General features: G+C 42.3%; 3 protein-coding genes and 1 long non-coding RNA gene across 9 annotated transcripts; 2 read left to right on the forward strand and 2 right to left on the reverse strand.

The window, feature by feature from the left end:
- The first annotated feature begins 8565 nt into the window (after positions 1–8565).
- On the forward strand, positions 8566–26137 carry GJA5 (gap junction protein alpha 5). Of its 3 annotated transcripts, none has more exons than XM_063127600.1 (3): positions 8566–8753; positions 23792–24942; positions 25465–26137. In XM_063127600.1, the coding sequence occupies exon 2, from the start codon at positions 23817–23819 to the stop codon at positions 24924–24926; it is 1110 nt and encodes a 369-aa protein (XP_062983670.1). In that variant the 5' UTR covers positions 8566–8753; positions 23792–23816; the 3' UTR covers positions 24927–24942; positions 25465–26137. The 3 variants fall into 3 exon arrangements, with proteins under 3 accessions (XP_062983670.1, XP_062983671.1, XP_062983669.1); XM_063127601.1 differs by lacking the exon at positions 25465–26137 and having other exon boundaries at positions 23792–24339; positions 24439–25158; XM_063127599.1 differs by lacking the exon at positions 25465–26137 and having other exon boundaries at positions 23792–25158.
- Positions 26138–39016: 12879 nt separating this feature from the next.
- Positions 39017–50127, forward strand: ACP6 (acid phosphatase 6, lysophosphatidic). Of its 2 annotated transcripts, none has more exons than XR_010025476.1 (10): positions 39017–39553; positions 41061–41189; positions 41269–41399; positions 41752–41831; positions 43705–43792; positions 45577–45709; positions 47110–47210; positions 47492–47587; positions 47702–47996; positions 48085–48170. XR_010025476.1 is itself a non-coding variant. In XM_063126782.1 (10 exons), exons 1-10 carry the CDS (start codon positions 39032–39034, stop codon positions 50046–50048), a joined length of 1569 nt encoding a protein of 522 aa, XP_062982852.1. In that variant the 5' UTR covers positions 39017–39031; the 3' UTR covers positions 50049–50127. The 2 variants fall into 2 exon arrangements, 1 of the variants encoding a protein (XP_062982852.1); XM_063126782.1 differs by lacking the exon at positions 47702–47996 and adding an exon at positions 49920–50127 and having other exon boundaries at positions 48085–48244.
- Positions 50128–51967: 1840 nt separating this feature from the next.
- BCL9 (BCL9 transcription coactivator) lies at positions 51968–70741 on the reverse strand. Of its 3 annotated transcripts, none has more exons than XM_063126780.1 (8): positions 70594–70725; positions 66170–66483; positions 61753–61942; positions 61051–61147; positions 58606–60841; positions 55866–56126; positions 55132–55332; positions 51968–54122 (listed from the first exon to the last, which is right to left on the reverse strand). In XM_063126780.1, the coding sequence occupies exons 1-8, from the start codon at positions 70644–70646 to the stop codon at positions 53020–53022; spliced, it is 4455 nt and encodes a 1484-aa protein (XP_062982850.1). In that variant the 5' UTR covers positions 70647–70725; the 3' UTR covers positions 51968–53019. The 3 variants fall into 3 exon arrangements, with proteins under 3 accessions (XP_062982850.1, XP_062982849.1, XP_062982851.1); XM_063126779.1 differs by having other exon boundaries at positions 66170–66486; XM_063126781.1 differs by lacking the exon at positions 55132–55332 and having other exon boundaries at positions 66170–66486; positions 70594–70741.
- Positions 70742–70868: 127 nt separating this feature from the next.
- LOC134399029 (uncharacterized) lies at positions 70869–87993 on the reverse strand. The gene is made up of 3 exons (XR_010025477.1): positions 87882–87993; positions 74452–74530; positions 70869–70887 (listed from the first exon to the last, which is right to left on the reverse strand). It is a non-coding gene; the product is annotated as an uncharacterized LOC134399029 (long non-coding RNA).
- Between the last annotated feature and the right edge of the window lie 56186 nt (positions 87994–144179).

Below are 144179 nucleotides of genomic sequence, written 5' to 3' on the forward strand. Positions count from 1 at the left end.
ATGCCAGCGTTACAGTATTTAATATTCCAGAGTACTGACTGTTTCCCAGCAGACAGCTTCACTGGAACAGCAGTTCTCCTGACATCCATGATGCACTCTGGTTAGTAAGGATTTGTTGAGGGCTCAGCCTACTTGCTGTCACAGTTGACGTACAGCTTGTTTACAAATGGACCTCACTTTACACAAGTCTGTAAACTTGCTGATGCAAAGCTATTCCCATCAACAAACTGATATTTCTGTATAAATTCAATTTTGGGTGTGTACTGATGGGGAGGACAAAAGCTTCTTCTCTATCAGGGAAAACAACAACATCAAACTTCACCATCTATCTACAGGTGAGATGTTTTATCAGGTATTTTTTTTAAAGAAAACACAAACCCTCATATATTTCTATAGTGCTTTCTATTTGTTAAAAAGAAACAATTCAAAACCATTTACAGAATAAAATCATGATAAAATACAATAAAACCACTCGTTAAAACAGTAAAGCAGTGATAAAAATAATAACGTTTCATAAAAACAATTATACTTCAGGGATGGCTGACAATGCTAGCGGTCAGGGAAATGCCTGGGAAAACAATTGTGCCTTTAGTTGTCAGCAAGAGCACTGCACCATTGGGGCCCACCTGATCTCAATGGGGAGACCATTCCATTTGATGGGTGCCCCTATTGAGAAGGCTCTTCTCTGCACCATGACAAAATGAATCTCAGTATGGTCAGCAACTTCTCTCAGAGAAAGCATCTCTCAGATAACCTGATCTTGAGCTGTTTTAGGGTTTTATTAACCAGTAACAATACATTGATAGCTAATTGACAGGATCTGTATGCCATTCTATATCTAACAAGATTCCAGAGGAGTGAACAATAAAAGAAAAAAGGTCTCAAAATACAGAATTAAAATGTTTAAAATCAGATTATGAGCATCATCACATGCGTGAAAATCGCATTTCCTTACTGTCGCTTCTTCACCCTTGCTTTGTCCCTCATTACTTCCTCTTTCTCATGGAGAAGAAGAGGAAGTAAACCATGTGCACATGGCCCGTTCACTGGGCCATTTTTATAGCTCTGCTTCTCCTACACACAGCAGGAGATAGCAGCAAGTTCAGTCTCAAAAATAATTCAGATTTTGCTGTGCAAAGAAAGCTAAAAGGGACAGGAGGCGCATGGGACGCAGACGCCATCGAGAATAGGACCTGCGAAAATCCATGAGTGTCCAGTAACAAGCATGCATAAAATGTTCATCTGGTGACACCCTTCGTTAATAAAACTGTGGCTAGTCATTCAGGGAAAGCCTTTTAAAATAAAACTGCCTTTTGCAGACACCAGAAACAAAGCAGTGTTGGAGCCTTTCTGACAGCAACTGGCAGGGAATTCCAGAGAGGGAGCCAGTATACTAAAAGTTCTTCTCCTGAGCAGACGTCAGGACCATGCAGAACCACCAGGGTGTGTCTAACCTGAAGACCTCAGTGACTGAGGAGTATGGTAAAGGAGAAGGCACTCTCTCAAATATCCTGGGAGCTGTCTATAAATTGGATTTGCCCCAGGGTGGCTCCAAATCCTCACTGTGTCAATTATATGATGCAGCCACTGATTTGGAGCCACTGTGGGGCAAAGAGCCGAAGATAAGGAGCACAAAGGTAAGAGATTTACCTCGACTTTTCCTGCCTGAGTGAGGTCAGCGCAGCTCTTCCCTGTCTGTCCTTCTCCTGGCGCTGCTCCAGGGGGCATTCCCATGAGGAAGACAACCTGCCATTTGTTGCCAGAAGCCACAGGAGGGAGAGGTGGCAGGCCCAGAAAGCCTGCACTTCCTCCTTCCATCTGGATAACTTGCCGACACACCACACCCGCAATAACGCAGGATTTAGCAGCAGGGCGACACCAACTCAATGCCGTGAAGGCAGCCACCTGTTCCCAAGTTGTTTAGGCCATTATAATAGAACCTTAAACCAGGACCAGTATCAGACAGACATCCAGTGCGGTTCCCTCAGCAAAAGAGTTACATGCTGAAAAAGGTCAGCTCCTCAGCACCTGCAGTCTGCACTAGTTGCCTTAAGGGCAGCCCCACACAGAATGTGTTGCAGTAATCCAGTATTGCAGTTACAATTTTTTCAATTTATTTATTTTCCACGAAAAACAGACACATAAGGAAGGTACAAAAAAGAAACAAAAAAGAAACTATACAAACTATACAAACTACTACACCACACATACATCTAGTAAAATAAACACAATACATAAGGCTATATTTCATTTAAAGTAATCTTCATGTCAGACGGCAAACATCCGTTGTTTCTATATTACCAGGTACGAATTTCATAACCACAAGCTAATGTATACATATCAAAGGTAAAGGTACAGATTATATATAAAACCCACAAACAAATAAATCATCCTTTTGCTGTTCCTGTATATACTCAATAAAAGGTTTTCAGTCCAATGCATATGAAGCAATTGTTCTTTCATGTACTAGTGCCATTAATTTCGCCATCTCCGCCAATTCCATCACTTTAAGGAGCCATTCTTCCATTATTGGTACTTGTGTTTTTTCCCAACATTGCGCATATAGTAGTCTCGCTGCTGTCACCATATGTTGAAATAACAATCTTTTTTCTTTAAATTGATCCTCCCCGAGTCCAAGCAAAAACAATTCTGGTTTCATTTCTATATTTATCTTTTAAAAAAATTGCATTAATACATGTATTTTAACCCAGTATGCTTTTGCTCTTTTACAAGACCGCCACATATGATAAAAGGTTCCTTCTTGTTCTTCACATTTATTATTATTATTATTATTATTATTATTATTATTATTATTATTATTTATTTATATAGCACCATCATTTCCAACAGTCCCCCAAACAACCACTATACATTTTCGCTAACTTTGATGGAGACATATACCATCTATACATTATTATAAAATTTTTCCTTTACTCTGGTACTTAATATGTACTTTAAACCTTTTGTCCACATATTTTTCCATAATTCAATTGGAATGCCCCACATTGTTTTCCCATCTGACCATACAGTCCTTCATTTGTTCTTTCTCCCCCTCCAGCTGTAATAACAGTTTATATACTTTACCAATAAGATGTTCATCATTAGTACATAATACTTCTTCGAACAATGATTTTGACCCCTCAAATCCCCCCTCTTTTAAATCACTCTTAAACTTCTCCTGGATACGAAAACCATTGACATATATGTCCGTCTTTTACCAACTCTTCTCTCATTTTTAATTTGGTCTCTCCTTCGGTTGTCTCCAGGACATCCCTATATTTTAACTATTTATGTCCACTCGATAGTTCTCTTCTGAAAAAATCTTCTTGAGCCGACCACCACACTGGAATCTTCTAACATAATCTCGATTTGTATTTCTTCCATACATTCAAAATAGACCTTCTAACAAAATGATTGTTAAAGTCCACATTGACCTTTGCTTTCTCATACCACAAATATCCTTGCTACCCAAATCTTATATCATGCCCCTCCAACTCTAATAGCCATCTGTTCTCCAACACTACCCATTCTTTCATCCACACCAAGCAACTTGCATAGAAATACAATTTCAGATCGGGTAGTCCCAAACCTCCTCTTTCTTTGGCATCTTGTAGAATTTTAATTTTTATTCTTGATTTTTTACCTTGCCAAATAAATCTAGAAATGGATACTGTTAAATGGATACTGTTGTTTTTATACTGTTTTTATGTTTTTTAATTTTTTGTATACTTTTAATGTTTATTATTTTTAATTGTTGTAAACCGCCCAGAGAGCTTCGGCTGTGGGGCGGTATATAAATGTAATAAATAAATAAAGAAATATAAATAAATAAATAAATCTCTATGCCATTGCTTGAATGGTACATTCCCTTTTACAATAGGTATTGTTTGGAACAGAAATAACATTTTCGGCAAAACATTAATTTTTATTGTGGCAATTCTTCCCAACAGTGATAACCTCAATTTCTCCCATTTAGCTAGGTCCTCTTTAATTTCATTCCATATTTTCACATAATTATTAGCATATAACATACAGTTCATATTTGTCAGCACAATTCCCAAATATTTAACCTTTTTCTCTATTTTAAAGCCCGTCCTCTCTATCAGCTTTCTTTGTTCTTGTATATTCATGTTCTTGGTTAATATTTCCGTTTTCTGTTTATTAACCCTAAACCCTGCTACTGCACCAAACTCTTAAAGTTTACTCATCAGGGTCTCAACTCCTTTTAGAGGGTCCTCCAGTATGATAACCAAATCGTCTGCAAAGGCCCTCAATTTGTATGCCTCTTTTTTAAGCCTTACTCCACCAATTTGTTCATCTTGTCTTATGTCCCGGTTCAAAACCTCCAATACCATGATGAATAACAGAGGAGACAGAGGACAGCCCTGTCTTATCCATCTTTCTATATCACATGTGCTAGTAAGGTCTCCATTAACAATGATTTGCGCTTTCTGGTGGTTATAAATTGACTTCACCCATTTTATAAAGTTCTTACCTGAGTCCACTTGTTCTAGAACCCTAAACATAAAGTCCCAGTTCAAATTATCAAAGGCTTTCTCCGCATCTAAAAATATTAGTGCTGCTTGTCTTTCAGGATGTTTTTCTAGATATTCTATTATATTCAGCACTGTTCTATTATCTCTCAGATATCTTTTCGGTAGAAAGCCACTTTGGTCTTCATGGATGTAATCTTGTAAAATCTTTTTAAGCCTCTCTGCCAGAATTGCTGCAAATAATTTGTAATCATTATTAAGCAACGATATTGGCCTATAGTTCTTAGGGCTTTGCTAGACCTGCCGGGATAAGCCGGCAGGGAGGCGGAGCGATGGCGCGCTAACTTTAAAGCGTGCTACCCAGCCTCCTAGACGGCCAACGCGTAGGGACGATGCAAGCCCTGCAGCGTCGGCCATGGGGTTTTTTTGGTTAAAGGGGCCATGTGTGGCCCGAAGACTCCGGACCAGGTAAGTCCATTTTTTAAAAAAAATGAAGCCCCCCCTCCAAGCCCCCGGCCTTGCCCTGGCAGCGCCGGTCGCCTGCTTGTTTGGGCGGCGGCGCCCGGCGCTTGCCCGGGCAAGGCCCCCCCCTTGCCATCCCCGATGCCTGCTCTCCCCCCCCCGTCCTGCCAGGTCCGGCCTTCCCCCTGCCCCTCTCTTCCCCCCCCCCGGGCTGATGGGCACAGCGTTCGTAAGAGCGCTGTGCCAGGTCCGTGGCTTTTCGCGGCTACTCGCAAGTAGCCACAAAAAGCCACGGACCTTCCTAGACGTTTGGCAGCCCCGGCCTGAGGCCGGGCTGCGAAAAAGGCGCGCCATAAGCGACTTCGCTTATGGCGCATTAGAGGAGGCCTCAGTGCGGCCTGGGCTCAGATTCCCCTGTGCGTCATCTGGACGCACAGCAGGGAAACCGGGTCTCAAAGCGCGCTAAGGCCTCGTCTAGGAAGGCCCTTAGTCATCGTTGTATCTTATCCTTCCTTTGGTATCAGTGTAATATATGCTGTACGCCAAGAATCCAGTATCTTTCTACTTGTCAATATGGAGTTCATTGTCATTTGTAATGGCAGTAACAGTTCCTCTTCACACTTCTTATAGTATAGCCCCGATAGTCTATCTGGTCCTGGAGCTTTCCCCAATTTGATCTGTTTTACTTTCACCACCATTTCACACATTGTGATGGGTCCATTCATTCTCTGTTTTTGCTCTGCCATAAATTTCGGGAGATTTTGTTTTTCTAAATATTTATCCATCAACTCTATTGAAACCACCTGTCTCTTAAATAGATTGGTATAGTAAGAGTAAAAAACTTTCTGAATAGCCTTGGCCTCCGTAAATTCTACTCCACTCTCTTTTATTTTAATTATCATTTTCTTTTCTCTTTCTTTTCTCAGCTTATATGCCAACCATTTTCCCGATTTGTTTGCCGATTCAAATTCTCTCTGTTTCATATAGTCTAATTCAATTTGCATTTCTTTTGTCATCAGCAATGACACTTGCTGTTGTAACATTTTAATTTGTTGCATGAAGTTCTCCCTTCCTGGATGTCGACTTAGTTCTTGTTCTCTTTTTTTTATCTCATCCATTATTTTGTGCATCTTCTCCTCTCTTTTCCTTTTCAATTGACGATTCTGTTGGATAAATTGACCCCGCATAAACGCCTTACTGGCATCCCAAACCATATTCAACTCTGTCCCTTTATCCATATTCAATTCAAAATATTCTTTTAGTTTCTTCTTTATTTTTTCAGCTGTCTGGTTGTCATGCAATAACATTTCATTAAGTCTCCATCTAAATGCTGCACTGTCCTTCCTACAGTTCATCATTATTGGATTGTGATTTGAGAAAACTTTAGGTAAAATCTCTATTTTCTTAACTTTCATAAACAATCCTTTAGTTGTCAAAATCATATCTATTCTTGAGTGGGATTTATGCCTTTCTGGGGGGGAAAAGTGTATTCTTTGGATGAGCCATTTTGTAATCTCCATACATCCACCAACCCTAAATTGTCCATCAAATCAAAGAAACTTTTTGGCAGTTTTCCTTGGTTGCATTTTATATTCTTCTCTGATATTCTGTCCATCTGTGGTAAAATTACTCCATTCCAATCTCCCATCAAACACCAGTTCTCAAAATGTAACTCTGTCAACTTGGGCAACAGTCCTCCATAAAATTCTGCTTTACCGTCATTAGGGGCATATATTCCATAACTCTTATCTCAAATTTATGTAGACAGGGATATGCAGGATAAACTTGGGAGCCATGTTCTCAATGATGCAGTTTTTATTTGCTGACTACTGATTGTGGCTCCCTAATCTGTCCCATTGGCCCAACACAAGGTGCAAACACTTACGTTGTTGTTGTTGTTGCATTTATATCCTGCCTTTTTTTCCTCCAATGAACCCAAGGCGGTGTACATCCTCCTCCTCTCCATTTTATTTTCACAACAACAACCCTGTGAGGTAGGTTGGGCTGAGAGTTTGTGACTGGCCCAAAGTCACCCAGTGGGTTTCCATGGCCAAGTGGGGACTAGAACCCGGATCTCCAGACTCCCAGTCCAACACCTTAGCCACTACACCACACTGGCTCTCTATAGCGGTGTTGAAGTGCACTGACAACTGTTGGGGCCCATTGACACATACCATATACCACTTTCATACCACTGTATCCTGCTTGGTGTAGATTAGGCCTTAGTTATTTCCATTGCTAGCTATTTGCCATTGACCACTTGGGCAAGCCACTTTCATTTGCTGCCCATGTCTGTTTATACTGCAAGAGGATCTGTCTTTGCACTTTGCCCACTGCAGGGAGGCTCTAAAATCTGCTGGCATGTGCAAGCCAGCAGGTTCTAATCAGGGTCCTCCCCACACGTTCATATGAGTACAATGCTCGCTGAAACATAAATGTTCAAAGCTGCAGTTCAGTCTTGGCTGGAGACAGATGATGGCTTTTAAGTGAGTTGGATAGAGGCATCACTGCTTACGAGAGAGAGAGAGAGAGAGAGAGAGAGAGAGAGAGAGAGAGAGAGAGAGAGAGAGAGAGTCAAAGAGCTTTTGCAAGCTTTTGAAGCAATACAACAATGTGCAAATCTGATTATCAAGAGTGATAGCAGCACCACTGGACACACGGCGTCCCTATTTTCTCACCTTCAGCACTCTGAAAAAGCCATCTGTTTCCAGCTGTAGATGCTTGAAAAGAGGTAGGGAGATAACAGACTGTTCAGCAACCCTAACATTTTGCTTTGGGTTTGAGTGCGCAGCTATTTGAGGTATGCATTGAAAATTCAGGAGCAGTATGCTTAAGATAGGAAAGTTGTGCAAACACTAATGATAAAAATATGAGCTAAGGGCACACTCCACTAGGGCATTCTCCTGTGCCCTTCCCCACCGAAATCAATGGCAGCAGCCTAAAAGCACTCTTGCACAGTTTACATCAATTTCAGCAAGGCACACGCAGGTTTGTGCCCCAAAGAGTCACAGGAGAAGCCGACTATTCTTATGTTTAGCACAAAATGGCTGCGGGGGGTGGGGGGAGGGAATGGATGACGACACATTTTTAATTTCACATAGAACAGCTCAACTATAAAAACATTGGGGAGAATGAGTACTAAGAGCAGTTAGACAGATTTAGGTTTGGAGAAATTTGTCTCATAACCACGCACTCTAACACAGGCACTAACAAATATCTAGCCATAACATCTTACTCACACTTTTAAGCTGCTGCTTTGCTCAGATACGAATTTATGATCTTTTCAAACCAAGACTAAATGCATGAGTCCGGTGAATAAGACTTTTAAATAAATAGACCATCCATCACTGTAGTCCAATTGACAACTCTATTCCAGACCCAGGGGAGGAAACTAATAAACCTTTAGTTACTTTGCTATTGTTTTCCTAAAACAATTTGACTTCCTTTGCGATAGCCCCAAATTCCTTCATTAAAAATAGAGAGGCTGAGAGCCAAAGGAAGTGCTCAGCGACAGCCAAGTCACTGCTTACAATAAAGCCTTCTTAGGACCACATTTATATCCCAATCCTTGACGATGGGTCTGTAGGAGTCTGACAGCTGCTGGGGCATGTCATACGGCACTCAGAAGCTGGGAGACCCTACAGCCTGCTCCTTTCAGGGTTTTTGAGAACCTCCAGCCAACCAGCTGATACCAGACAAGAAGGCAGTGGAGTTCTCCAACAACCATCTGAACTTTCTTTATCCCAATTAAAGTGGCTTCCATCAGAGAAGGATCCCTGCTGGATACAAGCAGAGAAGGTATGTTTTTGCAAGTCTGAAAATTGACCTGAAAGCTATAAAATATTATTAGTAGCCTTCTCATTTCATGTTCCTATCCAAAATCTGCTGGAAAGAATAAATAAAAATTGTATTGGGTGGATTTTTGGTGGTGTTGTGCTATGCTTAAAAGCTTAGATAAACCAGCTTTAATTAATTTCATTGATTGATCTTGTAGTTTCTGTCCTACACTTGGTGTGCTGCATGGTTCTTTAAAAAATCACATATTATCCCAAGTTACACTTTTTGCTTTGTGAAAATGGGAAAAATTGAGTTCTTCTCTGCCTTGGCAGAAAGTCCCCAATGCAATCAGTGAGTTTACATTCAAGTGCCTCTGCATTGAATCACAGCCTTAACTCCATGGATGGTTGCATAAGATAATGGGGTAAAAAGTGAAATGGAGGTGAGTAGCAAGTATAAGTAGAGAAATTCTATGCAATTGCTATTTCAGAATTCACATCTCAATACCTTTTACTATTGAAAAGCCTTGTTTGTTGCCATTATGCAAATAAGATGGTTTTATTTCTCCCGTTACCTGTTGTACCTCTAAATGGCCTACGTTGGTGTGGGAGGGAGTCTCTTCTCTCTCAGAATGAAATGCTTCAGATAAGTAGAGGAATAAAAGAAAAGAAAAACTCCAGAAGCACAATGCTGCATAAAGTTCAATGCACTTAATGGCCAATGACTTAAATATTGTGCAGTTCAAGTATCAGCGGGAGGTTAGTCCGTGTGGACAATATCTGGTAGTTCACGTGCAGAATTAGTATGTAATAAGAAGCAGTCATCGCTTGACACTCTCTGAAATGTAGCAGCCCACATTTGACAATAGATGACAATTGATATGCGGTAGCAATCAATAGGCGATTGTTTATGATACACGAATTGAAATAGAGATTAGTAAATGTTAGATTACCTACATTCATTCGTCAAACCAACCGCCCCCACTCTCCTGAATTTTCAATAGTGATGTCAAATTTCAATTCTGAAATTCAGAGGTCACATTTTGAGGTGAAGTCTCGATTTTTAAATTTTGAGAAACTGACAGAATTTGAAATTTTCCAAAGTTTTGGGTTAGCTTTGTTGGTCTTGTGTAAAACTTCATATGCCTATTAAACATAAGAGCTGCTCATCTGTAGCATAGTTATAACTCTGATAGCTGAATGGCACTGAAATGAAGCACATCCCCTATATTATACCAATGAACAATGCCAAATCATTGCTCCAAAGTGTAACGGACTACAGCTCCCATCATCCCTAACCAGCAGGGCCATCCCAAATCAGGGTTGGCCATGCTGGCTGAGGATTATGAGAGTTGTAGTCCAACACATCTAGAGGAAACAAGGCTTTAATCAGTGACAGGATGAAAAAAGGAGGTGATGAAAAGAATCTGGTACCAGTTAAAATGCTCCAAAAAGAATGGAACTTTCTGTCACATATGATTGAAATAGCTGCTTTTCTGTGCAATGATTTGGCATTGTTCATTGGTACAATATAGGGGAAGTGGTTTATTTCAGAGCCATTGAACTATCAGAGTTAAATCTATACTATAGGTGAGCAACTCTTCTGTTTCAAAGGGATTAAAGGCTTTCCTGCCTGTTAACTGTCAAATATTTAGCCTATCAAATTTTTAATAACAGTGCAAACTTATGCATGTCTATTCAGAATCAAGTTCCATTGAGTTCAATGGGCCTTACTCCCAGGTAAGTGAATATAGGAGTGCAGCCTAACAGCACAATCCCATACATGTTTATTCAGAAGTAAAACTTTGGCTGCAATCCTATGCACACTTACTTAGCAGTAAGCCTCATTCAACATAATAAAACAAGGTATTTACAAGAAGGTGACAGGAGATCTGGCATAGCCTAGTGGTTAGGGCAGCCTTTCCCAAATCCTAGTATTCCTGACCATTGGCCATACTAGCTGGACCTGATGGGAGCTGAAATCCAAAATATCCAGAAGACACCAGGTGGGAGAGTGTCAGACTAGGGCTTGGTTCCGATTCCAACTCACTGGCCAATGACTATATCTCAGCCTGATCTACTTTACAGGGTTGTTCTGAGGATCAAATGCAGAGGGAACTATGTATGTTGCCTCGAGCCTTTTGGAAGAAAGATGGGATGTAAATCTAATTAATTAAATAAAATTAATAAATACATAAATGCAGTTTGAGGATATTTAATGAACTTCATTTCTTTGGTTTAATTTACATAGAAAGGAATGTATTGCTATGCTTTCCCCACTTCCCCAAACAGTGAGAAGTCCCAAGAGTTGCAGCACTTACCTCAGTTTGGTTTCCTTCAAAAAGCGACCACTGGGCACTTACGGCATTTTGCAATATTTGAGAACATACCAGTTGAGCATAGGTGGAGGTAGACAGCTTAAAACCTATAGCAGCACACTCTACAGTTCCACATCAGATCTCCAGAGAGAAGCAACTTCCTCAAAAGACTCTTTCCGAAGTTGCCATTTCCCAGCCTATCTAAGGCAATCTTTCTACAAAAATGCTTCTACTGCCTTTCAGATCACAATTAGCTTAGCTCATCCCCCCTCTAGCTGGACAGTGAGTTGGGGGTGAATAAGGGTGAGCCACTTCTCCAACCATCTCTTATTTCCCTAAGAAGAGTTATGGCTTGACAACTTTGCCACTGGCTGTTAAAGAACACTACAGCCATTCAGGCCTCCTCATGTTTAAACTCCCAAACAGAGGAACAGAGGAAGCTTCCTTAGACTGGTCCATCTAGGTGACCATATGACCAGATTTGTCCAGGTTTGCCCGGGGTTTTTGATGGCAAATCCGGGAGGGGGGGAAATCCGGATTTTTTTTCAAAGGGCAGCTCTAATGGGAATTAACAAAAATGCTTATAACTCCGTCATTTTTTAAGATAAAGACATGAAACTTGGGACAACGGTAGCTCTTAGGAAGGGCTTTAGTCATACCTAATTTGAAACAGATCCGTTCATCCATTGATTTTTTAGGATTTTTTTTTTAAATTGAGTTTTTTTAATTATTATTTTTAAAATCATCATTTTTAAAGACAAAGAGATGAAACTTTGTACCATGATAGGATTTAGGTAGAGCTTTAGCCACACCAAATTTGAAACAGATCTGTTCATCCATTGATTTTTTAGGAATTTTTTTAAAAAATGAGGTTTTAAAATTATTATTTTTAAAATTGTCATTTTTAAAGATAAAGAGCTGAAAGTTGGCACCATGAAAGCTTTTAGGTAGAGCTTTAGCTGTACCAAATTTGAAACAGATCTGGGGGCAGTAGCAAACCCTGTTAACAACAACAGCAGCTTGCAATGAGTGAAGATACAGTCAGAAAAGTGATTTGAGGGAAGGGGAGAATGTAACACACAGAGTATAGCAAAAGCTTCCAAGTACAGCAAAACCTACACAAGTAGGAGTGAGTGAAGTTAATTTCAGATACATTGAATCTCTCACTTGTTCTTTATTTCAGTGATTTTAACATTAAGATGTTACATAGAACAGATTTGTCTTAAATGTGTGCTGTAAAATCAGACATGTGACCAAGGCTATGTTTGGGTGGGCATGCCCCCTTGGTACAGGACACGCCCCCTTGGGGGCGACCATGTTGTCCTCCTTTTTGGTTTCCAAAATATGGACACCCTAATCTAGCCCAGTATTCTTGACACTGACTGGCAGCAGTGGCTCTCCAGGATTTCAGGCAGAATTGTTTCCTAGCCCTACCTGGAGATTCTGGTGACCAAACCTGGGACCTTTGGCATGCAAAGCAGCTGCTGTCCCACTGAGCCATGGCCCTGCCCTGTAATCCACCACAACAGTATTATTTGAGGACATCAACTTAAATCATTGCCTAAATCAAGAGGTGTACATATATAGTTGGGAACAATCCCAGTCACTTTTGGTTACCTGAGTCAGAGCAGAGAGTAGTGATGGAATGCCAATCATAAAAACTCACATTTTTAATTTTTGTTTTATTAGTTAACTATACTGCTGAATCATTGAATGCTTTTGGCCTCATGTCGTCATTCCATTTACATCTATTGTACAGAACTAATAATAAAATTTAAATGATTATTTTCCATATCTCTTTCTGGCTTCTAAGTCTAGGGTGATGTGGAGACAGAAAGAAATCCACACATATTTGTAAGGCAGTCCTTTCCAGTATAATATTCACCTCTTAGTTCAATGTACTTCAGCAAACTGAGTTCTCAAAACCATCTCCTGAACCACGTGGGCTTTGCAGTGGGAGTTCCTTTGGCCATGAGAAGACGGCTGCAGGCCAGAACTTCCCACCATCTGGAGAACTGTGCGGCCCTCCAGATGTTGTTGGAGTAAACTCCCATCAGCCCTAGCCAGCATAGCCAATGGTGAGGGATGATGGGAGTTGGCAGTCCAACAACATCTGGAGGACCACATGTACCCCATCGCTTCTGAAGGAGGACAGAGAGGGCCAGCCCTCCAAGTTTGGATAGCCTCCTATCAATTGCAGTGTAAGTGTCCCCTGTAATATGGGGGTTATAATGCTTGCCTACCTTAAAGAGTCATTATCGAAAATGTGGAGATAATGTTACAGATGGAAGAACTTTGGGCACTAAGGAAAAGTGCAATGTAAGAACTGTTATTCTATCACCTATGGATACTCCTGTTCCTCCAATCAATGGTGGATGGTGCCCATTGGGGCTGGTGGGGGGAGGACAGGGCAGCTGGCTCCCAATGTTCTACCGTCCTTGCCATGTGGAGCACTTCGAAACTGCATGCCAAACCTTAGAGCAAATGGACCTTGTTGTGGGGGGATCTTTCTGCCTCAAGTAGCTGGTGTACAGGTGGAGAAGTCCAAATATCAAGCTGCCGCTGCCGCAATCTACTCATGGAAGCCAACATAGAAGGACCTTCTTTTTATATTATGTCTCCCATCAGCCTCCAGAGGTTCCAAGGCCTCTCTTTTGGATAAGATCGTTGCATTTTTAATTATTCTGCTCTATGAGAAATATTTGATATATTTTCTAAAAATCCATAGTCGTGTCATTCTAGAGCCCAACATCTTCATCTCCCCCCCCATTCCATTCCCACCCCCCTGTCAATGTTATAGAGCTCTTCCTGTGTTTAGGTCCTGTGATCATTTTCCACAGCAGCTTTTCTCATGAGCCCCTCCTATCTTTAGCTCCCTGTCTACTCTGTCCTCCTTTTCTGCGAGCCTCATTCTTTTCCTCCTACTGTTCTTTGGGGTTCCTGTTTTTTCCCCCCAATTCAGTGCCTACTCTTCTACAGCCACCTTCTGCCTTTAGCTTCTCCGCCTGCAGGGAGCTCTTCTTATTCAGCTTTCCTGACTAGAGCTTCCCTGCCTATCTCCTCCTGTCCTTAGCTGGGGAAGAGAGGCTTTCTCCAGCCAAATTAAGAACACAAGAAGAGCCATGCTGGATCAGACCAAGAGTCCATTTTATCCAGTGTTCCGTTCATACAGTGGCCAACCAGCTGCCCACAGGAAAACCACAAGCAGGACATAAGTACAACAGCACCTTCCTGCTCATGTTCCCCAGCAACTGATATACAGATGCATATATTGCCTTTGATATTGGAGGTTGCACATAGCCATCATGATTCCTAGCCATTGATGGTCTTCTCCTCAATGAATTGACCTTTCACTGCTCCCAGAAGAAGCTTCAAGCTATTATTGCAAACTTCTCTCTAAGCAGTTAAATGTTTACACACGTTCTGTGACATCACAGCAGCTTAGGCCATCTGTGTGTGACACCTGTCTCTACCTTGCTGTCAGCCCATCACTGCAAAATCCATTACATTTTTGGACATTCTTGCCAGCTCCAAAAATGACTAAATGGACTGTGCTAGTCATCAAACTAAAATATAGAATAATGTAATGAATGTTTCTCTGCAAGGCAGATAATGTATTACAAATAGAAAGTGCCAATTGCCTGAGTTAATCCAGACACTTCACATGACTCAGCCAAAATGAGCCCATAGAGTTGTATTACAGATGTGCTCTTAAATATGTATGTGCCATGACTCCACAGGTTGTTCTTTACCCCTAGAAATCAAACACATACAAGAAAAGACAGGTATCAGATCTGGGGTTGGGGGCGTTGTTATGTGTTCTGTTCAATTCCCCGTACTTAGGTTTCATTTCTGTAGGAAAGAACCCGTTATAATAAAACGACATACTTTAAAAACAAACAAACATGTATTTGAGAATGGCTGAAGACATATCCTGTTTTATAAAATCCCATCTGCTTTGAAAATTTGAGAGACTGAACTGAAATTGCTGAGCAGGTGGAAATTGGGCCAGGTTCACAGAGTGGTAAGCGGCAGTAACTGCAGCCGAAACTCTCCCCACGGCCTGAGTTCAATCCCAGCTGGTTCTCAGGCAGCCGGCTCAGGTCGACTCAGCCTTCCATCCTTCCATGGTCGGTAAAATGAGTACCCAGCTAGCTGGGGGAAAGGGAACTGCGACTGGGGAAGGCAATGGCAAACCACCCCGCTACAAAGTCTGCCAAGAAAACATCAGCGAAAGCAGGCATCCCTCTATGAGTCAGCAATGACTCAAGTGCTTGCACGAGAGGTTCCTTTCCTTTCCTTCAAACCAAAATGGAGGCCATTCCTCACACTGAGGGATACACTGTGCCCTACTACTGGGCACAGTGAGGCAGCTGCCTCAGGCATCAGATTTGGGTTTCATCAAACGGCATCATATGGTTCAATATTTAATTTATTATTTTTGTATTTTTACTTCAAGAGACAGGGACTTGTGGGACTTTCTCCCTCACATGCCAGAATAAGGTGTGAACAGCCGTGGGTACTATGCACCTTCCATTGTGGGGAAGGGGGTATTTGCTAATTCACCTCAGGCAGCAAAATATCTTGGGATGGCTCTGCTAGGATCAACCAAACAGAAGTGAAGCAGGTTTACAAGCAGGCGGGCCAGTTGTCATTCCATCATCTTCTGGAGTAAAGCTCTTGCTCCCTTTTTGAAGTGCTGCCATTGGGGCTAGGTCCCAAATCTACATTCTCAATAGGCTATTTGTGTTGCAGATAGAGTCCAGAGACCTCTTATTCTATTTTTAACTTACAAATGTTTGTTTATATACATGTACATTCTCCCTACCCCTAAGCAAAGCATTCTTGGCAAAATAAGAGAGGTTCTGAACATTAGGAATTGGGCTTTGATTGGTTGAGCTTTCCAGAAGTAACAAGGGACAACCTACCTCCGGCCCACCCATAATAACCAACTCTCCCTTTTCCTTCTTTCTCAGAGAGCTCTGGTTTCATGAGGGGCATCACAGTCACACACTTTCAAAGGAAGCATGGTAGTGTCTAGTTCTTTGGGGAAGACTTGATGATTAGCACTTGTCTCCTGACAACTGAAAAGAACAGTGTTAAAAACCTGCGGTCAGATTTGAAAGACTGCAGGGAAGAAGTTGAAAAGGAGACCATAGAGGAAGGCTGAGAGGGGGCAGATTCTATAAAATGATTTTTTTAAAGGTGACTAGGAAAGGGGTGAGCAAGACAATGCCTGAAGAAGGAAGTGGAAGAGAAGAGAGAGAGCAACTATAAGTGAAGGAAAGGAGAAAAGCGAAGAAAGCCAAAAGAATGAAGGAAGTTGGTTAAAAGTACAGAGCAGAAAGTACTAAGACTCCATAGTGAATAACAAGGAGAACGAGTTATTTCAAGGAACAAGAGAAAACTTGGGTGAGTAAAATTGCTAGATATAAGAATTCCTCATTAAAAAATTGATTAGAGGGAGAGGGCGAAAACATTACAAATGAAGATGCAGTCTCCAGGCTTGAGCCAAAGAAATTTATACTCCTAGGAAAATTTGTGGCAATAAGTCAATAAAAATTGGGCTTAAGACTGTAAGAATTTGGGACTGACTTTCTTTAATTGGATTTGATTTAAATGCAGCCAAATTAACAACTATCAGCAATCTGGAGGTGTAATGGGAGCTCCTTCTTAGCCAAGATTTCAGCTTGTATCAAACTCACTGGAGCCAGAGATAGGCGAGAAGGGTACAATCCTTTCCTAAACAATCTTGGGGAGCTCATTGCTATGTACTTGGTGACATAAATCAGTTGAGGTTTCTTTTCCCTTGAGCACATGTTTGTATACTTTGGAATGTTATTCCTTGACCAATGGCATCAGTGGAGTCTGGTGGCTCCAATGCCAGTGGGGCAATAAATTTGCTCTGAGTTTCAAGCCACCTTGGATAGCTTGTTAAGAGTTCTGACTGGTTCTGACTGAACTCCGGAGCGGATTCACTGCCCTACTGACATCAGAGTCACCACACTTCACTGAATAGTGCACTTCTAATGTCAGAAATGAATACAGGCATATCCTTCTCTTTATAACTTTGTCCTTATCCATTTTAACGAACCCACAAGAATTAACCTTGTGTTGTGTTCCTTTCATTTGTCCATACTCTCTGGTGGTTTAAATTTTTGAACAGAAGGTTGATATTCAATAAATGAAGAAGTCTATAACCACTAGAGATACCCTTCGCTCTTATATAGGTGGATTCGTGTTGTTGTTGAATATTTTGTCTCAGTGTTTTAGTCTTTTAGTTTGAGCATTAGCATTTTGGGAAAGGTTTTTTGTTTTGTTTTTGGCTTCTTGCATGGTTTTGACATTGATAGCACAATCCTCTATATTTCTACTCAGAAACAAGTCTCTTTAAATTGAATGGTGCTTAATCCTGGTTAAGTGGGTATAGGATTGCCACCTTATACCCCCTGAAATGGGAGTTACTTCTGAGTAGAAATGTATAGGATTGCACTGCTAAATAATCTGATCATGTTGAGGATATACTGGTGGTGGTGATAATGATGTTTGCCTTCATACTTCAATAATCTTAGACAATCTGGCTAACCCAAAACTCTAGAAACCAAACATCTGATCCAAGGCTTATTTACTTGAAAGTAAATCCCACTTTATTAAATGAAACTTTGATAAGGATGGCAGCTCAAGACTGGAGGCAGGTTAGTGGGTCTTGCTAAAAGACATTTAAAAGGAAGTTGAAAGGAGGAGTCAAGAGGGCTAAATCCCTTCAAAATGCTTGGAGGTTACACAGAACCACAATAACAGAAGTTCAGCTGGAATGTATACCACAGGTTAGTAAAAGTAGCACCAAGTCCATGGTTAACAAGCAGTGTCAAGGAAGCTATTAGAGAAAAGAAGTCAGAAGTCTTGCCCAAACGAGGAAAACTAAAGGGAGCACAAGCTTGTACAAAGGAGATGTAAACAGACAATAACAGATGGAAAAAAAATCAAAGAACTGTTTCAGCATGTCAGAAACAGGAAACCAGTTAGGGAGGTAGTTGGACCATTGGATGATAATGGAGTTAAAGGAGTACTGAAGGAGAATAAGGATACTGCTGAGAAGTTGAATGAATTATTTTCATCTATCTTCACTGCAGAAGATATTGACCAACTGAAAGTCAATAAATCACCAAGTCCAGATGGTATCCACCTTAGAGTTCTTTAAATACTCAAGTATGAAATTGCTAATCTTCTAAAACAAACTGGTAATGTGTCTGTAAGATCAGCCTCTATACCAGAAAACTAGAGAAAGATCAATGTAATACCAGGTCCATGAAGGTAAATCTTGTTCCACTAACCTTTTAGAGATATTTGATAGTGTCATGAAACATTTGGACAGGAGTGCTCTAGTAGACATTGCTAACTTGGACTTCCAAAAGGCTTTTGATGAAGTCCCTCACCGTAGTCTCCTGAGCAAATTTAACAGTCATGGAATAAGAGGGGAAGTCCTCTTCTGGATCAGTAACTGGTTAAAGAACAGAAAGAAAGTGAATGAATAAATAGTAAATTCTTCCAGTGGAGGGATGTGAATGGTGGGGTCCCAGAGGGATCGGTATTGGGACCAATGCTTTTCAACTTACTCATAAAATATCTGGAATTAGAAGTGAGCTGTGAAGTGGCCAAGTGAAGTTCGCTGATGACATCAAATTATTTAAGGGTGGTTAAAGCAAAACAGGATTGCAAGATGCTCCAAATGGGCATCAAAATAGCACATACAGTTCAATGTAAGCAGGTGTAAAGTGATGCATGTTGGGGCAAAAAATCCCAATTTCAAGTATAAACTGAAGGGATCTGAGCTAGCAGTAATGAACCAAGAAAGAGATCTTGGGGTTGTGGTGGACAGCTCAATTAAAACGTTTGGCGGCTGTGAAAAAGGCCAATTCGATGTTGGGCATAATTAGGAAATGAAATGAAAATAAATTAGCAAATATCACATGCTCCTTATAGAAATCTATGGTGTAATCACACTTAGAATACTAAATACATTTCAGGTATTTTAAGAGAGGGAGAAAAATGTCTCCCTATCCACATTCCCCACACCATGCATACTTTTGTACACTTCTATTATGTCTCCGCTTAGCCTCCTTTTTCCCCCCAAGACAAACAATCCCAGTTGTTGTAACCTTTTCTCACAGGGGAGATGCTCCAGCCCCTTAATCATGTTAGTTGCCCTTTTCTGCACTTTTTCCAGCTCTATAATATCCCTTTTTAGGTGTGGTAACCAGAACTGTACATAGTCAGTGTGATCACACCCTAGATTTGCATAAAGGCAGTTTGATACTGGCAGTTTTATTCTCAATTCCTTTTCTTATAATACCTAACATGGAGTTTGCCATCTTTGCAGCGACTGCACACTGGGCTGACATTTTCATCGCGCTGTCCACCACAACCCCAAGACCTCTTTCTTGAGATATTATGAGATATTATCCCATATACTGTATACATATTCCAAATGAACACATGAGTGTGAAGGCTCTGAGGTTGTGTATGTACATATCAGGAGTGCAGAATGCCAGGGCCAAGGCCAAATCCAGCCCTCCAGGGTTCCCCAGATGGCCATGCCCCCTTTCCCTGGCCCTCCCCACTCCTCTCCCCCCCAACCCCGCAACTACAGATCATTTGGTGTTTTCCCAGCTCTTTGCAGTTTTTTTCCTCCTTTCTAAAGGATTGAAATGCTTCTCCCAAGCAGTAAGAGCTTTCGGCTAAAATATGCAGGTACTTTTGGCCACACCCCTTTTGGCCTTTGGCCTTCAGCCCTGCCCACCACTAGAATGCAGGCCCTGAGAGCTTCTCCGATATGATATGCAATCCATTTGTCTGAAAAATGTCGCAGGAAACTGCTGCACTGGCCCATAGGGGAAAATTCAAAATCAACAGTAGGGTATGACTTTTATTAGGATCACCTAAATGGTGACAAAGAAGGGAGCAAGCTTTTCAGTTCATTGGAACACATCAGGGTGTGACATAAAACATAGAAGCAAAACAAAAAAGAGCAGGTGGAGAATAGGCTGTTACAGGGCAAGATAATGACTGTTTCATGGTGGGATTCACGGCAGGGCAGGATTTGAGCTTGTGTCTCCTGACTGATTTCCCAACACTAACCATTCTGCCGCATGAGAGGTGTTGCACAGGCTTAATTAGGAAACGTCACGCCTAGTGCAAAAACGTCAAGTTGCACTGAACTCTATAGGGATGTTTGCTCTCCTGCTGAAAAGATGCGGTGGGGGTGGGGTGGGGACAGCACTTACTCTAGCACTAATTGAAATACACGGGCTCCCTTGTTGAAGAAGTGATCAGGAGGAAAGGAAACTGTGGTAGTCCTTATATTAGCAAAGCAGGAGATAAATTTTAGGTAGTGCACTACATCTAAAATCAAAAAAACCCAAGCTGAGCAGTCTTCACCCTAAATTGTTCTAGTATACTGGGAGAATTCCCTAAGAATGCAGAGCTCTATATAGTGAGTTCCAGGGTCGCTTGGGAACTATGCAAAGTATTCTCACTGCTCCAAGTATCACATTATTTTACTACTTACATTTTATTTTTCCCCCTGTACTTTGCCCTTGGGAATGTCAGTACTGTGCTGGAAGGAATTTGAAGCATACCAGAATATGAAACCATTCAACTTCCAGTTCTTTTCTCTTTGGCCTGTAGGTGGATTTCAACACATCCTTCTCTGCTGTCCTTGTCTCCTTTGTCCCAGGACTCTGAAGGAATGAATAGTTATGTGCATGGTGGTGCACATACCTTGGGTGAGGTGTTAGGATGAAGAAGAGCCCCAAAGATGGGACATAGGGCAGCAGGCTTTGGAGAACAGGCACAAAAAGAAGTAAATTTCTTTCTTATGACTGAACCAGCAATTTTTTCTCCCCTCCTTTAGAAACTTTTTTTAAATTTGAACGTCCCAAAATGCAAATTTTGGTATGAGCAAACCATCTTGGTTCCTTCTACTTCCATAAAAATTAAAAATTCAGTGGTGTTGGGTCAGTACCCATGGACAAACCACAAAAATGTGAAGTTTCACTTTCCTAGCTAATCTGCAAGATGGTTAGCATGTGGGTATATTGTAACATATAAGTAAGAAACATCTACTTTTTTATCTAAAACAGTAGCGGGCAGAAGTTAGCTCTCTGGACACTTCAACTCCCAGAAGCCTTTGACATGATAGCCAATTGTCAGGAATGCTGGAAGCTGAAGTCCAAAACATCTGAACATCTACCTTCTGCCCACTCCTGATTTAACAGATTAGGACGAAGATTCAGATCTACTAGTAGATCACTGGATTATTTCCAATAGATTTGCAAGGTTTCCTTGACTGCTAATTGTTTAACAAGAGCGACCATATTTTTCCTCTCTCTAAATTAGGCTGTTAGTATGCCTGATCTGTAGTAACTCAAATGTGGATTTGTACTTGTGTATATACAGATCATGCCAGTTTATGACTAATGAAGGAGTCATTGTTCTACCATTTTGCATCTGGCTTTCTGCCCCCAAGGCACTCATCCTGTTTGACGGACGTTGGGGTTCCAGTAAAGAACACAGTGAGTTAATCTTGCTGCAAGTCTGAAATCTGGTCACACCTATATTATTATTATTATTATTATTATTTATTTATTTATATAGCACCATCAATGTACATGGTGCTGTACAGAGTAGAACAGTAAATAGCAAGACCCTGCTGCATAGGCTTACAGTTCTCTACATTATGTCCTTTTCTCATACTCTAGGTTGGGGTAGGCAGCTTGTGGCCCTATAGATGTTTTGGCCTACAATTCCCTTCAGCCTTAGCAAGCATAGCCAATAGTGAGGAATCATGGGAGTTGTAGGCCAAAACAACTGGAAGTCCACAAGTTGCCCATCCCTGCTCTAGGTTGTAGGGCTAGAAACGCATCCAAGACCTAACTTGAGGATGAGGGAGCTACGTATGTCTCTTTCCCTCCAACCTGGAAGCTGGATTTGGAGATGAGCACACACAAAAGGTGTTCCATGGTCCCTAGAGGCTATTGTGGCAAAAATATTTGAGAACTAGAGCCCACTTTGTTTGCTGCATGGTATGTTATCCATAGTTGGGCTACAAACACACAGAACAAGACTAGGCCCTAGTCACTTGGTGGGGGAGCAGGGGACAGGCAGAGAATGGTAAACTGTTAATCCAAAAGGCCATGGAATGCAAGAACTTCTATGCAAACCTCAAATGTTTTATAGAATGCCAAGAAATCTATAAGAGGTCCTCTTGAGGCCAATATCACACTATAGTTTTGTCACTAATGCTTTCTTCCCGTTTGCTGCCTGCAATTATCCCGCTGGGTCTCTCTTTTTAGCAAAATCTCCCTATCCCTGGCTGCAACTTGAGGGCTTGGGAAATACAGCTTGGGAAAATGAAGTTGCAGTCTTTTGTTTCCACTGCACTAAAATGATGCCAATATTTCCTAATCTCTCTCAGTTCAAACATATTATTTGGCTGTCCTCACGTGTGTATCCAACACCTCCCAATTTAGTACCAGCCATAAGATTTACATGCTTAGTTATGTGCCAGTTAACTCGGCTTTGAAGACCCTGATAAAGATACTAAGTAAAACTAGGCCTAACACCAATCTGGGCAGCAGCCTCCTGTACTCTCACACCCAAGGTCATTATCTGCCACTTAGCATTATCCTTCGGTATATTTTTCAGTATATTCAGCATTCATAAACATGGATGTGCTGTTGCACCATGTCCTGCTTGTTCGTCCCTGGCCGATGGCTGGTTGGCCACCGTGTGAACAGAGTGCTGGACTAGCTGGACCCTTGGTGGAGTGGGGACGGGGGAATAGTGCTAGCTTGTTGGGGTCTGCTATTTATATCACAGTGGATCCCATTTCAGGTAGGCCTCCAAGTTCAAAACAAAAACTATGAAAGTTTCTTGGCTCTCCCAAGGCAGAGAACAGGAGTTCATACAATGGCATTTGGATCACAACATACAGATGCGTAGACTCCCACTTTCAAATTAACTTCTTTAACTCAACGTTGTGTTGTGTTCCTTTGTTGGCCACCTTGAAGCTGGGCCATTTTGAGAACAGAATCCTTAAGCACAGGCAAAATGAACAAAATCAGCGGGGAGTTTGAGGTTATAGCACAGCGAACGCATTGTAAATTGGCCATCCATCTACTCAAGCTACGCCTAACAGAGACATGGGCCCAAGAAAGGCTTTTGTAAGATAGTACTTGTGATATGCTAACAGTATTTATATGCTAACAGTATTGATATGCTAACAGTATTTTTAACAGGATTTCGAAGTTTAGGCTACAATTCTGTGCCCAGTTTCCTGGAAGTAAGCTCCTTTGGAGTCAATGGGACTTACTTCTGAGTAGACATGAAGAGGATTGTGCTGTTAATCAGCCTCATGCTGATTTACCTGTATATGTGTATTGGCAGAGGGGAGGATATGAACAAATGAGGCTGAAATAAGCTGAATAGGCTGAATAGGCTGGAAAAAAGGCATTTCTTAACTTTATCAATATACTTTGACTCATTCGTCCCACTTCACAATACTGTATTGGCATAATGTAATACTTTATTCAGAGAGAAACTGCCTTTATCTCTTTCCATGCTTAGTTTTGTGGCATTTTTCGAGCCTATTCAGTGCCACTCCTTTTACAACCGAAGTGTTATGTGTTGGTAACCATTTCTTCTTCACTATAACTCACTCTTTCTTGCTCTCTTTCTCCAGAGGTCAGCCTCCCCGTTGAACAAAAATGGGCGACTGGAGCTTCCTGGGAGAATTCCTGGAGGAAGTCCACAAGCATTCCACAGTGGTGGGGAAAGTGTGGTTGACTGTACTCTTCATCTTCCGGATGCTTGTTCTGGGCACAGCAGCAGAGTCCTCCTGGGGCGACGAACAATCTGACTTCATGTGCGACACCCAGCAGCCTGGTTGTGAGAACGTCTGCTATGACAAAGCTTTTCCTATCTCCCACATCAGGTACTGGGTCCTTCAGATTATCTTTGTCTCCACGCCTTCCCTGTTGTACATGGGCCATGCAATGCACACTGTGCGTATGGAGGAGAAGAGGAAACTTAAGGAAGCTAAAGAAGGATCCAAGGCAATCCAGAACAAGAGCGACATTTTTCACCAGCAGGAGTACCCAGCACCAGAGAAGGCGGAGCTGTCCTGCTGGGATGAGCCCAGTGGGAGGATCATCCTTCAAGGCACTTTGTTGAACACCTATGTCTGTAGCATTTTAATCCGTACCACCATGGAAGTAGCCTTCATTGTAGGTCAGTACATGCTCTATGGCATCTTCCTTGATACCCTCTATGTTTGTAAACGGCACCCCTGCCCTAATCCAGTCAACTGCTATGTTTCTCGGCCAACAGAGAAGAACATCTTCATCGTCTTCATGCTTGCTGTGGCGGCCCTGTCCCTCTTCTTAAGCCTAGCTGAGTTGTATCATTTGGGATGGAAAAAAGCCAAGCAGAAGTTCTCCCGTCCTTGTAAAAACAGCCTAAACTCAGCTGACGGCAAACTGGAGGCAGACTCCCAAGCCAAGGTAGGGCGAAGCTGCACCCCTCCTCCTGATTTTAATCAGTGTGTGGCCAACCCTGCAGGGAAGTATATCAGCCCCTTCAATAACAAAATGGCCTCTCAGCAGAACACAGCCAACTTTGCTACCGAGATGGTTCACAACCAAGATGATGCCGTTGGAGAAAGGCCATTTATCCAAGCTAACTATACACAGGATCCCCAGACCAACAACAGTTCCGCCCCCAGCCTGCTTCCCAATGGCTACTTACATGAGAAATGCAGGTTCAGCAAAACCAGTCGCACCAGCAGTAAGGCTCGGTCGGATGACTTGTCGGTGTGAATTGCTTTCAGCGAGGGTAAGAGGAAGAGAAGACCTACCATTTAGCTGTTGAAATCCTGTCAGTCTGTGGTTTGGTTCAACTGTCCAGTTCATTTTTAAGTGAATGGCCTGACATGTCCTGAAAAGGTCCAGAAAGAATCTTTCAAAGCTTCTTTCACGCTTGGAGTCCATTTTTGTTCAGAAAGGAGATTGATCCCTTTCATAATAAATAATAAACAAGTTTTTGGCTACTACCTGGCATTCTTTGGAAGAGCTGAAGGCTAAATCTACTCAAAGTATACCTAGCCCTACACTTTTAAACTTTAACCATTATGACTTCCCCATGGCATGGGGTTTGTAGATTCATGACAGTCTTTGTCCCGAGACTTTTTAATGGACTACATTTCCCAGGAATTCTTGATTGGACTTAGGCTGGTTTCAGTGGGTGGTAATTTAGATTGATCCTCCATGGCAAACTTGTGGACTTGAACCACTTGTTATTTAATAGGGGTGGTGCCATTGATATATATTATGACATTCATCATTTCTATCCTCTCAGTTAAAGCTCAAGCGCTGACTTGCTGAACCGAACATCAAAGATGAGGCTGGTTCTCATTTGCAGCCTTCCCATTGGGCGGTACCTTTGCTACTCTGTTACTCTTTGGGAAACATTTTCAGAAATTTTACAAATGCACCAAGGGGCGGCTTCCCTCCTCCTCCTCTTCCTCCTGGAAAAGTGAAATATTGTCTATTTCTCCTCATCTGTTTTCTAGACCCCACCAACCACACCAGCTTGTCATGCCAAGTAAATGTGCAATGAATTGTACTTGAATTTTTGATATATCTGTCCGTCTGTCTGTCTGTAACTACTTTTGAATGCTGAATAGCCTCATAGTACTAACACTGGCTCAGTAAGGCAGTAACTGAAGTTACTTATTAGAGTTTGTTTCAGCAGAAATACTTACACGATGGAAACAATATTTCCCATGGAAAAGAATACTCTAATAAAGCAACTCTGTGTGGCAAAGCACACTGATACATCGCGGGTTTTAACATTTTGTACTCTTTAATCCATGCTTAATCTTAAGGGTAGTGATGTTGGGTATAAAGAACTGAGCTACCCAGCAGGAATACACCCAGGAGCGAAAAGGGGCGTGGAGTATTGGGAGGACTATCCAACATCAATGCTAGAGCATTGTGAATGATTCCAGGGCTCAAACCAGCTCATTTCAGGAAGCCAGACAGGCAGGATGAGATATGAACTCTGGTTGGAACAACAGTCATAGTTGGGCAGTTAAAGAATTATTATGTGTTATTACTGTTATTATTATATTTATTTGCATCCCACCTTTTTCCCAGTGCTGGGCCTCAAGGCGGCTTTACAAAATTAAAACAAATACAATTAAAACAGACAAATATAGAAATATACCAAAGTTAAAAATATAATTAAATGTGGTTCAATATTAAAACATTTAAAATACAAATAACATTTAAAATAAATAAGTAAATGCATAAACAGAGATCCAGACTATTTACCAAAGGCCTGCCTCCAAAAGCACTTCATGGAGGGACCCAGTCTAGCTTCCTTGGGAAGGGAATTCCAGAGCCCTGGAGCAGCCACCAATAAGACCCTCTCCTACGTTCCCACCAGACATGCTTGTGATGGTGGTGGGACTGAGAGAAGGGCCTCCCCTGGAGATCTCAAAGCATAGGCTGGCTCGTAAGGGAGAATACCTTAACCCTAACCCTAACCTGGACCCAAGCCATATAGGGTTTTCATAACCAGCACTTTGAATTGTGCCCGGAAACAGACTGGAAGCCAGCGGAGCTGTTTTAACAGGGGAGTAATATGCTCCCTGTAACCAGCCCTGGTCAACACTCTGACTTCAGCTCTTTGAACCAGCTGAAATTTCCAAACACTCTTTAAAGGCAGCCCCATGTAGAGTGTGTTACAGTAATCCAGTCGGGATATAACTAAGGCATGGGTCTCCGTGGCCAGGTCAGACATCTCTAGGAACAAGAGAAGAAGCCAAGAGAGTCAAATCACAGGAGCAGTGTTCAGGAATGGGGCCTGGCCTGGTCCAACCAAGTTATATTGAGCCTCTACTTAGCACATGCTGAAGTCCAGTCAAAACTACAGAAAATCCAATTCTCATGTGATGGTTTGAAAGCCATGGCTTCCTTAGTTTTCAGGAGTGGTTGTGAAGTAGGATCATAGGAAGCTGCCTTATACTGAGACAGACCATTGATCCATCTAGCCCAGTATTGATGGCACAGGCTGGCAGCGGCTTTCCAAAGATTCAGGCTTGATTCTGTCGCTCATCCCACCTAGAGAAGCCAGGGATTGAATCTGGGACCTTCTGCATGGAAAAGATGCACCCCAAGCTCATGCAGGGCCTAAACCATGCATTATATCAGTAAAGCCTTCACTGCCTTGTAAAGTCACCCAATTTTGCTCTCTCGTGACCTTTTAGAGTGGGAGTATTATCTTGGGATGAGTGCCAGGAATGACTGACACTGATTCCCAAAGTAACCTGGGTGCTTCCAGATGGACAGCTCCTAGTACTACCAACCAAAAGGCACTACACAGCTATTCTGTCTTTCACTACTCAATGTAACTTTTTTCTCATAAGAAAAAAAAAGACAGAAAAAGCAGTGGGCAAACACAGGAGGGATTTAGAGACATCATTGTCTGACCTCCCCACTCCCCATAAAATTCCATGAACGAGGCTAGACACAAGAAAGGCCTCAACTGGAAGCACCCCTGCAAGTGTTCATTTTCCCAACACCATATAGTCCAGATCGGATGTCCAATTGATGGCAAACACCTCTAAAGAGATCTTGCAAACTCCTGAAATGACACAGGAATAAGTTGGGGATCAATTTGCTTAGATAAGGGGATTAATTTTGTCTTCCTATTTTAGGAAGATCTAGTATCTTAATAACAAACGTTCCTTACCAAAAGATGCTTTTAATTTGTTTTATATAATGTTATATATGGTGCTCAAATGATGGCAGAGAAAGGAAACTGGTGCCTTCACTGCTTTAAAAGGCAACCTTGCAAGTGGGAATTCCTACCCCTTTCTTGTGCAGGGCAAGTAAGGGCAGTCTCATCTCGTGTGAAGGAATGGTACCAGGGTGTGAGGAGAGACAAATGCCTGTGTTTCAAGTTTCCTTTCTTTGTGGTTCCCAGTTTCCCTGTAATTCAAGCACCAGGGTGGGAATATGCATGTCCTGTTTTCAGGAGGTTCTACATAATGTAATGTGCTTTGTTTTGTCCTAATAAAGGTTTGGACTACAACCCCTCTCATTTGCATCGCTGCTCTTAACACAGCCAAGACGGGGTAATGAAACTCCATGTAGTAGGATACGCACACGGGATACTTTGTGGTACCAGATGCTGAGCTTCACAAACCATAGCGAGTACAAAGGCCTCATATTAGCCATGTTAGTTAGGGTAGCCATGATAGTTTGATGCAACAACAATAAAAACTCTCAAGGCACTTTAAAGGTAAATAAACACGGTGCAAGTTTCCATGGCCAGAGCAGATGTCTCTATGTTCTGTTCTTTTTCCATCCTAAGCAGCTCTTGCATTTCTTTGCTTACAAACAGAAATGGGTCCAACACCCAACAGTGTAGCACTCTAAATATGTATTATTTATGTATATTTATATACCACTCCATATGTAAAATAGATTCCGGAGCAGTGTAGCAGTCTAAAGCATAGGTTCATTGCCACAAGGTTAGGATTTTTGTTTTATGCAATGGCTTAGCTCAGGGGTAGACATGCCTTAAACTTATGAGTAAGGTAAATCCTTGTGTTCTCACTGCTAATGTGAGCGATATTTTTGAACACATCCAGGTTGTCCCTATGAAGATACGCCTACTAATTGGGATGCCTGGGTGCTTTGATAGGTCCAACTTATCCTGGTAAAATTGTTTGGGGGGAAAGAAAAAATAAAAGATATGGGGTGAGTAACATAGGGACCCATATGCAGCTCTCTTGAACATTTTTCTGGCCCTGCATCCACCAACCCATAACTGCTAAATTTGCCGCCTTAACACGAATCAAAGCCCCCCTCATGCCATGTTCCTCTGCCCAGTTTTGAGAAATTCCCCCTCTCCCGCTGCTGCCCCCCAAATACATAGATGCTCTTCAGGAGAGTCCCCAAACTCTCCAGTGAGGCTTTTTGAGGGTTGAAGGAAAGATTCAGTGTGTGAGGGTCTTCTTGCTCAACTTTGGATCCAAACCAACTGAAAGAGAAGTATATTCCACATTAATATGAACTGTGCTCCCATAAGGTCATTCTAACACACACTAGTATATTGTAGCATAGGCAGCAGAAGCTTGTGGTGTAAACGGGGCAGCCCACGGTGGACTTACAGCGCTTGGGCTGCAGCCCCTGAACATGGACGTATGTGAAGATCTGGCATGTTGCACAAATGCACCTGATCCCTGAAATAACTGTAGAGGCAGTTCATCTGGTGCTGTAAATTTCAAAATGCAGTGGCCTTCCCCAGGAACAAAAGGCCTTCATGTGTCTTATTCCAATACACCAGTGAAAACAGGATATTAAGGCCCTTTCCCCTGATGAAGACCACATGGCAAAATGCACAATGTGCTCTATTGAGGGCTCTGTAGAAAATTCTCCTCTAGAGGACTCCTCTGACAGGCCTTCCAAGAGAGGACTGCCCTCTGTAAAGTAGATCATGTGACTGTTTTAGGATTGGATATTATTATTATTATTATTATTATTAGTAGTAGTAGTAGTAGTAGTAGTACATTATGGTGTTAGCTAAAACCAGTAGCAGGAGTAAAGCTCCCTTCAAAACGTCCCACACAGACACATCAAGGTCCCACACAGACACATTTGGAGGCAGATAGGTATGAATGCCACCCTGGGACCCTGGAAGAAGTGGGGGGGGGGACGACAACAACAATGACAATAACAACAACAACATGTGACAGAGAGATAGAGAGGAAAAACTGCCTTTCATGTATTGCACCTTCTGCTTTGCTGTGACTATTCCTGTATTCCTTCAAACATGGAATGCCTGAACTATTTTGCGGCACTGATTCTAAAGCTGTTTGATGATCAGCTGTTGAGACCCAAATGCCATTGCGAAGTCTGAGCTATGCAAGTAGGGAATTCAGAATCAAGCCAAATGGCTTCAAACAAAATCTATAAAAAGAATACACACACACACACACACACACACACACACACACATTCACACAGGTGTGCATGTACACACACCAAAACTGAATATAAAGTAACTACGCTACCGTCCATTCAGAAATCCCCACATTTATTCATATCAAATTAGACTTTAAGTGGGAGTTCCTTGTACTTTCATTCTTGGGGTGTTAATTTGGATCAAGGCCACAGTGTACGGGTAGAGAGGTTTAACCCTTCACCTCCATGCCAGTTCCCTGACCTAACATGCTATTAGCAGCAGAGGAGGAATCCAACAGGCCAAGGAGAGCCTTTCTTAAAGGCCAAAACAGATATTACTTTAAATCTGCATCTAGCAGCTATGTCTCTCCCCTCCACCCCACCCTCATTTTTATTCTTGAATAGGCACAGGAGGCCTGATCCATATCTTAAAAGCCCCCAACCCGGGACCCAATTCAGATCATGCCCCTGTGCCTACAGTAGATTTAAAATGGGGGATAGGAGAAATGTAGCTGCTAAACACAGATTTAAAGCAATTACTGTTTTGGCCTTTAGCATGGCTACTGGAGATCTCTTATTGCCTGGAGATACCAGCAACTGAGCTCCGGACCTTCCACATGTAAAGCATGTTCTGTATCACTTAGCGAGGGGCCTTCTCAATCTATTTGAGCTGAGATCCTCCACCACTGGTAGGCCACAAGCGGCTTATGGAGCCATAAGCAGAGACAGAGGGCTATGCAGACTTGGCATTCTCCCCTCCAGTAATCCAGCTCATATCTTCACCGTCTCCATCAGCTGACACTCTTCTCAGCCCACATCCTCAAGCTTGTAATTCCCCACAGTCCTCAGCTCTATTGAATGATTTAAAAAATAAAATAACTATATCCCTGTCTAGAAGGTCTAAGGGCCACAACGGTTTTGCAAATTGGACATGCTAAAAATTGTAGGCTCATTTGGATGCAATTCAACTGGATATAAATGGCTTCTTTGTTCTGCAATTTGTGCCGTGATGGCCTGCATTTCACTCAAACATGTAAAGGTATCTAAATCAGGTTTGGGCAAACTTCAGGCTTGCAGGATGTACTGAAGGTTGTTTTTGTTTTGCTACAATCTGGACATCTACCAACTGGAGCCCTGTGCAGAAGGCATACACTTAGAATTAAAGAATATTCATCACTGAACTTGTTTTGAGATCCAGAATTGAAAGGAGCTCAGAGTCTTTCCATACAAAAATCCACTCCTGTTTATCACAAGCGCTTACCTTTTCAGCAGTATAGTTAAGGAGAGGGAGGGAGACATCTTGTTCCTGTTATTGTTAAATAATTGGGAATGAGAAATTCTTTCACGGTAAATCACCCAGAGATCTACCAATAAAATCAGATCTACCTTCTGCCCACCCTTGATTTATAAAAAAAGATGGAGGGACGGGGTGGGTGGGTGGAGAAACAGATGGATAGGAAAGGTGGGTTAGATTGGGGAAGGAGGGAGGGAGAGGAAAAGGGACTCAGCTGGCATCTAAAAGTGGTCTCTTTCCTATGTAGAGGCTAGAAAGAAAAATGGCTCCTTGCTTTCTGCCACCTCTTAAAAGAGGGAGAGGACACCTAATTCTTTGAGGCAGGAACCATCTGTTCCATCTCCAGGAAGATGAAGTTCTTGATATCTGCTTGCAGTATGAAAGGTTGACTGGGATGAGGGACATGTGCCACTCCAGCTATGGTTGGACTCCAACTCCCAGCAGCCCTAGCAACATGGCCAATGGACAGAGATTATGGGAGTTGGAGTCCAAGAACACCATGGTGAAAGGGGATATAAGAGTATTTTCACGGTGGAGATTGACCTGCTGATCTGCAGGGAGGGTGTGCTTGAGTTTTTTTCTGATAACTATGTCATTTTACAGCATTGGCATCCAAACATTCAAATTCCCCGAGAGCTTCTGAAAAGTTCATCTCAACCCAGCAAACTGATAACCATCAACTATTTGGAAAGTGACAAAACATGTGAGAAGAGGGTATTTGTGAGCTACAAATAGAATGAGATGTTATAAACCTTTCCACGACCAAAAAAAGGAGATTTATAATGGAAACTTGGACAAACTTAACTATTCTTGCTTTCCTGCCAGGCACCGTTATAATTGGCAACATCTTTCAAATCAGTTGGAGCCATCATATATATACATACACACTAAAAATACAAGCATAAGAAAGAAATAGACATTGTTAAGGAAGAAACAGGTGCTGCTTGGAAGCAAAATTTGAAAAGGGACATACCCTTGGTTTAATACATTCCAATGACCATTCATAAATTCAGTGCTTCCAAAGGCCATTTGTAAGGAACCAATGCACTCCACTATCCTTTACACTTCAATCATATACATGTCTACTCAAAACTAAGCTCCATTGAGTTCAATGGAACTAGCTCCCAGAAAAGTGTGCACTGAATTGCAGCTTCAGTGTCATTTGTTTTAGCCTGTTGCCTTGAAACGGACTAAAACACACATTTTGGATTTGCTGTCTTTTACCCAAATAGTTGCCTTCCCTCTTTTCTGCTAGACTTTGTTATTTTGCAGACGGAAACCATCTCTCTGCAGTGCTCTCGTCTCTGTCCTGAATCTTTGCACCCCAACTACCCAACATAGTCACACAATTCCACCCCCTACCCCCCAGGGATTACTGTGTTTCTGAAAATAACATGCATGCAACAGCTGGGAAGACCAGCAATGTCTTGAATGCACATACCAGGATCCCTAAGACAACGCTAAAGCCCCCTCTCTCCTTTCCATTGCCAGATTCCCCATCCCATATCAAACGGAGGGGTGGCAATTAAAATAAAAAACAGTTCAGAGGGGGATGAGAAAGAGGGTCCGTGCAAGCGCCATAAACTTTACTCACGTCAACTGAACATAAGATCAGCCCTATGGCATAAGTAAGTGCTTAAGAGTGAACATACTGTTACCTTTTCCCCATGTCCTTGAGCAATGAGAAAGTCTTTTTGGATTGCAGAAGCTCTGCTTGGTTTCTCGCAGATGCCATGAGAAACCAAGCAGAGCTGACTGAACAAGTGAACTCTGAACAAAACAGGGGCAAGAAGCAATGCTCACTTCGAGTGGGCCTCCCACCCTGATTTTGCTCATGCACAGAGCAGCAGGAAACAAACAGATCTCACTGCATTTCTATTCTGGCCATGTGAGGGCGGACGTATCAGCAGGTGGAGGGCTCCCCTTTGCTGAAGGTCTTTAAGCAGAAGCTGGATGGACGGACCTTTGTTGGGGATGCTGTAGTTGTGTCTTGCATTGAGCAGGCTAGACTAGATTTTGTGAACCGCCCAGAGAGCTCCGGCTATTGGGCGGTATAGAAATGTAATAAATAAATAAATAAATAAATCAGAGATCCAACCAGGGTTGGGGGCATGAGTTGACAGCAGAATAGTGGAGCACTAAAAATAAGATGGAAATAAGGAAAACAACAAAAATCATGAGCCCAGAACTGGAGAAACAAAAATGCAAATTCATCTTATTTATTTATTGAGGGTTTCCTTTTGCCTTGTTGGGGTGGTGGGGGAGGCGGCCTTACCAAAGAGAGAGTATTATTATTATTATTAATATTATTATTATTATTATTATTATTATTATTTATTATTATTATTTCTTACCCACCTCTCCATTCTGATCAAGGCGGGGAAGAGCAGCAAATATAAAATACATAAAACTGAATTAAAACATAATATACATTGTTAAAACATCCTAAAAACATTCTAACATGTTATCTACCTTTTCCTTCCTTTAGAACAGGGGTGGGCAACCTCAGCCTAGTTTCAGCCTAGCAAGCAATTCAGCCCTCCTGGCAAGAGTAATCCATTCCTCTCCCAGGAGCTCACTGTGTGGGGAGGAAGAGGGAGAGAGAGAGAGGAAAGGGGTGCCAGAGAAAGAGAGAGAGAGAAGGGGGCAACAGAAACGAGAAAAGGAAAAGTATTGCCCTCATCCAGTGCCATGCTGGATCAGGCCAAGAGTTCATCTAATCCAGCACTCTGTGTGAACCAACCAGGAACCCACAAGCAGGACACGGTGCAACAGTACCTTCCCACCCATGTTCCAGAGCAACTGGCATTTGTAGCCTTACTTCCTCTGATTCTGGAGGTAGCACATAGCTATCAGGACTAGTAGCCATTGATAGCCTTCTCCTCCAGGAACTTATCCAACCCCCATCCAAATTGGTGGCCATCGCTAACTACATATTGCGGTAATGAATTCCATACTTCAACTATGTGCTGTGTGAAGAAGTACTTACTTTCATCTGTCCTGAATCTCCCACCAATCAGCTACATTGGATGACCCCGGATTCTAGTATTATGGGAGAGGAAGGAAAATGTCTCCTTATCCACATTCTCTATACCATGCATAATTTTGTACAGCTCTATCATGTCTCCCCTTAGCCTCCTTTTTTCCAAGCTGAACAGTCCCAGTTGATGTAATCTTCCCTCACCACCAGCGTGAAGACAAGATTTAGAAGGAAGATGTGCTTCCCATTACTGGAAAGAGTGTAAAGAACTGACTTGTGAGCGTAGTAGTGCCCATGGGTGCAGCACTGGAAACCCCTATTCTATGTTAATATTCCAAGGCAATATTTTTTGAATGTTATGAAATTTCACACTCCTTCTGAAATAACTAGAAACTTTCTCTTTCTCTCTCTCAGACACACACACGAGCTACCATATACCTTTTTTCTGTTTATAGGTTACTTATTCCTAAAATCCAGCAAATTATTAGCACCCTCCCCACAATAAGAGCTTTATCACACCAGCGTTATACTGTGCAATCACTGCAAATTGCATGCAAAGGACTCAGAAGTTTTCCACCTTATAATCTGCTTTGATTGTGAAGTACTCCCATGCTTCCAAAGTACTTTAATTGTGCAATAAAGCAAAAAGATTCGCCATATTTAGCCCCTACTTTTTGAGCGTATCTTCTGAGCCGCCACTGGGGCGCAGGAGCAGGATTTTAAAGAAATGCTTACAACTGCGTAAGCTTTAAAGATAAAGACACCAAAATTGGCACAGTAATAGATATTAGGGACAGCTTTAAGCATACCAAATTGAATTGAATTGGGTCATCTGTTGATTTTTTATGATTTTTTATATTTCCCCCCTTAAAGTCACTTCCTGATATGCAAAGGATCGCTGCCGCCCGGTAGCAAAAACAACAATTGCGAAAGCATAGTGCTACAGGGATAATCCGAGGGAAGCAGGTACTTGGGATGAAGCTTAAAGTATCTACTATCCTTCTTGTTTTTCTTATTCCCACTTCTAGCTTTTTAAAGAAACTGGGGGGGCAGTTTCTGCTCTGCTTTGCCAAAAATTATTTATAAGAGAGTCTCATCTGCTACATCTTTTCTATGGTTGCCTGTTGACAAGAAGAAAGATTGGGAACATGTACTTTATCTGAGGTATTCAATACAAACCTGGGATATTTTCTTTATGCAGCAGATTTTGCATACAGCTTACAGATGTAGCTCATGAAATACCCATCTTGAGTGGATGGGAAACAATGCTTTGCTTTCTCCCATATTAAAAGTTAAGAAACTAATTTTCTCTCCAACACAAGGGGCTTTACTAAGCAACACAGTCCATTTCAAAATCCCACTACTGCTCTCTAGTGGACAAAAATATTATAAATCAAAACCCACACTCTGGCTTAACATTAGATACTGATGAAAGGCCCATCAAATTTGTCAGATGGGGTAGAAAAAGGAGAGGGTGTCTTGCCAATATGCCCCCTCCCTCGGTTTCTTCACATTTGCAGCAGGAAAAGGAGAGAGAACAGCTAAAGAGGTAGAATGAATTCATCATAATAATAATAATTTTATTTATAATAGTTACATAACATTTAATATAATAAAATCTGTAAGCAATTTACATACAAAATACTAAAACCCAGTTAAAATGCACATGTAATACAATGGCCTGGTTCGGAGGACACTCTGGGCTTTGTGGTTAGCTTAACCATGTTCAGCTGTGGTTAACACTAACCACATGCAGAATGCATGCAGACAACACTTTTAACCCTTTTGTGGTTAAGTTTTCCTTAGTGAGCCTAACCACAATGTGGTTAATGGGGCAGATGGTTAGGGAAAATGTGTGTCAGACGACACTGTAAAATATGGTTAAGCATTCCGTTAACCATTTTGTGGTTAAGCAGCATGGTTTGTGTTGTCTGAACGGGGTCAATATAATGATTAACAGTTACAATTTACAACAAAAATAAAAATAAAGAAGTAAAACAGAGCAACAGCATGGTCAAGTACAAGTCAGGAGGAAATGTGTGTGAACAGGTATGTTTTCATAATGTGAGAGCGCACCACAGACGCCTCTGGGCAATGCTCTCTGCAGTGACAAGCCCAACTAGGTGAAAAGTCTCCTCACTTCAGTCTCTTGTAGAGCCAAGCAGGCAACAGCTTCCAGCTAGTCTGGCTCTCCGCTTCCCAAGTCAATCCTGAGGAGAGCATGGTCTGGTTTTGGCAACCCACCCCTCCCTGCACTCAGCCAGTGAATCATGTAGTAAAGGTAGTGCAAGGCAGAGTAGTGTCTAATGAAGTATATAATGGAAGAGGGGCAGTAGGGGGTGAATAAAAGGTTGTATCAACAAATGCCACCATAGTCTGGCTTGACCAGAATTTAGGTTATGTTGAAAGTGCATGTGAGCATGCACCTATGACAGGTGTTCAGCACAACCAGATTAAGAGAAGCCAGCAATTTTATTTTATACACATAATGTATACTGCAGGGGCTCCTGTCCCTGGTGATTCCCCACATGTAGAGCAGGGATAGGCAACATGGCACCTTCGTCTCACATCAGTCCGCTGGTCTCTGTCCACCACTCTGTCCACCACTCTGCCGCTAAGATCATCTTCTTGGCCCGCCGCTCTGACCATGTCACTCCACTTCTGAAATCTCTTCATTGGCTTCCAATTCACTCCAGAATCCAATATAAACTTCTCCTGCTGACCTTCAAAGCTCTTCACGGTCTAGCTCCTGCCTATCTCTCCTCTCTCATCTCACACTATCGCCCCGCTCGTGCTCTCTGCTCCTCTGATGCCATGCTTCTCGCCTGCCCTAGGACCTCCACTTCCCTTACTCGGCTTCGTCCTTTTTCTTCTGCTGCCCCTTACGCCTGGAACGCTCTTCCAGAACACTTGAGAACTACAAACTCAATCACTGCTTTTAAAACTCAGCTAAAAACTTTTCTTTTCCCTATAGCCTTCAAATATTGAGTTTGTTCTGACTCTATACTGTTAGCTTCTCCCTACCCGGTGCCTGTTTACACTTCCCTGTGCCTGTTTGCATTCTCCTTCCCTCTTTATTGTTTACTACAACTTATTAGATTGTAAGCCTATGCGGCAGGGTCTTGCTATTTACTGTGTTATCTGTACAGCACCATGTACATTGATGGTGCTATATAAATAAATAATAATAATAATAATAATAATTCTAAATGTTTTGCACTACAACTCCCATAATCCCTAACCATTGGCCATGCTGACTCAGGCTTATGGGAGTTGTAGTCCAAAACATCGAAAAGGCACTACATTGCCCATCCTGATCTAGACAGCCACAAGCTTGTCCTCTCACACAGGATCCCATTTATTTTGAGCCATTTAGGACAAGCCAGTTTCTCCTAAAACTTTGGCAGAATGGCATGAAATGCAGGGAATCAAGACGGTGGTGGGGAATAAACAGTTGGGAAATACAGAGATGGACACCCTTTGGGGCCTGAGGGGACATTTGGAAATTTGAGGAACTGTCCTGGGCACATCCATAAAATGGCTGCCATGGGTAAGCATAGGCCTGTTGGAAAGGATAAGTAATCTACCCAGAGGCATTCATGAGAAGTTTTGTATTGCATCACTCCCATGTAGACATGTGCAATTAGTGAATCTGGTTGGTTTGACTCACTTGGAAGTTGGCATTACGGGTCGTTCTGTTCCAGATGGGTTCTGGGCATTATGAGGTGAATAATAATATAATATTGCAAGGGTTTCAGTCCTAAAATATAGTTCTTAAATGTCTCCAACAGATGCCATTGTTTTTTATATGTTTTTCTTTTCTTTTAAATAAAGTTGCCATTCAGTTCTGGCTTTTACACTGTCCCAATAAAAGGGGTGGTATCACCTGTATCGACTCAATGAATGATCCTGGGGAGATGCAGAGTGACATCTCCTAGGTCCTTTAAAATCAGGCATTAAAAATAATAATTGAATAATCATCCTTATTCTTATCATTGAGTTAATTCTATTTAAGCTTATCTGGGAATAAACCCCATAGGAATGGAATAGGACTGCAGTGTTAAAAATATCATTGATCTTTTCAGTGCAGGGGAGAACTGAGGATCCTTAAGGAAAGAAACAATGCAGATCACAGGATTTCCCCATTTTACTGGCTGCCCGGAAAGTGGGAGGGGGCAAAACAAGGCGCTCCCTCCCAGAATCTTGCGCATACCAATTTACAGCACAAAGGGCAAATTCTAACATAAATCCTATTTAGAGTAGACCCATTGAAATGAATGGACTTCAGCTAATCATGACTCACTTAAATCCTATTCATTTCAATGGGTCTACTCCAAGTAGTATTTACGTTAGCTTTCACCCAATATCGCCGTCAGGATTCAGCGCGATCTTAACTTCGCACTATGGATTTATCGCTGACTCGTATCACTCACGGAGGGAATATGCAACAGGCTGCCCCACACTCTGCATGCCCAACACCTGCGTAGTAAGTCCGCCGGCCAAGCTCCGGAGGCTTTTCACTCCTCCGCCCAGAAGCCTGCCCACCTCTTTCCTCACGCCCAGGCACATGACTGGCTGGAAAAGAACGGCGCAGCTCTCACCCGGGGATGCTAAATGCCCCGCTGCCCTCTGGGATTTGTAGTCCTTGAGAGACTGCTTGCCGGGGGAGAAGAAATGAAGAGCGAAGGGACAAGGAAACTTCATTTCCCAAGATCCACCTCTGCCTCGAAAAGGTCCGGGATTCCGCCCGGGACGACTCCGAGTAGGACCTGGTCTCACCTGGAGAATTTCGAAGCTCTTAATCAGCGCTCCAGGTTGGGATTCCCAAGCCGTGAACGAGCGGGGGCCCGGCCGGCTGGCCGGCCGGCCTACTTAAAGGAGCCGCTGCCTGCGTCACCCACTCTGGTCTTTCGCGTTCTCTCCTGCGGACGGGCTGGCCGCGTCCGTCGAGGGTTCCCGGTTCTGCCTTTTGGATTTTTCCTGAGCATGAGTCTTTGGGCTCGAGTAGGCATCTTGGGCACCCTGGCTTACTGCGTGCACAGCAAGGGGCGAGCCCTGGCCGAACCCGTGAGGAGCAGAGCGCCGGGCGGCGGCGGCGACAGCAGCAGCAATGACCCGCTGGAACTGAAACTGGTGCTAGTGCTGTTTCGGCACGGAGCCCGTACTCCTCTCCGACCCATCCCCGACGTAGAGCAGGTGAGGCGCGGGCTGGGGAGGAGGGAGGAACAACCTCGCGCCTCTGACTGCTCCTGCCGGCGCCCCAAGACGGGACGGGGAGGAATTGAGAGAGCATTGGGGGGGAACGGCAGCTGCAGCATCGCCCAGCTCGTCGGAAGGGGTGAAGGGGGGGTGCTAAAAAGAAACGGCACCTTTATTGATATAGGGCTTTTGAACGTTCAAGGCGCCTCAGGTCTATTGAGTGATCTTTATAATAACAGCCATGCAAGGTAGACTATGACTTCCCTATATTAAAGAATACTGATCGATATGCCCAATATTGCATATTATCATCATCATTATTATTATCATTATTATTAATTACATTCGTATACCACCCCATAGCCGAGGCTCTCTGAGCGGTTTACATAGGATAAAAACACTTAAAAACAATATATTAAAATTTTAAACCACAAAAACATACAATTTAAAACCACAAAAACAAACCCAGGTTAATTACATATAGCTAAATGCCTGGGAGAAGGGAAAAGCCTTGACTTGGTGGCAAAAAGATAACAGTGTTGGTGCCAGGTGGGCCTCGTCAGGGAGATTGTTTTACAATTAGGGGGCCACCACAGAAAAGGCCCTCTCTCTTGTTGCCGTCCTCCGAGCTTCCCTCGGAGGAGGCACCCAGAGGAGGCAAGAGCAAATGGGGCTGAGGCAAGAGCTTGCCTGAATAGTGTATTCGTGCAGAAAGGTGTTGCTTTCCTGGTTTTGGAAATTCCTGAAGGAGCAAACAACAATTAAAATGGATCCTGAATGTGCTATGTTTTTCTATTGGAGTTAACATCCCATTGTTATAGGAGGTGCACATTGAAGGAAATAGAGGTCTTGTGAGGAATTGCAATGGTCACAGTGGCAGCAATGCTATACCCTCCTGACTGGAATTAACCCCACTGAATTCAGTGCTTCTGAGGAGACATGTTTAGGATGGCACTGTGAGTCTATTTGTCTTCCCTTGTCAGTGCGTGCCTAGCCACAACCATTGGCACATGAGATTGAAGCATAAATTAAGTTGGAGGCTTGATTTGCTCACATGCTGATAAGCCATGGCAAAGTGCAGTAAATATAGTACTGCCACACCTTACTACAGCAGATCTACTTGCATGTGATAAAAATTCACATTTGCCTTAGAAGGCCAAATGTAGAGAATGTGGTCGCAAACTTATAGATGGTGTAAGGTTAAGATAAGGCTGTTGCAGAGCTAAGGAAATGAGCTCTATGTGAGATCAGTTGAACTGTGCCTGCAAAGCACATTGCAAGAGTGCATTTCCTGTCCTGCTCTTCCACCAGTTAACATGATGACAGAGAGCGACGTAGGTTGTGCCATTTCCCAGCTGTGTACTACAGCATCAAATTGTGAGCGCTAGACCAGACTTTGCCAACCTGATGCCCTCCAGATGTGTTGGACTGCAACGACCCCCATTCCCAGCCGGCATGCACATGGTGTCCTAATCAAGCTCCATTCCCCTTGTATTTTGAACAGGTGGAGTGGAATCGGGCTCTTCTGGAGATCCCTGCTCAGACGGAATTTGACTACACAGTAACTGATCTTTCTGGCGGGCCAAGACCTTATTCTCCTTACGAAGAAAACTACAAAAAAATTACACTGAAGGTGGCACAATGTATTTTCTTTCCAAAACGTTTGACTTGCCTTCTTAAAACAATTTTAAAGAGAGCTTTTCTCTTCCCAGGGTGGTGCATTTGCAGGGCAGCTGACAAAAGTAGGCATGCAGCAAATGTTTGCGCTGGGGAAAAGGCTGCGGAGACGATACATTGAGGAACTCAATTTCCTGTCACCGGCATTCAAGCCTTCCGAGGTCTTGTGAGTCTCTAAATATTACAGTTTCCTTCCTAACCGCTTTTTGCAATTTCTGCTAACTCTCTTCCCCCTCCCAATATTGCATTAGAAGCCACTGCAGATTTCCTGCCAGGCCTTAGCTGGTTCTCTTCCATACAGGTTCAGTTTGATCTCCTGAGAAGTGGGCATTCGGTGGCTTTGCATGAGTTCCAAGAGGGCACTTTACAGACCCTGGTGTGGACAGGTGGTTCCAGGAGCTGCTGGTGGCCCATAGAGTAGTGAAATCTTCATGTCTCCCCCCCCCCCCCCGCCATGTTGTACAGGAAGCTGCAGCCACCTGTTTGCTCCTTTTCATGAGCTGCCTTCTGTCTTTCAGTGTTCGTTCCACTAATATTGTTCGGAATCTGGAGTCAACACGGTGCTTGCTAGCTGGGCTGTTCCAACAGCAGAAAGAAGGTTAGCGATGAAGAGGAGCTTCTCACTGCTCTCTCCTCTGTCCTGCCTTACATGGTCTGCCTGTCACCAGGATCCTCACTTTTCGTGCCACTCATTCTTTTTCTAGGTGGCCTTTCTTGCCCTGATGCATTCTGTTAGGCTCCACCTATACTGTAAATGAGGAGGAATTGCACTGGTGACTTGTCTGCAAAGGAATGCTTTAATTCCCAGGGAAGAAGCTGTAGCTTGCAAAGTTTTGGAGCATGCACGCATTCCTATTTTGCTCAGTGCCCTGCTGCTACTGGAGATTCAGTCTTGTTTTGATTTTCGGTTTTAAAAACAGGCAATGAGAAGGCAGGTTGCTTACCTGTAACTGTAGTTCTTTACATGCGCGACTGCGCTGTCACCTATACGGAGCAATATTTGGAACCTTCTAGCACCGCCTTCCCCAACCTCGTGCTCTTTAGATGTTCTGGACCAACTTCTATCAGCCCCAGCCAGCATAGCCACTGGTCAGGAATCCTGGGAGTTGAAGTCAAAAACATCTGGTTGGCATCAAGTTGGGGAAGAGAATATTTGGAATCTTCTAGACAGATGTGCTCAATGCATGGCCAGGGGAAGCTGCCAAAGCATCTCCATCTAGTCCAGGCAATAGTAGGATTGCTGGTGGAGCTGACAACGCAAGCAGCATTTCTGACCTCAAAGGGATTGGTGCCTCTGCCTTGGCTTTCGAGAGGACCTATTTCCACAATGTTGACCTGTTGTGGCCCATCTGCTCCATGAACCTTTGGCAATCTAGGCAGATATCCACTCTGTTTCCTCTCACCCAGACAAAGCAAACAGTAGTTATGGCTGTCTGATGGGAGGTGGAGTGGAGCTTATCCCACAGATGCACATTGCTTGTGTAATGATGATTGCGCCACAAGCACCCAGCCGGTCTTGACAGGAACTGAAGGGAAATGCAGAATTCAGAGAAACAAAAGAGAAGGGAAGGGAGAAAATAACAAAAGAGGTCCCTTAGATGTCAGTCATGAGTAGAAAGTTCACAATGAATTGTGGCAGCCAGAAAGGAACTGGTTGGGAAGACAGTGGCAAAGCAGCTAGGGGTATGTGCCCTGAGGACCAGGGGGATGGTGGGATGCTGCCATTGCCAAAATGTTTATGGTCTAGCTCTACAAGATTCCAATTTTTTTACCATGGAGGCCCAGGACCCATTTGAGGGACTGCACAGAGACCCCAAAATAACTGGAAAAACATCAAAAATTTTGAAGGGTATGATACTGGGATGAAATAACTCACTAAATGTATGCCCATTCTGCTACCTACAGGTATTTGTGTAGAATCAACATTTCTTGCCGAGCTGAAAGCTTATACAACTTGATCAATGTGAAGCTGCTAGGAGAGGCTGTATCCTCTGAGATTAACTCTGTTTCCATAAATCCCAGCATCTATAACAGCCATTGTTATTAACTGTTTTGATTAAGATAATGGCATGCTGTGGTATAAATTAATTTACCAGTAAGAGTCCTATGGTGTAAGTTGTTATATGTAGGAGATGAATATATCACCAAGTATTTGAAGGCCTGTGTTAATTAGTAGTAATCTTTACTTAGCATTTAGCACAGTGGGCCCTTGCCTTATTAGTTTGTAGGCTTGATTTAAGGTTGGCTTGGAGTAAAAATGTAATTGGAGTAGAGACATGTATGCTTTCAAGTGCAGAGGAGTTCCCTCATGAGCTTTGCACAGATGACACCAGCAATCCAAAATTTGGCTCTATGATTAGAAATGATTTTCCATTGGTATGAAGTGCAAGATTAGACTTAATTCTTAACATCTAATACTTTTTAAACTGTTCTAAGTGTATGAGAACTATATGGTTTTGTCTCTCACGCAGGACCTATTACCATAGTTACAGATGAAGCAGAATCCGAAATCCTTTATCCCAATACACTGAACTGCCAACGGCTGAAACATATGAACAGGTAAGTTGCCACAATTTTTCTGACTGTTCAGTGCTGTTATGCAGACAGAAGGTGCAGTGGCAAGCTGGAAGCTAATTGGCATGACATTTTCAAAACGCAACAACCTGTACTACATGCAAAAGCCTCCTGCAGATAATGCCAGAGTTTGTCATAGCCCAAAAGCTGCTGCTGTAAGATTGTGAGATCAGTACAAAACACTCACAAAAAGAGAGAGTAAAGTGTGTTCTGTTGCATGGTAGAATGCTTGTCTGACAAAATAAATGAAAACACACTTATATTTTAAGAATAGCATGAAAAATGAAAATCCAAGAAATAATACAAAACATCTTGCCCTTTTTCTTTCTGTCTTGAATATTTCATTGGTTAGCTATTCAACTGATAGTAGCATGTCAGTTTCACCAAATTTGTAGTGCACCACCCAGACAGCTATTATGGAGAATGCCTGCCTGATCCAGTTGCATTTATGGAATAAATAGTGTGCATGCTATAGGTTCCTTTGGGATTAAAATGAAGGAGGCTTTCTACTATGATGCTGCATCTGTGCCCAGCCAGCTCAGACAAAAAAAACAAGTATTACCAGCATGGGCATTAAAAGCCCATGAGGTAAGGAGAAAGCTCCAATTCTCACTTTCCTGGTACAACCAATACACTTACTCCTGTAAATTTGGGTTGGATCCAGGTTTAGGTATGTGCAAATGGAACCTCATCTCTCCTTCCTTCCTTCAGCCCCCTAAAAATACCACACAGGGTCTGGGGGCCCTGCTGGATGGGGTGAACTATGGTGTATTTGTGGGGAGGTGGGAGGTGTTCCTGGAAAATTGGAAAGACTTTCTGTGAGCAGAGAGCACTTTTTGTGATATCCTTCTGGAGAGACTGGTGGGCTTGGGTTAGGGTCAGAACCACTGTTTCCTATTACAGTGGTTCTGATCCTTCCATTGGCTTACAGTGCCCTACAGGGTTCTAGCTTGTTCCCTATGCTGAATATGTATATGAAACTGCACTTCTGAAATTAGGAGCATCACTATGCAGATGACACTTGGCAATGCTGCTCTTTGTTGCCTAACTCCAAGGAAGCAGGTGAACAAACCGAGATTAAACCTAGACAAGATGGAGGTGCTGTTTGTCAGTAGAAAGCCTGGTTCACAGGTTGGGGTTAAACCTGTTCAGGAAGGAGTTGCATCCCCCACAAAACAAGGCAGGCTTGTACCTTGTCCCTGGATCTTCAGGCAGCACAAGTCTGTTTGCAACTATGTTTAGTGTGCCAGCTACAGTATCATGATCATATCTCCCCTATATTGAAAGATCTGCACTGGTTTCAATAGTTTTCCGGACCCAATTCAGGGTGTTACCTTCATCTTTAAAGTCGGAAAAGACTTTGGGCCTGTCTACCTGAGGAACTGCCTGCCTCATTATGAACCTGTTTGCTTATTAAGATCTTCAAGGAGAGCCCTTTAGAGGACACTCCACCACTTGTAGTCGCCTGTTTGGCAGGCACACACGAAAAGGTTTTCTCTTCCATTGCTCCCAAATTAAGGAATAATAATTGGTCCTTACCCTCTCAACTTTTCAGAAAGTTTTTTGGCCTTTTAAATTGTAAGTACAGTTTCTTGATGTTCCATTGCTTTCATATGGTTTTGTTGCTTTTGTGTGTGTACTTTTATTTGAATTTTGTACATTGCCTTGGTAACATTTGTAGAAAGGCAGTATATATCGATCAGGCAAATCTTCCCCTTCCTGGGGCTGCTTCTGAACAGAAGCCTGAAGCATTCCCTTGTTATCTACAGAGCTAGGTTGGCCACTATGCAATTGCAACCAGGCATCTCTGAAGACCTGAAGACCATTAAGAAGAGCATGGGCATTGGCACTGAGAAGGGAGTGGATTTCCTACTCCTCTTTGACAACATCTTTGCTGAGCAGGTACGCTGCACCGTCAGAGAAACCGCTTCGATTTTCTTTGGCTATGCACAGGATGCACACAGGCCAGTTGGGGATGCTGCATGGAAGGCAGTATAGTGAAGCAACTGTTTAGCTGACCAGCCCTCATTGCAGAAGTCTGGCAAGACCTCCTCAAAACTGGTGATGTGATTTTTTTGGGCAACCCTTTAAGTTTGCGCCATATCACCCTTCCTCATTTTCATCTCTTTCCATCCATCTTTCTCTCTCCCTCTCGTGTGTTTTCTTTTCCTTTGCCTATTTTAGAAGAGTGTAAGCTAGTTCTTGTCCATTTTGATTATGAAGCTCCAGAGTACCACGTAAGCTAATAGTATTAGAAACATTAATTCCCTCTTTACAGGTGTTACATGTGCAATATGGGACCAAATCACATACAAGCAGTTCCCATGGCGTAATGAATGAACTGGGCCCTGTTCTATAGTTCAAAGTTTATCTGTGTTCTTCTCTTCTCCCCCACCCCACTCCCAAATTACTGATTTGGCACTAAATTTTAAAACAGGGAAATAGGAAAAGTGTCCATACTGAAATGTCTTTAGTTGATAGCAGTAGAAGCAGAGAATAAGAATGGGTTAAGGTGGGTAAACAAAGCACTTAAATAGCATTTCTCAATAACTAAACTCAAAATGTCCTTTGTCACTTCTTTCTATGTCTGACCTTCAAATCCTGCATTCAGGGCTCCCATTCTGTATTTCCCTGTTAGAGAATCTTTGAAGGCACATTCTGTGACATACTTAGTTCATGTGAGGTATTGGCCAGGCTTGTGGGGCCTCTGCATCACCCTGTACACACTGAAAATGCATCCTAGGACACACTCTGCTTGTGCTGTGCAAGGCAGGGGCAGATTATCAGGGTTGGTTCAGCTGTCTTTCTAGGAAGCTTGTCTGTCATTAAGGAACTCCAAGAATCCAGAATTCCCTGCAACATTGTTTAAAAACCTCTCTTGCAGCACACAAGACAGCAGACTCTTAAAGAGTACTCCATGCTGGCGCTTTGCTTTTATGAAGCACAAACCCAGTCACCTCGTTCTATATTTTCCCTATAGGCAGTCTCCAAGCAGGTTCTTGCACATTATGCTGCTGTAATCCTGATCCGATCACACTTGCTTACTAAGAGTAACATAATTCTATTCATATGGCCATTTGCTCATGCTACAGGGCAAAGTGGTCTTAAGTTATAGATTTAGACGAGATAAGCCATTCCCCTAATACCAGTTGTTCAAAATGCTCATCCAGGTTTAGTATTAAACACTGACCTCAAGACATCCAGTCCTGAATGCATAAGTCCCTGCTTGATCTCAGGTCTGCTTGTCACTGCAAGCTCACAGGGGCTGTATTTTGTTTAATTCATGCTATGTTGTCTTTTAGGCACATGATCTTCCAAGTTGCCCTGTTCTGAAGAATTTCCTGCAAATGCTTGAGCAGAGGGCTGTGGACTCGCTCCTTTACGTTATAGAACACAATTTAAGGTTAGCAGCCTCAGAGCTGGGGAGGGAGGACCGAGTGGTAAGTAAGTGGGAAGGAATTATGTGCTGACACCTACAATGAAGCACAGAATCACTGTTAGCATTAAGGAGTTGACTTCTTGCATAATGGTGTGTGGTCCTACTAGCTACTAATCCCTTTTACTTTTAAACCTACGCCCGTTCCTTTTAGCAGTTAAGCCAGTTATTCAGATCTGCTGAAGATCTTGCAACATGTCAAGTTCAACCTTGTATCCAACTCCTTTCTTCCCCCCCTCCCCATATAGGGAGACACTTCAGATGTCTGTCGGTCCACTTCTAAGTGCAATAAAGAAGAACATTAGGGAGGCAACAGAGCCGTCATCTGCTGACATCAAGGCCAGGTACACAGTTTACTGATATTTACAGCGTCTCCCTGACTTCCCTTGCAGTAGTTTTATGCATAATCCAGAAATATTCTGGATTGACATGGATTCTCCCACACTATATGTTGACAGAAATCCCATACTAAGGAATGCTTGGGAAAGCTGAGAGATACTCAAGATTTGCCTTGAAATACTTATACATTGGACAAAGGCCACTTGCAAATAACCCAAGTTAAACATCAATGTCTTGAACTTCGCTCACACAGGAAGTTTTGGATGAACAAGTAGAATGAGGTTCTTGCATGCAAAATCCAGATAGGAGGAAGGAAGAACCCTCACTAAAGCTTTCCTGATTTAGTTAATACAATCACCTCCACCTGCCAGAAGACAGTAGCAACATAACTGGTAACCCCATGCAATGGAAAAGGTAGCTGAAAAGACTAATTGCTTATACACTGAATCTATGTTAGTACTACTATAAGACTGAGTGACACTCATTTTGTGTTTTCCTTTAGGAAGCTCATTCTATATGCTGTTCACGATGTTACCCTCTTTCCGTTACTGATGGCTCTGGGTGTTTTTAATTCCAAGTGGCCTCCATATGCTTCAGACATGACACTGGAGCTCTACCAACATTCCAAGGACTGGTTTATACGGTTGACGTATAATGGAGAGGTAGGAATTCCATGTTAATATTGCTACACACACATCACTTGGGTGAGATCTGGGTGAACCTCAAGCCTCAACTCCCAAGCCATTTCGGATGAAACAGATTCCTTAGATTCATTCCAATCAGGCCTGGTTATGGGAAGGAAACAGCCTTAGTCACCCTGGTTAGATAGGGGAATGGATGGAGTACAACCCTGTTGGTTCTGCTGGACTTCTCTGTGGCTTTTGATACCATTGAACATGGTATCCTTCTGGAGGTTTATCTGGAGTGGGCTTGGGAAGCACAGTTTTAAAGTGGTTCCAGTCCTTTCTGGAGGAGAGGTCTCAAAGTGGTGATGGGGGACTTCAGTTCCACCCCATGGCCATTAGCCTGTGGGGTACTGCAAGGATCTGTCTGGACCACCATGTTTTTTGCATTTGTATGAAACCACTGGGGGACGTTATCAGGAGGCTTGGGCTGAAATGTCATCAGTATGCAGATGATACTCAGCTCTAAGTCTTATTTCCACCTGCACTTCCCAGGGAGGCTATGGAAGTCTCGAAACAGTGTCTGAAGGACATTTTGGGATGGATGAGGGTAAACAAGCTGAAACTTAATACAGACAAGATGGTGGTACTGTGGATTGGGAAACCAACTACTTTAGATGGAGTACAACTGGTTTTAGATGGGGTTGCACTCCCCGTAAAAGACCAAGCGTGCAGTCTGGGAGTTGTTCTGGTCTTGGAGCTAACTGGGGAAGCCCAGGTGGCTGCAGTGTCCAGGAGAGCATTTTATCAGATTCGGCTAGTGTGCCATCTGCAGCTCTATGTGCCTCAGTTGTCCACAGATTAGTGACGTCCAGGCTGGAGTACTGCATTTGAAGACTATTCAGAAACTTCAGCTTGTGCAGAATGCAGCCGCCCAAGTTTTGGTGGGGGTGAGGCGATTTGATCATACAGTGCCTATACTTCACAAGCTGCACTGGTTATAGGTGTGTTTCTGAGCCCAATTCAAACTGCTGGTTTTGACCTATAGAGTGTTAAATAGTTTGGGATCCAGTTACTTGAACGATCGCCTTCATCCATATCAGCCTGCCTGCACTTTAAGATCAGAAAGAGAGGCCCTTCTCATTTGCCCACCCATGAGACCAGTTAGGTGAATGATCACATGTGAGAGAGCCTTCTCTGCAGGTGGCCCATACTTTTGGAACAAGTTGCCATTGGAGGACTGCTATCTTCCCTCATTGCAGGCTTTAAACACCTTGAAATTATTTCTCCTTGGCCTTCTCTTGATATGACTGCTGTTCTTATTTTCCCTTTTTGTTCCTGGTTTTATTGTTGCCTTTTATTGTTTTTATTGCTACTTTATTGCTTATGTCTTTATAGCTTTTAATATTTTGTTTTTATGTATTTTATTGTTGTAAGCCACTATGGTAGGGTTTCTGCCCTGAAAAGTGGCCAAGAAATGTTCCAAGTAAAGAAATTCATCTGAATACTTCAACAGCTTAGTGAAACTGGCACATGGCATCTCTTACTACCTACTTCAGACTTTTAACCTAAACTTTGTCATTTTTTTAAAGCAACTTGGTTTTCTTTATGAGACAGTATTGGTGCTGTACAAGATTATTTAACTTTTTCTCCCAAGGTGGCCCAGTAATGCCTAAGATGGTAACATGAGATATTTTGGTTTGTTTTTCTGCAGGAACTGGTTCCCAGAGGATGCAGAACTGGTCTCTGTCCATTGGATGACTTTTTGAATGTTCTTTCAACCTATAGTACAACGTCAGAGGAATATAAAAAGCTTTGTTCCCAGACAGAAGAAGCACTTTAACAGATAATTGATCAGTGATTCTTAATTATGTTGTGACAGCTTCCTCTTTCTAAATACCATAAAAGCAAGGCATTATTCACTCGTGGTGTAACTTGGCAGTTTGAATAGTATAGTGGCAAACAGCTTGCTACAGTAACTGGAGTGAACATTGCTTCCCTGTTTTGGGAATCGGTTTAAGTAGATGAATGAAAGTGACATTACTCCTCACAGCCAGGAGTTGGTGGCGATTTTTCAGAGTATTAGTTACTGCAGTACATTATTCTCAAAGGAAGAGAACTAGGTAAGAGTGCGGCATTTCTTTAGAAGTTTAAAGGTCCAATCCTATACATGACTGGGCTAGGGAATGCTAGGAATTGTAGGACTTTTTTCAGTCTAAACATGCATAGAATTGTACCAGATCTAATCCTGACTTTTGTAAAGAAACACTGATACTGAATTTTCCAACATGCCCTTAAGAAACTAAACAAAGACAGTTACTCTTCCAAAAACCTCAAAACTAAAGAGTGTTTCATTATAACTACAAGACTAATAATGATCACTCCACCCACATTCTTAATTTACCTTTCTTTGATTTTAGAATTCCCATGTAGACTTTCTGGTGTTATGTATTACAGTCATTAGCAGGGTAAAGTCTCTTACCTTGAACCTTCTACTGGCTACCTTATTATAAATTCCTAAGCTACCTTTGTTTAAACTATAGCTTAATTATTGGCTCATACTGCTAGGTTAGAGCTGAGCTTTCAGGGTTAAAATAAAACCATTGTAAAATACTGTTAATTAGCTAAAATGCAAACGTTAGTATGGATGCTAACTGTCGTAAGCCTGGAAAAATACCATGGGATGCAAGCAGTTTAAAAACAAACTGCCAGATGCACTTGCCACTAGCCACCAACCCAAAGCTGCTGTGTTTTAAAACAGGTGAATACTCTGTGGGGATTCCAGATGGGTTTGTGGTGTACGGGTCATACCAAATCCAAATGGACTACCAGAATCAATACAGACGACAGTGTTAAGCGCTGGACTAGTTTGAGCCTCTCTCTTTGCCAACCCCACTCCATTTTTAGTATCAGGACCTCCATTTTGTATAGCGGGGGAAGGCGAACAAGTCTGAACACACAAGTCAGGAACTGCTTATGGGACCTTGCACAGCAGTGTGGGATAAAGGTGTTCATACAAAGGAATCAGTTGATTGCTCCTCATCCCTTCTCTGATGGATATAAACAAATGCTGGGCCCACAAGACTGTTCACATGCTCACTTGATACAGTTGCAGGGGTGATTGTTACAACTAATACCAGAATTTCTTTCAGGAAATGGGAGTTCAGCACAGGTTGCTCAGAATACTGTGTTAGAAGGACTGCAGAGAAAAGAATCCCTGGTTTAAATTACTGGTTACAAATGTTTGAGAACGCTATTCATTTACCAGCTGAAGAAAGATGACAAACGTCCAGAAGATTCTTCAAGGCTGTGTCAGAGAGGGCTCTTACTCTAAAAAACACACTCATGTCAGTGTGACTAGAAACGTAAGCCCTAGCCACTCATGGGTAAGACGACAGCTTCGCTGCTAGCTCTGAGCTCTGGACATTTAGTGTGGCTATTTAAACAGGAACCCCTATGTGCGAACAGCTGCTGACGGGTAGAGGGGTTCCTCTTCAGATGACAAATCCTAGGCCAGCAGCACGCCTTCTATGCAGAAGTGCTCTACACCCGAGTAATGTGTGAATAGAGGTTCAGCTTTGGCAGAGTTTACTAAACTGCCAAAGCTAAAGAGAAAACTCAACATGGAAGGAATGCTTTGAAACAAACTCAAAGGTATCCAAACACTTTAACCGGCTACAAGAGGCAGGTTTAGCAATAAGTCAAAGACAGAGCATGGGATTGTGTCAAAGGAGAAAGGAATTAGTTCATTATTATTTTTTGTAAGAAACAATATATTTTATTTTTCTGACACCACAGCCCTGGCAAGTGGTTTTGTACCAAATTTAATGGAGGTTACACAGAACGTTTTACGCTGGGGAACAAAAAAAAAAAGATAGCCACAAAAAAAGTCAGGATAACTTTTAGTGTCTGTTCCACTCCCACATTAATAAAGTCACTTGGGGGGGGGGGGGGTTGTTCTAAGAAAAGGAAAATAAGAAACAGTAAGACTACTGTAGAACGTAACAGTGTCCAAGTCCAGCCTCTTCCTGAAAGTGGCAACACTCCCAGCATGAGAAGGGGCTCTCCTAGATATACTCCCCAAAGTAATACAATGTATTGCAGCTGCCAGAGGAGGAGACAGTAAAGGGGTGGGGGAGGACCAAGATGCTTTTTTTTTTAAAGAGTGGGAGGGAGAGACAAAAAGGTGCTGGACAGCACTCCATAATTTGAAAAATATGTCCTTAACTTATTTTTTTTTTAAAAGATTCCCCCCTCACTGAACTTAAGTTCCTTTTGTGCTTTTCATTAATACTCTGCTCTGAGGTCGTAGTTTGGTTTTTCTATACATTGGAGTTGAAGGAAAATAGTCCAAAGTTCTGAAGATGGATTTTCCACCTAAAAGTAAACAGCCTCTCACCCCAAAGACTAAAGTCTCTGCTAAAATCCCTTTTACAATATAGTACAGTACACAAAAATAACCCCCCAAAAATAACTGAGTCCTGGGAGAAGCCAGTCCAAAGGACGTAAACATACAGAGAATGGTGCAACTTGTGACAAATGGCAATTCTCAAAATACAGCTACAGATTCTCAAAGCAGGTGCCATCACAGGATACCCAAGTACACAAAAATAATTTTTAAAAAATAAATCTTAAAAAAACAACCTGTTAAAATGAATTATTTGTTTTCAGGTAATTCCATACATTCGAGATTTCCCAAAGCATCCTCTGGTCTGTTTTCACCTATTGCATGGCCAAACTGTGCTCCTGGAGCTCTCAGGACCTGGAATCTCATCTCAACGAGGATTGGAACCATCCAGTCTTTATGTAGCAGCTTAAAACATCATGTTCCCTGGGTTTCCAGGGCCTTGGCTAAATCCTCCCATTCCTACATCAGCAGCCATACCCCGGGGTCTCATCTGTGGAGGAATCATGATGTTCTGTTGGGGTCCTATCATGCCCTGCATTGACATCATCATACCAGGGGAACCCACAGGTCCTGGATGGCCATACAGCCCAGCAGGAGCTCGGTCCTTGCCTGGAATCATGCCCACTGGGTTGCTCATTAGAGTGGGTTGGCCAGGCATTGTTGTTTGTGCTGGTGACATCATCCGATGGTGAGGTCCCATCATGCCTTGTTGCAGAAAGGCAGGTGGTCTCATTGGGTTATGGCCTGGCATGGATGATGCTGTTCCAAGAGGGATATCAGGTGTGCCTACTGGCCCTCCCATGCCAGGTAATGCCAGCCCCATTCTTGGATTCTGTTCTCCCATCATTCCCTGCATGTGAGAAAAACCAGGCCCAACACCCTGTGGCTGCTTACGGCCTGGCACTTCCCCACGAGGGAAATACTGTAGTGTCTGGCTGGGCTTCTCAGATGGAATAATCCTGGAAAGGTCAAATTCTGGTATTCCAGTGGCTCCAGGACGAATCACTTCCTGTAACTCCGGATCAGTAAAAACTGAAGGCATGTTGTTTCCTAGGACAGTAAAAGAGTCTGGTCCCCCTGGACCTCCAGACTTGCAAAGTGCTGGATCCGCTGAACTTTGGGGCATGCTGGTGGGACGCCCCAGAGGTCCTTCTCCATGGAAGCTCATTCCAGCTGGGAAATTGCCTTGTCCTCCACTAGGCCCATTATGTGGAAATGGCACCTGCTGGGGAGGGGACTGTACTGGAGGAAACCCCTGTGGGAAGCCCAGGCGTCCTTGAGGTACCATTGGTGGATCTTGGGAACCATGGCTCATCATTGGATTGTGTGACATCAGGCCAGGTCCCACAGGGACCCCATGAGGAGGTATATTGGGTCCCATAGCATTTGGAGAGGGCATCTGGTTACTGTGAGTTAGAGGCTGAGTCATTCCCATTGGGCTAAGAGTTGGCATCGGACCCGTCTGGTTGGGACCTGAAACGCGAGGATTCTGGGGATTAATGCCCATTCCTGGAAAGAATAGGGGAAAAAACGTAGAAGATTAGAGCACAGTAAGTGAAAACACAAAAGCTTTCTGCTAATAGAATACTAATACAGTTTCTTCAGGAATCCTAACTATCTACAGATTCCTCATTACTGCATTAGCAGTCATTCTTACAGCATCTTGTCAAAACACTCCAACACACCCAGTTTCTTTTGATTGTTCACATATTCGCTTTCTTTCAGACCATTTGTATTTAGATATTCTTATTTTCTACTAAGACAAACACAAAAGTGGAAGCCTGCTATTTAAGGTGCCCCAAGAGCTCCTCAAGTGAGGGAACCCTTTCAGTTGTTGACTTCTCTGCCGAGGATATTCTACACTGCAAAACAAGGGTGGGGAAAGTGCAGCCCTCAGCCCAATTTCAAAAGCCATCTGCATTCAATCACCATTCAGACTACTGCCAAAAGCGATCTGTTCCTTCCCTGGCAGCTTACTGCAAGGAATGGAAGAGGGAGAGAGATAAAAGGAAGTAGCAGAAGGAGAAAAAGAAAGGGGATATACCCCTACACTTTTGGCTCTAGCTGTACCTACCACTGTCTTCAGCCCCACTCACTGTCAACATGTCACCCTTAACAGATTACACACAAAAAAAGGTTGCCCACCCCTGCTGTAAAGGATTCCAAGGCCTAATCTAGAGTGCACACAGAGGCCAAGGCCAAGCCTCTTGTCCCAAGTATGCCCAAGAAAAATCACCACCACTTCCTTCTTGCTGTGCCAGGCAGAGTAAATCAGAATTAATAGTCAAGCTTCAAAGATCAGGGAGGACAGATTGCCATTACTGATATTTTCAGAGAGGGAAAACCCAGAGTTCCACAGAACAGTTTGAATACCACTAATGTCATACAGCAGCAGAACAATGAAATGAAATTCAATCCTGTACTTTAAAAAATAAATATGATAACTTATTCTCAGTCCTTTTGCAAAAAGTCACAAGGAAGTGGTATTTGTAAGCAAGGTCTCCAGAAATAACATCACCTCCATGAGTAGGGAGTCCAGAGCAGAAGTAGAGCCTGTCATTCTGGAGATGCTTGGCAAAGGTCCAGCTCCTACTCCCAGAGCAGCAAAGCTCAATGTTAGCCACAACAGCCTCACTTAACTTTACTGCTGCAGGATTGTATTCACATGAACCTCTCTCTCTCATCATTTCCACTTCATTGGATAAAGAGGAAGGGGTGCCTTCAAAATAAAAGTAGTATCACAAGTCTAAGCATCTTGGAACCTCAATCAAGAGCATGCACACTTTCAAGCCAAGTCCCACCATGTTATGACTGTAGAAGAGAAGATCTCACTATTCAAGTCAGTATGACAAAACTCAACAACTTTTAAAACTCTGCTTAATACCCAGAAACATGTTCTGCAACAGGAAATTAGTAGGTGACAATTTTATTTGACTCTTTCTGATCACCCATAGTTTGTTGTTGAGTTAGCTCTGGATTGCTCTCAGGTGAAACATGACCACTTGAGAGAGACTAGGGAAGAGAATCAACACACTGTAAACCTAAGCCTGCTCCATTTTAAGCAAACAGCTCTTGACACCTCCATTTTAGTGAGGCTAGTTCAGTGAAGTTTGCATGTTCACAAGACTGTTTTGCCACATGTAAATTACACTTTCATCATCTTCTCCCTATGATATTCTCCTCTCCAGACACCGAGACAGACAGCTGAATCACATGCTACCAGGCACCGCATGCCCAGGGCATGTTTCTTACCCGAAAGATTGTTCATTGGCGGCAAGTTTGGGGAACGTGCTGGAGGAGAGTCATCATCTGAGGAGGCTACAGTCTTGATAGCATCATGGTAGAGCGGCGTAGAACTGGGCATTGCAAACTTGGACATCCGGGACATCATAATGGATAGAGGGTTTTGAGACAGGGTGGGCTCTGGGGGCATTGTGTATGGACTGCTAGAAGGAAGATTTCCAGGAAGAGTCACAGGAGCAGCCTGGCTAACCGTTGAAGGGGGTGCACCACCTAAACAAACAAATAAATGTGAGTTAACTAATTGTCAAAGCCTACTTTATCTAAATGTTCTGGGAGTTTCACTATGCATTCAAGAGCTTCATGTGGTCCAGGTTGGATGCCACTGTGCTCATAAGAAGCTGCTTTATACCACTGGTTCATCTAGCCTGTACTACTGTCTACTCCTGATGCTTTGACTACAACTCCCATAAGCCCTTACCAACATGGCCAATGGGAGCATTGTGGGAGCTGTAGTCCAAAACATCTAGGACACCACATTGCCTATCCCTCTACTCTGACTGGCAGAGACCTTTTCCCAGCACTGATACTCAAAAACCTTTTAAATAGAGATGTAAGGGCAGCCCTCCCCAACCTGGTGCCCTCCAGATGTGTTGGGACTACAACCTAAGCACCCCAGCCAGTCATGCTGCCTAGGGGATTCTGGGATTTGTAGTCCCAACACATCTGAAAGGCATTAGGTTGGGGACTGAACCTGTGACTTTCTGTATGCAGAGTGTGTGCTCTCCCACTGAGCTATATATAGTCCTCCTAAACTACACACAAACACACTCACAATTTACGTGAAGAGCTTTTGGAAGTTCACAAGGAAACTGCTTCAGAATCAGGATGTCCACAAACGATTTAGCATCACATTCTCCATGAATATGTAGTACACTGCAGGCAAGAGGCCACTCCCTTTGGCCACACTCTGCTCCAAAGAGGTATACAACTCTCTGCAGCAGAAGCCCAGCTTTCCAAAGCTTCCAGGTGTTTTGGCATCCTTACACAGGGAGGGAGAGGAGAAGCGTCTAACTTAAGAGGCATTTGCTCAAAAGTCTCACAGGTGGCAACTTCGTCCTATTGGCTTCTTCTCTACCAATATGCCCAATGCTCTGTAGAAAAAGCACATGGCCCTGGAAGGGGCAGACTCCAGTCCTGTCTCCCATTCTGCCCTCCATAAGATAGCTTTGAGCTGACAGCCAGTCACGACCACTGCACAGCCCTGTCAGACAACAGACTTGGAACAAACATGGGCTGAAACTTGAGTGCAATACAAAATCTGAGGTCTCAGGGGATAGCTTCTCATTACAAGGAATGTAGCACTGGTTCCATGAGTAGTTAGTGGGATGGTATCCTAGTCTGAAGTTATGCTGAAACAGAATTTCAGCCCATGTGGTTTCTAAATAGATTCAGACGTGAATCTAGGTATTCAGACTAACCAATCAAGAGCTCTAACTAGGAAAAGAACAGGGTGGCAGAGCACAAGAGATCATGTATACAATAAACTGCATGCCTGAAGACGGTTTACCACAGCAAGGCTTGAACGCCCACTGAATAGCCTGCCTCAGAGCTACAGGATCACTCAACTGATTTTTTTTTAAAAAAGGGTGGGGGGAAGCAGGCATGCCATTGTAGTGATTATTCTGAAACACCAGAGGGCAATGTAGCCAAACAGTTGGCTTGACTTGGTTGCCTTCCTAATTCCTGGAATAATGTGATTTCACAGACTGAAGAGCTCCCAAGGCTGGCTCCATCAAACAACTGCATGCAAACACTGTATACGCCGGGGACTTGCTTTATTAGAACCTCACTGGATGAGAACAGCCAGTTGCCTCAACGCTATAAATCTGGAGGATTTAAATGGGACTTGCAATTCTGCAGGGCAAACAAGACCATGTAAATTAAACTGGGCGGGTTGGGGGGGGGTACATTTTGCGGAATGGCAAAATCCATGAAGAATTCAACTGGCATCTGCCTAACAATTCACAACAGAGCCAAATCCCTAATTCAATGTTAAAGTAACTTCCTCCTGGCGAGGATCTGTGAAGCCAAGCAAGACGCAAGAGTGTTTGCCAGATTCTGTTTACCATCCAGATTGTTTTAATGAGAACCTCCCCATGCCCCCCTTTACAAATTTCCTTATTTCAAGAAATTATTTATACAGTACTCTCCAAAGCACAAAAATACTGCAGGAATCAGCCTGTGGTATACAAGAAAGCCTGTTCTGAATTTTCCTGTGAAGAATATTCATACCCTCAACACTACTGCTTAAGAATTAAGCAAAGTATTCTATGCCCCACTTGGACATACAATGATTAATACTCCCTCCAGGACAACCTGCTTCAGAGTAGATGGGGTCCTTTACTTTAGCCTACATTCAAAAGGGTTATGGTTCTAATCTAGTGAGGTTTGTGTCTGATCAGCTCAAGCACCTACCACAGTTTAAAGATGCACACGCACCAGCGAGTTCTGTTACCACTATTCTTACCCCACTCTTGTGCCTTTAACAGCAGCCTCACAAATAAAAGATCTGCAGCTGCCGATTTCCCCACAACTTCTCTCTCTAACAGAAACAGGTTGACTTGCTCAATTTCTGTGCACGGGTCTGCTGTTAAACGCGCTGGAGCAGAGCCAGTTTAAGAGAAAGGTTCAAAAATCTCCCACCAACCAGAAAGATAGGGAAGACCGGGGTGGATAGGCGGGAACTTACCTGATTCAACATTTCCCATCATGGCTGGCGAAGACATGGCAAGAGACGCTTTGTGGTTGGGGGGGATTCCAGGACTCTGTAGTGGGGGCTTTGGAGATGAAGTCCATCCAGGAGAAGGTGCAGGGAGGGACGGAGACTTGAGATGGACAGGAGATGCGGCAGCAGAACCCATAACAGGGGGAGATTTGATTGAAGCAGCAGCAGCTGCAGCAGTTGGGCCCGCAAGTATCCCTGCCAGCTGGGATGGAGTCTGGGGAGACTTGAGGTTCCCGGAGGGAGAACCCAGCATGGGAGACTGGACCTGGCGCATCGTGGGGGACTTCAGTGGATTGATGCCTGGAGAATGAACCTGGCTGGCACCAACGGAAACATCCAAGGGTTTGCGTCCCAGGTTGCGTTGAACTGGAGGAGCTGTGTTGAGGCTGTTTGGGTTACTGGAGGGGTTCAGAGGTAGTGGTGGCATGTGGCTGAGTCGGTTGTTAGTCCTTTGGTCAGGCCCTATTTGCTCTCTGTGATTCCGGAGACCCACACCTGGGCCCTGAGACATAGGGTGGAACGGTCTCGGGCCCATTCCGTAGTCCTGCTGGGGATGCTCACCAAATGGCAAGGGCACCATTTTCTGCTGAGAGGGGAGCATTTCAGAGATACCTGGGCGCATTTTCATCATTTCCTCGGGGCCCACTCCAGCTTCCCTCATCTTTTGAGGTATCATTGGTGGATTGGAACTCATGTTAACATTCAGATTCACATCCCCCTTCATGCTACTGGGGCCCATCCCAAATTCCAGCTCCCGACCAGCTGCCATCTGAGGAGGCATTCCTTTTGGGAAATCTCCCCTGGATGGGCTCATGGATCCTTCAAGTGGCATACGTGGAAAGATGGGGTTATTGCCAGGCTCCATGTGTCTTTGAGGGGGAATCATCCGGTTCATCTCCATGCCAGGCCGGATTCCTTCTATGCTCATGCCAGGGGGAAGCCCTAGCTGTTTTTCTGCTAACTGCTGTTGAAACATATCCTCAGGCAAACCCTGAGGATTTGGAAACCTCTCCCCTCGCCCAGGGCCACTGAAGACACCCTGCCCAGGAGGGAAGTTTCGGCCATCTGGAATTTTTGGCACATCTTCTTGCCAAGGGACACCTGAAAGTCCAGGTCTAGATGCAGTGTTCGGGACATTGGGGCCCTCTATATCAGGGTTTATCATTCCAGCAAATCCAGGCAGCCGCATCTGACTGCCAGGTACATTGGGATGGGGGGCCATGCCCCTTGGGGGCAGCGTATGGGACATAGTCATGCTTTCAGAAAAGGGTTCTGGGCCTCCAGGCCCCCAGCCCTCACCTGGGGTCATCTGGTATGGAGGTGGGGGGCCTCTAACCAATCCTCGAGGCCCATGCTGGTGAACCATCATGTCCTGTAAAGAACACTGCTGCACAACCTGTTCTTGCTTTCTCCTCTTTTCCTCATAGAACTCCTGTTGCAGCTTCAGCCAGGCCACTTGTTCAGGAGTTACATGATCCAGGTGGTCTGGTCCTATAGGACCAGTCTGAGAGTTTATAGATGGTGGCCCAACTTCATCTGGTGAGAATGGCATATCTCTGTGCCCTTGGGGGCCAAAGGGAGCCCCTCCTTCTGTCCGGGGTCCAGGCCCTTTACCTAAACTTTGGGATTGAGCCATCATTGCCTGTATTGGCCCTTCAGATTTCTTTTGGGGACCATCCAGCACCCCAGAATTTGACTGAGGCCCCCCAGCTTGCCCTCCAGCAAACTCTTTCTCATCTGGGAAAAGCATACGCTGAATATCTCGTAGAGTCTGCAGTGAACGTTCTCTATGTTCCAGCTGTTCCTGGGACAGTCCGTCTGGATTTTCACCCATATTTGGTGGATCCCCTCCAGATACCTGCTGGTTGGGACCTTTAGGGTCTGCAGTGGAACTATTACTCCCTTGGGAGACTGGACTAACTGCTCGATTATTGGGGGTCGAAGTTTGCCCAAATCCTTCAGTTTGCAGTGGGGTGGAGTTTGCAGGACTTCCTACAGACATCACTTTACTTTCTAACCCAGGATTGTCCTGGTCAATAGGGCAAGGAGGGCCAGTAGGTTTGGGTGCTGGTGCTGGCACTGGAATGGGTGGAGTCTGCTGCATTTTGGCATTCTGGGGAGGAGTCTGCTCTTGGGAGGCAGGCAGCTGTGATGGAGCTTGGGGCTTTGTATCATTTCGGAGCGGTGGAATTTGAGTGTTCTGAAGAAAGGAAAGGAAATAATTTAAAATAGCTTGGGTTTAGAAGAAACTGCATAATAAGAAAGTCCAAATTCTGAGGCTACCCTGACCTATCTTGATTAACCTCTGGGGCTAGAGCATATATTTCAGGGTGACAGCATTCTCACCCAAGCCACTACCAGCCAGCTTCCCACCACCAAATTCTCTTCTTCATCAGTAAAATTACTTACCAAAGGGACAGTGTTCCGTTCCACCTTGTTGGAGATGTTCTGAATGTGAAAGGATACAATGGTTTCCACTTGTCCCTTCAGCACAGCTTCTGCAGCCCTAAGAAGACAAACAGATGCAGTCAAGGTATCACTGAGCAAGTTAGGATTCCTTCCAGTAACTGAAGACATGCAGTCCAGAAGGGTAAGTGATAAAAGATACCTCAGGTATATAAGCCCTAAGTTTATTGTTTATTAAAATGGTCTATCCTACACGGTTTTCTGCAGAAAACAAAGTCATTCTTACCTTTTACCTCAATGCAAAGTTAAGTTTGGTGGCTGATAAGAACCTACTGATGGGTGGCTGCAAATGGTGCAGCCCTTGCACTTCCCCTCACCTGTTCATATAGAGGAGGGACCCTGAAATATTGCATTCTCCCAAAGCAGTAGTGTTTGCCATTTTCCTACAAGGATGCTATTTCAATGCAGGAGCAAACATGCATCAGGCATGCCCTGCCTCACAGCACAGGTATCTATTTTATCAGATTTACTTGCAAGAGGAAGCCATGATTGGCCATACTTTCTCATCAGGTACAAGTAGCAAAAAGAGCTATGTCCCACTGTGACACAAGACTGCAATACCCATGTAGGAAAATCATCCTGGGTGAAGATACGAGCTAAACCTGTGGTTGTGGCTACACTCCATGGAATCAAAGATTCACTTACTTATTAGCCATCTCCGTTGAAAAGACATAGACCACTTTGGATGGAGTCTTCTGCATGCTACCTGGCTCTGAAGTGGTAGCCTGACCATGGGAAGGCGGGGAAGATCGTGGGGCTGAGGCATTTGAAGGTGCCATGGAGTGTGCTGTATGTTGGGAATCTTGTGATTTTGGATGATCGGCAGAGCCAAGTTCTGGAAGGGAAGAATTCAAGAGGACTCAGTCTCAAAGAGGTGTAGGAAGTCCATTCCCATTTCTCCAATCACGCATGCTTAGTCCCACATTCACTTTAAATGCAGTGAAACCACTACAAGAGGAATTTTATTTTGTCATTCACATTGAGCAACATTTCTTATAAACACCCATCCTCATACTGATAGCAGGCAGTTACTTTATCGAGCTATTTTCACCTTAATTTGCACCACGACTTCTACTTTTACACTTTACATGCTTTCAAAAAAACCAAACAGCATACAGTATATTCTATACTATGGATGACAGTTGGCAGACTTCACACATCCCACAAGAAAGAATCCTCTAGACTGATTTGACAGGTCCTAAGCAAGCGTGTATGAAACCGTACCATTTGCAAAGCTACTGAACCTTTTACATTATTTGGCTACATGAAGTGCTTTTCCACAGTTCACTTCAGTTAAACAAATTGGCTTGGCCGGTCTATAAAAATCTGTACATAGTAAGTTTAAGAAACAATTTATACAGAAACTCTGACCAATGTAAAGCTAACTCCATGCAAAGCACCACCACCTTGTCACATCTAGAGTGACAACATCACATAAGAGATGTGTTCTAAGTAGTTCTACATGTTGACTGCCTTTCCCAAGAAACACAGTGGAGTCAAACCTTGGGGATTTTTCAAACACATTGCAAATCTTATATTTAAGCAATATATCAACAGACACAAACATTTTGGTTGCTTGGATTTTCCTCACAACTTTTAGTGTAACATTTGCATATTTAAATAGCTATTCCCCTCCGCTTAAGGAAGGCCTGGGGAGTCTGTGCCCCTGCACATGTTGTTGGACTCCAACTCTGATCACCCCCTTCTAGGATAGTCAATGGTCAGAGATTATGGGAGTTGTAGTCCAATATCACCTGGAGGGCCATAGGTTGGTTTAAGAAATGGGGGTTGTTCAAAGACTAGGAGACAGACTATGTCTGAAGCCTTTTAATAGAGACAACACCACATAGTAACACAGCATCTAGTTTAAGGCTTTTAGAGAGAAAGAACAGTCCCACATGTAGAGGTGCAAACTTTCTCTTTGCAAAAATGTAAGAGCCAGGAAAGATGAGAAACCTGGTTCCTGACCTCATCAGCAACTCTACTGCCACTCACCACAACCAACTTTTTTTAAATACCATTGGGTGCTACTGTGTGCCTGGATTTATTTTTATTTATTTATTTATTTATTTATTACATTTATATGCCGCCCCATAGCTGAAGCTCTCTGGGCAGTTTACAAAAGTTAAAAACAGTGAACATTAAGTATACAAAATTTTGCAATACTACATAAAAGAAACACAGAAGGTATAACAAGAGATTGTTTTTTTAACTGTGTATGACAGAGGTTCCTGGCTCATCCCAAAATTGAACACTTGAGCACAGGTGCTCAAACTGGTGTCAAAAAGGGCTGATGGTGAAACAAAAAGCTGCTGGTAATTATGAAACCATAATTATCAAAGCAACTAAAATTGCAAGGTGCTGCACAAAAATTAAACAAACAACAAGGGTCGTGTATACAGGCTGACAACCTAAAGATAAAGGAAAGAAAGTAAAGGAGAAGGAAAGTCAACTGGGAAAACTCAGGATAAGCAGATATAACTGAATGCTTTAGCTTGGTTTACTACAGTTGGTGGCTCCCACAAGTATGTTGGACTTGCACAAGGCCAGCGGGTTTATTGCCAAGCACCACTCCAGCAGACATGCTCTTTCTGTGAATGTGGAGGCCGTGACTGTGGAGAGTGCTCGCAGTGACCGTGCAAATCATCTTAGCCACTTAACTCCTATGTATTAGCACATGAGATTCACACAAACAACACATCTCACAAGCTGAACAGCAGCACTCCAAAGACTAGTGTGAAGTCCCTATGACACACCAGGCAGAACAGGACCTTTGAGATACTCAGATGAGATCTCCATACACCTCAACCAAAGCTATTTATCATATAATGTAGAAAAGGTGGTCATTTATTACCAGCTGAAAAAATCTCCACTGCTCACTAAAACTAGTCTCACTAAGTTTATTTACTTATTAAAATATTTCTAATCTGCCCTAAGTCTACAGATCTCAGGGAGGAATACAATAATAAAAACAATTTGACATAAAACCAGAATCTGGTATAAAATCAGCATTAAACCCCAAAAAACAGATCAAAACTTTGCTACCATCAGTAAGACCCCAAAGCTTGGGTAAATAGCCAGGTCTTCATGTGGTCCCAAAACATGGCCAGTGTTGTCTCCAGCCGTGCCTCTTAAGGGAAGGCATTTTACCATTTGGGTGACACAGCCAAGAACACCCTCTCTTACATCTCCACTTAATGTATAGCACCCAACAGTGTGATGTCAAAGACAACCCCCTTCACAGATCTTAATACTCAGACAGCAAGTAGTTTATCCAGAGAAAGAAGCTTTCTGAAATACTGAGATCCCAATTTGTTATCACTATCACCTTGAACTCAGATTGGAAGTCTTTTAGCAGGCAGGGCAGTTCCTTTATTTTATTTTATTTTATTTTATTTTATTTATTACATTTTTATACCGCCCAAAAACCAGTGTTACAATGTTACATGGTTTCTATAAGCCGTTCCTGACAACTATCTACCCACCATATTCCACACTAGCAGCAGTTTCCACATCATCTTCAAGGTCAGCCCTACACAGAGCACATTGCAGTAGTCTAAACAAAAAGTTTTCACTGCATGAACTAATGTGACCAGGTTATCCTGGTCTGGGAACAGCCAAATCTGGCCAAGGGCACTTTGAGCCACCGAGGCTACCTGGATCTGGGAAGCTTCAATCCACAGAGCCTCTGTCTTGTCAGGATTCAGTTTTAGTTTATTGGCCCTCATCCAGCTCATTACAATGTCCAGACACCAGTCCAACTGTACAAGTTGGTATACACAACACAGTAATGCCTCACTAGAGGTAAAAGGAGGTGAAGCTCCTCTTACCACTCTCATCACATCCTGATTGGGTCATGAAGCACAGTATAAACCCTGTTCTTCCCAGTCCATGTAACACAGACAACATATCCCCCCAGTGTGTTGTAAGGGCTAGGATAAGGGGCCCAAAGAGCAACACTTTTGTTTTGCAATCTTTTCCAAGGGAACCTATACACCTTTATTGTGACTTTACCCAGTCTATCTCAAAAGATCACAGTGGATACCGCATTAACAAATCAACCCCCTTCCTCCCCCACACAAATTCATTGAAATATACTGTACAAAATAAAGGATCATGTCTGAATTGAAAAGCCAAACAAAACAACTTTTAAACATTTGCAGGAAAATGGGCTGTCCCTTGGGAGATATTCTGTAATCCACTAGAACCATGCAAGCACAAGGTACATGCCTATCATGGATGGACTCAGGTGTTTCAAGTGTGTCTGTTCCTCCTCCGCAGGATGAGATAACAAGCCCCTGGTTTCCTGGGAAAGAGAGGCTTACCTAAGCAGCCACTGAGACTGCTCATAGTATGTTGTGGTGGGATCTGCTTTCTGACCAGGCATATCAAACAAAATATTCTAATGAGGCAAACAACTTGTCTTTTATAGACCTAAGTTACACTGCTTAAATCTAATGACTTAGAATGACTCATTCTGGCAAGTTTTAGGACACCTCATTTGCAGGAGACTGACTACTTTTGCAGTGGCACCTCCTCTGTGGAATGCTCTGTGGAATGGTGCTATATAAATAAATAAATAAATAAATAAATAATAATAATAATAATAATAATAATAATAATGCAGGGGAAACCATCTGGTGTCTTCACTATACATTTAGATGCAAGGTTAAGCCTCTCCTCTTCCAGGAGGCATTTAATTTCTAATCTCATACTCTGATCATTAGGCTAGCTCTTTAATATTTTTAATGTTTTAATATTTTCATATTTTAATTCTGTATTTATTGCACTGGTTATTTTATTGTTTTTATTTTAAAATGATTCTAAACTGCCCTGAGGACATCTGTCAGTTGGGTGGTACATAAATTTAATAAATAAAGCACCGTTCAAATCCAATTCTAGGTAACCATCTTCCTAACAGAATTTACTTAGTGTAACCTACATTATTTCTAGGGTTCAGAGCAAGTCAAAAGATTACAGACAAGGAGAGGAATCCTTTATAGAGGCTCTCAACCAAAACTGACACCCACCCATATTTCTGCCCCTCCACACATAGACATACCTTTGATTTCAGATTCATCACTGGGAGTTCCAGTATCTCGCTGTTCAAATGAGTCTGCTGAAATGCTTCTCTCTCTCTTTCCTTTCCCTTTTGATCCATTGCCAGACCCATTCTTCAACCCCATGCTTCCTCCTTGTCCTGGGATCACTTTCGGGGTATGGCCCCCACTCTTGGGGTCACACGGAGAGGGCTGGGATTGGCCTGTTGACCCCCCCTGTTTACCCTGGTTGGAGAATTTAGAGTCCAGCTGGGGGTTGCCAGATGGGGACATCACTGTAGGGGGACGGACCATCACCTCCTGCTTTGATTTGGGACTACTGGAAAGGAAAGAAGAGGAAAATAATTTGTAATCAGAAATATAAGAATGCCAATTTACTCAGCAGTTGCCACGAACTCAGCCCCTTTAGAGCATGTGACAGACACCAGTAAGTTAATTCATCTGTGTGCTTATCATCCAGCTGCTATTTCAAAAATGCCTTGAAAGAGTTACAATTCAGTTTGAGGTATTACTACTTGAGCAAAGAGAGCAAGGCAAGCAACCACCCAGATCCTAGGAACCAGTCAGTCACATGGGGATGTACCTCTGTGACTTCTGTCAATAAAGACAATGGTTTCTATGTACAAAGACGTGCCTCACACTAAAACCAGCACAAAGTAAATAAGCAGGGCACCATAAAGTTCACAATGCCACCCATCTGGATTCAAACAACACAGTTCAACTACGAGAGAAAAGCTAATCCATGAAAGATCAGTCTGCTTAGAATATGACAACTGAATTTATGTCCAACTACAAATTTTTATCCTAAATTACCAGCCCCAAAACAATGGTAGTTAAAAATGATCAAGTGCCTTTTCAGCTGACAGTGCAAAACCCACATATCTTTGAAATTAAGTGCAAAAGCAAATAATAAAATTGCCTGAACTGAATTTCTTTTCTTTTTTTGTACGGTTTCAGCTCTGAAAAAAAATGGGAGGGAAAATACAAGAGCTGAATCTCAAGAGATGTTTCATAATTATATTCAGGGGTCACTACATACATTTAGCAACCTGCTAAATGTATAGGCCTTGTACCTAGTGGTTAGATTTATCAGGAAATGCTTTGAGAATGTCAGATGTTCCCTGCAAGCTTATCTCTGTAAGCAGTTCCCATGGGAGTAGCTGGTTCACTCCTTTGCTTTGGCCTTGAAGTAGCTGGTTCTCTGGGAACTTCAGAGTGTTTTGGAAAAGGTGGGGGACACTCTTCGAAGTGGGTTGTAACAGCCTGCCTTCTTAGCACGTGGGCATGGTTTACAGGTCAGAGGACCTGTCTGTCAAGTGACTTTGAATAGGCCTTAAAGGCTGGTGCAAAGCTGAAAAAGCTTTGCTAGGTTTCATCTCTCAATGCAACGCCTGACCTCCCTCCTGCTTTGGATTTCATCTCCGCTTGGGACTTTGAAAGCACTCTGCACATGGACGCTTTGCTATTTGGACTTTGGATATCTAAGAACTGTGCCAGAAAAGTAGTGAGACTTTTCATAGACTTGGACTTGCATATGCTGTGGATTCTGTATTCGTGCCCAGACTCAGGTGGCAAGGAGTTCCCAGTCCCTAGCAGAAGGATGGGACTCCTGGGCCTGAGGCTTAACCTTTCCTGAAGTGATGGTAACGGGGTCAGTTCAGGAGTGGTAGGCTGAGACTGACAAGTGTGTGACGGATCTCTCTGCTCGGCTCTGGTGGCTCAGAGCAACCTTTCCTGGGACTTTGTTTTTAGGAGATTGGCCATGTCCCTTTGAGGAGCCAGAGTGTGCGGTGTCTGGAGAAGCTCAAAGCTGTTATTGGCGTAGCGTACCCTATTCACACACGCCCCTCTCCGAGTGTTTGCCTTAAGGATAGTTTCAGAAAAAAGAGCCTAAAGCTTCCTAACCATCGTTCAGCTTTAAGTGTGTTTTGGAGACTCTGTAACCATTAAGCTTGTCTACCATGTGATTTCCTCAATAAAAGACATATCACTGATGTAAGTGTCTCATGTAAGCTTGCCAACACGTGTGAATGCCAGAGGGAACAGGCAAGAACACAACACTTGCTTGAAAAAAAATGTGCATGACACCCCAAATCAAGTGAGAACTTCCCAGATAACAGAAGCCGAGCTGTGGCCATGCAAGTCCTCGCTGAGTATTACAGTGTTTCTGTGAGTAGACCACTTGTAGGAGCTGTAAAATACGATCAGCGACTGAATGTAACAAATCTATTAGTTCTCAGATGTGATGCCTTTAGGACCAGAAAAGCCGAGAAGGCTGCCCCCTGTCCCTGTCTATCCTCTGCACCCCAAGAAACCTGTTTACTTCAGGCAAAATAGCTACATCTTCCATTCTATCTGTGTTCTAAGGATGCTTCTCTTTGCCCTTTATTCTTTTTTAAACGTTTTTTGATAGTCTGTGTTCCATCTGATGTGAAAAATTAGTTTTCTTCTGAACGCCAAGTCAGACAACTGACACAGGAGCACTTGCTCTGTGCTCCAGTATTTACTTTCCCCATAAAACAAAAGTAGCAGCATTGTATGCTGTCAAGCAGCCTGGTCGAATCTGTCACTCCTCTGAAAGGCTGCTCTATCAAATCAGAAGAGTATGCCAGAGATTCTCAATGCAATAAAAAAAAAAGTCAAGGAGTATACAGCATTAATTATTTCCCTGCCAAGTGAATCCAAAACAGAGGCAGAAAACCTTTGCTATGTAGAGTAAAAATTATGAACCTCCTGTCTGCGAAAACAGGCCCGGGTTTGCAAGATCGCAGTGGGAAAAAATTCAGTGCAGTTTGCCTAATTACCCATGCCGCGTCATGGGATGACAGGTCACCCAAACCCGGGCACAGTGTGGCAGGAGTGGCTTCTAACCCACCCCACAATCCATCGCTTCTTGTAGGGGTTGTGGGATGGTTTAGAAGCCAAAAACAAAGGAGGAAAGCATCCAAATTCAGATCCAAAGAAGAGAAAAACAAGTCTTCAAGATGCAAAAAGTTGTATTGTACAAAGCCTGACTGTGTCCGTTTTCAAAAGCCTTTTTCAAGAGGCTGTAAGCATTAAAAATACATATTAAATACATTATGGGACAACGCATAATATTAGAATAAATACATGTTTGTGGAATGGCTTGCCGGGAGAGATTCGTCAACTTAACAGTCTTCCAGAATTTAAGAAAACCATAAAGACTGATCTCTTCCGTCAGACCTACCCAGCTGAATTTTAAGATGCCTTTTTCAATGGTGTGCTGCTTTTAATGATGCACTGGTTTTAAATGTTTGAATTAGTTTTATGTATTTTATGGTGTTCTTATTTGTGTTGTACCCCGCCTCGATCCAGAGGGAGAGGCGGGTAACAAATAGATGATGATGATGTAAAAGTAAAACCAGGTACATTGCCATAATGGTCTATGTCCATATATAAGTTTTAAAATTATTCATATTTTATGGTTATGCTTATGTCCAAATAAAAACAACACCACTCCCTATGCAGATCTACAATTTTGGGCACTGGACAACCTTAACATTCATGATGACAAACAGCTACTAAGAAGGGAAATGGAATAGATTCTTAAATTAAAACCTCTGAATCCAAGTGGCCTGAATGAAGACCTTGAATTTTTGCCACTCTTGTGACTCAGCAATTTGCTGCAGCTATTCCCGCCACGATAGCAGCAGTATCACAACACAAGACCTTGACATTTTCACAGCCACATGGTAACACCTGGCAGTGTTAATGGAAAAGTAAAAAAATAATAAAATGAACATGGATATAAGGATGGCTCTCAATTCTATTCTTCTCAGTCACCAGTGATTACTATAGGAGACAGTTTATTGCTAGAAGAAAATCTGCAGACATTTTCTAACAGGAAAGGATCCATTTTTTGGTGTATAATAATTTTATGTGTTTTTTATTTGGATATAAGCATATAGGCTGTAGCAGCCCCATACAATATTAATAATTTTAAAACTTATATATGGACATAGGCCATTATGGCAATGTGCCTAACTGGTTTTACAACACGCATTTATTCTGTTATGCGTTGTCCCATAATGGATTTAATATGTATTTTTAGTGCTTACAGCCCCTTGAAAAAGGCCTTTGAAAGGACACATGCTGAATCTTTTCACATCCTGAGGACTTGTTTCGCTCTTCTTTGAATGGTTTAGAAGCTACACTCACCACACCACTGGTTTGCATCACAAGTCAATCTGAGACTCAGCACAGGTAATCAGGTAAATGCCAGTCACATGAGCGACACACACAGCGACAGGGGAAACAACCCATACTGCCGAACCTGGCCCGAGAGGATTCCGCAGATAAAGCTCACATGATAGGAGTCTCCAATTATTTAAAATACAGAAGGCAAGCAATCTTTTGTTTCTTTCTTCTTTCAAACCTCAGGAGAGAAAGAATGAATGCTACTTACCTTTGAGCATTTCCTGATGGGGAATTTCTCACTTTGGGGTTACTGGAATGCATTGACAGAAATCCTAAGCACACAACCACACACACTGAGAGGCTCTTGTCAAGTTCCTCTGTTGCTGCTGGCAGTTCTGAAGCACTTTCTGTCCCGTGCTTTCCTCAGTGCCGTCGGTCTGCTTGTCTTTTTCCTCTTTGCTTCTCTCTGTTGTTGCACTGGGCCTTTCCCTCTTGCAGCTCCAGCATTCTCCAAATGAGTGACTCCTGCTGTTGTGAGGAAGTCTCGCATCTCCAGGGCACACTGCACCAAACCAAAAAGGCCAGCTTTTTAAAAAAGAAAAAGCCTACAACTAAATGAGATCTATCAATATATGGCCATTTCCCCACCTACTGATTGATTGAACAAGTTATATGAGAAGGGTCCGGCCAGATGGAAGTTGACTATATATTCCTATCAGAAGTATATGTTCCTCAGGTATTAGATACGTAAGCAACAACCAGGTGTACTACAGAGTTCCTCTGTAGTCAAATCCAAGATCATGTACGAACATTATCTGTATCCTGTCTCATATCAGTTTGAGCCTTTTAAAAATACTACACAGGCCAAAATACTAAGAAGTACAGCAATAGATTTATAAGATCAAACTACTGGCTCCTACCACCTTAAAGCAAGCAACCGTTACCCTAGTGAAACACATGACAACAAAAGCAAGAAAAGAAGCAGAGGTGAGGGTGGGGGGAACTTTCTGCCAACGTCTTAATGATCAATATTCATCCACAATCATAGTACTCAATTTCTCTGACTTGGTCAAAAATTCACTGCTTCCACTGAAAGTCCTACACAGAGCTCCTAAATCCAATTGTCCAAGCTACTATGAAAATTCAGAGACACTGGGCGTCTTGCTGCTTGGGCAGATTTTAACACAAAAGTTGTTACTACTAAAGGAATCCTATTACTAAAGGAAATTAAAAACTGTTTGTCCTTTAGGCTAAAGGGTTTTGGAACAAGTTAGTATCAGATTAACAAAAAAGAAGAAGTAGATTTACTGCCAATATATCACTAGATAAATATTATTCAAATTAAGTATTCTCAGTTTTCTTTTTCCCACCCCCAAAATTCAGAAGACAATTTGGCAGGTTCCTACATGCTATAAAGAAGCTAGTGTTTCAAGAAAACGGTATTTAGTGGACACAGATTTGTTTGAAACACATCGATGTCTTTGGAAGGCTAAAGAAATACCTGGCACGACATAGTGCAAGTGACAAGGTCTACTAGGTATGACAGTAACTCATTAATATTGAATTCTGTTGCTCTACATGAAATAGCATCAACTTATTTTGATGAGATAATTCAAGACAGCATCAGGACATCACAACATAATTATTTTGGGGTTCCTCAGTCTATCGTTCTTCCTCTCAGTGCTTCCAAGCCTCTGAAGCAAGAGACCTACCTAAAGCCCCCTAGAAATCAGGCAAAGATTTGTCATACTAGATGTAAGGCAACAACTATAGAAAGTCATTGTTTACTCATTGCAAAGGGATGAATGTGTGGGTCAAATGTCATCTAAGTCACAAGACAGCTATCACAAATTTTGATGTTCAAGAAACTACAAGAAATACAATCCCATCTGTGGCACAGGAGTGTTTTACATGAGCTGCATACGTAGAGTTGCCGATACAGAGTTGTTGCGAGATCTTGTTCTCAGAAGCGCAAGAATTACCGGGAGGCCTCTCTTGCTTATTTTGCCTGAGAGAATATGCTAATAACCACAGGCTGACTGAAAATTGTGACTTATAGAGGCATTTTTAACAGAAGTGGGCAGGCATCCTTTTTCATACATTTTGGGTATACAGAGTCCAGATCTGATGCATGCCAAGATGTATTTCTATCCCTTCACCATGAAAGGTCTAAAATACAAAATGGTTGCATGCTTTCATAGAAAATGAAAGACCAGAGAAAACTACAAAAATGTGTATGGTCTACACCAGTGGTTCTCAACCTTCCTAATGCCGCGACCCTTTAATACAGTTCCTCATGTTGTGGTGACCCCCAACCATAAAATTATTTTCGTTGCTACTTCATAACTGTAATTTTGCTACTTTTATGAATCGTAATGTAAATATCTGATATGCAGGATGTATTTTCATTGTTACAAATTGAACATAATTAAAGCATAGTGATTAATCACAAAAAACAATATGTAATTATATATTATGAAATATTTATTTCTAATTACAAATAAATGACCATTGGAAATATGTGTTTTCCGATGGTCTTAGGCGACCCCTGTGAAAGGGTTGTTCGACCCCCAAAGGGGTCGCGACCCACAGGTTGAGAACCGCTGGTCTACACCATATATGAAAACCCTACGTCCCAGGACAAATGTCTCTCTACAAGTAACATCTTATTTCTTCATGTAAGAGATGTCACTATTGAATAACTGTAATAAGGCAGGAATATCAGGTATCAAACACTGCTGCCACCTGCTACAAACAGTTGGAAGTACAAGCATAAAAACATAGTACCAGTCTTCATGTTTCTCCCACCTATGCCTAAAGCCAAGTTAGCCACAACTTCACATGACTGTGCTACTACATGGAGTCAGAGGACGAGGAAATAGTTTGAATAGTTTTTTAAAACATATATTAGAACCAGAGAATGTGAATAATTTCCATGGGATGTTTTACATACAACACGTACGTGTTTATGTTAAGTGAAAACTACAATAAAACTAGATAGTATAGCCGGTGCATTTTCATTAACCCAGAAATAAAAGTTGCCAGTTCCAAAATTGGGAATATGGGAAGTGAAATTGGTGGCTGTGCTAGATCCAGTATGATGGCTACACATCATAATGGCGTTCCTAAGCGTGAGCTATTTTATGCTGTGATGATTTGTAGCAGATGAATGTGTTTAAATTTCATTTTCAGCATCATGATCCTTGTAGTTTGCTCTGGTCTTTCATTCTCAGTGAAAGCTTGCTACCATCTCATGTTTGTTGCTTAGGTTAGAATTTTCATGGAGAAGGTGCACAAGTGCAGCTTAGCATACAGCAGATTTGGATTCAGCACGTCCAACATAAAAAAGCATATCTGCCTACTGCTACTCAAAAATGTCTCTCTATATAGCCACAAATCTCAGATTTCTTACTAGTCTGAATGACATGAATTTTGACTTGTTGGCCCCATAAAAATTTAGAAGAACCTCAGCAGAGTGCTGTAAGACAAACTATAGCAGGGAGCAGCATTTACTGCCAATGCCAAAATGAAAATAAGATTTGCATCATGTACTATTTACTTTTGTTTTTGTTTCTAATTAAAGCCAAAATCTTAACTGACTTTCATACTATATTGATTTTACTCTTTATATAGCCAGAATCTGATACGAACATCTGATTCATTTAAAAAGTGTAATGTACGTAGACAGTACATACAATCTATTATCCATCTATTTAGTTAGAGGATAGTGTATGAGAAAAGGCATTTCATCGTTTAAAAATAAAAGTCTTTTACAGCTATCCAGAAAGGTGAAAAACAACATCTATATATCCAAGCATTTTACATACTGACAAACCCAAGTCCTATGCCTTTCCCTCTCTTTCAAAACATTAAAATTGGTTAAGAGTTACACAATACACTATTTGTTGGATAGGGCACATATCTGACATGATGATTAGCTTCTCCTGCCTTATTTCTGTTTAAGATGCCATCTCACAGAAGACAAGCCACAGAAGTCATCTTCAGCTCAGGATATCAGTGCCCTTCCCAGTTGCGTTATTCTTATTTTATAGCCACATGCTATGCTTAAACAGCCAGTGATTTCAGTAACTAATTATTCAGTTCACTTCACTACTAGGGGACTTACCAGAACTCCAGCGTCACGACATTGTGCTGATCATCCTGGAGGTGGATTTAGAACTCCTTTGCTCACAAGTAAAGATCACCTGGAATGAGACAAAAGTTTCATTACGGAAAATCCACAGCACAACGAGTCTTTTGGCCAAAATACGTTAGACACAAGACTTGCACTGTCTGAGCCCTGGAAAAGGAGCAGCTGGGTGCATACTTGACAACTTAACTGCCCTGCCATTTTAACAGACTATGAGGACTATTAGACAAGTGGTGTTACAAAAGACCAGCTAAGAAGGCAATTCCCCAAGGAACTGAGCACCTTAACAGAGCATTCTAATCCAAATAACGGAGGGAAGGAGGGATAAAATTGTCCCAATTAACTGTACAGTGGAACGTTATGAAGGCTCAGTGGAAAGTTCTGAAGGTAGAGAATGGTCTACTGCTTCCAGAAGAATAGTTGTTCCACCAGCCATCACACTCTTTAGTCAGATCTAAAGATCCATTCTGCTCTCCATTTAGCTCTGCATGTTACCCTTGCTATCTTACAACAACCTGGAAGCAGTCCTTCTCAAAGGTGGCACCCACCTCATGAAATACCCTCCCTCCTGGTATTTGAGAGGTGCAAACTGTGGCATGTTTTAGGTGCCAATTAAAGGACCCATCTCTTTACCCAGGCCTTTTCTTATGAGTTGTGCCACCCAATTTGCTTATTAAGTTGCTTCAAGTATTTGGTTTTAATATTTCATATAAATGTTTTCTACAAATATTTTCATATTTAACGTTTTGTTGTAAACTGCTCAGCGATATTGTTCAGACATGGAAATCAGTATATAAATCTAATAGATAAAATAATAATAAAAGTACACTTAATCAAAGGTGAATTAAAAATGGATATTAAAGAGATGGAATCTAGAGATTGCAAACCAATGAAAGGTAAGAAATGCTGGAGCTGATCCCCACCCACCCACCACAGAAAAGGCACTTATACAACACATCTCCAGAGAACTGCAGTATATCCTGACAAATACGGCAACCCATTTCTATTTTTCTAACAGTGTCTCAACAAAAGATGGGACAGCAGCACATGACACAACTAACAAACATATCTGCACCAATGGGGAATGCTGCTTTCCATTGTGACAGTAATTAGACACCTGTTCATTTGACAGCTGAGGGTTTCTGAGCGTATTGTATAGATCCAGGCCATTGAGTTGTTTAGGAGCTAAACAACACTGTGGTCAACCACAGCAGTCTGGGTTGCTGATTAAAAGTGGAAGTGGTGCACACAATGGGGAGGCAGCGTGCCCAATCTCTCCTACATGTTTAACCCATATTATGTTATATTATGCAAACTGGCCATGTATCGTCCCTTTAACCAAGTTTATAATTTGCTTATATTTATTCTTTATAACCTATTGTTTTTATAAATAATTTATGTACTGAATATTGTTCTATGGCTTGATTATGTATTTTGTGGTTTCCAATTAAGTCCTAATCCACTTTGTGAAGGTTTTCATCCTGAAATGTGGAGACAAATCTATTAACTAAATAACAGTAGATCATCACATGATTCAAATAGAGCAAATAAGATGTGCATGGCAAGGCACTATTGTCCACTCAGGGCTCCAAGTAGACACACAGAATAATAGAAAATTGTGATTTGGAAAATACAAGTCAGGAGTCTGTGAGAAATGGGGAGGAGGAAATAAATTAGGAAATCACATGACTTCTTGTTCAATTACCTCTAAATGTTAGCAGCCAAGTGCTATATTTTAACTGCCCTACAATGCTAATTCCTGATGTTTGGGATCAAGTCAGTACAAAGCTGCTCATCTAACTCTGGACCTAAGCAGGGTAGGGAAAGTAAACATTTCCTCTCCCTCCCTGTACTGTGAGTTTGGGCAGAAACTTTGCAGCAGAGCAAGTGCAGAAAGCATCCTAAGAAATATACAAAAGAATCCTGTATCTCCCTCTATTCTAATTCTTCAATTATATATATAAAGCAGGGGTATCTGTACTAAGCCTCTATTCACATAAATCCCAGTTCAATGCAGGAGAAAAACTGAGCAAGGCTCTATGGCACACCAAGAGAAGAAACCAGCTCTTCCACTCATTGGCAAACTCTAAGATCTTGCATCCCTTTTCTATCCCAGATGCTTTATAGTTTTATTTTGGATTGTGTGCTTGTCAGTATTGGCATTGAATGGCCAAATGTAGAAATCTTTCAAATACACTGTCACATGAGACGAGTCATTTTTGCCATCTCTTCCCACCCCCACTTCATTGTAAATGCAAAAAGTCCACATGAAGTAATTTCCATATAGTTCTTCAGCATCCCCCAAAATATACATTTCAGGCAGCTGGCCTTGTAAGCATAGTCCATGTATTTTTGGTATGTTACAAGCATTTAATTGCTTCTGGAACTGAGAAATTTCTTCCAAAAGACATCAAGACCTTTTTCTAATACTGACTGTGCCTTAATACTCCTATCCAATATTGTCCTGTTTCTATAAGAAGAAGTCATATTCTCTCAATTATAGAATACTTTTAGAAAACCTATAGGACAATAAAGCCCAGGACAGAACATAAGAGAAGTAGCATTTTAATAAAAACAAGTTTCAACAGATGAAAGTTGCAGAAACAGGGAAAAATGTTTCTTCTTGGCAGCTCACTAGGTTTTGACACAAAATATACATGTCACAGGTACCTTAAGTCTAAAGCTAGAATTTTGTCTGTTCCCACTAGATGGATAATGCAATGCACTAGGAGAAGGCAATTCTATTAAGAGTATGCAAGAATTCCAAGTTACAATGTGAGTTATGAAATGTAAAGGTAGCTAATTTTCAGATTTTTTATGTATCAGAAATAGATGTCAGCATAGTGAAAGAACCTCTTCCAAGAAAACACAAGCACTGTAGGGAGCAGATACAGCCTTTTTTTTTTTTTACAGTGCACTCCTATACTCAGTTGTGCCAGCTTTTGTGGGAGGGTATGTCTTTGGGTATGGATTTGAAGAAATGCGGGCATTGGGAATGCTATGTTGGTGTAATCCCACTGCCGGAGCAGCTCTGGCAGGGGAGGGGGGTATGTTAGGAAAAGAACAGAACTTAACTGGGATCCTAAGCTCCCTCAGTTCTTGGTCACGACCCCTATGGCAGTGACTTCCATATAAGAGACAGAGGATAAGCAAGGACTGTTTGGAAGTCATGAATTCACACATGCACATAAGTTCTTTGTTGATAATACCAGGCACTCCACTCCAACCATTGCTATTGCTAGCTGCACATTTATGATCCCTTTTGTTGCCAGAACAGAACCTGGCTCTATGGAGCAGAAAAGAACTACAGGCAGAGTTCTACTGCAACTTCTTACATGAGGTGAGTATTGTGTCAATGATTTAGCATTTCACCAGCAGGTGGGTCTCCAAGTGTAGACATCAGGAGTGCTGCCAATGGGAGAGGCTGAGGCATGAACATGTGACGCCTCTTCTTCTCCCTCACTGAGCATTTGCCTCGAGGCTGTGTTGTATCTGCTGAACATTCCTCATTACTATCTCCATCTCTCTTTTATGCTCTTTCCAGGCATCAGTAAGTGCAGAGCCAAATATGCTGCCCTGTGTCATGGAGTCCACAGGCAAGGTTATGGTCCAAGGGCACACGATACAACCATCTTGCTGAATCTAAGCAGGTCTGGTCAGTGCCTGGATGAGAGGTCCAAGTTTCATGATGAAAGAAAGGAGAGATATAAGATGTACACAAATCCCTGCCTCAATCCAAAGGGAGAGGCGGGAAATGAATAAATATATTTATTATTATTATCATTATTAAATCTACATAATCTAGTGGACTCCTGTCGTTTTGCAAGCTCTTCGATAAACAGTTATGTAACAGGTATAGCCATATCTACCATGAGGATGGGGCAGTGGTAAAAAAGCTATACCCATTTCTGCCTGTCACACAGCTTTCAAAGGCACAGGAAACCTGCTGGGACAGAAAGGTTGTCAACCCCATGTATGTGCCTTGTTTTCAGAAGTCACTCCATCTCAAATGTTGTTCAATGAAAGCTCTCACTACAGCTGCTTATAAATCTCACCTCACTATCCCTCCCTTCTTGCTCACTTCAGCTGTCTTGAAGATGAGACTCAGAATAGGAGCTGGGCCCAGGGTTTTCCCACTACCAGGCTCACTGTCTTTTCCACTCTCTGGCCATAACTTCCTGTAAGGAACAGGTTTCTCATAGCAGACCATTTCCCCAGGTTATAGCTGGTTTGAAAACCTACACAGTTCGCCAGCCCAAGGGGAAGATGGATAATGAGGCCTAATGAGCCAGTAAACAGCAGGCACAGGCAGTGTGGGATGATGGGTTTGAATGGAACAAAAGCCACCCTGAGCTATACCTAAATCGCCTACTTCATCTATATTCCAAACCCTCTACCATTGCATTCATGTGAGTGGGGACATCTATAGCCTCTGGTACTATGAGTTCAGACGTGGGGCATCTATGCTGAACGTGTACTCTTCGACTCAACTAGACACCTTTTACAGCCACCTTCATTCTTGTATATATGGCCGAGTTTGAGGGGTGAGAAGTGAGGATGACTAAAAGCCAATGGTGTGCCCTACTCTCTCATTTGCTCCTTTAGTTGTGTGGCTAGAACTGTTCTGTGGAGTTTCAGTTTTGCCTGCTTTCCCCTTAAATCTGCTATGTGCGTGTTACTGGCTAGTCATGCAAAACGAGAATTTGGTCTTAATTCCACAATAACCTCTGGCAGAATTTAAAATCTCCATCACCCATTTCAGCAGACCCCAAGCTCAGGTCTCTCACCCAATAAACTAACAGGGTTGGTGCCTGTAAGTGCTCAATAGTAGTTTCCATTATTACTTGTCCTTGATTCTTTGTTTCCCTTTCTGCCGACAGGCTCCTTCCTTTCGCATGGGTATTGTTCTTCCAATGGGATATAAAGCTGTGTCGCCGGTATTACCTGTTATTCCAGGTAAGCTGTTTGGCTGTTCCTCTAGATCATGCTTTCCCCAACCTAGTACTCTCTAGAAGTTTTAGACTTCAACTAAGTCTACTGGTCAAGGAATTGCAGTCCCACACATCCAGAAGGTAGGTTGGGGAAGGCTATTCTAAACTGTGGGCAGAATCCAACAGGGTGCTTATGCCTCCGCCAATTCCCATCCACAAGTGGGACCCACCACTTACAGAAGTTTTAACGCTTCTGGGAAACCGGAAACGAACAAAACACTTGTTTCTGAAATGGAGCAGGTAGGCAGAGCTCGCATAAGTGAGTTCCGCTGACCTAGCCCAATCAAGAAACCAGTGTTTCTGCTTGTTTTGGGGCTTCCTCTTGGAAGTGCTAAATCAGTGTTGCTTCAGTGGTGGGTCCCACTTGCTCAATGGAATCAGCAGGACCCACCGCTTGTACAAGATTAGTGGGGCACAAGAGAATTAGTGGAAGCATGAGCAGCACATTGGGAAAGAAAGACTGACAGGGTGAAATCCAGAGTGTTAGCTCTGTCAAAAGGGATCTATATGAGTAGTATAGATCCGCTCTGACTTGGATGCTATTGTTGATATAGACCCAGTGGATGTAACTTTGGCACAGTCCGATGATGTGGGCAGGGTCCTTGGATTGGTGAGAGCCACCAAGTGTATACTAGATCCTTGCCCTTCCTGGCTTATAAAAGCTGCCAGAGGGGGACTGGCCAAGTGAGTAAGCAGAGTGGTCAATGCCTCCCTTTGCCAAGGTAGGGTGCCAGCCTGCTTGAAGGAGGCAGTGGTAAGACCCACACTGTATTGGATAACTACCAGCCGGTCTCCAACATCCCATTTTTGGGCAAGGTATTGGAGCGTGTGGTGGCCTCCCAACTCCAGGGATTCCTGGATGAGACAAATTATCTAGATCCATTTCAATCTGGCTTCAGGCCTGGTTATGGGACAGAAACAGCTTTGGTCACCCTGATGGATGATCTTCAGCGGGAACTGGACAGGGGGAGTGTGTCCCTGTTAGTTCTGCTGGACCTCTCAGCGGCGTTTAATACCATCGACCATGGTATCCTTCTGGGCCACCTTGCTGGGATGGGACTTGGAGACACTGTTGTATAGTGGCTCCATTCCTTCCTGGATGGGTGGACCCAGAAGGTGGACTAGGGAACTCCTGTTTGACTCCTTGGCCATTGGCCTATGGAGTCCCTCAGGGCTCTGTTTTGTCCCCCATGCTATTTAAAATATACATGAAACCAGAGGTTATCCAGAGTTGTAGGGTGCAGTTCCACCAGTATGCTGATGACACCCAACTCTACTACTCCTTTCCACCCAATTCCAAGGAAGCAGTTTCTGTGCTAAACCAGCGTCTGTTGGCAGTAATGGACTGGACGAGGACAAACAAATTGAAGCTTAATCCAGGCAAGACAGAGGTGCTCCTGGTCAGTCGAAAGGCAGATCATGGAATAGGGATTCAGCTTGTGCTGGATGGGGTTACACTCCCCCTGAAGACACAGGTCCGCAGCTTGGGTGTACTTCTGGATTCAGCCCTGAGCCTAGATGCCCAGGTTTCAGCGGTGGCCAGGAGTGCATTTGCAGTTTGCCACAGAATGCATTTGCACTATTGCGCCAGCTGCCCCCGTTCCTAGAGATGTTGGACCTGGCCATGGTGACACATGCCTTAGTTACATCCCGATTGGATTACTGTAACGTGCTCAACGTGGGGCTACCTTTAAAGAGTGTTCGGAAACTCCAGCTGGTTCAAAGAGCTGCAGCCAGATTGTTGACCAGGGCTGGTTATAGGGAGCATACAATTCTCCTGTTAAAACAGCTCCACTGGCTTCCAGTCTGTTTCTGGGCACAATTCAAAATGCTGGTTATGACCTATAAAGCCCTATATGGCTCAGGTCCAGGTTATTTGAAAGACCATATTCTCCCTTATGAGCCTGCCCGTGCTTTAAGATCTTCTAGAGAAGCCCTTCTTTCAGTCCCACCATCTTCACAGGCACACTTGGTGGGAACATGGGAGAGGGCCTTCTTGGTGCCTGCTCCAGTGCTTTGGAACTCTCATCCCGGGGAAGCTAGACTGGCTCCCTCCTTGATGGGCTTTCGGAAGCAGGCCAAAACTTGTTTGTTCCAGCAGGCCTTTGGAGAATAATCTGGTCCTCCATCTATGTTCGGAAAGGAAAGGAACCTCTCGTGCAAGCACTTGAGTCATTACTGACTCCTAGAGGGACGCTTGCTTTCGCTGACGTTTTCTTGGCAGATTTTGTACCGAGGTGGTTTGCCATTGACTTCCCCAGTCGTGGTTACCTTTCCCCCAGCTAGCTGGGTACTCATTTTACCAACCTCGGAAGGATGAAAGGCTGAGTCAACCTGAGCCGGCTGCCTGAGAACCAGCTTCCGCTGGGATCGAACTCAGGCCGAGGGGAGAGTTTCGGCTGCAGTAACTGCCGCTTACCACTCTGTGCCACACGAGGCATCTATGTTAATGACTTATAATTTTGTCGTGTATTTTAAACGTTTATGTTTTAATTTTTTTGTGTTTTCTGTACATTTCTCTTCCTAGGTTTTACAATGTATGTTTTAAACTTTGTAAAGCTGCCTTGAGGCCCAGTATTGGGCAAAAGGCAGGATACTAATACTAATACTAATAATAAGGAGGAGGAGGAGGAGGTTTGAATCCATCCATAGGGATCCCAGAAGAATATGTAGTCTGCAACACACTAGCTGGCCACTTACATTGTGGTGGTATATTATGCCTTTTGTGGGTGGGGAGGGCAATTCCATGGCGGTGTTTCCCCACCACTGTTTACAGATTGGTTCCTTCCATGTGTCTATCGTGGGGGTACTGCTTGTTTGCTACTCCATGACTGAAGCGTGCCAGCTGCATTACCATGGAGTGACTGTCAAGGGTTGCTACGTTTCTTGTTAGAAACATATCAACACTACATCTGAGATGCTGTAAGACAGCCTTTTTCAACCTGGGGCGCTCCAGATGTGTTGGACTGCATCTCCCAGAATTCTGGGAGTTGTAGTCCAACACATCTGGAGCGCCCCAGGTTGAGAAAGGCTGCTGTAAGATATATCACGTTTTAGGTCTTAGACTCAGTAGATAGCTTGTTTCTCAACATAGCTGATTATATCATGTATATTTTTATGCTGCTTTTCCAGATTCTGCTCAAAGCAGCTCACAAGTAAACAAATCAATATATAGTTACAAAAATACAAATAGAATCATAAATACATCAAACACATATTTCATTATGCCCACATTAGCAAGCTAACACACTACTAAAATTTCCCTAAATATCTGAGCACACATTTCTTTTATAAACATTTATCACAGAGGTATCTACATTTAACTAACAAACCCTTCAGTAATTAATCCAAATAAGCAATGGCATGTTTAACACAGCTGAAAATATTGACTTCAACCATAACTCTGTTCCTCAGAAATCTAACTGTCAGGTAACTATTGACTATTGTCTGAATATGCCATTTTGAGCCATCACTACTATGTCTTAACAGCTTCCTATGTTTGGAGAAGGACAGCAAGTTACAAACATAGTTTGAAAACATCCTCTGTTCTTTCTCATCATAGTCAAAACAAATTTTGATTTACCATTCACTACTCCAGAAGTCATCCTGTGGAAAACCTTTTTTAAAAAATTATCTCAATACAGCTTTACATGTGAAGGTTGCTCTAAATTTACTGTTTTTAAGCTACTATGCAAACATTCCTTTTTACTGGGAAACTGGAACAAACATCAGGTTTGATGTAAGCAATCGCTTAAACAACAGAACTAAGATGACTTGGACGGCTGCAGCTGAAGTATGATCCACATAAGATTTTCTAGATCTTATGTCAGGTAGTAACTGAAGCTTTTTCATAAAACTTTGGAAACCTTCTCCACTTGCCGGTACATTGTCCTATTACTTCACACACACACATTTAATTAAAATTTCTAGAATTTGGATTTGTGAAGCAAAATTTCCCATATGTCAATAGAATATAGTTTTATTGTGACGGTAAATTAGTAAGACTGATTTTTTTAAATTTATGGTTCTATGAGAGATAATGAAGCAAACACTGAAGTATATGTGGGCACAATAAAGAAGTCATAACAAATCGATGAGACTCAGCAAGACCAATAAAGGGCAAATGTTGCCCATTCAACCACTCCTTACAAAGGTAGGATTAAAATCTATTAACATATGAAATTAAATAAATTACCTAAACCAATTGGTTTGCAGGCTCTTTTCTGAGCTTTGAACATAAGCAGATTTCAAAGCTTACAAGCTGACTGCAGAGTTCCCCCCACTGTTATCATAGTTGTTTCCGCTGGTAAAATGCCTCACCATAACATATATATGCTAAGGATGTGTCCAACAGCTTCCCTTACTGCTGCTGAATTAGGGCTAAAGATAAACAAGGGCTACAAATTAGCAAGCTGGCTGGTGCAACAATCCTGAGGGAATTTGTGGTTTAAACTTTACCACCTGTGCCAATTCCATAAATTTCCCAGTCGACCACTTGAACTGATCAGCACAGTTCCCTATGCGATTTGTGGGAGTTGGGTGCACTGAACCAGCATGTCTGATACTAAAAAAAGAAGGAAAGAAAGACCTCCAACTGCTTCCAACCCAACTTCTAGCCTGAGGGGTGGGCAATATTACACAGTTGTGCCTTCTACCACTATTCAGTTTGAACACAATTGTAAGCACCCATAGAAGAAAAATGAAAACCACATGAAAAATTTCAAACAGTCAAGCAAGCTCCTCAAATATATCGCAGAACTATCAATATGAATCCCCATCTTCTTCCCTATTCAGATGGCACATTCAATACCCAGTTAATTTTTAGTCTGGACACCCAATTAACCACAGGGTACTTTTAACATGGATTTTAAGCAAGTGCACTTCTGTGATAAAGGTTCAGGGGACCAAAACCTCACATTAAAGAAATGAATATGAGATCCATATAAAAGATGAAGCTATATGGCAAGAATCTGCAACCTCAAGACTAGTATTAGTTAACCTAACACCTGCTAAAGAAAATACTGTCTTAAGAGCTACTGCTGTCATCAAATCTTGAAACCCGATTATAAAACCTTATCAAACCACTAACAGGATGAGCTGTGTCATGACATTTGTATTGTTCCCTTTGTCAAAGGCTTCCTCCCATATGTACCTACCCGGACCTTAAGATCATCTACAGGGGCCCTTCTCCGTGAGCCCCTGCCAAAGGAAGTGAGGCAGGTGGCTACTAGGAGGAGGGCTTTCTCCGCTGTCGCACCCCGGTTGTGGAACGAGCTCCCCAGAGAGGTCTGCCTGGCGCCTACACTGTACTGCTTTCGTCGCCAGCTGAAGACCTTTTTATTCTCTCAGTATTTTAACACTTAATTTTAACTTAAATTTAAATTTTACTGTTTTAACTCTGTATTTTAATCTTATATCAACTTTGCTGTGTGGTTTTATCCTGGTTGCACTTTTTATACTGTATTTCGTAATTGTGTTTTAACCTGTTGGGTGTTTTACTGTGGTTTTAATTTTTGTGAACCGCCCAGAGAGCCTCGGCTATTGGGCGGTATAAAAATGTAATAAATAAATAAATAAATAAATAAATTTCTTCACTAAGGAAACTTAACAGGAGAATGTTACATTTGCAGCCAATGAGTGGGCCACAATCCTAACATTCAAATGCTTTTACAACTATCCTTGAGTAAAAGAGGTCTCCGGGCCCACAGTCCTATGCAGCTCTTCCTCTCTTTTCTACTCAAAAATTCCAGGGAGGCTGTGGGACTCTCGAACAGGTGTCAGGATACAGAATTGGAATAATTGAAGTAAAAGCTAAAACTTAATCCAGGAAAGACAGGCTCTGTGGGTGGGAAGTCAGCTGATCTGGACCATGTTGAGAAGGAGTGCACACCCCTTGAAAGACTAAATGAGCAGCTTGCAGGTTTCTCCTGAATTTGTCACTGTCTCGAGCTGCAGGTAGCAGCAGTGGCTAGATGTGCTTTTTACAAGCTCTGGCTTGTATGCCAATAGCAGCCCAACCTGGAGCGGCTGGACCTGGACCAATAGGTTTCTGGGCCTACTTCAAGTGCTGGTCTTCATCTTTAAAAACCTAAAACTACTTCAGACCAGGTTATCTGAAGGACTGCCTTCACCCATAAAATCCTGCCTATATAAGTCAGCAAGGCTCTTAAGAGAGACTGGCCGACAAGACCACATTATGCCAATACTTTTCAGCTTCACAGGCTGTCAGTCCAGGTCTGATTCAAAGTGCTGGTATTAACATTCCAAGCTGTAAACGGCTTGAGGCCAGGTTATCTGAAGGAACGCCTCCTCCCATATGTACCTGCCTGGACCCTAAGATCATCTTCAGGGGTCCTTCTCTGTGAGCCAAAGGAAGTGAGGCAGGTGGCTACCAAGAGGAAGGTTTTGTCTGCTGTGGCACCCCAGCTGTGGAATGAGCTCCCTAGAGAGGTTCACATGGCACCTACGTTATATTCTTTTCAACACCAGGCGAAGATCTTTTTATTTTCCCACTATTTTAACATCTTAGTCTTTTAACTTTGCTGTTCTAAATCCATATTTTAAATCTGTATAAATCTCTGCATTGCTGCTCGGTTTTACCCTGGTTGTGCTTTTATATTGTTCTTTTATACTGTTGTTTGTTTTATACTTTGATTTGTATTTGATGGCTTAACTTTTGTGAACTGCATAGAGAGCTTTGGCTATTGGGTGGTATAGAAATGCAATAAATAAATACAGTAAAAGCTACCTTCTGGGATCCTTGTTGAGTGCCAGCTGTTAAGATCAATTAAGCCGGCATGCACATGAGACAGAACATTCTAGGTGGTGGCCCCAAAACTGTGGAATTCCTTTCCAATAGACTTATGCCTTGTCCCTTCAGTACAGGCATTTAGGTAAGCCTCAAACATCGCTCTCGTCACTGTTGCCTTTACTTGAGCCCACAAATAGCTTGCCCAGACCAGCTCTCAAACATTAATGTGTACAGTTTTCCTTCCAGTATTGTCCAAGTATATTTGTTGCACCATATCTCTCCTTTTTGTGAGGGCGCAAGTATAAAAAGCAGCTAAATATACTGTATATAAAGTTTGGAGTGGCTTACTGAAGGGTCTGACTCAGTATTTTGAATATTCCTAATTACACATTATTTAAGAGGTACAAGGAAGCTGAAGTTCTGTGAAATCACGTTTTCTCTAAAAGACTAGAAATATTTGTCCATCAACAACCAACTTCCTAAAATTCAGTTGTAAAGTTTCTTGTGGTAACCGTTAAGTCATTGTATGCCATCTATAGCTGGGAAGATGTTGGACTCAAGTACTTGGGCAGATACATGACTGTAGCCTCAACTTGGTAACAAAATTTAAAGGTACTGACAGTGTTCTTATGTGTGCATACATTTGAAATGCAACTGCAGTAAACAGCACATAAGAATATCTCAAAATCTAAGAGTAGAATTTGAAGTCAGAAAGTTTAAAAAAAGTCCACATTGCATTTCTTTCATATCTATAGCTGATGGTGTTAATTATGTTCACTGTACCATAACCACCTCTTTCGGATTGAGTCTTCTGGACAGAAAACTTATACTGGTATAATGCTAGGATTCTTCTACAGCCCATTGGAACAGAGTAAGCTAAATCTAAAATAAGGAGAAACAAGTGTGTGATCTGCCTCTCACATTAACAAATGACGCTGCCTTGTACCAAGCCAGACTGCTGCTTCACTAAGCCACAATCTATTCTGACTGATACAGGCTGTGCAGACCCTCAGGTTATCTTTTTAGAGTGAAAATCCTGGAATTAAACTTGGGGTCTCCTGCATGCAAACAATGTGCTTTACCACTGAGCAAAATGCAATGGTCCAGTTCACATGAAACACTGGAAATGCTGAAATACTTAACCCATGATTTGCCATAGTGCATGCCCAGCACACGACGCTGCCACTTTGCATAATCAACCTCTGATCAGCTCAATTGGAGGTTGCTTTGTGATGTGCAAACCCAGACATATGTTATTGGTGGGTTAAACAACCCACAGTTAACCCAAGAACTAATCATAGGTTATCTGATGGTTGTTTAACCCACAAATTAACCCAAGATTTGTCACTGTTACATCCAAACTGGGTAATTCTTCACTAATAGAAGGCCAAGCATATGTGCATCTCAACTGTTTTGGGTACTAACCATATGGGCACTGGCAGACTACATGTTAGATCTCACCAATTACCTTAAAATTCATTAGTGCTCCCCCAAAACAGAATTAATGTGGAAACAAAGCACAGTGATCAGGAGCAGAATGCTTTTGCAACGGTTTAACTATTTTAGTTACTACACATGATAACATTAGCATGTCAAGGATGTTTTTTTGGGAAAACCGATTCATAGAATTCAAGATCTGAAATTCTACAAGAAAGAAAGCTTACCATGATCAGAATATTACACAAATTACAGCACCAGTTCTGAGGTTCTTTGGGCAATTCATCTGACAAACACCTCCAGCATTCAGTAGTCTAGGAAAGAAAGAGGTAGGAATGTAGACTTTCTACTGAACCTGGAACTGTATGAAGTGGAAACAAAGTTTCTTCTCAAAGCAGTTGCATTCTGAAGTGCAATATTCTGCTCACATTACTGCAATCAGGAAACCCAAAAGCTTCGGCTGTTGGACAGTATAAAAATGCAATAAATAAAATAAAAATAAAAATCTTTATTGGGACTAACTTGAACAGATTAAGTCAAGTAGGTTAGGTTAGCTTTATTGTACGTAGGAAGGAATATGGGGTGTGGGGGTTGGTTGGTTATGAATTGGAATAGTTAAGAGAAGCAAGCATTTTCAATTTCCTGGCACCAGCATAACATTTCAAGTCACTCAGCAAAAAAGGTGCCCAATTATTTTTCCAACCATGGAAGTAAAGGGATATCATTTGTAAAGCCAGAAGACATTAAATAACCAGAGATCATCCATGCGGCTGTGCTGGGCTTTAGAACTGAACAGATTATCAGAAGCCCAGCACAACTGCTGGGACAATTGTACTCCCCTCTGAGAGCTAGCACACTGTAGGACTGGGGACGCCAACTTCAACTCCCCATTCAGCTATGAACATCACTGGATGACCTTGAGGCAGTCATTATTTCTCAAACTAACCGCCCTTTTACAAGGATAAATGTCAAGGGGAAAGAATTCATGTACATCCTTTAGGGTCCATGGAAGAAAGGGGACATATACATCAAAAAAAAATTCTAGAGAGGAGGGTTGAAAGTTGTTTTGTCACTAAGAGCATTTCATAACCCCAGGGGCAAAGGAACAAACTCAAACCTTCCTCTCTGGAACTGGAAAGTCATCCCCATAGCTGCACTGTACTTCCATACTACTCCTTGCACCTTCAAAGTCTAGCAGAATTGCAGAGATGAACCCTATCTTCTCTGCAGGTCCAAAGGTATGAGGAAGGCTGGAGCTTGCCACACTCTCCAGAGGTTGATGGAACATTCACTATGAGCAGCAAGATTATGGCCTCTTGGATACGCAACATACCAGAGTTCTCAAGGCACTTTACAATAAACCCTAACAATTAACACCTCACCACCACCCCAAAACAACACCTAAGCACAAGTAACAGTACAAAGATATACACACAAGTTCCCAGACATTCAATGGAATAAGAATATTTTAATGAGAGGAGACAAGTGCCCAGGGATAATGGGCGTTGTAAGCCAAAAGATTTGGAGGGTCGCAAGTTGCCCACCTCTGATCTACAGAATGTTTTACTCTACTGTGTTTGGAGGTTCCCAGTCAGTACCTCCACTCAAGTACTTTAGCCAAAATGGCAAGTTGGAGATTGCCCCAGTGCTTCTAAAAAAAGTCTGCAAGATCTAAAGATGAAAACACACCTACACACCAGGAACCTCACCAACATCTCCTTCAGGACAGCAGAAACATCTCCCTCCCTTCAGGAGACATTAGTCCCCTTTGGCTAGATTTTACCATCCAAGGGGGGATAAAAATTGAGCAGGCACATCATGGCTCAGCCTTTTCCAAGCACCTAATCAGTATCCTCAGGAAAGATCAACAGAAGTTCACTCAAGCAACCATAACAGACGCAGGCCAAGAAACATCCAGTACAGACCTGAAAACACAGGTCTGTACTGCCAAGATTGGAGTGGATGCAAATGACTAGCTACAAAATGTGATTTGTTTGCATCCCAGAGAAATAGCAATAATTCCATAGGTTTATTAATAGGTGATTGAATAAACCTTTTTAGAAGTTGAAATAGCTCCGCTGAATGGCATTGTGCAGATGCAATAATGGCACAGAAGGAAATTTTCACTTGTGTTTCCAGACCCACCACCATGGAATAAGCCTCCAATTGGGCTCTGTGGTTGGTCAGATACATCCCACATTTTTCACCATTATCCCAACTGCTTCATTAGAGCTAGCTCAAATCTAGTCACTGAGAAAGGGCATCAAAGAGCAATTGTGTCAAGCACCCTAGTCAATTTCTTTTTCCAGGAATTGACTAACAGGAAGTCAGCTGGCAAGATTCCAAGGGCAGACTAAAAGTCTATAGAATTCATGGCCAGACAATTTCAACTGCCCGCCCCCCTGCTGAGCCTGCAGACCCCTACAATTTTGTTTGTGACAAAAATGGTTACTGAAGGCTCTCTCTCAAATCACCCTCTTCTCATCCAGTGGAGAATGCCAAATCAAGACTATGGCCTCTAACTCAGACAACTGGTCCGAGGGCACATCATGAAACCATCTTTCTGGTCCAGTGATTTCCTGGAAACTCCACATATGCTGCCCTGAGTTCCACCAAGGAAGAAGGGCAATACAAATACACAACTCAATAGTAAGAAAACAAAAGCAGCCCTAAGACCGATCAAGAGGAGTCAACAGAGCTAATAAACCATGATTAAAACCAGCTTACATCACATGCTGGAATGCCCAAGCTAGGGATCCACAAATTTTGATTGACCTTGCCAGCCTAGCCAAAAAGAAAGTGTCCGCCATGTTCCATTCCTCTCCACTCCCAGTTGACTGGACGCAACTATCTCTGCCAACAGCAAACACATCCTTACCAGCCCTTTCTGCAAATAAGGTTGGTGGAGAATATTCCAGCTCCAGATGCTATTCAGCAAAGGTGCTCACAGCCCCAAGCAGCAGCTGAAGGACCCTCTCCTACCAGCTTCTCTTCCCAACATCAAAGAGTGGTGGGAGGAGTGTGGGTTTCAGCAAATATTTGAGCCCCAACACCAGGCAGCAGCTGAAAGCCTTGTTTTTCTTTGTAAACCACCCAGAGAGCTTCAGCTGTGGGGTGGTGTAGAAATGTAATAAATAAACAAATAATAATGCTCTCCAGAGGGTTATGGTGAGCATGGCAAGTGTAATTGCTAAAGCCCTGGCCTGAGCAAATAAAAGTCTTTACCTGACTCTAGAATACAATACACCGGGACCATAGTTGTCAGGGAAGCCATGAAGTCCCAAGTGACACCTGTTGAGGATTCAGCATGGCTGTTGAAATTCAAGAGTAATAGCCTTAGAGTTTCCAACACTACACTCGAGACCACTTCTGTAAGCTCAGCCAAGGAATGTGTTAGGCAGTAGTAGATGGCAGTAGTTTACCAACAGTACCCCAAACCTGTCTGTAGAAGTCAGTATCAGTAACACAGAGAGAATAAAAGTAGTTTATCAAGACAGATTCAACTGGTGATCAAGACAACGTGGCTCATGATAACACTACATCCTCATTCTTCCATCCTGTACCAACACTCTGCAAAGTACCCAGCAACTGGGACAATTCATAACATGCTGCCTCATACAACCAAGTTGGTGATACGTCAGGTTGACCTTTTCATCCAAGTCCTTGGTTATAGATATTTTATTGAAAACTGAATTAACTAGTCATAGATGAAGGAAGTAGAAGTACGGGAAACTAGGACAGAGTGTGGGGAGTGGGTAATGACTGAAGGAAGGCACAAACTACTTGGCCCTTCTTCCCCCACCAACAGAGTTAGAGCACAGGACAGGGCATTTTCAGTAGCAATGCCAAAGCTGTGCCCTCCCTTGGGAAGCTCAGTTGGCTTCCACTCTGGGCTTTTAGGTGAATGATCAAGACTTTCCTAATTTACTAGGCTTTTGGAATTTTTAAAAAAGTTTGCACAAGCTGCTACTGCGGGCAATATCTTATGCTGCCCGCATGGCAGTGAGACCGACTGCTAATGCAGCAGGGAGCTAGTGGTCATTAATGAGCAGAAATGCTTGTTTCCCTTCTGTGAGCTCCAATGACCTCTCCTGATCTGGAAATGAGCATTTTCAACTCCCCATTGCACAAGTGGTAGGTCGCACTGGCACAGCACAATCAGTGGGAGTGCAGCAGCCCCATTGTATACTGCCCAAATTGTTTAGTGTTGCCCTGGTTTGAACTCTCAATTCTTTATTTTATTATATTATTGTATATGTTTTAAGCCACCTGGCCTGCCCTTATAACCAAGCAAGATGTAAATCTTCGAAACAAAACAGAAACCCGACAAGTACAATCCTCAGCCATGCTGTCATGCTGTGAGCTGAAGAGGGGGTGGTGATTATCCCAGCAGTTGCACAGCATTTCAGAGGTACCCCCTGCAAATCTCCAAGCCGCTTTTCCTAGCTTGAAGCTGGGGTTTGCAACCTCATGCTTTGCTTGAGGCAGACAAGTCCCCACCCTGGAGAGACTTGGATGACCAAAACATTCTGGTTGCCTACAAAGGTAAGACAAAATTTGTGGACCCCTGACATTATTATATCCCACCTTTCTCCCAATATAGGGACTCATGGCGGCTATACTGGAACTAATCTGTTTTTGTAATTAACATTAAGTCTCAATTGTGTTGATGATTAAAGTATCTTTTTTTGTTCTATTAAAGTAAAAAAAAATTAAAAATTGACTACTTTTGACCAAGTTTTTTTCATGGTCAGGGCCCAACTGTAGTCATAGGTTGGCCCTACAATACTGGGTAACAAACAGCAAGCAATGGCTGCAGGCCTCCTAGAAACAATTATACCATTCCTGAGCTCAACAGCTCACTATCGTATGGAATGGAGAAAGTCAAGTGCAATAACAAAAATCATTTGTAGCCCCTCCATCCTAACAAAGATACTCAGCTAAGAAAGCAATACAAACACTACTAATGTGGTTGCTTACCCCTTACGCCATTAACCATTTCATTTCACCCAGATATGGTCCCTGATGGTCACTTCTATTTGGCGTACAATCATGCGCTATGATCACAAAAATCACAAGTTCCCTTATTTAAGAGTGCTAGTAAAGTAAAGGCAGCACACGTTTACTGTATTTCAACACACATGATTTGTGAGCATTTGTTTATAATGATGCAGAGTAAATGCAACATTTCTGACTGTAATCTGACACCTAAGTTATTTGCCAAAATACATTGATTACATTTCACTAAAATGTGAAAGTTAAAATACAAGCCTTATGCTGGATATTTTTTTACAGGATATACTGGTCCTAGTTCAAGCTAAGTAAGATGAAGGGGAAAATATAGCAATGTGGATAGAGTGCTGAATTTAGCTTATATTCCAAATCCGTCAAGTTTACTTGGTGCCTTTGAGCAAAAATCATTTACCACGTTATCCTAACAGCCTGAATTTCATACATTTGCAAATAGAATGGAAGAGTCACATTGATCAGAACATATATGCCATTTTAAAGTGGATATTTCACATTTTGTTAAAACACTACACACAGACAATAGTGTTCAGAATGCCGGCATCACTTGTGAAAGAGCCATCAAATTTCCCTTAGATAGAAAACACTGACAAGCTTATCTCCTGGAACTGTTACAAGGATTACAAACAATTGTGCACACTTGAAGTGCTATATGAATTAAAAATAAAGCCAAATAGAAGCAAATTATATTTGTGGATGATACAATGTGCCAACACTATCTTTTATAAGTTTCCTAACTCTAGACCATTACGTTATATTTTAAAGTAACTCGGGATTTCAGTGTTAACTAAACAAGACATTGTTCCTCATCTTTTAACTCAGTGCAAGTTAATGCACTGCATTTTAGTCAGCTTCCTCTGGAGTTTATTTACAAAGGTCTTTAAACTAATAGGAAAATACAGGAAAAAGTGAGGTGAACTGAACAGAAGAATCGAAGTCAGGATACTGTATCACACACCAAAGTATTTAGCATTTGGGGAAAATCAAAGTCCCCTTCATATACTGCCCCTGCCATCTTACATCACCCCTTCACCATTAACATTTGAGTGATCTGAAAAACCAGACTGAAGAAAAGCAAAGTGAAAAGGTTGTACTAGATGCCTGACCTCTCTCCTACCCAATTCGTCTTTGAAACGTATTAATTCAACAAAGCAATGACTGCTTACAGGTCAGAACCTGGAAAAAGCTGGTCTCTCTTAACAAAAAGAGTTTCTGAATGTAAGAACAATTAGTCTATTACCTTAAGACCAATGCAGTTATCTCTACACTGACTATACAATTTAAGTACAAAACTTCAAGATGGGAAGAAACTTCACTGATTTACACCATCTATTATTCACCAATGCTGTTAGCAATTAGGTAAACATAGATTGACCAATATTCAGAGCACCGAAAAGATTGTCATATCCCTGATTTGTTCAGAGCTACAACTCCCTTAAATTAACTGTGTTGATATTCATTACATATGGGGCTTCTCCCACCCCATCCCTCTGACCCACATGGGGGAAGCACTGTGGTTGTGTATCCAAAGCAATGTGTCTGCACACTACTTCCTTAATAGCACCATGGAGTATCACCTATTGCCTCCCTCCTTTTTCACTCCTGTTCTTGTGAACTACTGGGTTCAGAAACCATATTCTTTCACCCCTGTACTTTTACTCTTCCAATCTGTCCTGAGGCCCATGGCAGCTGCCTTCAGACTAAAACATGCATCACAACGCGTGCCCCTTCCCTAGAGCATTAAGAAGCTCATCTCCAAAAGCTTCTGCAAGATCCTTATCCCCCTTCAGAACCTACCCACAATAGCAAATCACACTATTTAATAATACTGGGGGTGGGGAGAGAAAGAGAGAAGCCCAAGACCGGAAAAAAATGCTCTCTCCCCCAATTCTCAGGCAACACTCCGAGGTGTACTTCGCTTCTTTCAGCCCTTTCCCTCATATGAGCTTTCTCCCCTTTGTATCCCCCCTCCCAATGGTGGCATCTTTTACCCACCCAGATTCCCCGCTCCAATTCCACCCAAATACACAGACGCTACTAAATGTACATAGATCCCCCCCCCCCGCCGCCGTTTCCCAGGCTCAACGTCCCCCGCCCGTTTGTTCTTCCCCCACATGCAGCGGACACGCCTCCTCCTCCCTCCGGCCTCCTCCTCCTCCTCAGCTTTCCTTCCTCCACTCCTCCCCCCCCCCCCACAATCCGCTGCATGCTTCGGGCGACTAATCGGAGCTGCCCCCACCCCATCCCCGCTTTGCCAAACACCGACCCCTCCCGCCTCACGGAGCCAGCCAGCCAGCCAGCCTGCCCGCCTGCTTCCATTCCCCCCCCCACGCGCTCTCCGCGCCCGCCCGCACCAGGTTTTTTGACCAGCCCCAAACTCTGAAACTTTCCCCCGAACAGGCAGGCAGTTACCCGGCGGCCCCCTCTGCCTTTGCCACCGCGTTGCCTCCGTCCTCACCTCCCCGTGGCCCGCAGTTTCCACGGGTGCGAGCACCATGCGGAGCCTCCTCTCTGCCCCTCCTTCACGCTTGCCGCTCTCCCGAGCAAGGGCGGGGGGGGGGGGGATGGCCTGGTCTGGCCCGGCCGGGGGGCACCTCTCAGCCCTGGGCAGGAGGGGGCGGCGCAGCGTCTCCCCCCGGCGACCGTGAATTCGCTCCCTTCCCGCAAACACACACAGGCTCCATTGTCCGCCAACCAGCCTCCCTCCTCCTCTTCTCCCACATGGTACCGCCCATCGCCCCTCTACCTCTTTCTCCCCCCCCTCGCCTTAACGAATGAAGCCGCCTATCGTGCACTCCTCCGCCCCACCCAATCAATGGAACGTCCCCTACTCACTCACGGGCTGACTTTGATTCCTCAAGCCATCGGGCCGCCTCTCCTCCCAGCAACGGGAATGGTATTGTCCCAAAGGAGAAAGGAGGAGTGAGACAGAGATCGGCCTCCCTTTTCTTTCTCACTAATGGTATCAACTGGTTCCTTAAAGAGACAGGCCGGAATACATGGGCCCTTCCTCCCCTGTAAGCAGTACCGCCCTTACCTCCCTCCATTCATCCTGGCACCGCCTCCTCAATTAGCATAGACCAACCCCATACCTCAAGGTAGTTTTCTTTCCACCGCCTCTTCCTTTTAAAGATGCAGCCACTCAATGGCACTTCTTAAAGCGACAGACATCCCTTTTTATACCCCCCCAACCCCCGCCTCTCTCTTATCAGGAACTCTTCAGAATCACCCTAATCGCAGGCATAAAAGTCTCTTGCGGGGCCAGGTTTGCTGTAGCAATTCAGGGCTCCCTCAGCAGGGGGGAAAGGGAAAGAAAAGACACATCTCCAGCCTACGCCACACCCAGGCAGGGTACACACCATACATAGTTCCCACACCTCCTCAGGGCCTCTCAACTCACAGGTACGACAGCCACATCGCACGCTGGTGCTCCCCACGCCACCGCCAAAAAGACACCTCACTACGATGAGATGTGTAAGCCTGAAGCAGGCTCTTGCTAAAACTAGGGAAAGGGCAAATGAGGTAGGAAGTCCTGCAGCACAATGCGATCATCCGTTCTCTTCCCCGTGTCCCCCGCCCCAATATAGCAGGCACTGAATTAAAGACAATGTCCACACAATCCCATCTCAGTTGTGGGCGGAGACTGGAATTTACAGAATTAGAAAGCCGAACCCTCTGGCTACATGGAGGGAAGGGGGTGGGGTGTCGTATTAATTCAGGGTTTGCATTCCGTCTATTTGAATCTCTACTCCACTCCCGAATCAATTCCTGTCTTTTACACCTCACCCGCCTGCAAACTCCACCCCGCCCGCCCTGTGCCCTATTACATAATCCTGCGGGCTATCAACAAAACCAAATGCATTTATTGTTTCATTTCAGAGGAGGCACTTCAGCTCCGTTAAAATCAATGGGAATAAAGCTATTGATTTCGATAGGCATGTGGATTGCACCCACTGACACTTTATTGGTGGAACAAGTACAGAAAAACTAAAAGAAAAAGAAAAGCTGTCCATATTGATTTAATATATCCGCCGTTGGCCTGTGGATTGTGGCTAGGCTACAGTGATCCACAAACCACAATGGTTATAATGAATTTTCAGGGGTTAGCTTCCAATATTTATAATTTCCACACATCTCACCAATTAAGTGGTAATGACTCCTTTTCTACAAGGCATGAGACTTCCCTCTCCATCCTGCACTCTTAAAGTTCAATTCTCCAGCCTAACCTTTCATGTATTTCCACCTCCACCTTCATAGTGGGAATTTTCCAACTTACATTTGCCCACTCCCTCCTCCCACAACCAACAAAGGACTGAGAGCAGAATTTGCACAAACTTTGCAGATATATTTTCCACTTTGAGCCCAAGGTAATTCCATTGGACAAATCCACACACTCTCTTTTTTAATTCTATTTTAGACTGCAAGTAGTCATCAAAAGTAATAGAAATAGCCAGAGCTTCAACTCCTTTTTTTAGTGGAATCACACACTAGGAAGAGGGTATTGGTTAAAATCATCCATGCTTTTCTAGCAAAATCATTAGGAATATCAGTAAAGGTGTGAACATATACACTTCATAGTTTTAATCTTTACCTGTTCTATGTCATCTTCACTCTCTTAATGTCTTTGCTATCACAAGTCACAGTTTCCTACTTTTGCCCTTGAAGGTGAACAGCCTGCCCTTTATTATTTATTATTATTTATTATTTATTTAGAATATTTATATACCGCTCCCCATTGAAAAATTTCGGAGCGGTGTATAAGGTAAAATGAAAAAAACAGAATAAAACAGTTAAAACAAAATTTAAAAAGAAGCAAAAACAGAAATCCAAGGCTGCATGTTAAAGAAAGGCTTCTTGGAATAAAGATGTTTTCAGGAGGTGCCAAAAGGAGTACAAGGTTGGCGCCTGCCTGACCTCCAGAGGCAGGGAATTCCACAGGAGGGGTGCCACCACGCTGAAGGCTCTTCCCCTGGTGGATTCCAATCGGAGGATGGATCTATGTGGAACCACCAGGAGTAGGCCCTCGGATGACCTCAGTGACCGGGCAGGTTGGTAAAGGAGAAGGCGCTCTTTCAGACTCCCTCCCTGCAAAAATAAAATAGGTGCAATGTGGTTTGGGCAACATTGGGCTGCCATTGTGTCTTAGGTCATACAAAAGGGCAGTTTAAGCATGTCCTCACTCACATTTACGCATATGCGCACATGTATTGACTGACAGATTTGGGCCAAGAGTCATGAGTCATTACCCTTTACATTTGTATCAGACTGAAATCAGACCGAACACAAACCAAAGCTTAAAAAGAAAGAATATGTATTTAATTACAGAACATAAAGATTGATTAATATGCAGCTTTGTTACAGGACAGAATATTGATAATTCAAGTCATGCTCATCATGGACCAGCAGCTTATCTTATGGACACTCCTAAGAGTGGGGGTGGGGAAGAAAGATCTGGTGAAATACAAACATAGAAGAGAGGAGAAACTTATCACCAAATAAGGCAGTACTAGGGAAACAAATGGATACCCAGGAGGCCTAAGCACAACAGCCCAACTCAAAATATTGATGGCACAAGACTTGGAGCAGTGCTGTAGGAAAGGCTTTAAAGGTGCAATCCTATGCATATTTGGACAGGGGGGAAATCCTACAACACCCAGCATGGCTGGCTGGGGAATGCCAGGAGCTGTAGGACGTTTTTCTGTCCAAACATGCATAGGATTGGACCCTAAGTTACAGAGCCAAGAAATAGGGAGGACAAACAGTGAGGCAAAAACCTAAAGCAGATATCATTACCTCTCCTAAAATGCAGGACACAAGAGGGTTTTTCTTTGTGGATCAGGAAGCCTTCTTTGGTTCCAGGCCACTGGGGTGCCTGGCGACGTCTGTGAAGGGGATCAGGGAGCAAACAGAGCCCTCCCTGGAGTTTTGTGTTACAAGGCTCGCTTGCATATAGACTTGGAGGGGAAACATGAAGATGTCCATTCCCTTAGGTCTCTAACTGAACTAAAGGCAAATTAATAATGGAGAAGAGGGAAGGAAAATTAGAGAAGTTGTCCCACAAATCTACTCACAGCAGGCAGCCAAACTATGCTGACATTCTTGGGACAAAGCAGAAGAAACTCTTCCCCTACCTTTTTTTTTTTAATCCTTGGGTTTTAGAGGAGGGGTTCCCCCAAACAAAGGGGGATATAGTAAGTGCTATGTGCAAAACTGAAAGGAAGATGTAAGTTCATCAACCCAGAGTTCCATGTGCAAATGTTGGGCAGTGGTTCCAAATCTTTTCTCATGCTAATGGCTACTAAATGATTTAACCAATGAAAACAGTACTTGCTGGAATGCTACTTTCCCTTCTCTGGGGCTCTAGTTGGCCAACTGAAGGCTGTGTCCATGGCCATAGCTAGACCTAAGGCTTATCCCTGGATTGTCCAGGGGTCAAACCTGTTCATCTAGGTGACACACAGGGGATCCAGTGCTCAGGCAGGGGTGAACCCTGGATGATCCCAGGATAAACCTTAGGTCTAGCTGTGGCCCCTGATGGCTGAGGGCAGAAGGAGATTATATATATAATCTCCGGAAATTCCTATGGCTATTACAAGCGAACCCCACCTGTTGTTTACCAGAGGAAGATAGCCATGCACTTCTGCGGCTTAAAGGTCTAACTCTCTACTGGACATACCTTACACAGGCACATTAGATTTTTGTATGACAAAATATTAGGGGAATACTTAAAAGGGTAGCAGGTTGAGCTCCTCAGTAACATTTCACTTTCATTCCTTCTGGTAGGTCTATGGTATGTCATGATTCTACCAAAGTACAGAAAACATACAGAATGTGGAACTGAGTACTGGGAATTCTGTTTCCTAAGAACCTTGACTTTCTTTTTCTTTTTTAAGCAAGTTACTTACCCTAATAGTTGCAAATATATACTTGAAAAAGCAAACAGAAATAAAAGGAAGTACTTTTTCACACAGCGCATAGTTAAATTATGGAACTCACTACCACAAGATGTAGTGATGGCCACCTGGTTCACACAGCATGCTGTGGCTCACCGTAAATTATTTAATCCATGACAAGACACAGTACCCATAGGCACAATTCTACATATTCAACCCCTGACTGCAAACCTGGTCATCATATAACCCACAATGGTCAGTTTCACACAACATGACAAACCCCAGTCAGGGAATGAATATGCAAAATGGTGCCTGGCATATACCACAGCCTCACTGATGGCTAAACAATCCACAGTGGGTTGTCATGTCATGTGAATTGGCCCTAAGTAAATGATCCGAATAAAACCTGAAAGCTTCATGGGAGCACTGATATTTGTTCCTCAAAGTATGTTTAGAGTACATATCTTACCTAGGACTAAGACCACTGAACACAGTTGGACTTACTTCTGAATAAACATGCAGTGTGCTGTTAGTCAAAAATGCAGGGTACAAATGGGAGTCTCTGTTTCCAGCAAATATGATATTGAGGATCTGCTGTAGTAATAATATTTAGCATTTATACTGCACATTAGAATGTTCCAAGTACTTCTGCAATTATTATTATTTCCATATTGCAGATCAGACCACTGAAGCCAAGGCAGTGGCTTGCCTATAACCATCCTCTGAGCTTGCAGTTGAGGCAAAATTTGAACCATGGACTTCACACCGCATAGCTCACCTCTTAGTCACTATGTGATGCAAGCATTCCTATAATAAAAATACACCAGTAGAGCCAGAAAAAGTGAAGAAAGAGTAAACCAAAATGGGACCAAACAATCTTCCTTCTCAGGAAAGGCTAACTCTTTGAAGTTATCAGCTTATGATGGGGGGGGGGGTGACTAAGGGGGAATATTATAGACTTTACAAAACTGTGTACACTGAGAAAATGGCTAAAAGATGTTTTCACAATATAAATAAATATTATTTATTTGGGACCAACCAATGAATTTGAATGGCAGTAGACTTGGAACAGTAAGAGAACATCAGTGTTCACCCCATGCATACATTAATTTATGAAATTCACCACCACATCATAGGGTGATGGCTGCAGGCTTAGAAGGCTTTAAAATTAGATATTTATGGGGGACAGGACTACCAGTTGTGATAGCCATGAAAGAGAAATAAAACTTCCAGGTGTAGAGGAAGCAATTCCAATTGCTGGAGGACAAGCAAAGGGCAGGAAAAGCCTGTTGCCTTCATGCCCTGATATGAAATTCCCAGAGGGATTTGGTTGGCCACTGTGGGAAACAGGATGCTGGATTAGATGGACCTTTGGTCTGACCCATCAGGACTCTTGTTCTTAACATCAGCCCAACAAATAAAGCTAATATGTTTACAGCCACATCTGTCCAGACATGTCAGACAGAGATTCACAGCTTAAGGATCTAACTCAGGTATTTCTCAAACTACAATACCCACCCAACAAAGTAAAAGTAAAACAACAACAACCACCAACCCAAGAGATCCATGGGGCAAGGCTGGTCCTCAAGAATAATCTACTGCAGGACAGACCCAGAAGAGAAAACAGCAGATCACTTGTCACCTATAGTTCCCAGATCAGAGCACTCAAACGTATCATCAGTTATCCAAAAACAAAACAAATGGCCATTGGTAGTGCATCCAGTTTATATATTTTTATAGATTTAAAATATATTTATAAAGTGGATGTGTTACTAGTGGTCATTTGTTTTGTTTTTGGAGTGCTGCATCATGCACATCACATGACCTGCATATCAGTTGATTCATCAGTGATCTACAACCCATCCTTGACACTGACACTTCCCTCTCACAGGTCTTGTGTGGTAGGCCTGTACATGCTTACAGACAGCCACCCAACCTAAAAAAGGATATGCGACACCACAAAAAGACCTCGTAATGGAGATACAGGCACAGTGAATCAGACCCTGTGGCAGACACAGATGCCAACTCTATCCCCATATCTCCCCTGGAAACATTATTACAGGGTGTAATAATGCCATCCACAACATCAGGGGTTCATACACCTGCTCATCTTTCAATGTGATCATGTATGCCATCATTTCCCAGCAATGTCCTTTTGCATTCTACTCAGGACAAACAGACCAGTCACAATGCAAAGAATAAAGGGACAGAAATCTGACATCAGGACTAGTGGGTGAACATTTCAACCTCCCAGGATACTCTGTTTATGACCTTAAGGTGGCCATTCTTAAAGGAATTTCAAAGACAGAAATTGCAGAAGTACAATTAATCAAGAAAGGTTTTCCTTTTTTTTAAATCACCATTGCAATGATGTCTGTGTTTTCACCTAACAAGATTTTGTGAATGGCAACTGTTAAGTTAATCATAGCTGTCTGTAATTTTTGCATTTCAGTTCCCTCTGGCAACAGAGGTTACATCTTCCTGCTTCCTCTCCCCAGCATGTGTACATAAATATAACATATTACCAAAAGCAATGAAGAATCTTGTGGCACCTTAAAGACTAACAGCATAAGCGTTTGTGGACACTTTTAGATGCTTTGAGGGGCTGTTTCCAAACCTTTTTCACTCTGGTTAATTTTGATTTATTGTGTTCTATAGTTATTTGGTGAATTGGTGATTTTATATTGTTTTAATCTCATGCTTTGTGAGCTGCTCTGTCAACTCTTTGGGGCTGAAGAGTAGGATAGAAATGTATTAAATGAATAAAGAAATAAAATGTGCAGAACCCAGACATAAAGGAATATGAAATGTCTGACATAGAATGTGCTCCAAGGTCTCTTTGTTGTTTTTACCACCTTAGGCTGCAATCCTATGCACACTTACTAGGGAATAAGCACCACAAAACTCAATGAGACTTTCTTCTGAATATACCTGTATAGGGGTGTGCTGTTAATACATTTTCATCCAGCAGTAATGTACCTGGCACAAACTGATCATGTTACAGCACAATTTGTTACCTCCTGTTAGTTCAGAACCCCCTTTTCATGTTCAAAAGCAAATCCAGTGAGTTTGCTGCATTGTCTTTGTAAACAATAACAATGTGACTTTATTTGTGACGGTGATTTTGGCATGAAATTCATGTTTCTGATGGTGAAGAAATTAACTTCACAGGACAGTTCACTTTATACAGAGCACTTTGCTGACATTGGCAACAAAATTGTTTTGAAGGCTAAGTATTCACTGAAGCTACTATTTATCTCTGGGGTCAAGGCAGCATCTTTAAAGGTCCAAGGATATATCCTTCAGTTAAATCCCAAATTGAAGGTAGAGCTCCGATTCAGAAATAGCCATGACTTCCATGGCATTTTAAACCATGTATGGTCCCATATTAGCTTTATATAGCCATTTTGCTTTACTATAAAGTACTACAAAGGAATTCAACCACTGTAAATGTTGATCTTAAATCTTCCCCTGTTTTTCATTAAAATACAGCTCTTTTCATTGATGTCTAAGCCCATTACATGAAATTTTGAGAATGAATGGTTTTCAAACATTCCAAGGTTACAAACGGAAACAGATGAAGGATATTGTGATGAGTAAAGGGCAATACATTAAAAGTAGATAAATATAGTTTATAGCTACTAGATTTCAATTTTCCCTTAAGACAAACAAAGTTGAAATTTGGTTCATGAAAGAGAAGTTACAATCACCATACCCTTTCAAAGATGCTTCGTACCAAACACTCAATGAGGTCACCGTTTTGCTACCTCTAGTAGTAGTTTGCACATGGTAACCCATGGCTGCATGAGTGCACTAATGTTTTTGGCTTAAGGGCGCAGTCCTATTTACGTTTAGAGAGAAGAAAGTCCTACAACTTCCAGCATTCTCCAGGCAGCATGGCTGGCTGGGGAATGCTGGGTGTTGTAGGATTTTTTTCTGTCCAAATATGCATAAGGTTGCACTCTAAATCTTCTAGTCTTCCTAAGCTATTACTAGCGAACGAACAAGTAAGACAAAAAAAAAAAAAAACCAAGTTATATCTGCATTCAAATTTGATCAAGCTAATCAGGGAGTGCAGTTAGACTTAACTGAAATCCCACTTCTTTCAGATGCTCCCTGGCCCTCAGCTACCATCCTTTTGAAATGGTTAAGAAAGAGTGGTCCAGACATCCTCTCAAACTTTCCTCATCATGAATAAAGGCATATAAACCAAATGCACTTTTAAAGCTATTTCAGAGTATAGAAACTATGGGAAATCCATTCCTGGATGTTGTCCCAGACCTGGTAATATTTGACAGATGGAACTCTGATGATGATTCAATTGTTGATCACAAACTAGAAGATAAAGGCAAAAAGCAGTACCAGGATTTCCAGAAGAACGGCATTGAAAAATGCACACATCGTATCCATCTCAGAAAGAACTTCCTTGCTCTTTTCAGCAGCCCACAATCCAAGGCAAAGACAAAATTACTGTAAAGTGCAGGATGATGCCATCATTATTCATCAGCACATGGACATTTGATAACTATGCAGATGACAGTTTTATACCATAAATGGACAAAGAATTACAACATGCCAACAGGTTGGGCATCAAAACACATACATTTTAGACAGTATGCAAGTTTATACAGGAGGGGGGAAGGAAAAGGGATAGACAGAAAAGTGTAAGATCAAGCATCTGGCAACTTCCTTCACGGCCTTGTTCAGACGTAATTGAGCTATAACCTCATCAGCTCTTGCCTTCCCTCCTCGCATATAGCTGCAAGCAGGCCCAGGATCAGCGATTGGTATGGCTGAGCAGCTGCCAAGAGCTCACAGACTCAGAAGGGTCTATCCCTGCCTGCACCCACATCAGTACACAGGTGGTGGTATTCTGAATGACAGCTGAGGCAGCACTTGGCTCAGCATTGGCTGCCTATCACCTTAGATTACTCTAAGCACACTGCCTGACCTGATGTTGTTTCTGGGGTAATATAAGATGAGCTGAGTGCCAGCTCAGTTCCCATTCAGAAGTACCACTACCCATTGTTACAGCCACAAATCCTCCCCGCACAACAAGTTTCCGAGTGGGCAGCAGTACTTCTGAAAGGAAGATGAGTTGGTGCTCAGCTCTACTCCACACCAGTTGGCATGTTAGGTTACCCTAAATGCAATGCCCAAAATCTAACTGGGAGGCAGCTGGCATGGAACAGAGTGCCAGCTTGGCTCCCATTCAGGCAAGCTTGGCAATCATAAGAAGTGGGTACACAGACATTTGCCGTCATCACTTACCACTGCAAAAAAAAATTGTAAAGAATTAATGCCTGAATTTGCTTGTTTTCCCATTTCTATCCCAGCGCATTTTCCTCTTGTATAATGTTTATTATATTGTGAGCCTGCAGTCAGGAACTCTGCTTTTTTTTAATCTTTGTACAGCAGCTAGAAACTTTAGGTGCTTTATAAATAACAATATTTGTATACTTGGCCTGTCATCTTTGTAATGCTACATGTGTAGTCTGATCCCACTTTGTTCAATAGAACTTACTTCTAAGCAAGTATGCATAAGATTGTAGCCCCAGACTCCCATGACTGCCAAAATATTGTTGTCACGTTTGATGAAACAAGTCCACTCAACTTTGTGAGTGAAGCCAGAATGGATCTCTTCTGTCAGAAGCATCAATCCATGGACAGATTTCTACCCATTCAGGAAGCTCTACTATAACATGCTTGACAGGTTGCCTACCCAGGCTGGAATTTGAGACACAAACACATCACAGCCACTGACTCCTTTTTCAGACCACTTTGGACGCAGCTTGACTATTCAAAACTGCCCAGCGCCCCATGGATTAAACAATGGGCCATCATGACTGTATGAACAGATTTTGGTGATCTTTTTCAACACTGGCTTTCAGAATTGAATATTATATATATATATATATATATATATATATATATATATATATATATATATATATATATGAACCTTGAACCTGTTTACAGCCTGATCCTCTCTGTGCTTTTTTACTCAAAAACATTGTACTCGATTCAATGAGGTTTGCTCCTGAAGTAAGGGCTAAAAAAGACATGAGTTAAGAGTGCAACCCTATGTATGTTTAGAGAGAAAAAAGTCCTGCAATTCCCAGCATTCCCCAGCCAGCCGTGCTAAATTTGACACGCAAAATGTGACAGTGCATTTAACAAGTCTGTTTTTTTCTTTTTCTTTTTGCAATAGTAACTATGGGGGGGGGGAGGGGAGAGCAGAATCAGGACCATAGCTCATGGTGTGTGTGTGTGTGTGTGTGTGTGTTTTAATCTTTTCCCTCTCACCACAGTCCAAATGAAAATCTCCCCTGAAGCTAGTATTAGTCCCACGAGGGAACTACTATTAGAACCAATGAACACTTTTCTCTAAAGACTAATAACAACCTGGGGGGGGGGGGGAGACAGCAGCTTTTGGCAGGATAATGCCCCCCCCCCATCCCCAACCTCCCTGTTCCAGAGTGCTGATCTTGTTCACGTTCATCTGTAGCAATGCTTAAGAAAAAAGAAAAAATTGTCCAGACATGTTAAATGCATTTTGTTATTTAACGTCATGTCTGTTCTGTCCTTAAGTGTTCATAGGACTGCAGCCTTAAATTACTACACTAAAAATAAGGCATTGGGGATCTGGGTTAGTTCAAAAAGGTTATGTCAGTAGTACAATTCAGGAGAGCAACTATTTCAGGGCATCTTCATGTTAATTGGTACCACTTTTTTCTAACACTCTCCCCCAAACACACACTTTTCAGGTTTACTATTAGAATACTAAACTGAACATGACAGTAATTATGATCTAGAAAGATCCTTGTTCACCTTTCCTTATTGCCACCTCAAATCTCCTTTGCCTTTCTATTTTGGAGGCTTCTGGGAAAAAATGTCACAGTGCTTTCCTCGTTTTTTGAAGGGATGTTGATACGCAGACTTGTCAGCTGTGGGAATCTGCTGTAGCAACTGCCTAGGGGGGAATGAATTCCCAAGGCAAGGATTCTCATACAAGAAATCCCTACCGAGAAATTTCACCATGGGAGCAAACAGCAGTGCATCTTGGCTGAACTAAATTGTGGCTTAACAGGTGGAATACTGAGAACCAGGCTCAGGTAGAGAGAACCCAGGCTATTCAAGGATTTAGCAGCCATTGCCAACAACTTGAATTAAACTCTGAAAGGAGGCCCTTACTTTATAAATAACTAGCTGATATGCCCGGCGTTGCTCAGGTCCGTGAACAGTGTTTAAAACATAAAGCAATTTTCAATATCTCCTGCTGAAGAAATTTTATTTATGGAATGCCCTGAAGGAATAATAGCAATTTGTACTGGTCATGACCATGAGTCATAGTTTGGTGGCAAGAGAAGACTCCTAAGATGTCTGCGAGGTAATCATCTTAAAGTAGCAGGCTGGTGCTAGGACTGTGAGTTAACCTTTAAACAAATTAAATTAATTTCTTTTTTTTCCTCTCACCCTCACAACAACCCTGCAAGGTAGGCCAGTCCTAGGCCTGTGAGGTAACTTTAAAACAAATTAAATTAGTTTTCCCCCCCACCCCTCTGTCTCTCTGAGGAAGCCAGCTGACTGACTCATGGGTAGCTTGGTCATTGCCATTGGTAACAGGCCCAGAGCTGCGACCTCCTTCCCTTCATGGTCTCCCTTCAGGCCCAGGATAGCGAGCTACTTCCAAATGACGGCCACCAAAGCCTGATAAGTCTCCCCTCCCTCCCAAGGCATGCTGGGAGTTGTAGGCATAAGCCTAGCTCCATGAATAACATGTTAATCTTTGAACACGTCTGAGGTGTGGTGGGAGATAGGGTCTTCTTAGTTGTAGCACCCTGCTTAAGGATTTCTTTTTCCCAGGCAGGCTTGCTTAGTGACTGCATTAATGGCTTTTAAGTGCCAAGTGAATTAAAAAAAAAAATTCCAAGGCCTTTTAACTTGATAATATTCTTTATGCTGCAGTTTTTTCCTGCTATAACTAAACCACAACATTCCAAGACGGATGCAAGAATTACTGAATAATGTTTATGATTTTTATGTAAAAGCCTGACTTTACTATTGAAACAGAAGAGTTAATGGAGGAATGACTGACAGCTGAGGCTAAAGTGGAATGGTGGGTGGGGTGAGTGGCAGTTGGGGAAAGTGAGTTAGAAGGAGAACAAAGACAGTTAGCCAGAGGTCAGGAAAGTGAGGGCTGAATTAGGACTGAGAGTGTCCTGAGGCCCAGGACACATTCCATATACTGTTTTCAAGGTGTTATATCCTGCTTGGTGTAGATCTGCCCCAATTGTGATTTAAAGGATTTAGCTTTGCAAACTGCTCTATATATCAGCCAGTGTAATACAGTGGCTAGAGTGTTGGACTGGGAGTTGGGAGATCTGCACTGTAGTGCCCACACAGCCACTAGGTGACTTTGGGCCACTCACAGACTCTCAGCCCAACCTACCTCACAGCATTATTGTTGTTGTGAGGAAAAAACCGAAAGGAGGTGGAGGAGGAGGAAGATTATGTACACCGCCTTGGGTTCCTTAAGGAGGAAAAAAGGCAGGATATAAAAGTAAAAAATAATTAATATAGTAGAAACCCAATGCTGAGATAAAGGGCAGCCTCTTTCAATAAATTTTGTACTCACTTTTGCATCCTACTTCAGTAATGAAAGGCACATGGATATATTCATTTGCAGCTTTTCCCTTCAAAATAATTGAAAGCTGTTTCCAGAAGCAGGCCACCACTTTTGAAATGGTGAATTTATATGTCCCCTGCATAGACAGCATAAATGACCCAAGACATGTGTAGTTTATACTCATGCATCAGCACTCAAGTGCAAGGTGTATGTAAGAGGTGACTCTAATGAGCTATGTGTATACATGTCACTTAAAGTCAAATTCAGCCAAGAGCTGTGACACTGACCCAGTATCTTTAATCTAATAAAAATAATCAAACCTTGCATGTGAATGAACAATCAATGTCTCAGCACAGCAGAAACCGGAAGAGTAAAAAAGATGATGTGCTTAGAGAGTTAAATTCCTTGCCAGGAATATGTAGGCGTTGTTGTCTGTTTTGCAGGGCAGAAATCAATATTCCCGCCTCTTCGCCTTCTGTTATTTCACCTTGAGATACTTGTGCTCAGACAGATGAGTTTTGAATCTTATTCTGCTACTACAACTTATTTCCTTCTAACAATTCACAGGGTCACAGATGTTCATGGAGCATTAACGTGCCTGTAATTTGCTTCCCAGCTCTCTAAACGGAATGCCATTAGTGCTTCAGCTACACTTACTCTTTCCACACATCACAGATCTACAACTACTTGGCTGTGTCTATGTTCCTGCACTCTCTGTCCCAATCACTTCATCCATTTAGTGACCCAATGCCTAATTTTCTCTGATGCAGCATGTTTTTCTTACTTTTATCATCATGTGTCACTCAGCCCCTGCCATTAAGTAGCAGTTACACAGAATACACACTTTACAAGGCTACATATTCTTTGATATCTTATTTACCAGCTTCTCTCATTATGCTCTTTCCAAACTTATTTTGCCTGAGACTGAAAATGGATAAAAGCTAGTTAAGCAGTGCTGAGTCCAGTTAACATTGTTCCACCTATGTCTCTCATCATTGCTCCTGACAAAGGTTTTGGACTATTAACAGCTTTTCCACAGACAGATATTCAATAGGTATAGTTTCCCCATCACTCTATCTCCATACTGGGGAATGCTATGCCTGTTGCATTTCTGCCTGTACCGCATTTCTGTCTATATCTGTTGTGTTTCTGTCATGTAGCTTGCAAAAAATCAGTTCTGTTCAGGGGAAGCAGATTGCAATAAGCCTAGTGTCAACATTGCTATTTTGCTCCCTTCATGTCCTATTTCTCTTATGCTAAGATTCTAAGCATGCTAATTTGGAATTATGTTATAATTCAAGTCTTTGAGACAATATGGAGCACCAGCATATCACAAGGTAGTTTTGTTTAGTTTTTATCATGAGGTTACTTGGTCATTTGTATTACTATTCACATGGGGGGTGTGTAAAGGTTGGAGTCTTTACCAAGCGGTATGACATTTTTTCACATTTTCCATGTGGCACGTAATTCATGTCAAATGGGGAAAGTATCCCATGAACTACAGTTTCATGGTTAAACTGTTCTTTTGAAAACACTCCTTGTCTTCCCTATTAGTTCTTCGTGGTTTTCTGATTTCACAATTGTTTATCTATTTAAAAAGATTTAAAGTGTAATCCTATGCCTGTCTACTCAGATGTAAATTTATTTATTTTATTTAGTAGATTTATATACATATATTTATCATATATATATTTTTAAAAAGTACCTCTAAGCAGTTTACAAAGAGATTAAAATACATTAAAACAGAATACAAAAACATATAAAACATTTATGAAAACATTAAAATCAATACTCACAACACAATAATTAACCAACAAACTAGGCATCACAGTCATTCAGGGAAAGGCTGGGTAAAAAATGTGAGTCTTTAAAGCACATTACAGCTGGTGCTTCCCAAATACCAGTAAGTTCCATTGTGTTCAATGGGGCTTAGTCCTACCTAAATGGATATAGCAATAGCATGGCAGCCTTATATACTTGAGGTTCTAATTGGTTTTACATTTTCATTTGTTTTGATGTGTTGCAGAGGATTGTTTTGTTCTGACACACACACAGAGTAATACAGTACTCCATGACCTGGTACGTTCCAGATGTGTTGGACTACCACCCCCATCATCCTGAGATTTCATGGTAACACTGGCTTAGATGATGGGAGTCTAACACATCTGGAAGGCATCAGTTTGCAGAAGGCTGCTGTAGTATCTGTGGAGACATGTTTGTTCATGTGTTGTGTGATTAGAGGTTGGATGATGTATGAGTATATGTGAGTGTATATACACATTAAAATCAAGATTAATTATAAATTAAATTGGGGGGACTTTTGTTTAAAAAATCATTTCACAGGAATTGTGCACATGTGTACATATAACGGATAATGCACTAAAAATAAAATAAAAAGAGAAACACCTTTTAAAATATTATATACATACATATTTGGAAACCAATGCAAACAGCATTGTTACAGTATCAGTTAACTTTTAAGACTATGGGAACAAAATAAAACATCTACTTCATGGAGGGATAGGTAGAACTGACAATTTCACTCCCTAGCAACAGAACGAGTCAGTAACTAAGGGTGGAACAACAGCATCCACAAAGTACTATAAACCAGCCACAGGTCATCTGTATTTTTGTACTTGAGCATGCATTTAAGAAATGAGCAAACTTCCCCACATTTCCCACACAGTAAGCTGGAGAACATATTCACCTTTATTTGTAAATGAATGTGATCAGAAACAATATGCCAGTCTGTACATTTTCCGAACTGTTTTGTTGTCATTTGCCAAATGTAAGTAGCAGTAGCAAGCAAGACGGGTTAGCTGGAAGAATGATATCGTGCATGTTGCATCAGAAGATATGAATATCTACTCCTTTAGCAAAGGCAACTATTCAATATATTGGAGCGAAGGAAGTTTGGATTTACAAGTTTAACCAGAAGCAACAATCAGTATGGGCACAAACCTGATGCAATATGTCTTGATTGGATTTCTGTTCCGTAATGCCTCTGTGAGCTCAAAGGTATGATAAAATGTACTCCACCTTAAATTAGTGGCTTTCAGACAGATTTTTTTTTAATGCCCATTAACAGGATTTCACATTTGCATAGGACATTACTGCCTAAGGCCAGGAAATACCCCTCCCAAAGCTCCTTTTGAAACAATGTTATCAACAACTGTCCCAGCAGGGTTTGTGTGACACTGATATGTCTTCCTGAATCACACCTGATTAGAAATCAGTGCCTGAAACTGACCTATAAAGAGGCTCAACTGAGAGTTAAATTCTACAACCCATTATGTTAAACTGTGCATCCCTCCCCCGCCCCTATTCCAAGCCTTGGACCAGCTGCACTGCATACTTTCAGGCAAGATGAAACCTTGGCTTTTGAGCTATAATCTCTTACCTGATCTTCAGCTGGCCTATTCTTACACTGTATTGCTCAGAGGTAAATAAATGGATATCCCCTTGATGAGCCAAGACTTCATTCCTTTGGAATTCAGGAATGTTTTACTCTAATTCAAATTTTCACATGTGTGCTGTATTTTCTCCTGTCCTACTCCAGTGGTGTTCTTGTTGTTGTTTATTCGTTCAGTCGCTTCCGACTCTTCGTGACTTCATGGACCAGCCCACGCCAGAGCTTTCTGTCAGCTGTCACCACCCCTAGCAAACCCAAGGTCAAGTCTGTCACCTCCAGAATATCATCCATCCATCTTGCCCTTGGTCGGCCCCTCTTCCTTTTGCCTTCCACTTTCCCTAGCATCAGCCTCTTCTCCAGGGTATCCAGTCTTCTCATTATGTGGCCAAAGTACTTCAGTTTTGCCTTTAATACCATTCCCTCAAGTGAGCAGTCTGGCTTTATTTCCTGGAGTATGGACTGGTTTGATCTTCTTGCAGTCCAAGGCACTCTCAGAATTTTTCTCCAACACCACAGTTCAAAAGCATCTATCTTCCTTCGCTCAGATTTCCTTATGGTCCAGCTCTCGCAGCCATAGGTTACTACGGAGAATACCATTGCTTTAACTATGTGGACCTTTGTTGTCAGTGTGGTGTCTCTGCTCTTAACTATTTTATCAAGATTTGTCATTGCTCTCCTCCCAAGAAGTATATGTCTTCTGATTTCCTGGCTGCAGTCAGCGTCTGCAGTAATCTTTGCGCCCAGAAATACAAAGTCTGTCACTGCCTCCACGTTTTCTCCCTCTATTTGCCAGTTATCAATCAAGCTGGTTGCCATAATCTTGGTTTTTTTGAGGTTTAACTGCAACCCAGCTTTTGCACTTTCTTCTTTCACCTTCATCATAAGGCTCCTCAGCTCCACCTTGCTTTCAGCCATCAAAGTGGTGTCATCTGCATATCTGAGATTGTTAATGTTTCTTCCTGCGATTTTAACTCCAGCCTTGGATTCGTCAAGCCCAGCACATTTCATGTGTTCTGCATACAAGTTGAATAGGTAAGGTGAGAGTATACAACCCTGCCGTACTCCTTTCCCAATTTTAAACCAGTCCGTTGTTCCGTGGTCTGTTCTTACCGTTGCTACTTGTTCATTATACAGATTCCTCAGGGGGCAGACAAGATGACTTGGTATCCCCATACCACCAAGAACTTGCCACAGTTTGTTATGATCCACACAGTCAAAGGCTTTAGAATAGTCAATAAAACCGAAATAGATGTTTTTCTGGAACTCCCTGGCTTTCTCCATTATCCAGCGGATATTGGCAATTTGGTCTCTAGTTCCTCTGCCTTTTCTAAACCCAGCTTGTACATCTGGCAATTCTCGCTCCATGAATTGCTGGAGTCTACCTTGCAGGATCCTGAGCATTACCTTGCTGGCATGTGAAATAAGTGCCACTGTCCGATAGTTTGAATATTCTTTAGTGTTTCCCTTTTTTGGTATGGGGATATAAGTTTATTTTTTCCAGTCTGATGGCCATTCTTGTGTTTTCCAAATTTGCTGGCATATGGCATGCATCACCTTGAACATCATCTTGACAGCATCATCTTGACAGCATCATCTTGCAATATTTTAAACAGTTCAGCTGGGATACCGTTGTCTCCTGCTGCCTTGTTATTAGCAATGCTTCTTAAGGCCCATTCAACCTCACTCTTCAGGATGTCTGGCTCTAACTCACTGACCACGCCGTCTGAGCTATCCCCGATATTATTATCCTTCTTATACAGATCTTCCATATATTCTTGCCACCTTTTCTTGATCTCTTCTGTTTCTGTTAGGTCCTTGCCATCTTTGTTTTTGATCATACCCATTTTTGCCTGGAATTTACCTCTAATGTTTCTAATTTTCTGGAAGAGGTCTCTTGTCCTTCCTATTCTATTGTCTTCTTCCACTTCCGCGCATTGCTTGTTTAAAAATAGTTCCTTATCTCTTCTGGCTAACCTCTGCAATTTTGCATTTAATTGGGCATATCTCCCCCTATCACTGTTGCCTTTTGCTTTCCTTCTTTCTTGGGCTACTTCCAGTGTCTCAGCAGACAGCCATCTTGCCTTCTTGGTTTTCTTTTTCTTTGGGACGGTTTTTGTTGCCACCTCTTGGACAATGTTGCGAACTTCTGTCCATAGTTCTTCCGGGACCCTATCTACTAACTCTAGTTCCTTAAATCTATTCTTCACTTCCACTGCATATTGATTAGAAATATTAGTGAGCTCATATCTAACTGATCTGTGGGTCTTCCCTATTCTCTTTAGTTTGATTCTAAATTGTGCAATAAGAAGTTCATGATCTGAACTACAGTCAGCTCCAGGTCTTGTTTTTACCGTCTGTATAGATGTCCGCCACCTTTGGCTGCAAAGGATGTAGTCAATCTGATTTCGGTGTCGGCCATCTGGTGAAGTCCATGTATAAAGCCGTCTTTTAGGTTGTTGGAGGAGAGTGTTTGTTATGCACAGTGAGTTGTCCTGGCAGAATTCTATCAGCCTATGTCCCGCTTCATTTTGTTCTCCTAGACCATGCTTATCTATAATTCCAGATGTCATTTGACTACCCACCTTGGCGTTCTAGTGTCCTGTAACGAAAATAACATCTCTTTTTGGTGTATTATCCAGTAGGTGCTGCAGATCAGGTGTTCTACTACCTGAGAATATGGCCCTTCTGAAGTTAGAAGAAAAACTATAAAAGTTGAGGACACCTCAGGTAAGCAATTCACAAGAAGTGAGTTGTGCAATATAAGGACACTTGGTGAGGTGCTTAAGATATGAAGGGGCTCGGATTGCTTCTTCAGAATTGCAACATGAAGGAATCGACTCGGAATCAATCTTAAATTGCATTCTTAAATGTGTGTCATTGAGATCTATTTGAGCTATAATCTTCCAACCAGATTTCCATTTCTCTTCTTTCTCCTGGTTAATCCTCCATACTTTCTTATCACACTCCCCTTCTGCTCATCCACTTGCTTTTGTTTTTATGTTTCCTATCTTACAAGTGCCTTCTACCACTACTTATTCCAATCTCTCTCTTTTTCCTGTCATTCTCAGGCAATGCTGGCTAAATCGCTGTAAATTGTTGTAAACCGCCCAGAGAGCTTCGGCTGTGGGGCGGTATATAAATGTAATTAAATAAATAAAATAAATAAATAAATCAAAGCTGAAGCAGGGAAATAGTTTCAGGGACTCTGCCGCTGGTAAACAGCACTTAGTACTATCAAAAGGCTATTTGGGAGGCCTTGCCTTATTTTATACAGAACCAGTGAGGCATGGTGGATAGTGATGGATTTTAATTGTTCAATTATTGAAATCCTTGCTCAGTTAAAAAGAAGAAAACCTCATTTGGTGACCATCCCTCAACCTAACCTAACTTACAGAGTTACTCTGAGGGTAAGGGGTGCCATCTTGAGCTCCTTGAAGGGATGGTGGAATAAAAATATATTAATTTAGGCTGCAATCCTGTACCCACTTACCTGGAAGTAAGCCCCATTGAATTCAATGGGACCTATTTCTTAGTAGACATGTATAGGATTGCACTGAAAGTCTGTACTCTTCATAACATCATATTTAGGGATGTTAAGGTCGCCCCTCAGCTGTGGAATGACCTGCTGGATGAAATGCCCCTGCTGACTCCTTTAAATGTCTTTAAGCAGTCATTCAAGACACTATTATTCTGGCAAACCTTCCCTTTTCAATCTTATTGCTAACCGTTATATATTGTTTTTATGTTGTATTGATTGATTTATCTTGTTTAAATGGTTTTTAACTTGGTATACTGCTTTAGGGTATTGTTTTATTATTTATCTTGTTTAAATTGTTTTTAAATTTGTATGCTTCCTAAATTTGTATATAGGCGGGATATAACAAATAAAAAATATCTGCTTTATATACAGAATGATGATCCAAGTTACTTAACATTATCCCAGAGTTTCTTCTCTTTTGTCTTTCTTTTTTAACTGACACAGAGATCATAGGGAAAGCAAGACATTTAACAAGTGTAGCAATAAAATTCATTGGAAGTTTATGCTTGCTATCTTGAGTAATTTTGGGTTTCCAGTGGAATTTTTGAAATGGGTTAAATTTTTATATTTGATCCCAAGAGTTATGAACAACAGCTAGTTGTCAGCTTTTTCATGCTTGGGCGAGGTACTAGACAAGGATGTCCAATTTCCCCATAGATATTTGATCTATGTTTGGAACCCCTGGCTTGTGCAATTAGACAGAACAGTAGTATTTAGTAGGGTTTATGCTGATTTAGAATTTATAACAACAACAGTTTATTGTATATTAGCCAGTCAGGCCATGTGCATACAGAAACGTAATAAAATACTCCTCATGCCAGAGGTAATACCAAAATACAAAGTGTTAATAAAATGGCTAACAAGAGCAGGTTAAAACATCTTGTAATCCTGTATGATATTTGATGACATATTATATTATATTAATAAGTTTAGTCTTTTACGGCTGCCAATGACTTTTGTTTCTCCAGAGCCTGTTTGACAAACTTGGCAGTCCTATATGACATGCAATAATCTGTACCAGCCAGTAGTGTTAAAGTTATGCTTGCAGAGGAGATATAACTGAACCCAACAATTAAAGCCTCAAGATAAAATAATTCTTTATGTTGATGATCTTTTATTGTTTATTCCTAAACTCCAGGCATCTATTCCTGCTTTGATGAAACTGATTTAATACTTTTGGTGATCTGTCTGGTTATTCAATTAATTGGTCAAAGTCTGAATTGATGCCAATTGGAGATAGCATATTTCCTAGTGTGTTGGCTAATGGCCATTTTCAATGGTGCCCTGATTTTATTACCTATTGGGGAATACTTATTCCTGAGTTATATCTCAATTGATTAAAATAAATGTGAATAAGCTGATTAATGAGATGGCACGAGACATAGATGGATGGGCATAATTAATGTTGAGTCTGTGGGACAGAGTCAACACACTAAAGATGAATATTATACTTCAAATTGTCTGTCCTTTACTTATACCTGGCAAATATTTTCAACAACTTAATGCTCTGTTTTGTAAATTCTTCTGGGGTTCTTCCCTATCACAAATATCTTTGAAATGGATGCAGCTTCTGTGATGTGTAAATGTGACTACATTTGTTAGCGTAACCACACTTACACATCACAACAACCCAGAATTCAACAACCCATACCATGGATTAGTGTTATGTACAAACTAGACCTGTGTCTTTGTCGCCAATTGTCCACAGCTGAACATCCATGAAGACACTCATGCTGATTAGTACATAAATTGTCCAGCTTTCTAGTGATACCACAAAGGCTATTTTGTTCATTTAGTTTATTGTACCTCACTCATTTTGTCTGTGTGATATCCCTTTGCCTCTAAAGTTAATAAAACCTTTCTAAATAGAATTCTTGGGGTTGGCTGTCTCCCTTAAGGTCCAAAGAGTAATCTCCCATGTGTCAGTTCACTTTGTTAATTTGGCTACACATGCTAGTTTGCGAGTTAAGGGAATCATGGGCTGAATCTTACACAGGGGCATCTGTTAGGTTGCAGCTAACAGCAGAGCAGAGTTAAATGTGTTTTATTGCAATTGGAGTTTGCTTGTTTTTAGAAAACCCCTTTTAATACTTAAATATAGGAACTTTAAAAAAATCTTTCCCCATAAAAAAAAAGAAAACTTCCCAGAAGGGCACAAACAGTGGGGGATTTTTTTGCTTTTAAAATGATTATTGTGAGAATGCATGCACATAATTCATTACTGACATTCCAAAATTCAAAATTCCTGCCGGAATTCAAATGGAGTGGAACCCAGGGGATATCAGAACGTTGGAGCAGTAATGGAGTGGAACTGACAGAATCCACTTATCCCTAATAAAAATGCAGGATAAAGACAAGGAGTGCCTGTGTGCATACGGCTTTGCGTAAGTTTGTACAGAGGACCTGATCAACCATGGAGGCCATTGGCCATGATCCTGCTCCCTCCCTCCATGCATTAATTTTGCATGTTTTTCATTCTGTACAGGGCTAAAGGTTCCTGCCTTTGCTGTCAGATGAAACCATGGTTCAGTGGTTCTTAAACTATGGTTTGTGAAGTGCTTTCAGGAGGTCTGTGAGAAACAGCAAAAATGAAAGAAATTAATACCTTTTGCAGAACAGTGACAAACTCCACATTAAAACTCAACTCCTTCCATACTCTGCTGCTGCTGCACAGAGTGAAAGGAAAGAGGATGTATTGCATTTTCTCCAACTGTTAACCAGGGACAGTCCCTATTTTCTGGCACCTGCTCCTGCTAAATCAGCAACATATTTTGCCTTTGGGAGAGATATTGGGAATGCCACTACAAATTGTTGCTAGTTTGCACCATCTGTGTATTATAGTTCTTCATGTTTCAGCCACCTCCCATAAAAGTTAGATATCTGAGTGGCAGGACAGATGTATGTGGATTATAGTGCTAATTCAGGTAAATGCACACCCATAGACACAAAGCCCAGTACGTTTCTTTCCTTATACACACACACACACAACATTAAGTGTCTATCCAGTAATTCAGCCTTCCCAACCTGGTTCCCTTCAAATATATTGAATTATAACTCCCTTCATGATCAGGTTGGGCACTAGTTTGGGGAAAGGTGGCAGTAAATGAATGAATGTTTTTGAGTTGCAACTAATTTGTAATATGTTTAACCAGCTCCACTATGAGACCAAACATCCTTATTTATTTTTTTAAAAAAGCAAACTATTGCAGCAAGTTTATGAACACACCCTGCTTCACATGCCAATGAAGGAAAAGCAATTGCAAGATAAATGAATACAGTGTAGAACAGGCCAAGAAAAGCCTTCCTCAATGGGTCACGGCAGACATTCAGATAGTGATCTATGGTGTGAGAATAAGACCCAAACTATGATGAATCCACGACCACCACTGACCCATATCCCTATCAACATATAGTTAAAGGAGGTATGTGACACAATGTCATTGCACTCAATGTTCCCTCACACATAAGCGGTAGCCACGGTGAAGGAGAGGAGGAATGGGAAAATGCCAAGCATAATGATCATGTCAGTTCATGCATCTTCTTTAATAACACTGTAGTTTAGGCTCAGTGTCACAAATACAAAAATGTCTCAGTTTTCCGCTTCTGAAGTAAGCCAGGTCAGGAGACACAAGATCGGGAAAGGATAAGATAAGTGGTCAAGTTGGCAGCAGGGAGACTCTCCATGCTATTGGGTTTCCAAGCTTTAACTTGGATATTGAGCCTGTACTTTTAAAGGCCCTGAGAGAAGGTGCGGTTTCTGTAACCTTTGCCCCACTTGTCACTTCACCTACCTTCCTCTCTTACCTGCTGAGGCAAAACTGGAATCCTATTTGCTAAAGCAGGAATCAGGGTGGTGGAAGAAGGAACTGGTAGAGCAATGGAATGGGATAAACAGAAAATGAACCCTCTCTCAGAGTTTCTCCACTGTTTCATCCCAGAAACGTACAGCTGTTTCTGCTCTCTCTTTCAATCATGGGCCCTTTACAGCAGCTGTTTTTATCCCACAATTTTCTGTTTCTTTTCTCTTTATGGAGAGCCAGCTCCTGTCATGAGTAGCGGCATTGTTGCGCGACAAACCTTTATACAAGAGAGCATTTGACTCCTGCATCTTTCTCCATGTTCCACGCCTATTTCCCTCCCTATAGCTGGTTATTCGTCACCCTGTGGTGATTGACACAGCCCCCTAGTACAGGCAGACCATAAGCCCTCGAAACACAAGCTCCGCACACGCTTTTACTCCCATTGTACTCTAGTCTCAGCACTTTTGTTTTCATCCGGCATTCCAGTGCCAAGCACCTGTGACTCTGTGCGGACATCTCAAAAGAGTCCATGTTCCAATGGCTGATGCAGAGCTGCTCCTGTATTTTAGCCTCCCTCAAATACCCAGCAGGTTGAAGGTTACTTGGTGCTCCCAAGATCCTGGCAGACAGGTGGAGCAGCAGGTGAAATACTGCTCTCAATGTTCTCAGCCATGTCCTCGTACTGCAATGGCCATCCTGCTGTTGCAATGGGCACACTGCAATTGGCAGAGGCAGAAGTGCCCGGAAGAGCAAGGCGACACACCCACCCTATCGTCGGTGTCACTGCCATTGTTAATATAACTGCATCCTTCACTTCCGGCAACATAAAGTGGATAATAGCGATATGCCAAAAATACCCGGCCTGGCAATGGCGATGTGCTGGGGCGAGCACAAAAAATACAGCATTTCCCCCGTTGTGAAATAACAGGGGTTATGGAAGGGGAAATTTCAGGAAATAAACTAGAGAATGACAGTGTCATGTAAAGCAACCGGATAATTCCATGCCTGAGGAATGACGACTGCACCACAAAACCTTCATGTAGAGATGGCCTCAGGCTTCTACACAAGGCTTTTATTATGAAATCACCCTGCATTGTGTATGGAATTAGACCGGTGTGTGTGTGTGTGTGTCCAGAAGTTGACTTCCATTTCTAATCCTCCTGTGTTTCTTTTTTCTTTTTTAAATTCTTTTTATTAACTTTTACAACAGTTAACAAACTTAAAAAAAACATAATACATAAACATAAAATAGCATTTGTATCATATATTCAAACTAGTCTATTAAACATATTCATGCTAAACATAAAAGTGCACCCCCCACCTCGGGATCTCATTCCTGTTTCCAGAAACTCATAGTTTCTTCTGTTGGTGGTTTCCCGCTTCCCTTAGAAAACACAAATACTAAGAACTTTTTCCAAATTCCCTCAAAATCGTTCTTTTTTACTATACCTCTTTTCATTTTAATCCTCCTGTGTTTCTACAGCCTTTTTTTTCTTACCATACAATTATCCATTATCCATTAATGAGAGAATGACAGATTAGCTGCACAGTGCCTTTTGATTGTTGGTAATAGGAGTTGTTTGTCTAAAGCACTCTCCACAACAGAGAACTACCAACCTGGCAACAGTAACACACTAGTAATACTTTCCCTTCTCTTCCCCCTGAATATCCATTCTTTTTTGTTGGAATATAAATACAGGTGCATTAGAAAGCAGAAAGAGATGAGTTTTAATCTCAAAGCCTTTAAACCATTAAGCAGCAGCCACATGTAAGAAATTGGGAAGAAGAAAGACTAAGCAAAGCAGATCAGTGGTCCGCTAATACAATTAAGTTTAAGATAGCTGATACAGCTGAAAGGTATTTCATGCCTAAATTAAGTGAGAATATCAATATTTTATATGACCACATGAGATAAATGAATCACTTTCTTGACCTTAAGTATAGATAGGTTTATTTCTCTTCAATTTAACATATCATAAGTATTATTACAACATTCAGACAAGTTGGGAATAAGGAAAGATGTGATTTATCTAGAAGGGATTGTGAAGTTTCAACCCCAGTATCCCTAAATCCTGTTGTGCATCACACTTATGCACAGTGCCAGTGAAAGTACTAATTTGATGAGACAATGGCCTGGTTCACCCGTAATGCTAACCCATGGTTTAGCGTTATTTAACCATGGTTTGTTGCTCTACCTAGTGTGTGTCTGGCAAATGATTGAACAAACTGTGGTTTGTTTTCTCAGTCCTTGGGCTGTTTTCGTCCTCCTTCACCCATTCCCTTCCTGTATCCCAAATGCCTTTGTGATGCTGTAGTACTGGATGTAGAGCAGCTGGATTTTTCTATCACTCTTGCCTCCCAACATCTGCAGCCTGGTCAAATTACCCATGAACAACACATGATTCTGGATTTGCATGTAACAACAACACATGGTTTAAACAACTCAGAGTTCACAACACACCAACAAAAAATGGTTTTTCTTTTTGGATTGTTTGTGGTTAAGAATTCAACAACCCATGCCATGAGTTAGTGTTACATATGAACCAGGCCAATCTCTTTCTGTTCAATTTCTGCTCACTGATCTTCTATGGGCACTAGAAGACAACAATCGTGGAGAATGATAGCATGCTCAGGAAGAAGCCAAGCTGCAGATACAAGAGGCTTCTAGAGGCCAGATACTGAAATTCAGCACCCTAAAGTCCCTGTGAGCCCATATATATATATATATATATATATATATATATATATCAGTGAGCAGAAATTGAATCATAATGAATGAAGATATAGAATCAGAGCCAACTAGACACGACATTATCTGCATGTTTTCTCCACCGGACAAACAACAACATGGTGCTGCATTTAATCCTCTGTCAATAGAAAACATGACTGCACCAATCCAGTATTGTGGTAAAATGTAGTACAAGAAAGCCATACAAATAAAATGCCTGGTAGAAGTGATTAAGCATGATATCACTGACAAGATACATATATATCATGGCTTGAGACCTTCTCTTTTCCGGTAAACAATATAGTTGCACATGAGTCAGTGGGGTCAATAACATCTACAATAATGTACAAAAACCTACATGAATGGTATGTGGGCTCTAACGGATATCACAGATTTTTAAACATTAAAAAACAAATTATACCATGATATACATATAATAAAATTGAAACAGTTATATAGATATAGCAATGCAATTATGAATTGTGAATTAGCAGTAACAGCAACAAATCTCACATACCTTGCAACCATAGCACATGATACTCAAACAGCCTATGCGCATCACATTTCACAATTACGGAAGTAAGACAGACAAAATGGTTACATGAAATCCATGATTGCTGCATTTTTTTCTGCCATTGCATCAATCACAGAAATGGCACCTGCTCCTTCTCTTGATATCACCAATGGTAGAGGCCCTATCATTTCTCAGGCTGCTTCTCTTGACATCCCAGGAAAGCTAGCTATGTCCCTAGGTTCAACCTAGCTGTTATCAACTCTAGATTTGGGAATGGGGGCAAACGCTGTTACTTTTTATAGTTACTGTAAGCCGCTCAGCTTTCTGTTATAGAGTGGCATACAAATATCATTTATTAATTGATGTGTTTGGAAGTATATGTGGAAACCTATAATAACCCCAAAAGCCAAACTAGAATTTTTGTGCAAAATGGAAAAGACAAGTTTTGATGAAAAAGAGATGTTTTGGTGGGGCAAAGGATGGTTCTAACTGAGAAAAATGTTTTTAAAATCAGTTCTGTAGAAAGTCTTTTGTAAACCTGTGGAGTACAATCAATCCCTGATACCATTTCTGGTGATGTTAAGAAAAGTGATCAATTTGCCTATTATGAAAATAGACTAAAACATTGTTTTCACCCTGTACCTCTTACATGAAATAGACAGAACAGGTTCTGTGCTAAGCATCTGTAGACTTGACGAGTTACTAATAACTTTAAACAGCATTTGGCAGGGTCTCTTTGACCCCTAGTGCCTTATGTACATAGTTTTTTCAGTTGTCACAGTCATTCCAATAGGGTTAGCATTGATCCCCAAAGCAGTAAAAGTAAAAATATTGATTTTTCACTAAATTAAAGAGAGCGCCTAGTGAAACACTACATGACAATTCACACCTCGTTATGGTTGAGGTCTACTTGGACGTATCAAAAAGAATCGTTCCAATATTTCTTCTATCTTGAAGTGCATTGGAAGAATTATTTTTGATACATCTGAAGAAAGATAAGCAGACCCTGATGGAGGAAATTGGGCTAAATAACTTCTTATTCAGCCACATTTACCTTTTCACAAAACTGCAGGGGATCGAATCACATATCTCCACATAGGAAAATTATTTGGCCCTAGGTTGGTAGAATTCTGCACTCTGCCACTTCAAACTGCAGCATCTGTCCTTTTTTATTTTTAACGCTCCCCTACATGCACAAAAATCCTGCATATAGGGAGAAAAGTTTGTGGAGCCCCTCTCCTTGATGTACCAATTTATAATAAGCACAGAGTTTGTTACAAGGGAATGCACCAACTCTGCATTGATCCTGGCTCCTCATTTTGCATTCTTGGATTTTCACTTGTTTGATCTTAGAGATGGAAGCAATGAAGTTAGCAAACAGCAAGTTCCTCCATTTCTTGCTCAGTCTTGTCTCCCAGCAATGGAGTAAAGGCCCAAATTTCTAAATATCTGACGAAGCCCAGGGTAGTTACCTCAACCCAGTTTCCCTGTATTAATGCCTGAAATGCATCATTTTGCAGAAGCCAAGGCTTTAAATTAATGCAGTCATAAAGAAAAAAATGCACTTATAAACTACCATGCCTCCCAGCCCCCCTATATTCAAGCCAGAACCCTACCCCACCCCGGATGGATCATAGACATCTATGGACTGAACTGAAATTAATTCCCCAGCACTACAAGTTACAGTTATTTTTTTAAAAAAATTAACTAAAGCAACAGCAATCATCATCCAAAGAAAAATCCTGTACAAATCCATCCCTAAATAGGAAGAAAACCACAATGAAATCCACCTTTGAGCAAGTTAGTGGTTTTAAAAAATTAAAGCTACAATCCTACACACACTTACCCATTCACTTAATGGGACTTACTTCTGAGTAGTCATGCAGCAGCAATAATGAAACAGAGAGAAATCATACTTTTAATTTATAATTCATCTTTCAATAAATATCAAGAGACACACACACCCCTCCACACAAAGCAAGCAAAGAAGTTGTTACTGGTAATTCTGTGCTGGCCTGGCTGGCTTCAGTGCTCAGCAAAGAAATGCCAGAAAACAAACAAACTCTCACACGTTCTCTCTCCAGTTTTCCCTCCTTAAATACATCAAGAAATCATACTCATTGCCTCAGCCATGCTGCATGTTGCTCCCTGACTCTGGACGAAGCATTGTTTTTCCTACTGTCCTGCAAGCACATGAGGCTTCGATCCGGATCAGGTCCATGACACTTCAATAGAGGAGTGTTTAACTCTCTCACACACACTTACTTGCCCTGAAATATCCCCTTCATAGCGGTAGGGCATGGGGGGGGGGCTTAAAATAAAAGGGGGAAAGGCTTTATTGTAGCAATGGAGTCTTCTCTCTCTCTTTTTATTTCTATGGGATGTGGGATTTCAGAGGGGAGGAATAGGTGGGAGAAGTTGAACTCTCCTCCCATGAAGTGTCATGATCCTGATTGGGACTTCACACACTTAGGTTAGGAAAACTAGCACCCTAAGCTAAACTGATCTAATTAATGAAATGTGTAGTTTAGGCCTTCACTCTACGTGCTCTTAATGGTTTTCACTAAATGATATTTGTATGCCACTCTTTAACAGAAAGCTGAGTGGCTTACAGTAACTATAAAAAGTAACAGCATTTGCCACCATTCCCATATATAGTAGACATTGCCTGTTTAAATGCCTATATTCTTTAGAAGCTGAACAACTGGTGTGAACATCCCAAAAGGTTTCTCTTCTTAGCAGAGCAGGATCTAGAGTTGATAACAGCTAGGTTGAACCTAGGGACATAGCTAGCTTTCTTTGGATGTAGAGAGAAGCAGCCTGAGAAGCAGCACACACGTTCCCTCATTCAAGACCAGTCAGCAAAGCAAGAGAGCAAGCACCGCCCACCCAGTCCCCACTGGGCACGCTCAGGTACACCCACATTGTCAACTGAGTACAAGCTCACATGGCTGACCACCAACTGCAAAAAGGATTCATCTGTGTGGTCTCACTGCTGCCCATTTTACCACCCCATCTCAAATCTAAATCTATTGTCTACTGCTGCTGACATGGGCTTGTCTTCTATATTTTTGCACACTTCGAGACCTGTTTATACTGTGTGCAGAACCAATAGCCCTCTACAAACCCTTCCCCTATGTCAAAAAGCAGGAAAGGTAAGTTCCATGTGAAATACACACACTGAAGTAAGAAACACCCACACTAGTCAGCACTGGTAGGAAACAGAACGGAATGGGGGACAGAATACATGGACGCAGCAGGCAGGGAAGAAATTCTAAAACTTTTGCTTCTTTCTGTAGGGGTGGGATCAGTAACCTGCTCCTTGCTTAGCACCACCCATGCATATATAGATATAGATACAAAAACAAACAGCCTCTCAATTTTATGTTCATTTTCCCCTAACCTTTTCAAATTGGCAGCTATTTAAACACCTCTCTTTCAAGCAAACTGTTAATTGCCAGCATATTGTTGGCATTTCTGGAGCAGTGCTGGAGGGAATTGAAAGCTGAGTGCAAGATGACACTGTATTTGATATACATCAGGTAGACAAACAATTATCAATGCACCACTGCAGCAGATGCACAATTAGAACAGACAAATTATCATATGTGAAGTGGAATGAACCTTTGTATTCCCATTTCTTCCTATGACCCATTGACCTACAGGAACTGTCAATAGAAGCAGAACGTTTGTGGTGGAACTGGCCGCCTGCCACGACATGAATTAGCTGTCTGATAACCAACGAGTGGCAAGTTGGAGACTATAAGTAACATCACTTTTGCCTCTTGATGTTAGAGGAGTTGAGCATGGATGGAGAAGGGTTTCTGTAAGAAAGGCAAGATGTTGGCCCAGGTTCAGGATACAAAAGGCCCCATCTACGGAATGGATGAAAAGCCTCTGTAAGGTCTGTGTAGCTCCTCTTGACTGGCCTCTAGACTTCCCTAAGAATTGAACTCAATTCAGCAGTGCCAAGTTTGCTCTATTCTGGAACAGACATTACATGTTCCCCTCTTACTTAAAAATGGAGGGAAGTTCTATGAATGCTTACATAGAAAGCCTTTTCTGTGTCATGTGAACCCACAGCCAGGTGTAGACATGCCAAATGTAGCATGTTTTCCTGCCAATGCCCATATCATGCTATTCGAAACTCTTCCCATTATTCTCCCACCCACTTAAATTCATCCCACTTTTTCATATCAAACTCCCTACCGCATCCACCACCAAGTCCATCCACCATTCTCTATATAAAAGAATACTTTGTACATGTTTTTTTTAAAAAAACTTCTCTGGAGTAGCATTGGCCTGAGGCAATTTCTGATTTTTCTGTTCTAGTATTAAAGTCCTTGTCCAGGATCCAAGGATCTGTGAAAGTAGTTTTGTAAGTCTCAAAAGGTTCTAGGGTTATTTTCTTCAAACTGTAGCCAATGCTGCATGACAACCTGCTTTTCAAAAGCAGTTTGTTGATAAGGCATAAGGGTCACATGTCCAAGGAAATGATGTCAACTCTTCCTTTTGAAAAGCTCAAATCCCTAACATGAACTTAAGCAGTTCTCTGATCTTTGTGTATGGGTCAATCTGGAGAATCTCACAATACTTCCCATACAAAAGCTTCCCATATGGTGGTGCCCTCTAAATATTTTGGCCTACAACTCCCATCATGTCCACCCAGCCTGGCCAATGGTCAGGAATGATGTGAGTTATAGTTCAAAACATCTGGAAGGCATTGGGGAATGTCACAATGTAGAACCTACCAAAACATTTTTCAAAGAAGTTAAATAATAGCTGCTCATATAATGTAACGTCTGGATGAAGCAGCAGGAGAAACAGTGATAAATCTTAAAACGGCAGTGCTGAATAGTGCTACTAGGGTTGTGCAGTAAAAGAAAAAGAAAGAAAAGGAACTCTTCAAGGAAGTGTGCTAATTGAAGACTTCTGGTTAAAAGTGTGCCGCACATTTTGCTTGATGGGGAGATCTCTTGGGTCTATCTGCAGAACTCTCTGAAGATTCTACAGCCAATTGATTCTGCAAGCTCTGTATCTGAAGCAGTTAAAGCAATTTTCTCATATATTCCTCAGCTTGTAGCCACTTTACTACTACTTTTTCCTTTCTGGGAAAAGGAGGAAATGACTGAAGACACACATTTTTAAAAGATCTGCAAAGTGTAATTGTATATAAAAAATAAAATCTTGTTGGTGTATGCAGGAGCCTTCTCCAAGATCCAGATGTTTTAGAACTCCCATCAGCCCCAGCCAGCATGGCCAATGGTAAGGACACCAGAGAGTTGTAGTTCCAACCATCTGAAGGGAACCAAGTTGGGGAAGACTGATTTAAAGCTTAAGAACCAACTACATATTATATTATTCACATTTTTTAGAAAGCATGCTTATATTGGCCACTTTTATAATGAAGAATTTATACTAGACCAAAAAAAGAAAGAAAGAAAGAAAGAAACAACCCAGCTGCAGGGCTTGATCCAGAATGTGGTCTTGATCCAGATTGGAACCCTGTACCAGTTTCTGCTGATCCCCCAGCTGCTATTTGTCTCCAAAAGTGCTGCTTGTGGTAAACAGTAACTTCAGGGCAGATGAGGGAATAATGTTATGTATCATTTTGACCTATGTTTCTCTGTCAAAAATGTATCCAATGTTCTACCACTGAGCTACGCCCCTCCCCTTGAGGGAATATGGCACAGTCGTACGGGCATTTGGCAAAAATGGGAACCCTGGCCTATGTGAGCAGGAACATTTTCTACTAAGCAGCTCAGGCAAATCCACCATTGGATATAATCCACCAAATTTCTTTAGAATAATTTTATTTTTATTTATTTATTGCATTTATATCCCACCTTTTTTCCTCCAAGGAACACAAGGCAGCATTCATAATCCTCCTCCTCCTCTCAATTTGTATACTCACAGTTAACCCTGAGAGGTTGGGCTCTGAGTCTGTGCCTGGCCCAAAGTCACCCAGTGATCTTCCATGGCACTAGAACCTGGATCTCCCAACTCCCAGTCCAATATAAAGTTTTCATTAATTGAGCATGATATCAATTAACTGATCTGGTGTGCATATTTACTCTAAAGTACCTTCACTGAGTCCTATGGCACTTACTCCCTAGTATAAAGTGTTGGTTATTGCCTTTAAAGCCCTACATGGTTTGGGTCCAGGTTACCTGAGGAATCACCTTCTCCTGTACAATCCATCCCACACACTCAGGTCCTCTGGAAAGAATTTACTTCAGTCAGTGAAAACTAGGCTGACAACCATTATCCAGAAGACCTTCTCTTCTGCCACTCCCAGACTGTGGGATGGCCTGCCAGGAGAGATCGGCAACTCAACAGTCTTTCTGAATTTAAAAAAGCTATAAAGACTGATGTCTTCCAGCAGGTCTACCCAGTTGAATTTTTAAATGTCTGGCTGTTATTTTAATAATGTAGTAGTTTTAAATATTTTTAATCAGATTTATATATTTTATAGTATTTTTAGATTTGATGTTGTTCCCCACCTCAATCCAGAGGGAGAGGTGGGTAAGAAATGTAGTAGTAGTAGTACTTAGGACTGCTGCCCCCAAAATCATGAGTAATCACCTAACAACACAGCTGGTGTCAGGAGTTGCCATCATTGGCCGCCTGTCAAGGCCCACACTGCTATAGGCGGCCCACTGAGGAACCCTGGAGCCTTCTGACCCTCCTCCTCCTCGCTGACTCTGCCTGTTTACCTGTTCTCTCCAAGCAGGTGATAAGTCGAAGAAATGGAGCAGGAACCTCTGCTTACCTCTCTTTTTCTGGGCAATTGTACAAGTTGTATCCAGAAGGACAGGACAAATGAATAGGCTGCATTAAGAGTGCCAAGAAAGTAGTGGGACTCTTTAGACTAGGAGACCCACTTAGGACATTTTGCCCAAGTACCCTCTAAACCTAGAGCCAGCATTTACTTGGGTGACAGCTCTAGTTCTGTTATAGTATGATTTGCTAATGACATTATTGAACATGTGCTTTATAGTGACATTCAGTTTCTGCTCTAGCTGTATAATAACCTCAGGTCTATTTGCATATTATTCCAAGCCCTGAGGATATAACATCACAGCTATATTCATGCTTTCTACACACATTTGCATTTATTTTATTATTCTGAAGTCAAGTATTAAATATATTATAAATATATTTTTCTTATTTTTAAAGCAATAAAATGTAACAAGTAATTTGTTCAGATATTTAATATTCTTTAAACATCCAATTTTATTAGGAAAACCTCTTCTATCTTTTCCTGAGCGTTACAAGGCTGGGGAAAATCTGAGACCTCCGCATGACTAGGTCCCTCCAATACTGGTGCTGCAGCTTAAACATTTTGATTGATTGACTGATTTTAGCCATGAACAGAATTTTCCTGCAAAGCTCCTGCAAATCTGAATTCTTTCCACAAGCCTGATCACAGCAACTTACTGCTCAAGCCAAAGACTTGCTATACCAATTCAAAGATGCTCTGAATGGGTGGGGAAAGCACCTTATTCCAGTATAATACCCACCCACCCCAAAGCAGAACATCATATCATTGTTGTAGTGACAATGACATGCTGGAATCATAGGCAGGTGTATCAGTTTGGACAAATTTTTAGACATGGCCTTGAATATGAATGCCCAGGTCTTGGCGGTGGCCACGAGTGTGTTTGTGCTGCTGAGGCAAGTGCACCAACTGCAGCTGTTCCTAGAGACGTCACAGTCACACATGCCTTAGCTACTGTATATCCCATTTGGACTACTGTAACATGTTCTACATGTGTCCGCCTTCAAAAACTGTTCAGAACTTCATCTGCGGCAACCAGCCTGTTGACCAGGGCTGGTTATAGGTAGCAAGTGACTCCTTTGTTACAACAACTTCGGTGGCTCCCGGCATAATTCAAAGTGCTGGTAATGACCTATAAACCCTTACAGGCTTGGGACCAAGCTGCTTTAAGACCGCAGTCTCCCATACAAGCTTCCCTGGCTCTTAAGTTTTTTGGAGAGGCTCTTCTTTCAAGACTGCCAACTTCAGGGCAAATTTGGTGGCAATGCAAAACAGGACCTTCTCAGTGACTGCTCCTTGGCTGTGGGACTCCCTGCCAAGGGAAGGTAGGTTCGCTCCCTCAGTGCTATGCTTCTGCAGACAGGCAAAACCCACTTTTTTCAAATGGGTCTTTGATGTGTAAGCAGGTCTCTTGGGCTGGAGGCTGTTTTTACTCTATTACTGATGCGTTTTTAATTATGTATAATATATTTGTTTTATTATTAATTATATTAAGTTCTATTAGTGATTGTAAGCCACCATGCATGCCATTTTTGGTAGAAAAGTGGGGTGGAAGTCAAATAAATAAATATCAGCAGAAACGTTTTGGATAGTGGAGCAATCAGGGAAAGAGTATGTAGCATTTCCCCCCCTATCCTATAGATAATATTCCAAAAGGGTACCTATGTTAAATCTATTTAGCTGAAACCACAAAATATCTTGTGGCACAGTAAAGATTAACAAATTTGGCATAAACTTTCATGGACTAGAGTCCACTTTATGAGATACATAAAATGTTATCATAGAATCATAGAATAGCAGAGTTGGAAGGGACCTACAAGGCCATCGAGTCCAACCCCCTGCTCAATGCAGGAATCCACCCTAAAGCATCCCTGACAGATGGTTGTCCAGCTGCCTCTTGAAGGCCTCTAGTGTGGGAGAGCCCACAACCTCCCTAGGTAACTGATTCCATTGTCGTACTGCTCTAACAGTCAGGAAGTTTTTCCTGATGTCCAGCTGGAATCTGGCTTCCTTTAACTTGAGCCCATTATTCCATGTCCTGCACTCTGGGAGGCCCTCCTCTGTGTGACAACCTTTTAAGTATTTAAAGAGTGCTATCATCTCTCCCCTCAATCTTCTCTTCTCCAGGCTAAACATGCCCAGTTCTTTCAGTTTCTCTTCATAGGGCTTTGTTTCCAGACCCCTGATCATCCTGGTTGCCCTCCTCTAAACACACTCCAGCTTGCCTGTGTCCTTCTTGAATTGTGGAGCCCAGAACTGGACGCAATACTCTAGATGAGGCCTAACCAGGGCCAAATAGAGAGGAACCAGTACCTCATGTGATTTGGAAGCTATACTTCTATTAATGCAGCTCAAAATAGCATTTGCCTTCCTTGCAGCCATATCGCACTGTTGGCTCATATTCAGCTTGCGATCTACAACAATTCCAAGATCCTTCTTGTTTGTAGTATTGCTGAGCCAAGTACCCCCCATCTTGTAACTGTGCATTTGGTTTCTATTTCCTAAATGTAGAACTTGGCATTTATCCCTATTAAATTTCATTCTGTTGTTTTCAGCCCAGCACTCCAGCCTATCAAGATCACTTTGAAGTTTGTTTCTGTCTTCCAGGATATTAGCTATCCCACCCAATTTTGTGTCATCTGCAAATTTGATAGGCGTTCCCTGCACCTCCTCGTCCAAATCATTAATAAAAATGTTGAAGAGCACTGGGCCCAGGACTGAGCCCTGCAGTACCCCACTTGTTGCCTCTCCCCAGTTTGAGAACGTTCCATTGATAAGTACTCTTTGAGTCCGATTCTGTAGCCAACTGTGAATCCACCTATTAGTTGTTCCATCTAGCCCACTTTTAGCTAGTTTGTTAATCAGAATATCATGGGGCACTTTGTCGAAAGCTTTGCTGAAGTCAAGATATGACGTCCACAGCATTCCCACAGTCCACAAGGGAGGTTACCCGATCAAAAAATGAGATCAAATTAGTCTGACAGGATTTGTTCCTGACAAATCCATGCTGGCTTCTAATAATCACTGCATTGATTTCAAGGTGTTTACAGATTGACTTCTTTATAATCTGCTCCAGAATTTTCCCAGGGATGGATGTCAGACTGACTGGTCTGTACTTCCCAGGTTCCTCCTTTTTGCCCTTTTTGAAGATAGGGACAACATTAGCCCTCCTCCAGTCGTCCGGCACCTCAACCGTCTTCCATGATTTTGCAAAGATAATAGACAAAGGTTCTGAGCGTTCTTCCACTAGCTCCTTCATTACTCTAGGATGCAGTTCATCGGGCCCTGGAGATATGAACTCAATCAAGGAAATTAGGTGTTCTTTGACCATTTGTTTATCAGTCTCAAACTGCAATCCTGCCCCCTCAACTTGTGCTTCACTTTTTCCAGGGGGGTCATAGACCCGCTTTTGGGAGAAGACTGAGGCAAAGTAGGAATTGAGCACTTATCTTCAACTAGCAAGTACATATGGGTGGGGTCAAATACAATACTGAAAAAACAGTTTGACGATTCAATCAAGTGACCATTCAAAACAACTCACTGGTAACTTTATCATCCTAGCTTTACAAAGTTAATTGACACTTGTAATAGGACATTCATGGATAATAGGACATTCATAGTTTCATGTGATTCATAGATAATGTTGCAACATTATAGATCAGGGCCAGCTCCAGAGGGCGAGTAGGCTAAGCATTTGCAAATATCCCAAGACTAAGAACAGCCCCAGGGCTGTCTCCCAACAGCACTGACAGTCTCACCATGGATGAAGATGGTCAGAGGCAGCCTGATTTGCATGATCACAGCAGCTAAAATAAGGCACTGTGGTTTGGCATATGCCAACTAGATTTCCCTAATTAGCCACATCAGTGTGGCTTGCCATGTCATCCAAACTCAGGCAGCATGGATTATTTGGCATGGAAAACAACTCTCAAATAACCTAATAACAACCCATAGGTTGTTGCAGTTTGAGATTGATAAACAAATGATCAAGGAACACCTAATTTCTTTGAACGAGTTCAAATCTCCAGGGCCCGATGAACTACATCCTAGAGTAATAAAGCAGCTAGCAAACGAACTCTCAGAACTACTGTTTATTATTTTTTAGAAATCTTGGAAGATGGGTGAAGTACCACACAACTAGAGGAGGGCTAATCTTGAAAAAGGTTTTTAGAAAGGAACAATTTTGGAGCGGATTATAACAAAGTTAATCTGTAAGCACCTTAAGAACAATGCAGTGATTACTAGAAGCCAGCATGGAATATTCAAGAACAAATCCTGTCAGACTAATCTGATCTCATTCTTTGATCAAGTAACCTCCCTTGGGGACTGTGGGAATGCTGTGGACATAATATATCTTGACTTCAGCAAAGCTGTTGACAAAGTGCCCTGTGACATTCTGATTATCAAACTACCTAAAAGTGGGCTAGATGGAAAAACTATTAGGTGGATCCACAGTTGGCTACAGAATTGGACTCAAAGAGTGCTTATCAATGGTACCTTCTCAAACTGGGAGGAGGTAATGAGCGGGGTACCGCAGGGCTCTGTCCTGGGCCCAGTGCTCTTCAGCATTTTTATTAATGATTTGGATGAGGAGGTGCAGGGAATGCTCATCAAATTTGCAGATGACACAAAATTGGGTGGGATAGCTAAAACCCTGGAAGACAGAAACAAACTTCAAAATGATCTTTTTAGGCTGGAAAGCTGGGCTGAAAACAGCAGAATCAGTTTAATAGGGATAAAGGCCAAGTTCTACACATAGGAAATAGAAACCAAATGCACTGTTACAAGATGGGGGATACTTGGCTCAGCAATACTATAGACGAGAAGGGTCTTCGAATTGTTGTAGATCACAAGCTGAATATGAGCGAACAGTGTGATGTGGCTGCAAAAAAAAGCAAATGCTATTTTGGGCTACATTAATAGAAGTATAGCTTCCAAGTTGCGTGAGGAACTGATTTCCCTCTATTTGCCCCTGGTTAGGATTCATCTTGAGTAGTGTCCAGTTCTGGGCACCACACTTCAAGAACGATGCAGAAAAGCTGGAGCGTGTTCAGAGGAGGGCAACGAGGATGATCAGGGGTCTGGATACAAAGCCCTGTGAGGAGAGACTGAAAGAACTGGGCATGTTTAGCCTTGAGAAGAGAAAATTGAGGGAAGACATGATAGCACTCTTCAAATACTTGAAAGGTTGTCACACAGAGGAAGGCCAGGATCTCTTCTCAATCATCCCAGATAGCAGGACACAGAATAGAGGGCTCAAGTTACAGGAAGCCAGATTCCGGATGGACATCAGGAAAAACTTCCTGACTGTTAGAGCAGTATAACAATGGAACCAGTTACCTAGGGAGGTTGTGGGCTCTCCCACACTAGAGGCATTCAAGAGGCAGCTGGACAACCATCTGTCAGCTATGCTTTAAGGTGGATTCCTACACTGAGCAGGGGGTTGGACTCTATGGCCTTATAGGCCCCTTCCAACTCTACTATTCTATGATTCTGTTTGAGGGTTGCTGCCCACCCCAAACAAGCCATGCTGCCGAGGCTTGGCCGACACAGCAAGCCACACCAATGTGGATAATTAGGAAAATATGCCTGGCACATACACAGCAACTCCGGCGTCTGCAATAAGACAACGGTGGCTTGTTTTAGCTGTCGTGATCATGCAAACCAAAAGCATGTGAGAGTTCTTGATTTGCACACTCAGCCTCTTCCAGCTGAAGGAAGGCAAATGAGAGCCTCTTGCCTGAGACTCATGAAGTCCTGTCACTGGCCTTCTTATCTGGGAAGATATAGACTGTATAAGCAAAGGGGAAAATATCCTGTTGGTAACAAATACCAAGAAAGTCTCTCAAAAGAAAGTACACTGCTAAAACAAATGCATTCACAACACATAAATCTTTAACAACAGCTTATACTTCCAGAAAAGTGCCCCCCTTTTAAAAACAAATAAACAACAACAGATAACGAAATACACCTGATAGAACAATAATCCTCACATTGCAAAAACTGATTTTCACACCTAGTAAGTGAAATAACTGCTGTGACCCATGGTCAAGGTTAGAGGCTAAGGTGAGTTGTTAATGGAGGGTTCAGGACTCCACAACATATAATGGCTCTTTGGGGAACAGCTTTTTAAGTGCTCTTTTCATGTACAGTCCTCGGTTGGGAAGAAGTATGATCTGAAAGTACAGTTTGCAGAAAGCAAAGTCACCATCGCGTACCAGGCTTATTACTGCGCAGAAATCTTCTGATCACTTGGGTTGAGGTATCTGGTTTACATTCCAGTGGGCTGAAAGTGGGTACTGCTCATTGTTTGTTCCCTCATAGGAGCTATTCCACATTCCTCTGTGAGCCTTCTACCATGACTCCAGCAGCACACTGGTGTCAATCTTCTACACTGTTTTTCTCACAGTGAAATTGACCATAAGGGACAGGAAAAACCTACAGAAAATCCAAGGGAGCTCACAATTGCAACACAAGTATTTAAAGCACATAAAGCTAAAGCCTCTGGCCCATTTTAAATAGTGTAAATGAGGGGAACGCATCAACAAAGCAGTGTGTGGGTAGCAATTCCATCAGTATCTGCTCTAAATCAACAAACAGGTCAGCTAGGCACAGGCGCCACTGGATGCAAAAATGTGTCAATCACCTGCAAACAACTGGGGATCTGAAATCCATGCAGAATCTGCAATGAGGATGAAGACTTCGGATGTAGGATCGAAACCTGGAATCAAAATACAAACAGAACCCAAGCAGAGCTTGACTTGCAAGCAAATCATTACTAAACCAGGAGCAAGAGTTAAAGACAACACTCAGTAAAAGTAGGAGGAAGTGGGGATGCACTGAATAACTGAACAGGGTGATTGCGGGGGGAGGAGTGGAAGAGGAGCAAGGATAGGATTAAATATCAGGAAACAGTACACTTCCTAGTTGTTTCCACATTTTTTCCAAATTATTAAGCTGTAATTGATCTCAAAGAACAGCATTCCAAGACTAAAATATGGACCATTTCGCCCATCTCGGAATAACAGAACCACTAAGCTGGAAGGTTCCAAAAAAGCATCAGTCCATCTCCCCCAGCAAAGGGGGATCATTTAAACACTAGCCTCCAGAAATAAGTCCATACCATTCAATCTGCAGTGTGCCACGAACACAGTGTGCCACGAACAATCTGCAGTGTGCCACGAACTGCAAAGCCAACTCAGATAACTCACTTAACAACTGAGCTAAGATAATGAATCATGCCAAGGAAATGCTGTTTGTTTTTATTAAATACACTTTTAAAATTCATTATTATATCAGGCTGCACAACACGTAACCTATCATGTCAAAAGCAACCTACCGGTCATATCCGGACCTGTTGGGCCATACATGGGTGTTGGGCTGCTCTCAGCTCATGGGCAAGGATCACAAGTTGTGCTGGTCTGTAATAGGGGAACATGTGCCTGATAACCATTTCCTGATGGTTACAATGGCCTGGTTCAGACAACACGCTAAACCATGCTGCTTAACCACAAAATGGTTAAGGGATTTTGTGGTTAAGCAGCATGGTTTAGCGTGTTGTCTGAACCAGGCCTCTATCTGATCCCCCAAGTGAGGGATCCCTAATCCTAAAGTGTCACATGAGAATAAAACAACAATTCTCCATAAATCAGTTTTTAAAAACCTGACTTGAAATCAGACAGATTTATTTGCTAAAAACTTTTGGGCATCACAAACATCAGGTTTTTTTTTTTTTTTTTTAAAAAAAATACATTTTAAGATAGATGTGCTCTAGCACACTGAACCTTATTTGTACAATAAATTTGTACCTAATCTAGGCCAACATAGAGGCCTTATAAGTAATCTATTTATCCCTATCGCCCAATAAGTAACAAAACTTCGCCCTACTCTTCAAAAAAAAGAAAGAAGGAATTCTCTCAAGAATCACTTTCAGAAAAATGTCCTCAGGGGAATCTTGTAGATAACAATATAATCAAAATAGATAATGTCTGTCACCTCTTTCTGGCCATAAATACTACATGATACATGATAGTTTAAGGGTGTTCCCCTCTAAGAATGCTACAGGCATAGTTTGGAATCTCAAAGCAGTAAATGCTTGCCGCAGCACACCAACAGATAATTTTAAAAGTAATCTCTAGGCCATAATCAGAGTTAACATAATAGCAAAATGATGACAATTGCATAGTTTGAAGGTGACATCTGGTTAGCAAAGGTTAGCATCTTCAGTCAAAGGATAATTAGAATGTTATACTTCTAATAGCTAAAACCTACCTCAGATCATCAACCAAAATATGTTAAGAACATAAGAAGTGCCATGCTGGATCAGACCAAGGGTCCATCTGATCCAGTACTCTGTTCACACAGTGGCCAACCAGCCATCAGCCAGGGATGGACAAGCAGGACGCAGGACATGGTGCAACAGCACCCTCCCACCCATCTTCCCCAGCAACTGGTGCACACAGGCTTACTGCCTCGAATACTGGAGATAGCACACAACCATCAGGGCTAGAAGCCATTGATAGCCTTCGCCTCCAGGAATATATCCAACCCCCTTTTAAAGCCATCCAAATTGGTGGCCATCACTACATCCTGTGGTAGTGAGTTCCATAATTTAACTATGCTATAGCTTTATAAAATTATAATGCTAGTATTAAAATAGTTTTTAAAAATACCTTTCTAATCATTGCCATTAACCACCTTGCTAAATTGACAATGAATGGAAAGGATGATTGTACCATTTTTTAAAAAAATGTACATTACATTGTATTATAATGTTATAAGTATAATTTTAATTTAAATGGTATTTCACTATCATTTAAAAATGTTAAATTATAGCTGGAAAAGTATTTTAGCTCTACTTAAAAGACTAAATAAATAAGTAATAAACTGTTACTCACTGAAAAGGTTCTACTGAATGTGTCCTAAGTTATGATAGATTCCCCAATCTGGCAGATCACTGATCATTTCAGACCACACCTTTTAAAAAAAATATGGAAGCACAGTGGGGGGTTTACTCCTTTTTGCATTGAGAAAAAAGATGGAAGCCACAACACAGGAGAATTACAAATAGATAACGATGATGTTGGATACCACCACCACATAATGTGACTGAACAAACCATGGTGATTCCACAATAAATGCTACATCTGAAATTTATCTGGAACCCAATTCTGCTAGTGATTATGTGTATGTGTGTGTGTGCAGGCATGTTTGTGCGTGTGTACACATTTCATGGTGGAATCAACACGGAACCAATATGGAGGGGCTGAACACATGACCAGAACATGAGTCACCATACTTTCATGGTGACCCTAATCTTCAGTGCTTGTTAGACCAACTAGTTGCAAGTAGATCCCTTCATGCTGTGATTACAAAGACAACAGCATACTAGAAAAAATGCCACTATGCAGTGTGAGGACCTGAATATATCCTGTTGTTAAACCAGCAAAGAGAGAGCGTAAAAGACTGAAAGCCGATCTTACACCGAATGAATGCAAGAGTGAAAGCCAGCGTAGACATTGCCACAGCTGGCTAATCCCTGGGACATCCATAAGCAAAGTAAAGTCTAGAGCTGGGACACACAGAAGATTGTAGTAGCTATTTCATGACTTTAAAAGTTGCAATAGATATTTTTCTACTCGTGGAAATAGTTGTTACAGTCTTCTGCATGTCCTCACATAATACATGAATTTATACACAGAAAACATAACATCACGTAACAACACTACCAGATTATTGAAGTAAAATTCAGGAGTGTATCTTTTCAAACTGCTGGTGTGTGTGTGTGTGTGTGTGTGGGTGGGTGGGTGGGTGGGTGTGTGATTGTTCTAAAAGATCCCACATACAGTTTCCTGCATAGTGCATCAGGGAGGGATCTACATTAAAACTTCCTGTCTGATGTGCTAGAACATCAGACAGGAAGCTTTTCACATGGAAGAGCATTCACAAATGCAGCCCACCCATTTCAGCAGTCTGAAATGGTACAGGTCAGAATTCTTGTACCACACAAAGCAATCCTATGCATGTCTAATCAGAAGTAAGTCTCATTGAGTCCAGACGGTCTTATTCCCAGGCACGTGTTTGTGGGATTACAACCATGTTCTGTCTAATGTAATTGTAAACTCTAAAATGATGCAGCTACAAAATTTTGAATCTTCAAATAAACTATAGCTATTTTTCTCCCTATTTGTGGGGCAAATCCAAATGCCCTTTCCCATATCTTTGTAGAAACATCTAAGGATAACCTCCTTAGATCAAACTCATCAAAAGTAAGGTCAAAGAAGGGAGAATGCATATATCACTATCTGCATTACTCATCCACTCCCTGGATTCCAAGGTACATGGTAGCATTTGTACCAGTAGCTATTTAGATGTCCTGAACCTGAATAGAGCCACAATAAAAAAATACCTGGCATGCACCAGATCATGTGAATCAGGTCAATGCCTTCTCATTGGTAATGCTCAGAGCCCTCCCTCTGAAAGCACTCTTGGACAAAATGTTAAAGAAGAAAACACTAAATAACACATACCCTCTATTTTAGTTTGCAGTTAATGTAGTGATATTGCCCTTTTCAGTAGTATGTAAACGTGACCCTCCAAACCACATGACCTCTGCATCCTACTACAAACCAAACCAGACATTTCAAATTAGAAGTTGCTGAGCACTCAATGAACCTACTACTCAGAGCCACACAGAATGAAACTCTGTGTCTGGCACTTTCAATTAAATGTATGATATTCCTAAAGGAAGAGGATGAGCAACCGTCAAATCTTCTGGCCACAGATAGGAAAATGGTACCTGCTTCATTTTCTCTGTGGCTTTTAACCTAAACCACAGCTTCTGCTTTGACTTGTGAGAGTTTTCTATACATTCAAATAAGTGCAAGGACATTTCAACATGCACACTATCTTACTGCAACTTGGGAACTTCCCTCTTTAGTTTCCAAAATTCCTCCCATAAACAACAGTGGCTTTCAGCAGATGATGACACCACAGACCCATTCTATAAATCTTTCCCTAATGCATCTACTAACTAGAGTATTTTGAGCCTACAGGCCATATCTTGCCCAGCTCTCTCTTGGCTGATATAGCAAAAGGTATCCACTGCATTTATCTTTAGTTAGAGCCAAAGAAAAATGCCACACTTTGAAGATATCTTCAAGGGAAGTCTGCCAAGAAATTCAAATAGCAGCTTTGGAGAGGCGATTTTTGTCAGGGATGTGGCTGGGAGAGAAAGAGTTAAACATCCACTCTGCATCCATCCCCATGGGCCTGAAGCTGCTCAGGCTTCCCTAGGCCTTCTCTTTAAATAACAACCACTACCTAGGCGATAACTGTATTTACATAATTAACCTCTGCTTTGGCAGATTTATAGTCACACTAAATATGACTGTAATGTACAAACTCCCATCAGAGGTCTGCCATGCACCATCCTTGCAAGCTTTTAAGAAGGCCTTGGAAACATTTTATTTTACACCCTTGCCCTGTTGGCCTGTCCTACTCAGCATGGAATAAAAGCCTTTGTATTGAAGAAAACACAAGAACTGCAGATGTGTCCAGCTGTAGTGTGGGTAAGAGTGGGATAAAGAAAACCAACTATGTCTTACTCTCTGGGGTATTGCCTCTCCAAAGCAGTATCAGTTTATTTACATTCATAAAAAGGATAGCATTCTCCCATTTGTCAACACTTTGACGGCACTAGAAAATAAACTAAGATGGGTGCCAGAAAAGAACTCAACTGAGGGCCTTCCTAGACGAGGCCTTAGCGCGCCTTGAGACCCGGTTTCCCTGCTGTGCGTCCAGATGACGCACAGGGGAATCCGGGCCCAGGCCGCAGTGAGGCCTCCTCCAACGCGCCATAAGCAAAGTCGCTTATGGCGCGCCTTTTCGCAGCCCCGGCCTCAGGCCGGAGCTGTGAAACATGCGGGAAGGTCCGCGGCTTTTTGCGGCTACTCGCCTCGCGAGTAGCCGCAAAAAGCCACGGACCTGGCACAGCGCTCATACGAGCGCTGTGCCCATCGTGCCAGAGGGTGGGTGATCGGGGGGGGGAGATGGCAGAGGGCGACGAAGGAGATGGTGAGGGGGGGCGGAGGGCGACGAAGGAGATGGTGAGGGGGGGGTGGAGGGCGACGAAGGAGATGGTGAGGGGGCGGAGGGCGACGAAGGAGATGGTGAGGGGGGGCAGAGGGCGACGAAGGAGATGGTGAGGGGGCGGAGGGCGACGAAGGAGATGGTGAGGGGGCGGAGGGCGACGAAGGAGATGGTGAGGGGGGGCAGAGGGCGACGAAGGAGATGGTGAGGGGATGGCGGAGGGCGACGAAGGAGATGGTGAGGGGGGGCGGAGGGCGACGAAGGAGATGGTGAGGGGGGCGGAGGGCGACGAAGGAGATGGTGAGGGGGGCGGAGGGCGACGAAGGAGATGGTGAGGGGGGCGGAGGGCGACGAAGGAGATGGTGAGGGGGGCAGAGGGCGACGAAGGAGATGGTGAGGGGGCGGAGGGCGACGAAGGAGATGGTGAGGGGATGGCGGAGGGCGACGAAGGAGACGGCGAGGGGGGCGGATGGGGGGGATTAAATAAAAAAAAAACTTACCTTCTCCGGCGGCTTTGGGCCCCACATGGCCCCTTTAACCGTCGTCCCTGCGGGTCGGCCGTCTAGGAGGCTGGGCGGCGCACATTAAACTTAGCGCGCCATAGCCCCGCCTCCCTGCCGGCTTATCCCGGCAGGTCTAGCAAAGCCCTGGATGAAAGTCTTACCTTGATCCTTTCTAAAATAATTAATCAATCAATTAATTACGATCCATCCATATCTAGATAGTAATTTGTGCATGTTTTATAAATATGATTTAAAGGCTAAATCTCATATTTATTTATATATCATCCATTTGTTATTTTGAAAGTCTAGGGATGAAATCATTTTCCTGAACTTTGCCACAAGCAACTCATAAGATAATGTATAAAGCATCATTAGTAAGAACCAATACAGTCTAGAAATTGCCTTATAGTTGGAATGGTGGCACTATAATTGCCTTTGATACTTCTAAGAAGAACATAGAAGAAGAGCCATGCTGAATCAGACCAAAAGTCCATCTAGTCCAGCATTCTGTTCACAAAGTGGACAACCGGCTGCCTGTAGGAAGCCTACAAATAGGACATGACTGCAGTAGCACCCTGCTCTTCATGTCCCCCAGCAACTAGTATACAGAGTCATACTGTCTTCAATACTGAAAGTAGTTATATAGCCATCAGAACTAGTTGCCACTCATAGCCTTATCCATGAATTCATCTATTCCTCTTTTAAAGTCATCCAAGTTGGTAGCCATCACAATCTTGGGGTAGTGGATAATATAGTTTAACTGTGCAAAGAGTGAAGAACTACTTCCCTTAATCTGTCCTGAATCTCCCACCAATCAGCTTCATGGATCCCAGATTCTATTATTATGAAAGAGAGAGAAAAATGTCTCCCTCTTCCGTAATACCATACAAAACGTTACATAACTCCATCATGTCTCCCTGTAGTCACCTTTTTTCCTATGCTAAACAGTCTCAACCACTGTAACCTTTCCTTGTAGGGGTGTTGTCCCGGCTCCTTGATCATTTTAGATGCTCATAAAGGTCAACCTGTTTTTAGTCAATAATGCCTTCATTTCAGATTTGCTTGCTTGGCATCAGGTTCTGGAATCTTAAGTCATGTAATAAGAGGATCTGAACTGTAAACCTTGGCAAACCAGGAGGAGAGAGGTATCTTTCTAGACCTGGTTAAGCAATGGGAAACAAAATTCTACCTTTTCTAACTTCCAGCTTGGAAGTTAGAAACAGCGTCATCCCTGTTTTTATTCCTGATACCTAGACTTGCTGAGTGAAGCTCTAGGAGCTGTTCCAAACTTGCCAGATAGCTGCAATGTCAGTTTGATCAAGTATCTAACTATTACGTGTCTTGTTTCCTTCATCCCAATTTTAAAACACTTCCACTAGTGCAGAACATTTTGATCTCAATTTATCAATACATTCATTTGCTGCTCTTGACTGAAGGCTGGTGTAGAAATCCTGTTGGGTGCTTGTGCTTTCTTTATGCTCCAGGTGTGAAACAGCACAGGCTGCCACAAATCCATTAAATCTGATTTCATTGTTGGGTTTAGGGCTGCAATAAGAGACAATGTAATGCAAGTTAAGTTTGGATTGGGGAGATCTGCCATTCAAAGCTCTGCATCATATGGAGACCACCAAGTTACTTTCTCAGTCTAACACTCCGCAAAGGGCTATTGAAAGGATCTTAAAAGAAACAAAGTGATGCTTTCTTTAACCCCGCCCCTCCACCCTGAGTTGTCTAGCCAAGCAAAATGCAATCTGAATTAGTAAAATATTACACAGACTGAGGCCTTAGCTAGACCTATGGTTTATCCTGGGATCGTCCCGGGGTAGTCCCTGCTTGCTCCCGGGTTATCCTGTGTGTCATTTACATGAACAGGGATGACCCCAGGACAAACCCGGGATAAACCTTAGGTCTAGCTAAGGCCTGAGTTTCTACCCTCATTCTCTGTGTAACACAAGGGTTGATAGTAAAATTGGGCATTAAAAAAAAACACCTAAAAATAGTTGTTTGCTGAAATAATATAAATCAAAATGTTCTGAATGATTGCTAATAGAATATTGCATTTTCTAGTATATAAATTTATTTTTAAAAAACGGATGGAAATCTCAGTTTACAAAGGTCTATTCAGCAGGGAGGATTCAAAATTAGCAAATGAGCAAAGAAAATAATACTGAGTAGACGATGGCCTTTGGTATGCTTATTAATTGCTTTCAAATGAAGTCCTACTAGATTCTGACTCTCCCCCCCTCCCCGCCCCCCAGAGAGAAACTCTGTCCATTTCACTGCTTCCAAGACATCCAAGAATTCAATGGGTGAAGCTTTCTCTGGAATTCTATTGGAGAGAAAAAGCCATGCCTATTGCAATCATTAAAGGCCCTCTTCTATCCACCCGAGTCTTTGGTGTGTGCCAAAGGACAGGGAGAGTAGAAAACGGCTGGCGACCAAGGCAAAACAAATTTGTGTACCCCGTCATGTCTAGGTCTAAGAATACCCCATTCATCCAAATGGAAACATGAATTTCTGAATGGAGTGGTTTCTTGAAAATCAATGACACAACAGATAACACTACTTTCAAAATATAATAATATGCTTCAACAGCATGAATAGGGGAA

Source organism: Elgaria multicarinata, chromosome 5 (genome assembly GCF_023053635.1).
Source record: "Elgaria multicarinata webbii isolate HBS135686 ecotype San Diego chromosome 5, rElgMul1.1.pri, whole genome shotgun sequence".
Lineage (NCBI taxonomy): Eukaryota > Metazoa > Chordata > Lepidosauria > Squamata > Anguidae > Elgaria > Elgaria multicarinata.

Bases quoted from the DNA above. Each gene is read 5' to 3' on its own strand.
- BCL9 (XM_063126779.1), bottom strand. From the start codon at position 70,646: ATGCATTCCAGTAACCCCAAAGTGAGAAATTCCCCATCAGGAAATGCT. The intron at 66,487-70,593 runs GTAAGTAGCATT...TTTCCTTTCCAG, and splicing joins CCATCAGGAAATGCTCAAAG to TAGTCCCAAATCAAAGCAGG. The intron at 54,123-55,131 runs GTGATGTTATTT...TATTCTTTCCAG, and splicing joins TGGACTCCCTACTCATGGAG to GAATGGGCATTAATCCCCAG.
- GJA5 (XM_063127600.1), top strand. From the start codon at position 23,817: ATGGGCGACTGGAGCTTCCTGGGAGAATTCCTGGAGGAAGTCCACAAG.
- ACP6 (XM_063126782.1), top strand. From the start codon at position 39,032: ATGAAGAGCGAAGGGACAAGGAAACTTCATTTCCCAAGATCCACCTCT. The intron at 41,832-43,704 runs GTTAGCGATGAA...TCTCTCACGCAG, and splicing joins GTTCCAACAGCAGAAAGAAG to GACCTATTACCATAGTTACA. The intron at 48,245-49,919 runs GTAGGAATTCCA...GTTTTTCTGCAG, and splicing joins GGTTGACGTATAATGGAGAG to GAACTGGTTCCCAGAGGATG.